This window comes from Ananas comosus, linkage group 17 (assembly GCF_001540865.1).
Source record: "Ananas comosus cultivar F153 linkage group 17, ASM154086v1, whole genome shotgun sequence".
Lineage (NCBI taxonomy): Eukaryota > Viridiplantae > Streptophyta > Magnoliopsida > Poales > Bromeliaceae > Ananas > Ananas comosus.
The window spans coordinates 10374693-10518871 of record NC_033637.1 but is presented as its reverse complement, the minus strand read 5'-3'; the positions used below and the strand labels follow the sequence as shown (position 1 = coordinate 10518871).

At 34.7% G+C, this 144179-nt stretch overlaps 12 protein-coding genes and 2 long non-coding RNA genes across 19 annotated transcripts; 8 read left to right on the top strand and 6 right to left on the bottom strand.

Annotated features, from left to right (window-relative positions):
* Positions 5499–7423, top strand: LOC109723487. Its single transcript, XR_002219685.1, has 2 exons — positions 5499–5626; positions 7197–7423. It is a non-coding gene; the product is annotated as an uncharacterized LOC109723487 (long non-coding RNA).
* Positions 17211–22473, top strand: LOC109723431 (chalcone synthase 1). Its single transcript, XM_020251786.1, has 4 exons — positions 17211–17515; positions 20971–21572; positions 21697–21852; positions 21949–22473. The coding sequence occupies exons 1-4, from the start codon at positions 17332–17334 to the stop codon at positions 22189–22191; spliced, it is 1185 nt and encodes a 394-aa protein (XP_020107375.1). The 5' UTR covers positions 17211–17331; the 3' UTR covers positions 22192–22473.
* LOC109723186 (lysM domain receptor-like kinase 3) lies at positions 28949–37243 on the top strand. Of its 3 annotated transcripts, XM_020251464.1 has the most exons (13): positions 28949–29186; positions 29273–29980; positions 30871–30904; positions 30988–30995; positions 31124–31285; positions 32681–32877; positions 33481–33570; positions 35147–35240; positions 35436–35587; positions 35664–35755; positions 35846–35981; positions 36630–36728; positions 36842–37243. In XM_020251464.1, exons 2-13 carry the CDS (start codon positions 29344–29346, stop codon positions 37004–37006), a joined length of 1866 nt encoding a protein of 621 aa, XP_020107053.1. In that variant the 5' UTR covers positions 28949–29186; positions 29273–29343; the 3' UTR covers positions 37007–37243. The 3 variants fall into 3 exon arrangements, with proteins under 3 accessions (XP_020107053.1, XP_020107054.1, XP_020107056.1); XM_020251465.1 differs by having other exon boundaries at positions 28949–29980; positions 30991–30995; XM_020251467.1 differs by having other exon boundaries at positions 28949–29980; positions 32687–32877.
* Positions 37613–48426, bottom strand: LOC109723185 (indole-3-acetic acid-amido synthetase GH3.17-like). Its single transcript, XM_020251463.1, has 4 exons — positions 47780–48426; positions 47556–47657; positions 46171–47060; positions 37613–39034 (listed from the first exon to the last, which is right to left on the bottom strand). Exons 1-4 carry the CDS (start codon positions 48067–48069, stop codon positions 38442–38444), a joined length of 1875 nt encoding a protein of 624 aa, XP_020107052.1. The 5' UTR covers positions 48070–48426; the 3' UTR covers positions 37613–38441.
* Positions 75149–84141, top strand: LOC109722913. Its single transcript, XM_020251090.1, has 4 exons — positions 75149–76216; positions 79219–79790; positions 80275–80494; positions 82808–84141. Exons 1-4 carry the CDS (start codon positions 75149–75151, stop codon positions 84128–84130), a joined length of 3183 nt encoding a protein of 1060 aa, XP_020106679.1. The 3' UTR covers positions 84131–84141.
* On the top strand, positions 84301–85129 carry LOC109723056. The gene is made up of 2 exons (XR_002219599.1): positions 84301–84529; positions 84635–85129. It is a non-coding gene; the product is annotated as an uncharacterized LOC109723056 (long non-coding RNA).
* Positions 87471–92828, top strand: LOC109723028 (succinate dehydrogenase assembly factor 2, mitochondrial-like). Of its 3 annotated transcripts, none has more exons than XM_020251234.1 (6): positions 87471–87657; positions 87751–87858; positions 89000–89114; positions 92275–92343; positions 92458–92593; positions 92705–92828. In XM_020251234.1, the coding sequence occupies exons 1-6, from the start codon at positions 87542–87544 to the stop codon at positions 92722–92724; spliced, it is 564 nt and encodes a 187-aa protein (XP_020106823.1). In that variant the 5' UTR covers positions 87471–87541; the 3' UTR covers positions 92725–92828. The 3 variants fall into 3 exon arrangements, with proteins under 3 accessions (XP_020106823.1, XP_020106821.1, XP_020106822.1); XM_020251232.1 differs by having other exon boundaries at positions 87473–87657; positions 88988–89114; XM_020251233.1 differs by having other exon boundaries at positions 87474–87657; positions 88988–89114; positions 92458–92828.
* LOC109723027 lies at positions 93109–100843 on the bottom strand. Its single transcript, XM_020251231.1, has 16 exons — positions 100615–100843; positions 100381–100475; positions 100153–100266; positions 98405–98509; positions 98246–98317; positions 97060–97172; positions 96808–96942; positions 96626–96694; positions 95925–96012; positions 95763–95834; positions 95560–95660; positions 95170–95287; positions 94678–94737; positions 94438–94548; positions 93419–93540; positions 93109–93326 (listed from the first exon to the last, which is right to left on the bottom strand). The coding sequence occupies exons 1-15, from the start codon at positions 100718–100720 to the stop codon at positions 93433–93435; spliced, it is 1467 nt and encodes a 488-aa protein (XP_020106820.1). The 5' UTR covers positions 100721–100843; the 3' UTR covers positions 93109–93326; positions 93419–93432.
* LOC109722689 lies at positions 106180–113155 on the bottom strand. Its single transcript, XM_020250800.1, has 4 exons — positions 112748–113155; positions 111300–111358; positions 108064–108181; positions 106180–106485 (listed from the first exon to the last, which is right to left on the bottom strand). The coding sequence occupies exons 1-4, from the start codon at positions 113032–113034 to the stop codon at positions 106407–106409; spliced, it is 543 nt and encodes a 180-aa protein (XP_020106389.1). The 5' UTR covers positions 113035–113155; the 3' UTR covers positions 106180–106406.
* Positions 115347–119012, top strand: LOC109722808 (protein COFACTOR ASSEMBLY OF COMPLEX C SUBUNIT B CCB1, chloroplastic-like). The gene is made up of 4 exons (XM_020250953.1): positions 115347–115722; positions 116994–117118; positions 118213–118365; positions 118596–119012. Exons 1-4 carry the CDS (start codon positions 115387–115389, stop codon positions 118780–118782), a joined length of 801 nt encoding a protein of 266 aa, XP_020106542.1. The 5' UTR covers positions 115347–115386; the 3' UTR covers positions 118783–119012.
* On the bottom strand, positions 120387–128146 carry LOC109722672 (peptidyl-prolyl cis-trans isomerase FKBP19, chloroplastic). Of its 2 annotated transcripts, none has more exons than XM_020250780.1 (11): positions 127985–128146; positions 127791–127884; positions 124412–124525; positions 123033–123118; positions 122889–122939; positions 122703–122783; positions 122126–122170; positions 121480–121535; positions 120927–121002; positions 120745–120853; positions 120387–120586 (listed from the first exon to the last, which is right to left on the bottom strand). In XM_020250780.1, the coding sequence occupies exons 1-10, from the start codon at positions 128060–128062 to the stop codon at positions 120758–120760; spliced, it is 777 nt and encodes a 258-aa protein (XP_020106369.1). In that variant the 5' UTR covers positions 128063–128146; the 3' UTR covers positions 120387–120586; positions 120745–120757. The 2 variants fall into 2 exon arrangements, with proteins under 2 accessions (XP_020106369.1, XP_020106368.1); XM_020250779.1 differs by having other exon boundaries at positions 120387–120655; positions 127985–128145.
* On the top strand, positions 135845–136829 carry LOC109723502 (pollen-specific protein C13-like). The gene is made up of 2 exons (XM_020251890.1): positions 135845–136120; positions 136354–136829. Exons 1-2 carry the CDS (start codon positions 135952–135954, stop codon positions 136680–136682), a joined length of 498 nt encoding a protein of 165 aa, XP_020107479.1. The 5' UTR covers positions 135845–135951; the 3' UTR covers positions 136683–136829.
* Positions 137428–142882, bottom strand: LOC109723560 (cytochrome b-c1 complex subunit Rieske-4, mitochondrial-like). Its single transcript, XM_020251985.1, has 2 exons — positions 142574–142882; positions 137428–138332 (listed from the first exon to the last, which is right to left on the bottom strand). Exons 1-2 carry the CDS (start codon positions 142764–142766, stop codon positions 137689–137691), a joined length of 837 nt encoding a protein of 278 aa, XP_020107574.1. The 5' UTR covers positions 142767–142882; the 3' UTR covers positions 137428–137688.
* On the bottom strand, positions 139007–142566 carry LOC109723559 (pentatricopeptide repeat-containing protein At5g50990). Its single transcript, XM_020251984.1, has one exon. The coding sequence runs from the start codon at positions 141340–141342 to the stop codon at positions 139633–139635; it is 1710 nt and encodes a 569-aa protein (XP_020107573.1). The 5' UTR covers positions 141343–142566; the 3' UTR covers positions 139007–139632.

Sequence of the window (144179 nt, the reverse complement as noted above, 5' to 3'; positions counted from 1 at the left end):
TGGCCCCGCCCGCGGCCGTCCGCTCGGCCCATTTTACACCCCTACACTTAGCACACTATGTTTAATATTTGCTTATTAGTGTTCTAAACGAAAATTTTAGTCTTTAATTATAAAAAAAGTCATGTATTAAAAAGTATGCATCTAAGAGAATTTATTATCTCGGCATTAAATAATTTTAAAAATTAACTGTAAACAAATAATTATCTGATTTGTAGGAAATTAGAGCTTAAATTTATAATTTTGATACATCTGTATTTATTTAAATATTATACTAATAATATATGAGAAAATTAAAACAAACAATTAAAGAATAAAAGTAGAAGAGGCAGAGAAAAAAATCAGAGTAGTTGTTGTAGTAAAAGCATGAAGATGAAATAAATAAAAAAATAAAATTATGAAAATAATAAATTATATTTATAGCAGTAATAAAAATATATGAAGAATAAAAAAAGAAGTTAAAAAAGAAGAACCAGCAAGAATAACGGCAAAACATTTTTGGGGCGGGAGTGAGAGAAAGTAGGAGGAGAAAAAGAGTAAGAAGAGAGAGAACATGAGTATTTTGGTCATTTTTAAAAAAATCCGTCAAAATGTGTAAAATAAAAAAAGGCTAAATTTTGTAAAATTACAAACTAGTGGATTTTCTATGTAAAATGATTAAAAAGTGATTTTTGCCAAATTTTAAGGATTTATAATTTGTATAGTTAGAATAAAAATTTTAAATTAATAAATAATGTTAAAAATAATTAAAAGGATAATTATCTATGATATTATTATTATTATTATTATTATTATTATTATTATTGTTATTATTGTTATTATTTTTATTCTTATATAGTCTATAAGTTTTTCCTACTTGGAAACCCATACTATAAAGACGGCCGGCATATTTCGCTCGATATAGCTCGAAAATAAAAAGTAATTTATATGAATATTATTTTTAGATTGATCTGCGACAAATTTGAACATTATTATTAAGTTTTTGTTCTTTTATTAGTATTACTTTTAAATTTTAATGTTAATTAGTAAAACTAATTAGTAATACTAATAGCAAAAATAAGTGTCAATTATAAAATAATAATAATAATAATAGTTATTATTATTGTTTTATTAAAATTTAATTCAGTCTAGCGCAAAATAGTTTCGAACGAGCCAACTCAAAATAATTTCAACCCAAAAGTGAACTGAATTATCCCAACTCATTTTAATTTTGAACCTACAAAAAGCCAGCCCTGAGTTATTTTCGAGCCGGCTCAAGCCGACCGCAGCTTGCTCGTGTTCAACTTGACTCTGTTGACAACCCTACATGATAGGGTATAAATTCCATTTAAGTAATTACATGGCCCTAGAGCAAGTGGCAAAGGGTTTGGTGGTTGGTACTCGAGACCCAAGTTCGAATCCCAGTTGATTCACATTTTCAGCTAAATTTATTTCTAAATGAAATAAACGAAGCGGTTAGCGTGGTACCTATCTCTCTCATAAAAATAGTAATTACAGGGCCCAATGGACCCTCATCTCTGGCCCAATCAAGCCCACTAATTATAATGTTAAAAAAGACCCATTTAATAATGGACTAGGTCTTATAGGCTTCGATGTAGATGGTTAAACTGGTTCTCAATTGTGACTCAGATCCAACCCTATGGGAGGCAGGACGTTTCGGCTTATTTCTTGCGCTCGCATATTCTGAATCTTATTTCTTGCGTAGGTCTATTCTGTTTAGATGTGTAAACTTTTTATTCAGTATATTCCTCTATTTTACTTATGAAGAATATACTATTTGACATATGTCAAGCAAATTCTGTTCAGATGCATGTCTTTTTGTTCGACATATCCTTTTGATTTACTTAAGAAGTTGTTATATTTGGGTTTAGAGTTTTGTGTTTACCATTATCAAATAGTTGTGAATATCTAAAAATTAAAGCGATCAAATAGAATAATACTATCCATACACTCCAAAGTGAGTGCAAATCATTAAAGTGGATATAAATTATACAACCTAGCTATTTAATAACTAAAATTTTTTCATTAATCACATCGATATGATTGGCAAAAAAAATATCATTCATAAAATAGGCGAGATGTATGATATATATCCAAAAGAAGGTGAATGACTAGTGTTTTACTTTTCTCAATTTAGCCTATAGGCCCTAGATATATATAGAATTAGGCTGGAATACTATTAATAGTAAAACGCTTTTTTTACTATCAAGTTTTTAACCCTTGGATAAAAAATTGTAGGGTTAGGATGATATTAGTTAGTTAGAGTTGAGTGGTCCCCCTAGGGTTGAATGGTCCCTACAGGGTTATAGTATTTAATCCAATTATTAGAAATGATGAAAAGAGTTGATCCAAAGGCTAAAAAACTGGTAGCAACAATGAGATTTTGCTACTAATTGTAGCCCAGTCCAACTATATATTATATATATATAGAGAGAGAGAGAGCAGGGCTACTATGCTACTAGGAGCACAGCAGTCTTTGTTCTCCTAAGTTTTTAACCATCCATCAATTTTGATGGGTGGTTAGGGTAAGAGAAAGAAGAGAAATTGGAGAGAAATTAAGATTCTCAATTTCTCAACTTTTTAAATATCTCCTCAATTTCTCTTCTTTCTCATCCTAACCACCCATCAAAATTGTTGTATGGTTAGAAACTTAGGAGCACGAGGGCTACTGTGCTATTAATAGCACAGTAGCCCTCCTATATATGAGTAGGACTGCTGTGCTCTCAGGAGCACGGAGGCCTCCGTGCTCCTGAGCCGTTTTCGATGATGGAGTTTCCGAATCGACGATCGGCTCCGTTAAGCTTGATCTAGTGTATTTGAAGTTTGTAGAAAATAATTTTTGCGGTTTTTTGATATCATTTACCTAGCAATCGAAAGGATTCAAAATCAATAATTTTTAACGACTGAAAATAAAAATCCTATAAAAAGTGGTGATATAACACTAAAATTTTCAATCAGAAATATTGATCTTGTTGTAGATAGTATAAAGAATTTTTTATCAAAATTTCATCTGATTTGAATACTTCTATACCGTTAAACTTGAAAACGGCAGATATCAACCTTTAAAAATTATGAATTTTGAATCCTTTCGATCACTAGGTAAATAATATCAAAAAATTGCAAAAATTATTTTCTAGAAACTTCAAATGCGCTAGATCAAGTCTAACGGAGCCGATCGTCGATTCGAAAATTCAATCATCGAAAACGGCTCAGGAGCACGGAGCCTCTCCTTGAAGCACACCAGCCCTGCTCTACTATATACTATATTCTATATATATATAACTATTATAAGTATATATATAAACTATTAATCATCCAATGGACCAAAAAATTAATTTCATGAGTATTAAAGATGTCTATACTCTAGAGTTATAGTATCCCTAGCCTATATAAAGGAATTCATCAGTGCTCTTTGGCCGTCCACATAAAAAGATCAAAAAATAGAAGAAAAAAAAAAGTAAACACTGTTATTAGACTAAATTGCTACAATTTAAAATATTTAAAAACTAAATCTGCACGTATAAAAAATAAAAATTTATATTGTTTTAAAACTACAATTCTGGATTTTGAATTTGAATCACAATGAAGCTTGAAAGGACCAAGTGTCCCCGCATCTCAAATAGTTTGAAACCAAACGTAATTTATCCAAATAAATTATGACGTTCCATTTATAGGATAAAAAATTGTAAATATACGGCAGACCGTTTTGTCACGCCCGGATTATTCACGTTTTCCGACTGCCAACTAGACTTATCGTATACATAGAAATTTTCTGTATCGAATGACGATAAATTCCTCACCTCCGTAAATAAATCAAGTTACCAATCCACAAGTAGATGAGCTTGGATTGACTAAATGAAAACACTTAATATATATATTATATAATAATATAAGACTTATATATATACTATTAATATATATATAATATACCAGCATATACTCCACCCATATATATATACCTATATATGATATATAAAGAAATCTCGAGAGTTCCAGTACATACAAAATGTCTACTACACCATTCGCTCCAGCAAGTACCCAGACAACAACCATATGTACATAAAAACCCCAAAACTACATGTGGAAAGTACTCCTCTAGCACTGTAACCAGGGAAGAAATCTAGTTCGCGACTCCCTTTCCTCGATCAGAATCGGCGACAGCAGCAGCCGCAAAAGAACGTTCTGCAAAAAGGGGTTAACAACTGGGTGTGAGAATTACTGTAAAAAGAAGTAGTCCTCGATGGGTATTGCTACCGACTTTAACGGCTCATCCATTAAGTCTACAGAATGGTATGCAAGAAATAGTAAGGAAAGCTGAAAACCCTACAGTTATATGCCCCTATACTATCACTAACAAACTCTAGATATCTGTAGATATGCATCCCCTGCAACAATGACTATACTGTCAAGGGATTGCCAACAGGCCCGTCCCGCTTGCGTCCGAGCTATACCGCACACCATCGTTGTAGCATACCGGATTTTTTTTAATAAAAGTGAATATAAATAAAAATAGTGTGAGATACTATTTTTATTGCATTTAGACAAGTAAATTATACGTCAGGATTGACTCGTGCGGAAATCGGAGTGAAAATAGAAGATTGAGAATTTTCTGTGAGAGACGGGGCTGATATTTTAACAGAAAATACACAGTGTCAAAAAATTCCGAAAATTTGGGAATATGTTAGGATTATTTTTATGAGGCTAGATTTAAAGTTTCATGTCATTCTGACACCCGGAAGGTGGAGAATAAAATCCGATTGCTATCTGCTTGAGATTACTGTTCGAAATAGTTTTCGGTGACCAAACGGGGTCGAAACTGAAAGATTAAAATTTCTTTCATTAAGTTAGGTAAAATTGATCATGACTGCCAAATTTGAGCTCAATCGGACGTTTAGAAGGGTAGACGAAAAATATCTGTACCGGAGTTACAAACTGATGTGAATAGTGTTTTGGGAGTATATATATGTGAACTTGCACTCTTTTTTCTCATTTGTGTCCAACCCGAGAGAAGCTTGGAGAGCAAGTTTCTTTTCTCTTTTTCTCTCTTTCTCTCTAGTTCTCACCCCTCACCCCTTTTCTCTTCTAATCTCTCCACAAAAGAGGATTAATTGGAGAAGAAGTTGGAGTAGAATCCTTGAAAGTTGGAGAGTAGCTTGGAGCTCAAGCTTTCATCTTCTTCCTCTCTATTAGAGAAAGCTTTGGAGGTAAGCTTTGGTAGTAACTATGGTAGATTGCTAAGGAATGATTCGTATGATCTAGGAATGGGTTTAGAGAACTCCCTAGATGCTAATAACATGTTAATTGCATGAATCAAGTTCCAATTTGGTGATTTCTTGCAATAGTAGCATGTTAAGGCTCAAATTGGGGTTTTGCAATATGTAGAGGTTTAATCTAAATTGAACCTATGCGAACCTAATTGTTAGGTATACGAATGCGCTGGCGAAGTCGGTTCGGCGATACGACGAGGCTACGCGAAGATATTGAAGAAAAGGCCGATTTCGGTACAGATTGTCGCAGCTCGCGGCGTAAGCTTCCAAAAATCACGAAACCGGAATTGTAGCATCGTGACATCACCTAAAGTCTTGGAGCTAAGAGAGTCGTGGGCACGAAGGATCGCGTGGAGCGCTCGGTGGGTTTGACCTTGCTACAAATGAGAAAATCTCATTTATGTGGATTTAAGTATCGTAAAATGAAAAATCACGTATTTTCATGATAGACGCATTATTTGTGAATTTTAGAATGCTTGAAATGCTTATGTTATATACAATGCATTTTCGGACCTCTATGTAGTAGAGAGCTTGCAAGTGAGACTTATGCATGGGTTTAGCATTCTAATTGGGACTTGGAATCATGCTTCATATAGTAGACATGACAAATGTAATATATCTTGAACATAAATCTCATTGGACACAGGAGAATGCGTTAGGCCATAAAGTGGCTTTAGATTTGAATAACATGTGAGTTAGGGAGCTAATATCGTAATGCGACATCGGGCTTAAGCTATGAATGAGCCTAGCAAAGTAATACCTTAAAGAGACATTAGACTTGAATGATATGTGAATTGCATATGCATGTTAATATTATGAGAATTATGCTAAGTTGGTACTTGCATTGTAGAGTTTATGCATGTAGCATTATGAAAACTATGCTAAGTTGATAGTTGCATACGGACGCTTTGAAACCATATGCTAGTGGATAAATGCATATTAATATTTATATGTATTGAGAAATACATGCTAGATACATATTAGCAATGTGAGATCATGCTAGAGAGCATGCGTATTAATCTATTATTGGTATATTAAGCTAATGTCATAAAGCGACATTGAGCTTGGGACATGTATGAACATAGTAAGCTAATGTCATAAAGAGACATTGGGCTTGGAATTTGGGTAGTAAGCTAATGCCATAAAGAGGCATTAGGCTTGGAGTACGTATGGACTTAGTAAATCTAAGGTCACATAGGACATTGGAATCATTGACATAGTAAACCTTCACTTGAGGCATAGACTAGACCTATGGGTTGCTAGTGAGTAATTCCATATTTTAGACATGAGGATTTGATACTTCAGACAGCCTTCGGGTGGGTCTTATACCAGACAGCAATCGGGTGGGTCTCACACCAGATAGCCTTCGAGTGGGTCTTATACCAAACAGCCTTCGAGTGGGTCTCATACCAAACAGCCTTCGGGTGGGTCTCACACCAGACAGCCTTCGGGTGGGTCTCATACCAGACAGCCTTCGGGTGGGTCTTATCAGAGTTGAACTTTAAATAGTTAAAGTACTATGTGGACATTGACTAGAACTGTAAACAATAAGTGATAAACACTATTTGATTGTATATCGTGGTTGGATTCTGTTGACATTGGGAATTGTGGTATCCTTAATTGCCACGATAGTATACTTCGTAGTATTACTTGTTGCATCACAGCTTTTGGGTAGCCATGGTAGGGCATACCTGTTATGCATCGGCATATTAGATTCATGATAGAGTAGATGTACTCCACGTTCATATCATGTATACTTGTGGCATAGTAGAATAGCATTTCAATATATGCATATATTTTCGCAGTTGTTATTTCGTTATCTATATCTGCTCTTGATTTGGGCCTAGTGGTGCATTTTGCTAAGGTCAGTAATTGCCCACTGGGAACTATAAATTATAGTTCTCACGCCCCATTATTTTTGTTATCTTTCAGAGTCTTCCACTCCGGGAGAGGCTCGGGATCGCGGGAAATGAATCGCCTCGAGTTAGCTAGCAAGGGATTGGTTGATCGGTGGTCTACAGCTCTTTTGTTTCTTTTAGAGAGGTTGAGAGACTTGTATCATTTTATAGAGACCACCCACTATTTGTATTTTGAGACTTATGATGTACTACTTTACATTTTACTTTAGCAGTCTAGCTTCTGTGGTTTCTACTGGTTAATAGAACCTAGCTATATATTTGCACTAATATCTCTAGATATTCTCTATTTATTATTCTTTTATTCGCTATTGTTGTAGACGCCTTATATGTGCAGGCATATGGCGGGTCTGAGCACGCACCGGGCAGGCCTATGCCGGTTCTCAAGGCGTGACAATTATTGAGGTGGCCAGTCCTAAAGCACCGTCCAAACAGGACTGCTGCGACAACAACGCTAAAGCACAAAGCCCAACTTCGGAGTGGCACTCATAGGCTTTATCCAATCGAGTATGCAAGCGTGTCTCTACTGAGCTCAATCAATCTCTCACAGGCTATAATCAAAGCAAATGGGTCTAACAACCAAAGCTTACGTGCCCTTGACACAATTTGATGCAAATACAGAAATCCGGGCCCACCGTTAACTGCGACGACACCCAACAGTCCGAAATAGTCTACACACTACTGTAAAATAAACCCGGTATCCTAGCACGAGCGTAAACCCATCCTACACTAAGCTGGGTATCTACCGCATACAAACTGCGGTAATACAACAAACCACAGCTCCTAAAGCTAAATCTGGTAGTTTTCATAAACTGACATTGTAGGATCTACAGTTTTCTCCTAAGTCAATTTCAAGTCCAACATATAAAATTATACTACTACTACTTAACTCCAAATTCAGATTTTAAGCCTAATTCATGAATTCGAATACTAGCAAGAAATTAAAAACATGATACATGTTGACGATATAAAAACTTAGGAGATGTTCCGGCGATTTCGGTAAACTTCAACTCACCTCGAAAAGCTAGCCCAACTACAGCGAGAAGTCAAGAGAAGGGAAAACACGCGCTCGCCCGGCCTCCAACGGCGCAACCGCGACATCCACGCCCTCGAACGGCTCCCCGGTGCAACATCGACGTCGATCCAAGCTCAAGCCGTGGCCTCCACCAAGCACACAATCAAAACTAGAGAGAGGGGGGAAAAGGATAATTATCCAAGATCAGCTAACCAAGTTGAGTTGATAAACATAAAGAGGGAATAGGTAGCGTACATATCCACTAACCAAAAAAGGACCATTCTACCCCTCACCAACTCAACATCCCAGCTGGAGTACTGGTACCAGCTCGATGTCGTACCGGTACTAAGCATCAATTATCGCAACCCGAGAGCAGCAGTTCGAAGAATACACTGGGGTACCGGTACTCCCCTACATGGTACCGGTACTCAATACTGAAAACCTGCACTTTACAGATTTCAATGTCAAACTCTGCTCTCGCGTCGCGCTGAGTTCGTTTTGCATCCATTTCACGCCAAAACGATTCCGATTTGTCTCGACACTCTCTAGATGTGTCGCCAAGCCTCAGATGTTGAGATCCACAAGCAACCCAAAAATCAGGAATACTACACTTTTAAATTAGGAAAATTTAAATTTGAATTTGTACTTCGAATATATATTCGATAAAAGTGAAATAATTTGTTACCGTTAAAATACTATTTATTTTATAAGTGAAATGATCTTTTTTTACCATCACAAATATATCCCTTCAAAAGTCCTAACTATTAATTAAAGAGGGGTAAAAAGGTCAATTCACCTCATTAACTAAGTAGGGTTAAATATTTTATTTATAGTTAACTAATTTTTTCTAACAGATCATAACGGCAGGGGCATATTTGAAAATATTAGGATTTCTGTAAAAACAATACATAAAAGTTGAACTTTGTAGAAATATATTTATAATTTATTATGTTTGTAAGAATCTGTATAAAGTAATTCTTTTTTATATATATATTTTTTGAAGATACTTGTATACCTATATTCGTACTCATATTCTTGCAATAGTCAAAATTTAAATAAAAAAATACGACGAAAATATCTACAAACTGAGCTACACAGCGGTGATATAGCAAACATTCAAATTAAGGGCGTGTTTGGTTCGCTTTTTTTTCACTATGGAATGGAAATAAGAATGGGTGAATCCGTTTGTGGGTGTTTGGTACGCGGGAGTTCCATTCCGATTCCGATTCCCGAGTGAAATGGGAATTCCCTAATCACCCCTTTTTTCAATCCGGCCTAGGAGGCTCGATTGGAAGTTGAATCCGGACGGAATGGATATTTATTAGAATTAAATTTATTTTTTCAACTTTTTTAATTAAAATATGAGTTAAAATTTAAAAATTAAATATATAATTTTAAATTTTAATTTGAACTTAAATTAAAAATTAAAATTTAATCAAGTATTTCGAATCTAATTTATGAATTTGAATTTAAATTAAATTTTAATTTATATAAAGTTTATTCAAATTTTATTTCAAACTTAAATTAAATTTATGGATTCAAATCAAAATTTAAATTATAATTTTAAGTTTCAATTTAAATAAATAAAAATTTAGTTTCATATTTTGAATTATCCACTAAACTTCAAAGATTAATTTATTTTAAAAGAATAGACTTAAAATTTTGACATTATTTAAAAATTTTGATATAAATTTTTAATATTTAATTTTTAATTTGAATTTAAATTAATATATTATAAAGATAATGTTAGCATATTAATTTGATTACGTTTTTTATATCCACTTGAACCAAACACCAACAATGGGAATGGTTTATTCCGATTCCGATTTAGGTGATGAACCAAACGGAATTAGATAATGAGTCATTCCGATTCCAATTCCAGCTTATTTTGATTCCGATTTCGATTCCTACTCCGACTTCGAACCAAACATGCCCTAAATATTTTCTCTCAAATATTATATGTAATGGCAAGTCAAATGAACATTAAATATATTTTGTATATTTTCTAATTCTTGGGTGTAATTAATTTTGTAAGAACTATCAATGTGAGATTGACATATTTTACATTTGGACACTGCTAGATTACATCCTACCAACCATCAAACTCATTTGGCAGTTCGAATTAATTTTAGAAAGAACTTCAAATACCACTTCTGTGATTTTACACTTTTTCACTTTAGTACCTTGTAGTTTAATGTTTATCAATTTAGTGCCCTGTGGTTTTATTTTTATCTTTTTATTATCGATTCCATTATTTTTTTTTTTGTTAAATCAGTGACAAAGTTAAGACTAAAGGGTACTAAAGTGAATATTCGATAAACCTAAATAGAGTATCAGAAGTATTTTATATATAATTTAACGATATACTAACGAAAAAGCTGATGAAAAGAAAAAAATGAAACCACAGGACACTAACATGATATGTTTTAAACCACGGGGCACAAAAGTGACAGAGTGCGAAACCACATGAGTGGTATTTGAAGTTTACCCTTAATTTTAATCATGTAATGATCGTCATATTTATTTGGATAAATTACACGTTTGGTTTTCAAACTATGAGATGGGGGCACCTTGTTCCATAAACTCCATTTCAAATAGTGCAATTTAGTTTTAGACAATATAAATTTTATTTTTTTATAGTGAAATTTAGTTTTAAATAATTTTAAATTGTACAATTTAGCCTAAAATAGTGTTTTTTTTCTCTTTTCTATTTTTTGATCTTTTCTGTAGCGGCCAGGCACCTGATGACATTTTTTTATATAGGCTAAAGCTACTATACTCTAGGAGTTTAGACCCTTTTATACTCATAAATTAATCTTTAGTCATTGGATGAAGGGATGTGTGGCTAGGATGATACCGGTCCCTCTAATATTGAATGGGTGGTTGATTGAATATATGATCTAGTGGGTGGAAATGGTCAAAAGAGTAGATCTAACGATCAAAAACTTATGAATACAAAAGAGTTTATACTCATAAGAGTCTATACTCAACTTTTATATATTTTTTCTGTCAAAGTCCTAATATTTTCAAATATATTCCTCTGATTTGTTACTCTTAAAACACTGTTTATTTTATAAATGAAATGATCTTTTTTTGCAATCACAAATATGTTCCTTCAAAAGTCCTAACTATTAATTAAAGAGGGATAAAAATGTCAATTCACCTCACTAACTAAGTAGGGTTAAGTATTTTACTTATAGTTAATTAATTTTTTCTAACAGATCATACAAGGACATATTTTAAAATATCAGAATTTTTATAAAAATAATACATAAAAATTAAACTTTATAGAAATATATTTGTAATTTATTACGTGAAAATCTGTATAAAAGTAATTTTTTTTTATATATATATATTTTTTGAAGATACTTGTATGCCTATATTCATACTCATATTCTTGCCATAGTCAGAATTTAAATAAAAAAATAGTACGAAAATATCTACCAACTGAGCTACACAGCGATGGTATAGCAAATATTCAAACTAAGTGTTTTCAATCAAATATATGTAATGGCAAGTCAAATCAACATTAAATATATTTCGTGTATTTTTCTAATTCTTTGGTGTAATTAATTTTCTACGAACTATTGTGAGATTGACATATTTATATTTGAACAATGCTAAATTACATCCTGCCAACCATTAAACTAATTTCGCAGTTCGAATTAATTTTAGAAAAAACTTCAAACTTCGTTCCTGGGATTTCACACTTTTTTATTTTGGTACCTTGTGGTTTAAAATGTATTAATTTAGTGCCATATGATTTCATTTTTATCTTTTTATTATCGATTCTACTAAATTTTTTCGTTAAATTAGTAACAAAGTTAAAACTAGGGGGTACTAAAGTGAATACTCAATGAATCTAGATAGAGTATCTGAAGTGTTTTGTATATAATTTAACGAAATACTAATGAAAAAGCTGACAAAAAGATAAAAATAAAACCACATAGCACTAAATTGATACACTTTAAACCACATGGTACTAAAGTGAGAAAGTGTGAAACTACAGGAATGGTATTTGAAGTTTTTTCTAAAATTAATTCGAACTGCGAAATGAGTTTGATGGTTGGTAGGATGTAAGTTAGCAATGCCGGTGGAGTTATAGGTGAAATAGAAGAGAGAAGCACGGCGTTGATTTGGGAGTGATGGAGGATGACGAGAATGAAGAGAACGCAGGAGGAGAAAGAAATGAAAGAACAGCGACGAGGAGGAAAACAGAGAGCAGAGAAAAAAATAATTTATTATTACAAAATGCAAAATCAATAAATTTTTTTAATACAAGTTGGGCATCTTTCAAACAGTGTTTCTTCATATTATATAATATATATATAAATATATATATATATATATATATATAGTATATATATATATATATATATATAGCGGCTAGGCTGGTATACTATCGGTAGCACGGAGGCCTCCGTGCTATCAAGTTGTTTTCAATTATGCAGGCTTTCAATCGACGATCGCGGTGCGTTAGACTTGATCTCACTATAAAAGTATTTGAACTATATTTCATAATTTTTCGACATTATTTATCTATCAAACGAGTAGTCTAAAAATGAACGGCTGAAAATATAAAAATCTCATAAAAAACAGTGATCAAGAATTCGAAATGAGCTCGAGATCGGCTCGCTCGTTTATAAATGAGCGAACACGTGCTGAATTTTCAGCTCGTTTAATAACGAGTCAAACACGAGCTGGGGTCAGCTTGCTCTCGTGTTCACGCTCAAAACAGCTCGAATACATAATTTTATATTTAATTCAATTTATTTAATTTATATTTTTATATATAAAATAAATAATTATATATAATATATATTTTATTATTTAAATTTTAGCAAAATAAAATATATAATTAAATCTAATATAAAAAAGACTCATTTATATGTAAAGTTTCAAAAGATCAAAGTCTAATGGATAATATTGGATAAATTTATTTTGTATATAAATTTATACTAATCATTTTAATTTATTATTCGTTGGGCAGCTCGTGAGCTAGCTCGTGTTCGGCTCGTTAATAAACGAGCCAAACACGAGGTGAATGTTTCGGCTCGATACTTTAACGAGCCATCTCGCCGAACACGAGCTGACCCCAGCTCGCTCGTGTTCGGCTCGTTTACACCCCGAGTATTAGGGCTCTTTTGCTATCCATTTTTTAACTGCTAGATCTACATTTTAGTCAATTTTATCCTTTAGATTAAACGATTCAACCTACCATCCACTCAACTCAAAGGGGATCACAACTCAACTCTAGGGTGACTACCACTAAATCCTAGGGAACCACTATCATTTTAATCCTGTAATTTTTTATCCAAGAATTAAAAACTCGATAGTAAAAAAGTATAAATACTATTCACAGTATTCCAGCCCAATTCTATACCGTTTGGTTCGGGTATAAGCAAGAACTAACTATTATAGGGATAGGTACAAGTATGGGGATAAGAAAAATAATGTTTGGATGAAAGTTGGATTGTTCCCGGGGATAAGAACAATTTTAAATAGTTTTATATAGAAAATGGAGGTGTTGGTGGAGATAACCGAGAACTACTATTCTCAGATAAAAAATTAGCATTTAGATATAAAGAGGGGGATAAGGGCCTATTCCTATCCTTTGCTGTAATTCTGAGAACTACTATTCTCAAGTCAAATCAAATGAAATTCTCTATTTTTCTAACCCTTTGCTGTAATTCCGTATGAAATATTGTGACATTGATATATTGCACGCTTGGACACCCGTAAACCGCAAATTAATTACCAACCATTAAAAAGTCATTTCGTTTAATTTTTATCATATAATGATCATCATATTTATTTGCATAAATTACACTTTTGGTACTCAAAGTATAAGACGCGTCACACTGTGGTTCTTAAATTTTAATTCTTTATAATTTTTAGCTCAAACTTTCTAAATTATTATAATTAAATCCCACAATTAAATTTAGTTGACTTAATATTGATATATTATTACTAATGTAAAAGGAATATAATAGTATCACAGTTATATGAATATTGTTGATGCAACAATAATTACGATACTATATCATTATCATACCAGTATTGGGCTGTAAGATTTAATTGCAATAATTTATAAAATTTGAACCAAAAGTTATAAAGAACTAAAATTTAAGGACCACAGGGTCACGGCCCTTCTTTTTTTTTTTTTTTTACTATTTCAATTTCAATCCTCTCTGTCTAATATCATTCTTGGTTGGGTTAATTACACCCATTGGTCCACAACATTTACACATTTTTTCACTTTAGTCCCCAACCTTTGTCTTTTACAAAAAAACCTCCAACCTCTTGATTTCATTACAATTAAATCGTAGCCGTCGGAATGGTAATTCAAATTGATGGAAAATCTACGTCACCACCATGTAAGCTCCACGAAGGCACAATGTCATCACCAACCAATTATATTTAAATTTAATTTAAATATACAATTTAATTTAAATTTTATATTATAAATTAAATATTAAAATTTAAATTATATTTTGAATTAAATTATAAATTCGAAATAATTTTTTTATTTAAGATTTAAATTTAAGTTTGAATTCAAATTTTGATTTTGTATTTCATTTTAAATTCAAAATCACATTTTGATTTCTAATTCTAATTTAATTTCAAACTTTGACTTGAAATTTTAAATTGAAAATGTGAATTTGAATTCGAAGTTTAAAATCAAATTTAGAATTGAAATCAAATCTCAAAATCAAATTTAAATTCTGAATTCGAATTTAAAATTTAAAATCAAAATTTTTGATTTGATTTAAATTTAAATTTAGATTTTAAATTTAAATTTAATTTCAAAATTTTGATTTTAAATGAAAATTCAAATATCAAAATCAAAATAAAAAATTTAAGTTTGAATTCAAAATTTCGATTCAAATTGAATTTTAATTCAAAATTTCAATTAAGCTTTAAATCAAAATTATAGCTTTAAATTCAAATTCAAAATTCTATTTTTTTATTATTTTTTAATTTTAATTTTAATTTTAATTTTAATTTTAAATTTAAAATTTTGATTTTTTTTTTTTTTGGAACTAAAGTGAAAAACGTGGAAAAGTTTAGGAACCAAAATTGACACACAAAAGAATGCTACGTAGGCGCTGACATGCCGATTCCATTAATTTTAATCTCATTTTTAATGGATGTGACGTAATTACATTAAAATCAAAAGATTGAGAACTTGATTGCAAAAAAAAAAAAAAAAAAAGATTGGAAACTCAAGTGAAAAATTGTGTAAAGGTTGGGGGCCAAAATGTAATTAACCAGCTGTGTTTTTCATTTTTCTAGTACAATATTGTTATTTGTAATCAGTGTATTATATATTATCTAATATATATAAGTGTATAAACATTTTTTTTCCCCTCAAAAAATATACATAATTTATTTTTTAAAAAGTCGTAGAGTTTTGCAGCTTTAATTAGATGTTAATACCAAAACCATAGCGAGAACCAATATTTTCAAAATATACGGAAATTGATTTTGATAGTTAGAATAATTTGATCGCGTCATTATCCATCTGATTTGATTAATTATAATCACTTAAGCAGGTATCGGATCATGAATTGAACGGACCCAACCACAAAAAGTGGTTTTTGTACCATTACGCTGAATAGTCCTGAACCTACAAAAAGTACTTTGGCCATAGTATCGCGTGCACGAATCTCGATGCACATGGGACGGCTCAGATTAATATCAGTTGTGTGACCAAGTTTAGCAATATTTCATTAATTAGCACTAACCACTAAAATGCATCTACCATTCAAATGACAACTACATAGATAGTTGGATCCAACCCAACTGCATCAACATTTTTTTTTTTTATACTTTTTTGAAATTTCAATTAATAATAATTGCATGGAAGTTGGTCCATCAAAATAGGATCATAAATGTTTTGAAGTAGAACTTAATTTGATCCGACTTATAACATCTTAAAAATCCATATTTTTTAAATCATAATATAAAGATATTTTCACGCTGTATATTTTCGTTCGCACTAGTTGATTAATTAATTACTAGAAAGTATAGTAATTTCTGAAATCTATAATTTTTAATATTGAATTCGATTAACGACGTACTGAATCTTATCAAATTAAATGTATGATTAATATTCTCTAATGTGAAATTACATCGTAAACAACTATAAAATTTGGATTATCGCTTGCTTTTAATTGATATATTTTGTTTAAATTAATTATGTAAGATGATTAAATCAAGCCCGGTAAAATAAACAAAGTTCCCAAATCCTGAAGTCAGAGCCATCATCAGGTGATGCAAATCAAATTAATGACTTAATTAATGTCACATCACAATGCCTTTTAGTGCACTTAATTAAGATGTATAAATTTTAACCATAGCATAACCTTTTTATTGTAAATTAATTAGCAAATATAGCGTAATTAGAAAAGCACGTAGTTAAGATTGAATAAATTAATTATAAGTTACGATCGACCACATCTTTTTTTGCTTGATTCCATACCGTCGTAACTGCTGCAGCCGTCAATTCTTTACGAACGATCACAATTGAAAATACAAGAAATTTGCGTGTAGTTTTAATTACAGTTACTGAACTTTTTCGTACAGTTTCAACTACAACAACTGCACTGTGTGAACTCTTGTTTATAATGTTTAAAGAAAACTAGATGTGGTGCATGGCGCGTACGTGCATCCATGGCGCATGCAATAATACTCCTTTCTTTTTTTCTTTTTTTTCTTTTTTTTTCTTTTTTTTTTGTGTTTCCTCTTCTTCTTCTTCGAGCACGCACTCACGAGCCCTTCTCCTCCAACTAACCCTCTCCTCTCCCCCCGAACCCGTCCAAAATAAATAAATAAATAAATAAGCCACGTGGTGAGACATCTACCTCGACTTGGGCCCAACGGCCCCGAAGCCCACGTGGCACCCCATCCATCCGTACATTCGACCTACCCTTCCTATATGCATTGCCGCGTGGCACCCCATCCACCCCTCCGTTGGAACTACCCTTCCTCTATTTAATGCCGCTCCCTCTGCCCCTCTTCTCCTCCTCCTCCTCCTCCTGCGTTCTCTCTCTTTTTAAAAAGCCGCTTATTAATTCAGAGATTGAAAGAAATAATAGGAGGAAGGAGAGGAGGGGATAGAGTAGCGAGGGCGATGGCGATGGCGAGGGTGGAGGAGATACGGAGGGCGCAGAGGGCGGAGGGGCCGGCGACGGTGCTGGCGATCGGGACGGCCACGCCGGCCAACTGCGTGTACCAGGCCGACTACCCCGACTACTACTTCCGCATCACGAAAAGCGAGCATCTCACCGAGCTCAAGGAGAAGTTCAAAAGAATGTGTAAGCTATATTATGTTCGACTCCTCGATTCTCTCTCCTTCTTTCGCCATTTCCATTCATTCTATATATAGAAACCACACGCACGCATGCATGCGTACGCTCTCGCTCCCACCGGTTTTCTGTAGCGGATATGAAGCTGATTTTATTATAAAAAGTAGTAGTTAGACGTTTGGCGAACAAAATAATTATGTATTCACGATAAGTTTTATTACTGCATTTCTATTGTTCTACATATACATCTTTTTGCCTTTTTTTTTTTTTTTTTCTTCTCCTACGTACTTACACAGATAAGAACAGAACCATATACCCGATGTTCGGCAAATAAAATATTAAAATATACGTGTAATGTTTTTTTTCTAATAATTCTATTCGTAAAAGTATTTCTGCAGAAGCTCTAGTAAATACCGAACAGGAGTGAAATTCCTCAGAGTGGCAGGTTTCTGAGAGCACGAGAAGTGTGTAGGAGCTCATTCAAAAAGTGTGTGGCCCCAAAGAGAGGCCAAAGTGCTCCTCAACAGTTACACTTACCAACCAGTAATGTTATTACCATTTATGCTTTAAAAATATTAAAAACATACCTGTGGGGGTTAGGAACAAGCTTCTAATATTGGGAACAAGACAAAAAAAAAATATCTTATTTGGGAGAACTTTTACTTAGCTTTGTTTTAAAATTCCCTAACCAGGTCTTAAAATAGGGGTGGAAAAATTCCTCAACCACCAAACTAATTCTTCTAATTTTGGCAAATAATTAAATAATGAAATCTATGGATAAAACCAACTGTTAATTATGGGTACATAACCACCTGTAAGTAAAACACAACATTAATTTATTTAAACCATGTCACTTTCATATATTTTACTATTTCCTTTATTGTTCAATATATATATATATAAGCATATAAATGAAAAGAATAATTACTTATATATTTTTAAAAAGTTCCGAACTTTTTAATTTACCTTCCTTAGAAGGTTAATATGAAAAATACTTTTTTAACGTTCTAAGTTATTTCAAATGTATTTTTAGAATTAAATTATGATAGTAAACTATTTGTAACGGCCGTTATCTGTGTGAAATTACTATTTTGTCCTTTCAGATATACTCTTTTACTGTCACCAACTTTTCTTCTTTCCTTTTAAATTAGGGGCAAAAAATATATTTTGACTTCGTTTTAACCCCGATAGGAATTTAATCCGGATTTAATCCGAAATGACTTAACGGGGTACTAGCAGCTAGACCTGGCAATCTCAACTCATACCTGCGGGTGTTCGCAGGTTACCCGCAAATTTGCGGGTATGAATATCAACTTTTTCAACCCAAAAAATTACGGATAAAACGGGTGGGTACCCATTAAGTTGAGGGCATTTTGGGTAACCCGCGGATATCCATGGGTATCCACACATATATTTAAAATATATTTTCTTAATTAAAATATATATATTTTTGTTTACTCATCCTAAAAATTCTAACCCTAATTTCTTATCGCGTTATTTTTGTATGAAAATTTTTTGCTTTAAGATTTTAAATATTTTTATTGTATGTTATGATATTTTAAATAATGAGTTATGTTATACTTTTAAAATTTATATATATGTGTTTTGTATTTAAAAAATATAAGAGAAAAAAAAGAAAAAAAGATTGCAGATAACCCGCATACTCACCCGCCCACTTGCGGGTGGGTATGGGTAAAGATGTTGGCTACCCAAAACTTTACGTATAAATTTTACCCATGCCCAAATAACCGACGAGTACAATGACCCGCCCGTGGATTACCCAACCCGTCCGTTTGCCAGGTCTACTAGTAGCGGAGTCATTTTTGGATAGCGGAAAAAATTATTTGAAATGAAAAAAAGGTAAAAGGGTGTATAGATTACTATCCCTAAATAAAAGTATAGAAATTTGGATGTTAATTAAAAAAGAAAAATAAATATTCGGCACTAGTTATTATTTGAGGGATAAAAATGAAAAATTGCATTTTTCATAGTAAAATATGATTTAAAAATATCAGCTTGTATGAAATTAAGCTAAGATAATTAATTAATGGGTATCAATTAATTAAAGCTTTTTTCTCTAGCAAAACTTCGTAATTATCAACCTTTTTGAATCGAAGAATATTTATGTTTGGTATATAAAAATTAATAAATTAATATTGTCTCAACTAAAATGTCTATAGCATTTTGGATGTAACAATATATAGCAAGCTAGGCCAATTTGCTAAACAACAGTTTTTTTTTATTTTTATTTTTGTTATACTTAAGTTATTAAAAAGTGATATACTAATCAATTGTACTAAACAAGTTAAAGTGTTTCAAAATCTTCTCTTTGTAGCAAAAAGCTACAATTTTTAGATCCAAAAATAAAAGCTCTTAAAAAGCTCTAATTTGAGGCATCTTATTAAACAACCAATCTTTTCTTTGAGTGGGCTTTTTGTTTCTCAAAAAATTGTGAAAAACTATTTTTTAGGGGAAAGAAAAGTTTCCTTTTTTTTCATAGTTTTTATTTTTCAAATAAAAAAATGTGGAAAACAAAAAAAAAAGGAGTTTTCAATGAAAATTCGGAAGAAAGTTTCAGAAAACTACTTTTCAAACTGAAAGCCAAAATATACCAAACATATTTTTCTTGCCAAAAAATTGTTTTCTGATTTTCTTTTTTTTTTGGTTGGGGAACCAACCTCGCCGTAAAGGACTAATAAACTACTAGTAATTATATTTGTATTCAATATTTTTCCTCGCACCTGCGCTTGAAATATTCAATAAAAGTAGAAGCATGATCGAATTCGAATTCAAAACCTTTTTCTCTATTACTGTATTAAATAATCGACATAATCTAAAAGTTTAAACAAGTGGAAATGGGTATATTTATCTTTTATATATGTTTAACTCCTCTTTTTCTATCTACAGATAGAACTGTGCGGAATAAATTTTATGTCAGAACAGTTATTAGATCACTTAAATCAAACAAACTGAAAGATTAAGCAAAAAAAATTTAAAGATTTTGAAAGATTGAGTAATCGAATAAAAAAATGGCCGATCCCTACCATGCTATTGATGGCATGGTAACGTCATCGTTATATTTTAAATATTTATTACTAGATCTCAAACATCATTATTAAACTCTAATCACCATTAGTATATCATAAACTCTAAACCTTAATTCATCCGCATATATACGTCAACACATCAAGAATATAATGAAATATCCAAAGGTGAGATATCCAAACATTTCTCTTTTTGAGAGGCATTTTTACTGGGGCTCTGCTCCTTTCCAACTTTTGCACCACTGCAGCTTCAGTGGCCAGATGAAGTACTGTTCACTGGATAATATGTGTAGTGGAGAAGCTGTTAACAATTTGTGCAGCTGCTGCTGCTGCTGCTAGATGAAGTAGTGCTGTTTGTTAGAGGTATGCATAGTGGGGAAGCTGTAACAATTTGTGCTGCTGCTGCTGCTGCTGCTGCAGGTGACAAGTCGATGATTCGGAAGCGGTATATGCACCTGACGGAGGAGGCGCTGACGGAGAATCCGAACATCTGCGCGTACATGGCGCCGTCGCTGGACGCGCGGCAGGACGTGGTGGTCGTGGAGGTGCCGAAGCTCGGGAAGGAGGCGGCGGCGAAGGCCCTGAAGGAGTGGGGACAGCCGCGGTCGAGGATCACGCATCTCGTCTTCTGCACTACTTCCGGCGTCGACATGCCCGGCGCCGACTACCAGCTCACCAAGCTCCTCGGCCTCCGCCCGTCCGTCAACCGCCTCATGCTCTACCAGCAGGGCTGTTTCGCCGGCGGCACCGTCCTCCGCGTCGCCAAGGACCTCGCGGAGAACAACCGCGGCGCGCGCGTGCTCGTCGTCTGCTCCGAGATCACCGCCGTCACGTTCCGCGGGCCGTCGGAGTCCCACCTCGACTCCCTCGTCGGCCAGGCCCTCTTCGGGGATGGTGCCGCTGCTGTTATCCTCGGCGCCGACCCCGACCTAGCCGTCGAGCGCCCCTTGTTCGAGCTCGTCTCCGCTAGCCAAACCATACTCCCCGACTCCGAGGGTGCCATTGATGGCCATCTCAGGGAGGTATTTATTTCACAAACTTAAGCGGTCAGAGAACGAATTCTAAATTTAAATATTTCCTGTCTTGTCATCTTTGAATGAGCGGCCAGCGAACAGTGTTTTAATATTTTATATTCAATTTGTACAGATTGGCCTCACCTTTCATTTACTGAAGGACGTGCCGGGACTGATATCGAAAAACATCGAGAGGAGCCTCGTCGAGGCGTTCACTCCGCTAGGGATCAATGACTGGAACTCGATATTCTGGATAGCTCATCCCGGCGGACCTGCCATCCTAGACCAGGTGAGCAACCATAACCGTAATAGTAACCGGTAAGTTTAAGCCGTTAGAGAACGGTGTTTTAATATTTTTATACCATTTTGCGGCCTGTATCATCAGGTGGAGGCGAAGCTGGGGCTCGAGAAGGAGAAGATGCGCGCGACGCGGCACGTGCTGAGCGAGTTCGGGAACATGTCGAGCGCCTGCGTGCTGTTCATCCTCGACGAGATGCGGAAGCGGTCGGCGGAGGAGGGGAAGGCGACCACCGGCGAGGGGCTCGAGTGGGGGGTGCTGTTTGGGTTCGGCCCGGGCCTCACCGTCGAGACCGTCGTCTTGCGTGGCATGCCGATCGCAGCTCATTAATTAATTAATTAATTAAATTAAGATATATATTTATATATATATATATATATATATAGCAAAATCAATCGCATCTATATATTGGAGGTTGGTGTACTGTGCTTATATTCCTCTTGTTATTGTTGCTAGTAATGTAATGAGAGGCCAAATTAAAATGTGTGGACATATATATATATATATATATATATTATATATATATAAAAGAGTACCTTGCTTTGCTTATGTAATGTGACAATTAAGTGATGATATCCTGTAATAAAAGAGGCCTCCATTGTTAGCTTTGTATTTCTTTTCATTTCCTTATTTTTCCTTAAAATTGCTTGTAGATTTTTTTTTTCACAATATAAATTATATCTATCTAATTAAATTTTTTTAAAAAATATTATAATATTATAGAAAATGTATGGAGTGGATGCATACACCATGTGGTGAATTGATAGGGCATATAATAAAATATAATTAAATACATACAAATAATTAATTCACGATCATAAACAAAATAAACTATAATATTATAATATTAAAGACAATGTGTGCAGTGGATGCATACATAAGAAAGTGATAGATGGATGGATATTCTTTTGTATAGAGTTGAAATCGATTTTTTATCAAATTTTAATTAATATTTAATTTAATTTAAATAAATAAAAAATAAATAATATATAACATATTAAGTAATTTTATATTCTATTAGAATCGATTGTTTTTAAATATTATAATATTAAGGGAAAACTTTAAAAACCCTTTCTGTAGTTTCACACTTTTTCATTTTAGTACCCTGTGGTTTAAAGTGTATCAAGTTAGTATACTGTGGTTTCTCACTTTATCACTTTAGTACCCTGTGGTTTAAAGTGCATCAAGTTAGTACTCTGTGGTTTTGCACTTTATCACTTTAGTACTCTGTGGTTTCACACTTTATCACTTTAGTATTATGTGGTTTAAAAAATCACAGGGTACTAATTTGATACAAAATTAAAATCATAAGGTACTAAAGTGATAAAGTGCAAAACCATAAGGTATTAACTTGATACACTATAAACCATAGAATGCTAAAGTGATAAAGTGAGAAATCATAGGGTACTAACTTGATACACTTTAAACCATAAAGTAGTAAAGTGAAAAAAATTAAAACCATATGGAAGATTTTTGAAATTTTTCCTAATATTAATGACAATGTATGGAGTGGATGCATACACCATGTGGTTAATATAGTTAAAGTTAATTTTATTTATGTTGCTTTTTATGGGATGACAAAATATGTGGAGTACAGCAGAGCAATAAATTCAAGCCTTGGGGATCGAGAGGGCATATTGTCACCCCCAAAACTCTGGGGCAAAAATTTTCAGGGCGTCGTTCCCAAACAACGAGTTGTTTGGGGATGATGCCGATGGGCGCCATGCATCGCGACCCTTAGAAACCCCAAAAACAAAAAAAAATTTGTGAGCTCCGTTTTAGAGAGAGAGAGATGGGCGCCACGCGTCGCGACCCTTGGAAACCCCAAAAAAAAAAAAAAATTTGTGAGCTCCGTTTGAGAGAGAGAGAGAGAGAGAGAGAGGTTGGCGGAGGGGAGAGGAGGGCGAGGATGGGGGCGCACGAGCCACGCAGCACCCATCCGCATCCTTCCCAAACTTTTAGTTGGGGCCGGGCAGGATGCCCATATAATTTTTGCCCAAATCTCTGAGATAGTACGTACAGAGTGATCCCACCGTACATTAAAAGTAAAATATATTTATATCGGACGAACAAATTTATAATGTCATATTTGTACTTATTAGTAATAAATCAATCATATTTTTCTTCTTGAAACAAAAGTAACAAAAATATTTTTTTTATTAACCATAATAGGATGGGTACGCAGCACCCATCCGCATCCTCCCCAAACTTTTAGTTGGGGCCACGGAGGATGCCCATATAATTTTTGCCCAAAATTCTGGGATAGTACGTACAGAGTGATCTTACCGGACATTAAAAGTAAATATATTTGTGTCGGACGAATAAATTTATAATGTCATATTTGCACTTATTAGTAATAAATCAATCATACTTTTCTTTTTGAAACAAAAGTAGCAAAAATATTTTTTTTATTATTAACCATAATAGGATGGGTGAATTCAAAAAGGACAATCCTGATAGTCAGGGACATCACGTTAGTAATATAACTGATGCATTCTTGACTTTTTCATGTGGGTCACGTATAGATTACAGGTGACAAATTAATAAATAGTAGTCCTGTGCATTTATGTCGTGCACATGTAAGATTGAGTTATAAGTTGTAGTTTTGTGAGGGTATTGCTCATTGGGTTCATTGCGGACATATCAAAATGTTCTTTTGCTTTTGCTATTGCTACGATGCATGTTGTTTACTTCTCATCAGCAATTAATGAAATGCAAAAAAAAAAAGAAAAAAAAAAGAAAAAAAAAAGCATGATTGTTCTTATGAATTATTTGATTGCGTAAAGTTATAATTGTACTGCAATTGTACTGCATATTATGATCCAAATCCGACATTTGTTTTGATGTATTTGAAATCAACAATTGCATTAATTAGTTGGAATTATGTTTAAATTGGCCACATTTCAATTGCAGTAGTTAGAGAAAGTTATTTTAAATAAAAGTACCTTACATTCTTAATAATTTTTTAAATATTTTTTTTCTGTCCTATACATAAAATAATTAAATTTTGTAAGTGTACTTCTTAACTGTATGCAACTAAACGAAGTATTTATAGTCGCAACACTTTCTACTACATCAAATCAAATAAGAGACATGTACATATATTCAACTACACTGCATTTGAAGTTACGCCAAACCAAATGACCCTTTGGTTGCAGAATTTACTGTGCACGGGATTTAGGCAATTAAATTACCCGTGCCGAGAAAACGGGGATAGAAGATTTGTGAATTGATGTTATTTTTTATAGATATTCACAAATGAGATAAGAGTCACGGGATCGCTTCATGTACAGAAATTGCTGCATACTGAGTTGTCATAAAATGTACCAAAAAAGATGGGTGGAGATTTGTGCATCGAAGTTTATTTAATAGTTGTTCGCAGATTAGATGAGTGGTGGAATCTTCTTGTGTGTAGAAATTTCTGCACAGTCGAAACAACGATAGAAGATTTATATAGGAAGCTTACTATATTATACTTACCATGTATCATTAATAACCAACCAATCATTTTTTTTTGAGAGAGAAAAATATAATAAAAATAATTTTTTTAATAACCATGATGTGATAGGTAAATTTAAGGAAAAGAATCTTGATTAGTTGGGACCGCCACATCAACAATATAAATGTTACATTCTAAACTTACGGTGCAATCACGATTAATAGGAATGAACGTGGTGGCTACAAATAAATTTTGCATCATTTTACGACGGGCAAAGTGAACCACTGCTCTCCAAGCTCCTTAACATTCATTTTTAAAATTAGGGACACAAATCTCAAAAAAGAGTTTAATTTTAGCCCCTATGAATATTTAATATTGATGGTAATTGTATTTACGACTCGACCCGCTAGCAATAATAACACGTTGGGCCCAAATCACTAATCCAAAATACTTAAGGTCAGTTATTATGTCTAGCCCAATCAAGTTTATATATTCCTATATCTAGCCATAACTATCCGATGTGAAATTATTGAGGTGTAATGGACTCACCTGAGGCCCTGACGTCCTCGTCAGCTCTAAACACATACAAAATCCAAGATTACCAGGCAATGTGAGACTTGTCTCGCTAATCTTTGTCATTCCAATTCTGACTTAACCTGTCAATCACCGACCTTGGCTGAGCCAAGACTCTTTCGGCTGTTGAACTAGCTCTGATACCAAATGTAACAACCCGACTCGCTAGCAATAATAACTTGTTGGGCCCAAACCACCAGCCCAAATGCTTAAGCCCAGTTATTATGTCTAGTCCAATCATGTTTATATATTTCCACATCTAGTAATAATTATCCGATATGAAATTATTGAAGTGTCACAGTAACCTATTACCTACATCTAGTGCATAGTTTATTCATGTATAATGCATTTATTAATTAATACTTTAGTCATTGTATCACATATTTTAATCTTATCATCTATTGAGTAAATGAAAAGTATGAATCGGAAGAAGGATATGTGGAATTTGTGGAAGTTAGAGGATTGCAATGAAAGAGTTGCAAGTTTAGGAACTAAAATGAAAAACAATTGAAAGCTCAAGGTCTTAAATATCAAATATAAATGGTTGAGGACCAAAATGAAACTTGAATGAAATTTTAAAGAGTAATATTGCAATTTACCTTTTAATAAGAGTAATCCTATATCCATCAATAAATCCTAAAGTTGGGTGTATATTTTGCACCAACTTCGTTAATAGGCCATTAGTTTTCTATCTGTCACATTTAACTTTTTTATTTTTGCTAAAAATTATTTGAAGTGTAAGATCTATAGTCCTTTTGGGTGCTCAAGTAAAATTTCTCTTTTTACGAAGGCTTTTTGCATAAAAAATTTATTAGTTTGCGATTTGCAAAAACTGATCACACTCTTTAGTTTTAAAATCGATCCAGCCCAAAATTTTTCTAAATGATTAATATACTGCTATTCTCTCTCTCCTTGCTCTCTTTCTCGTTCTGTTTTCTCTCATTCCTTCTCTACTGATGTCGCCACTGCGCTCCTCATCTACCTTGCGCATAAGGAAAAGGACGATGACGAAACTTGACTTGTTTATGGCCGTGGCCATTCTCGATATTCTCCGATGAGGTTACCATAGTAGAAATGAGAATTCAGCTGCTCAGAACATCGTTGGAGATAGAAATTGAGCTTGCAGAGAAAAAAAGCAATGATCGCTGGTCAAGAATACTCCTAAAACAGGTTCGAGAGTAGGTTAGCTGGCTTGGCTAACGACGACAAGATAGTGGCACTAGCAAGCTCTGGCCGACAACACAATTTTGCATTATTTATTTAAAAAATTATACTATTCAAATATATGTTACACTATTTAGTAAGATAGTTGCACTATTTGATGCATATATTAAATTATAAAATAATACAGTTTTTTTACTAAATAGTGCAACATATGTTCGAATATTGTATCTTTTTAATAAATAGTGCAACATTCCTTCGTCAATCAAAAATTTTTTTTCCTTTCACTTTGCCACTACTTGGTCGCCGCAAAACATGCTTCAAAAACATTTCCAATTAGTGATCGTCGCCATCCTTGTATGCCACTTTCGTCTCCATCTTCAACAAGATGCTAAGCGACCGTGAAGACGATGTTTCTCTTACTCATAAAGCGTTCACGATGCAGATGCAACAGAGGAATTGGTCGGGAGGCGGCAGAGGTGGGATGAGTACTCAAAGATATCGCTGCGGCAGAAAAAACTAGATAGTGATATATATATTTTTTTTGCAAAAAAGACTTCTATAAAAAAATTAAGTTTTTTCGTCCTACGAGCAATTAAAACTTGTGTTATCAAAGTTTTCTGCAGATCTAACGATCTAAAAGTTTTCTTTGTCACACTCGTTCTATATATTTTGAATAATAATGTGCAATCGTAGGTTTTCATGTTGCACAAAGTGCAAGATCATCTTTTTTATTAAATATATTTTAATACTTCTAATTATATACTAATTAAATTTGTAAAGATAAATTACATATTTAAATTTTAAAGTTAAAGTATTATTAATTGTCTTGAATAAAATAGATTAAAGGTCGAATAGTAAAATTAAAATTTTGAATAATCAATAATCGATTCAAAATAGTCTATAGTTCAAATAAATTTAATATATTACTAGTGCAAAAAAAAAATACAGCTGAGGGATTGGTTTCAAATATTTCTATAGTTGAGGAGTTTCGATGCAATTTTACCTGTGTACGGATCAACGCGGCATTGTCCCGTCAAAGGCGGGTAACCCAGCCAAACTCCTAACGATTTTCCACTCACATGCGAACTCTACCGTCAGTTTAACCGCGTATAAGTTTTCATGCGAGAATGCAATCGACCCGTTCATAGTTTTCTTCCCGGGACCATTCGACGGTCTAAATATATAATCGCATAGCAAACTTTATGCGGACAAAATGTTTAAAACTGAAGTCCAATCAAACACCCACAAAAGTGTACCAAATTTTGGTAAAATGTACTGAGACCCCCTCAACTATAGTCTATTTTGAAATAGGTCTCTCAACTTCTTTAATATTCGTATTTTTAATGTCCTAATACAATTTGAGTTATTCAAATTGCAAAAGTAATATTATTTATTTTTGTATGAAATTACAAATAAATTTAATAAATTTTTTAATTTAATTGACTAAAATTACCCGCCGCATGAAAAATTATGTCAATTACTTTCCTGCACTCTGCCGTCATCTCAAATAGGTCCAAAATTATAAAAATTTGGTAAATTATATTGTAAAATTTACTAAGACGAATCGGTATATTTGCATTGTGCCCATTCTCAACATCTATGCAGTTTCCAACTCAAAAATAAATAAAAATTTATAGATAAAAGAGATATCTTATTTTACTAATATTGTCAAAAGTTTTATTACCGGACTCAATAATTATTCTAAATAAGTAAGAGAATATGATGCAATTTTTAATACAGGGGATCTCTTGCGATTCAGTCCAGAAAAAGAATCAAAATTTAAAAAGAGCAATTCAAAAAAGTTAAGGGAGCTATTATGTAGATTTCCATAGTTGAGGGGTTTCCTTACATTTTTACCATTTTCCTTAATTATTTTCAATTAATTAAAACAGTGTCCGTTAAACTCTTTCTCCCGCCGCCGCCTCTTCGTTTTCTCTTCTTCTTCTTCTTCTTCTTCTTCTTCTTCACCGCTCCCTCTCATGGCTCTCCTAATTCCCGATTCCTAGGGTTAGGGTTTATGGTTGGGCTTTCTCCGAGCTTGGAGATGTGGAATTAGGGTTAGGGTTTCATCTCCTCCTACTCGTCGTCGACTCCTCTCCTCTTCGATCGGAATCGCCATGCCGGAGTGCTCCCAGTAGCTGGGGTTTGGGTTAGGGTTACTCCAATCTTGGAGTTGGAATTAGGGTTAGGGTTGGGTTTTTTTTTTTTTTCTCTCACGGTCTCCTTCCTTTTCAGGGTTGCGACCTCGCCATCGCCTCCTGCTAGTTTCAGGTACCTAGGGTTAAGGTTTACGCTAGCTGAGAGAGATGGAATTGGGGCTAGGGTTAGGGTTTCTTCTCGTCGTCGTCCTCCTCGGCTCGTTGCCTCTTCGATCGGAGTCCTCATGCCGTAAGGGTTGTGACCTCGCCATTGGCTCCTACTACCTCACCCCGGGGCTCCATCTCAACCTCACCTACGTCGGCTCCCTCTTTAGTCAGACCTACCAGGAGGTCTACCTCTACAACCGCAATCTCTCCTCCCCCGACAGCGTCCCCGCCGGCTCCCGTGTTAATGTCTCCTTCCCCTGCGATTGCCTCGGCGGTGGCGCCTTCTTAGGCCATGTTTTCACCTACCAGGTCGGCAAAGGCGACACCTACAGCTCCATTGCCGCCACCGTGTATGCCAACCTCACCACCGCCACCGCCCTCGCCGCTGCCAACTCCTACCCTGTTAACAATGTCCCGCTCGGTGCGGAGATCAATGTGACCGTGAACTGCTCATGTGGGGACGCCGACGTGTCGAGCAATTATGGGCTGTTTGTCACTTACCCGCTTCGCCCTGGGGACAGCTTGGCGTCGGTTGCGGCCGAGTACGGGCTCTCTTCTCAGCAGGATCTGCTGGAGAGGTATAATCCTGGTGTTAATTTCAGTGCAGGGACTGGGATTGTCTTTGTGCCCACAGAAGGTGAGTATTTTCATGGAATAAGATGTTGCTCAAGTGTAGTGGAATAATACATGAAAATTTCTTTCTTCATGGAATGAAGTTCGGTTTAGTATAGTGTAATTATGCTTCCTTATTTCTGGGGCTAAACAACTGTTGTTCAGATTGTATAACTCTCTAAATTTGATATGGTAATTGAATCAGAAGTAAATGGATTGCTTTAGGTGATGTGAAAGAAGAAGATTTCATGTAGAGAAATGGATACCTATTACCTAAATGCTTAGAACTTTTGATATGATATAAGGAGATAATGTCATGCCTAGTTGTTAGTTTAATTCTCATTGTTGTTAGAAAAGATAAGAGAGTCGTTGCTTATTATGCTAATTCTACTCTGTGGTCTGAATAGTTGAAGGTGGCTTGATTGGTTGTACTTTTGGACGGAAATTTCCGTGAGGTTCTTTTAGCTGTAGAATTGAGTAACAGCTTACTATATATGATGGGATATTATGCTTCGCTATTTGCTAAAGGGAGTAATTTTAGAGAGTATTAAAGGCTATGGCAGGATGAAAGGAAGTCACAACAAGAAGCTTTTCGAGAGAGGATATTAAAATAATGTATAGAATAAGCCTGTAATAGAAGAATATTTGGAGTTGTTGAAGTGATCAAGTAGTTTCTTATTAATAGTCTGGTTTTTGTGCAAATCACACGATAAGACTATTTTTTTGTTCTAAAATTGTGCTATACATTTGCATGTTCTTGTTGACCTTTTGTTGTTTGATATTCCATGTTAAGTTTCAACAAAATTTCTATTCTCTTTTCGTCGTTTGAATGTTGGTATGCACTTCTATTTTTTTTTTCATATTTTTTTTGATATATACCATATGCAACAGTTGAGGATTTGGTTTTTATTGCAGATCTAAATGGAAGCTATCTCCCGCTCCCACCAAGGTAGTATATTCTGGAAAACACCCATGGATAGTTACTGTCTCAGCTATACTTTTCAACTAACATATCGCCCATTTTTTTTGCAGCAGAAGTGGTTGGTTTTCCTTTTTCATTTCTGTTCACGATTGTTATGGCTGCCTGTTGGTCATGAAAACCATATAGATGTTTCTTTCGTGTTATCTAGAAGTTGGAACTCATAATTCCTGTATCAAATACAATCAGGGCTTCGAGGAGGAGCCATAGCTGGAATATCAGGTGCTGTAATAGTTGTTCTGTTGCTATCGGCCATCTGTATTTACTTTGGAGTTTATAGAAGAAAGAAGGGGGGTAAAGTCTCGCTGCTTTCATCAGCATATGGAAATAATTTAGTTGTACACGGCCATGGTAATCCCTTCTCCCATGCTACTATTTCTTACTTCTCTAACTGAGCTCGCCTTTATGTTTGCTCATCTTTAATCTTGCATTCAACCTGAAAGCAGATTACCAAAATTGGCATTTCACTCTTAACAGTGTCATCAACTTCAGCTTCAAACCTAAGTGAAATGCAGGTTGATTTTTCATTCAAACCATCTGATCTATAAAATTAGGAGATAGGAAGTACATTGTCATTGTATAATATGAAGGGGAGTAACTTATTGTTGAATATCACTTATGCCAAAAAATTGGAGATATGCTAGATATGAGAGCAGGAACAATGTTGCTAAAGAAATCAACATCATTGAGTTCGAACATTGTCTTTATATAACTATGTTGGCTTAAATGAGCCAGCTTCTTGCCATGTGGCGGAAGGCCAAGTTGGACCGAGTCATGTTTGAAATGGCGTGAGGCTGGGTGGGCTGAGTCATGTTCGAAGTGGCGTGAGGCTGGTTGGGCCGAGTCACAATCGAGACTCGTGGGTACTGTATCTGTACGCTTTTAAGTGAATTAGTTGCGTATTTCTAACAGCTCAAGCTTTGGGGATTAACAGTTAGCGCCAACGATCCGACAAGTGGTATCAGAGTCAGAGATCACGGGTTCGATTCTCGCATGCTGCAAATGTGTGCAGGTGTTAGAGGGGGGATTGTTGGCTTAAATGGGTCAGTATCCTGCCCTGTGGCAGGAGGCCATGTTGGGCCGAGTCATGTTCAAAATAACGTGAGGCTGGGTGGGCCAAGTCATGTTCGAAGTTGCGTGAAGCTGGTTGGGCCGAGTCACAATCGAGACTCGTGGGCGCTGTATCTGTATGCTTTAAGTGAATTGGTTGCATATTTCTAACAGCTCAAGCTTTGGGGATTAATGGTTAGCGCCAACGATCCGACAAACTATACTTTTAAAGTTATGCTAAATGACTTGTGATTGTTTTTCTTTTTGGCCTTTTGTTGTCTTAATGTTGCTCTGCAGCCTTGCAATGCTACATTTATTGGACATTATATTGAAGGAATATCTCCACGAAATAATCTTATATTCAAGAACCAAGAAAATACTCGTGGGTAGATTGCAAGTTAACTTACAAATATTTCATTAGGCCTTTAGTTGCATAAAGAAAAATTTGTGCAATGGCAGTTGCACACTCTTAGTTACATCAAAAGTAAGGCCATCATGTATCGATCACCTTTCTGATGGTATCTACAAATTCCCTTCATTTTCTTGTGATGCGCAGTTTGTCATCACACGCTTGAAGCAGAGATAAACTGCAGTTTTGATTGTTAATTTTTTTTTTCCTATTTAGTCAGTTGATTCATTTATCTCAGGATTCTACGCATTTCACAAGTAGTTAATCTTGTCTTTCACATATTGAAGATACAGTGCCGCCGAATGGAAGTGTGGAGATAACTCCTCATGTTGGCAGTACATCCCAGCTTGCTGCTTTTACTGCAGATAAATCAGTAGAGTTCAGTTACGAAGAGCTTGCGAGGGCTACAGATGACTTCAATTTAACCAATAAAATTGGTCAAGGTGGTTTTGGAGCAGTTTACTATGCAGAGCTGAGAGGAGAGGTTGGTTGAACCATCTTTACATTTCCTAGTTTAGAATTATCCTTATGTCTCTTGCATAGGATATTTTGAGTTTTACTAAAATAATTCACCCCATACAATTGAAAAAGGCAATGTGGTCATGATGTAAAGCAAGCTGACATGGTGAATAAATAGGCTGATTTCTCCAAGAATATTATCATACATTTAACTCCATGCTATAACCTTCAGCTGGTATTTTCCTTTCCTACTGCATTATGTGAACCCTTTTTGATTATTTTTGATCGCATTTATTTGGTGTACTTTATTGGTTGGACAAGGTGAGAAATTTTATTATATGATGAAAAATTTATGAAATTTGTGCCTTTGAAACATCTTTTTGAGTTTGATTTGACTATTGCATGATCTTTGTTGAGGTTCTTGTAGGACTCTCTCTCTCTCTCTCTCTCGCTCTCTCTCTCTGAGAGACTTTAATATTGTTTTGCTTTGACAGTGGAAAACCTTCAACACGTTCAATTTGTCACTGTATTTTTGGGACCTGTGAATTCAAGGTGTTGTCCACCTTGATTGTCCTTCAGGTTTGTTACAATAGATTTTAGTCATGTATTTGGTTCTCTTTTGTTGCAGAAAGCTGCAATCAAGAAAATGGATATGAAGGCGTCTAGAGAATTTTTTGCTGAAGTGAAAGTTTTGACCCATGTTCATCACTTAAATTTGGTAATGTGGACTTTATCCCCATATTGCTATTGATACTTATCTTCATGGATAACTCGTTAATAGCCTGTTATGATCTTAAACTTGTAAAAATCACGAGTATATGCTCCTGTAAATAATGTACTTCCACCACAACTTTGATTTTCAACGTTACCATATGAAATTTCATACCACTTGTTCCTCATTTAATGCCTGTTAGGTTTGTCTTGTACAACATCCTTGCTTCTTAAAGCAGTAGCTAGTCCGTTGGGAAACAAGCAACATGTAGCTTCTCCCTGTGGAAGGGTCTAGTTTATGAGATTTTCGACTATGAAAGTGGAAGCTCTAGTTTGAAGCTTCTACTATATTTAGGGAAATATAATTAGATACTTTATTTCTTCGACTACTTCTTCGACTAGTTATGCAAATCATTTATCTTCATAATGTCGGTGCATAATGAACTGCCTTCTAAATATTGGGTGATCTATGCCCTTGAACTTCTCAAGATTTTTAACCCTTGAACTTCTTAAGATTTTTAGCCCCTGAAACCTCGGGGAAGATAAGTAATGCATACTTTAGTAGACAACTGAAATTTGATGGGGAATTTTAGGCACACAATGAATTTTACACTATATATACCACTTTCATCAGAAAAACATCAAGGAGAAGTCTCAGAACACTTGTGATATCCTTAGGATTTGGAATAGTCCTATATATAAGGTATAGTAGGGCAAAACGCTTTTAACCCGTCTTTAGCAATTTGGATGGTGGCTAAGTCCAAGAGATTAAGAGGGTTGAAAGAGCTTAGGACTAGAGTAGTTAAAGGGTGGGTGGCTCTCCTGGGAAGTGGGATGTTACAGTTGGTATCAGAGTCAATTACTAATTGAAAGTGTGAAATGTGTCTCGGCTGAGCTAGTATCATATAGCGGGCAGAGCGCGGCTTCCTAGCTAACAACCGTTCTGGATGGAGTGAGGCTCCCCATAAGGTCGCAAAGCCTAGCAAGATGGGTCTTACATCATCTGGTGTTTGTGAGTGTGCTTAAGTAATAAGGGGAAGAAATGTGATACCCTTAGGATGTGGAAAAGTCTTATTTGTAAGATATGATAGGGCTAACCCTCTTCACCGGCCGATAGCATTTTGGGTGGTGGCTAAGCTCAAGTGATTGATATGGTTAAGCGAGTTTAGGGCTAGAGTAGTTCTAGGATGGGTGACCCACTAGGAAGCGAGGCGTCACAATACTTCATCTCTTTTTTCTTTTTTTTTGTTTTTGTGTTTCTTTGTGTATTAGAAAAAGGTGAAGACATATCAAAAGTCTGCTGAGGTGCTCTATATAACCACTCAAGGTATCTTTATCACAAAAGAACTAACATATCCTATTAGATATCAGCCACTCAAATAGAATGATTTATTTATAAAGATAAAATGGTCAGAACTTGCAGGCGAGTTTGGAACATGATTTCATTATATATGGACAGTTCTGCTTGAATGCTAAAACTGCATTAATTCATTATCACTATATTGTGATCTAATTCAATTATGTGAGATTCAAATGATTGTAAGTGTATTTTTGAAGACACTGCTAATTAAACTTAATTTCAGGTTCGATTACTAGGTTACTGCGTCAAGGATTCATTATTTCTTGTTTATGAATATATTGACAATGGCAATTTAAGCCAACACTTGCGTGGTTCAGGTAAAAGCTCTTGTTGCACAGTGTGTATTTTCTGAATGCTTATTGATTCCTTCAAGTTAAATTTAGTTTGGCCTTTTACACATTTATCTTTGAAAAATCATATATAGTAAAATTATACATTTATTACCCTTACCTCATTCTTGCATGTTTATATATTTTCATTTATTAAGCCATTACTTATGTATATCCTTTTAGGTAGGAATCCACTGCAATGGTCAGCGAGAGTGCAGATTGCCCTTGACGCGGCGAGAGGTCTAGAATATATCCATGAACATACAGTTCCAGCTTATATACATCGCGATATCAAATCTGCAAATATTTTGATCGACAGTAATTTCCGTGGAAAGGTTGTTAAAGCACATTTTACCCGTTTAGCTTGCAAATTGGACTTTAATATGAAATAATTCTGTGATTTTCTTACAGGTTGCAGATTTTGGGTTAACAAAACTTACTGAGGTTGGAAATATGCCTGTCCAAACGCGTCTTGTTGGAACTTTTGGTTACATGCCTCCAGAGTATGCATTATTTTTGTTCTACATATGACTGCACAAAGTTTTCCTTTTAATCTTTTAGACTAAGATGATTTTTTGCCTGATTTATTGCAGGTATGCACAAATGGGCGATGTTTCTCCCAAGGTTGATGTCTATGCCTTTGGTGTTGTCCTTTATGAACTTATATCGGCTAAAGAAGCTATACTCAGGACGGGTCCTGTTACTGACTCAAAAGGATTGGTTGGTTTGGTTAGTTTCTGCTTACTTCTGGTTTAGGAAGGTTTTTGATTAGTATCTTTCACTTTGTCTAATTGACTGAATCACCTTTCTTTTCGCTGCATTCTTGTTCTTAAGAACTGCTCTTTTACGTCTTCATTTTTCAGTTCCTATACTGCTGACCCTGATAATAGAATCAGTGAATATTAGGCCTGATCAATTTGCCTGCCTCCTTGTGGTTCTGGGGGCACACTGCTCGTAATGCCGAGCTATCTATAGTGCTTGATTGGCTTGGCTTCTAGAGCAATTCCTCTATGCTGAAAAGCAACTACTATGGGGTTGGCAAATAACAGTCCTGGGGCTTTTGTGTGGTGGGAATTTAAAATGAATATGAACCCTAAAAGCAAATATGCATATTTGAAGCTTCTGTTGTAGAGGGAAGTTGTTCTGTCCCTCCCCCCCCACCCCCCCCCACCCCCCCCCACCCCAAAATTTTTTGGAGGGAGAATAGTTATGAAAAGGCTTTTTGTACTTCTTCGAACAACTCTGCTCATTAGCAATCGATAAAAGAATCTCTGGCCAGGCCAAGTAGACCCTTTGTTTGGCCCTTACAATCCTATTCATTCTTCACCTTTCAAGTCAAATTTTACTTCTCTCTCTTTTGTTTACTGAATCTTGTAGTTCGAAGATGCTCTGGGTCAACCTGATCCAATGGAACATGTGAGGAAACTAGTCGATCCGAGGCTCGGAGACAACTTCCCCCTCGACTCGGTCCATAAGGTGAGCGTGAAACCTTTTAATGCTCCAAATAAAACACTTTCCTTATATTAAGAATCAATTCTTGGAAATAAAAGGGCAAAAAAAAATCCTCTATTTGCTGCTTTTGTTACAAGATGGCCCTGCTTGCAAAGGCATGTACTCAAGAGAACCCCCAACTACGACCGAGCATGCAAGCCGTCGCCGTTGCACTGATGATACTTTCATCTAATACTGAAGAGTTGGTTTTCGACGGTCTCTATGCGAAACATCCTCTCATCAACCTCATGTCGGGAAGGTAGGTCTCTTGCCTCAATTTGTTAGGTTACATTTTATCTATACATTTATGTAAGCTAGTTATGTAATTGAGATCCATTGCATGTTTTTACTACTTCCAGTTTCTGATGGATTGAGCAATATTTATCAATTGTATGTATTGTAATGTAGATGGTCGAGTCCTAAAAATTTGAGCGGAAGAAATAAAAGAAATGTATATACTGCCATTTCGTTGAACTGTGGAAGCCTTGTGATTTGGAAAATTTTGGTTTCTTCAATTTTTCATCATTAGTTTTACTAGTGAGTAAAGTAGTATTAAGGGGAAAAAGTAAAGCATTAATCAAAGAAGTACAAAATAATAGTCTTATCTTCTAGATTCATGTTTACAAACATAATTGCACATTCAAAGTACATATTTTGTCAAATTGAGGGTTAATTTAGAGAAATTTGATTTTACGCAAGTTTTGAATAAACTTTTAAACAATTTGTTCCTTGAAATTATTATTTCAACCACTCTTATCTGGAAATTTTATTTATCACAGTCAATATTTGATGGTCCTTGTACTAAAAATTAATATATAATACAATAGATCGTTCTATACAATCTATTGGACTAATGTATAAATAGTTGTATGTTTTGACAACTTATGATCTAGGCTATTTTTGGATTTATAAAAGCTACGCGGCCAAAATTCAGTAATTTCTAGTTTAGACTTTTGAATGTTATAGATCACATTCAACGAGTTAGAATTCTTGATTTCGAGGCTTCAATAATAGAATTTTAGGGGTGCTGTGTACTTTATACATGGATAGGGCTTATGTATAAATAGTCATATGTTTTGACTAATCATTTTGAAATTGTTGGATTCATAAAAATTAGGTGTCCAAAATTGAGTAATTTCTAATTTACGCTTTTGAATGCTATAGATCACATTCAGTGAGTTAGAACTCTGGTTTTGAGGCCTCAGTAATAGAATTTTAGGGGTGCCGTGTACTTTATACCTGGAAACTCTAGGGTGCATGCAATTGTAGATCAGTGATGATGATTCCAATTTTGACTCTTCTCGCAAATTAGTGCATTAGAGACTTAGGTTAATCAAGCTTATATAGAGACCCCAAATCTAGAATTTTCTCTTCTTTAAAACAAGTATCTAACAGTATTCAATTAGTGCACTAACAAATCAGACAAGATAGCAATCAACCAATCAAACCCAATTCCAATTGATCAATCAAGATAAGACCTAATAATCAATGTAACACAAATACAGCCTACCAACTAAGTCCATACTATCTCTTACACAAATTTTAAAGCTAAAATTAAGAACACAACACCCCAATCCTTGGATCCTTCTTGACTTGCTATAACCCCACAAAGCTTAAGCTTAATCTTCTTCTTCTTCTTCTTCTGCTTCTCTTCCCACATACACCCTCTCACCGCCATCCCCTGTTTGGTTTTATTCCTCAAACAACTCTTCTCTCCATTGTCAATGGTTCCCAGTGGGGGGAATTTCTGCTGAAGAACCTTCCCTCCACCTTCTCCTCCAGAATTCCGATCGCCTCCTTCGACTTGATGCACCTTGGTGTCTTGTACTGGTTCACGGACGAGCCCTGCAACAAGCAGAAGTCCATCAATGCGTCGAACGTGCCTGGCCTGACAACCCGGATCTCTAGTGGCCCGATGGACCGGTCACGGGTCCTGCATCGGCGGTACACCGAGTCGAGCTGTGCCTCGACCGCCATGCAACAATCCTCCATGACGGTGCGGTCAAGGTTGGAGAGGTCTGCAGCAGCAGAGGATTTGATCTCCCAAAAGAGGACGTAGTGGCCCGGGATGGACGAGGTGTCAGCGTAGCTGGTGTATTCGGTGAGCAGGCACCCTAGAGGGCGGAGGAGGAGCTTGGCGCTCGCCACTGCATTGAGGAGGTCTTCTTCGCTGGTCTTGTCGGTGTCGACACTGAGCACGACGTTGCGGCGGTGGACAAAGCGGAATTGCGGTGCTGCGTTGTGGAACCCTGTCACCATTAGTATGTCGCCGACGCGGTACCGGTACAAACCTGCCATTGAACATTGACAAATGGTAAAATCTTCTATCACCAACTTGTTTGGCAGGTAATTGCCTACATAATCCTTTTATTGATTATGGTGATGTACACAACCATCCCCATGAGCAACACTACTCTTTAACTCTATCAAAAGGTGACATTTACTGAACTTGACTGATTCAGAACATAATCTCTCCTATGCTAAGCATTAATGAGGTTTTATCTCTTGCAGGAGCAATGACCAAAATGCACAATCCAGATTCAACTAAAGATCCTATATATGCATACTATACAACTTAGCTTAGTGCACCTGCTTGGCCTAGTTTCTGCAGCAGCTTCTTTGCTAGAGAAGTAGAAGCAATATGCAATGCATTTAAATGAGAACTTGTAGAGCTTGTGGCTAGGAAAGAAAGATGAAAGAGGATTCTAGATCCTAAGGGCTAGTTTAGGTTCATAAACATCTTTTTTCGCACATCTTTTTAAAGAGCATGCAATAAGTGATAGATGAAAAATATGATTAAATATCTACGACAGCACACTGTATTCAACATTCAAGTCATTGTCGTCCTATTTGGCCTGGGTTTAGAATCGACTTCTATGCTGAAGAAGTGAAAGGCAAAATGCCCTACATCCACACAAAAACTTCTTCTATAGGATGTGGCTGGAAAAGAATGATAAAAGTTGAAACTTAAGTATGAAGTTGTTGAGAAAACGTTTTGTTGAAAACATGTTTAAGTTTTTTTTAAAATAAAACTCTCCTTCAACAACACTTACAGAAGAGCTCCAGATCCCTAGAACTGATCCTAAAGTATCTACTTTTTAATTTAAACTGCTAAATGCTATTCATCAGGGTTGGTAACATAGTGGGGTGAGAAATGTTTTGTCAATTCGATAAAATATTCTCCACAGAGAAACACATGATATGGACCATATTCAGAGGTGTCTCAGATCCTCTAGGCCTGCTAGTTTATGAGTGTCAATGAAGTGGGCCTCTGTGTCCTCAAGTACACATACCCAAAAAGTAGATTATCTTCTGCTGGGATCCCAATAGATTAGCCAGTGGAGCTGTCCCTCTCTCTGTCTCTCTCTCAGGTACTTTTGAGCACAGATCCCCTCTATCTTCTCTATATATTTTAACTGAGGGGTTTTTTTGCAAATAGCCCCCTGATAAAATTTTATTTTAAAAGTGGCCCTGTTAAAAATTTATTTGCAAAAATGGCCCTGTCCCTGCCACGCAAGCGCCACGTCAGCGCCACGCGGGCGGGGCTGGGGCCAGGTGTTTAAGTTGAACACGGTGAACCATTCACCGTGTTCAAACACGGTGAATGGTTCACCGTGTCCAATACAAATATCCCCACTTAGCCAAAAAATGGCTAAGTAGAGTTAGTTGTATTGGACACGGTGAATCATTCGCCGTGTCCAATACAACTACCTAGAACTTAGCCATTTTTGGTTAAGGCTGTATTAGTATTAGACACGGTGAATGGTTCACCGTGTCCAATACAACTAACTCGACGTAACCATTTTTTGGCTAAGTGGGGGTATTTGTATTGGACACGGTGAACCATTCACCGTGTTTGAACACGGTGAATGGTTCACCGTGTTCAACTTAAACTCTTGCCACGCGGGCGCGCTGACGTGGCGCTTGCGTGGCAGAGGCAGGGTCATTTTTGCAAATAAATTTTTGACAGGGCCAATTTTTTAAAAAAAATTTGTGAAAGGGCTATTTGCAACACTAATGTTCAATTTGTCTTGGAGTAAGTAATGTTTCACTTTTACCCTCATTTCTTTTATAGGTAAAAAAAACGTACAAATTTATCGGCACTATTGATCATTTTGATTTAATTATCTAACCTTTCAAAAATTTTGATTTTACTATCAAATCTTTCAGCTTGTTTTATTTTAGTCAGTCGGTCGCATTTTGACTTCGAAATTTGAATACATTGTACCGACTGTCCCTAGCGCAAGTGGCAAAGGACTTGGTGGTTGGTACCCGAGATCCCAAGTTTGAATTATAGTTGATTCACATTTTTAGCTAAGTTTATTTCTAAAATAAAATAAACGAAACGGATAGCATACTACCTATTTCTCTCTCTCAAAAAGACAGAAAAAGAATACATTGTTTATCTTTATTGGTTTAGTTGGTGCACTTCTTGTAATTTTCATAATTATAAATTTATTAAAGCAAGTAATTAGCTTAAATTTTGAAGTCAAAGTACGATTGACTAATTAAAATCAAACAAGTAGAAAGATTGTACAGTAAAATCAAAATTTTGAAAGCTTGGGTAGCCAATTCAAAATGATCTGTAATTTAGATAAGTTCTGTACATTTTTTGTCCCCTCTTTCTATCCTTAAGAATTTGGATGGATGAACATTTTGTTTAGCGAATTTTTTTAATCTACTAAAAATATTCGGTAAATCAGGAATGTGATTAAATGTCTAACATAATATATTATATTCAGCATTCAAACTATTTCTTTAGAATTAAGATAAATCATCACGTTATAGAAGAATAAATTTATCTTGGTATAACTTACGTTTAAATGACATGAGTTTTAGACAATACATTTCTCCAATGTTCAAGTGGCTATGGTTTTGAAGATATTGTGTGTTCCACCTATTTATTTAATAATTGATCATATTATTAATAATTAGGATTCGCTTATTCCTTTTCTTATTCACTTTTAGGCATCTTTTTATTTCTCCAGCCAATCATACCTAGTATTGTTGACTAAAGAGTTTGATGGTTGGTATTCGAGATTCTAAGATTCGAATCTAAATTATTTTACATTTCTATCTGAATTCATTTCTCAAAAAACAAACAAAGCAGGTAGTATATTACTTGTCTCTTAAAAAAAAGAAAAGAAAAGTAAATGGCTTGAGTATAGAGATATGTAGTCTAACTAGTTCCAACTTCTAAACATGCCTTAACTAATTAATACTCCGAAGAGTAAGAACAAACACATAACTGAGAAATTATAAGGGGGGATTCCATATACTGGGCTCATATAAGTAGGGCATTGTACCTTACAAATACTTTGCTCCTAATGAACCAAAAACATGTGGTTTGATACAGAAAAAGGGTTAATATATCTAAGAGTCAATAAGATACATAGGATTTTAGAGAAACTACCATATAAATATTTATTTAGGTCATAATTACTTAATGGCCCAAACAACATGTGGTTTGATTAAGAGATGGCATCAATCTGAGATCCAAAAAGATATGTTAGCTCTTACAGTTGGCTCTGCTAAGGCATTAAAGAAACTCAAAAGTCTAGTTGGATCTAAATTAGACATTAGAATCAAGCTCAATCACATGTCTGTAATTTTTTTTTTTAGTTTTAATAATATATTAAATTGGTGGTATAAAATTATATGTATATACATGTTTGGTAGGTAAAAGCTTAACTAACATGACTGTGGCTTAGGCTCATTTTTCTAGTGAATGAGATCTTTGTATTTAAGAAAGTTTTGACAGCTATTGGAAGTTTGTGTACTGCATCACTTGGCTATAAAATTTCATAAAATCTATGGTATGTTGTTGATCATCATAAAATTTTAATGAATGCAAAGTTCAGGTTTCACTTAAACTAACTTTCCTGAAAGACCCTATCCTGAAAATCCCCCTTGTGCCCTTTTCGACGCGCACAAGTGAGGATTGAAGCATGGGTGTCTAAAGTGGCAATCTGGATAACAACCACTGAGCCAAGCAGATGCTACTAGATGCGACTTTTAGCAGAGATGTACGATGAGCTTCTTGATCTTGAAAATCACATCCTCCAGAACGAGCATTTTGCGCTTTGACACGAGCGAATTTCTGATTAGATTTCTAAAACAATACTTCTGCAGAAGTTCAAATCAATCAGAACTATCTAGTTATCAGACTTGCATTTCTTCGATGTTCTTACATAGATCTGCATCATCATCAGCGATCATCTTCTAGTTTGGTCATGTCATGCCAACCATTTGAGATAATTAATGTAGTATCACCTAACAAAGTCTCCATCTCTTATGACTAATCTTAGCATGCTTGATTAATGACTAGACCTAACGCAAAAGAGTCAACAACCTTATTTGCTTAGAGGGGATCCAAATAGTACATACCCCATTGGGTCAATAATCCTACATTTTGCTTTTTTCGAATAGTACTTCTATAGAAGCTCTGATCAGGCAAAAATAATGTTGAACCACGCACTCAACTCTCTATGTAGATATGAAAGGTGAACATTTTGGATGGTCGTGCTTAAATCATCATCATCTAACTGAGAACTCTAATTGACCAAATAACACACAAAAAAAATCCCCATATCTTGTCAGTAAGCTTAATTAGCGTGGATGATCAAGAGCTAAACCGTACACAAAAGAGTCAACAACCTAATGGTTTAGAAGGGATCAAATTATTGCACATGCAACATTTTGTTTTATTGTTTTGTGAAATTAGGGAAAAATCATTTAGAATTGTCAAACAACACTTTTCGTACGAACTATAGATAGGCAAAAACACATGCCATAGAATTCGCTCAACTAGAACTCTCTATGTAGGTGTATAGAAGCTTTTCTTCTTTTTTTTTTGGTTTTTTTTATTTTGGGTGTGTGTGGGGTGGGGGGGTTGGGGTTCATGCTTAGATCATCACTATCTAGCTAGTTGGGAACCCTAGTAATTAATTTAAATATCACCCGTCAAAACACTCCCATCTCATATCACTAAGTTTGGCATGCATGATCAATAACTTGACCTAAAACACAAAATAGTCAACAACCTAGCTAATAGGGGATCCAATCAATGCACACCTAATTGGGTCAATTCTGCGCCTTGTTTTTTTCCCTACTTCTTGTACGTAGCTTCTAAATTTCACCAACAACATTTTTACAGAAGTTCTAATTAATTTGATCAAATAAAGCATTGGTTCGCTCGATTAGAACTCTCTAGTACAAAAACTGAACTTTTTTTGGATGATCTCGCTTTATATAATCACCATCATCATCTATTAATTTGAGAATCTTAGTTCTTTAGATATCATCTATCAAAACACTTAATATGCATGATTGAGAACTTGACTTGGCACAAAAGAGTTAACAACACTCAATTAGGTCAATCCCGCATTTCTCTTTTTCGCTATTTACTAAACGAAGGTTTTAGGATTCCTGAACAACACAATGCTAAACCATTTATAGATGGTCTTGCTTAGATCAGCATCATCTAATTAATTAAAATATCACCTATCAAAACACTCTTATCTCATATCACTAACACTAGCATGCATGATTAGGGACTAGACCATACACAAAAGAGTCAACTACCTAATAGCCTAGGGGGGATTAAATTCACATCCAATTGGGTTAATCCCACCATTCTTTAATAATTTTTTTGTTTCTAGTGCACGTTTTCTTTATTCATTTGTATATCATCATTTATCTATATTAGTTTAGACATGCAAGATCTAATCACTACACACTGAAAACAACTAAACAAAACCCAATTCACTGTGGATGAGGTTGGCTTATCTGTGGTGTTGTCTACCAGTAGAGGAACAAAAGGAAACAATACAAACTAAACAAAAAAAGAAAAAGAAAATAAAGGCTAAAATGTATGGACACCACTCAACTATAGGTGAGTTTGAAAAAAGGGTTAATTTCATACAGTCCCTGCAAATATAGCAAATGACAAATATATCCCTACAAAGTTCAACTTTTATATATATTATCCCTATAAAAGTTTTGATATTTTTAAATATATCCCTCTGATTTGTTACCATTAGAGAACTGTTTATATTTTCAATTTTGCCATTACAAATATATATATCTCTTCAAAAGCCATAATAGTATAATATAAAGGGGTAAAAATGGAAAAAGCTAATCAGGGTTAAGTATTTAACATATGGTTAACTAATTAAGTTTTTCTAACGGATTTTAACGGCATGGATATATTTGAAAACATCATGACTTTGCAGGGACAATATATAAAAGTTAAACTTTGTAAGAATATTTGTCATTCATTATGTTTGCAGGGACCTCTATGAAATTAACCCTTGAAAAGGTGGTCCCTAAAGTGCAGTTTTTAGGGTTTTAGTACCCTAGCTAGTTAATTAAAAGGGACCAACCGTCCCTAGAGGAAGTGGCAAAGGGCTTGGTGGTTGGTACCCGAGACCTAAGTTCGAATCCTAGTTGATTCACATTTCTAGCTAAGTTTATTTCTAAATGAAATAAACGAAGCGGGTAGCGTGCTACCTATCTCTCTCTCTCAAAAAAAAAGAAGAAAGTTAACTAAAAGGGTTAATTTTATACAGGCCCCTGCAAATATAGTGGATTATAAATATATTCTTACAAAGTTGAACTTTCATATGTTGTTTCTGCAAAAGTCCTAATATTTTCAAATATGTCCCTCTAGTTTATTATCATTAAAATACTATTTATTTTATAAGTGAAATGACCTCTTTGGCATCACAAATATGTCCCTCTAAAAGTCTCAACTATTAATTAAAGAAGGGTAAAAAGGTCAATTCACCTCATTAACTAATTAGGGTTAAATATTTTATTTATGATTAACTAATTTTTTCTAATAGATCCTAACGACAATGACATATTTGAAAGTATCAGAACTTTTGCAGGAACAACATATAAAAGTTGAATTTTGTAGGGATATATTTGTGATTCACTATATTTGTAGGGACCTCTATGAAATTAACCCTAACTAAAATGTGCTTCATGTTAGTCAAAGTTTTGTTTATATAGCTTTAACAGATTCTATTTGTCATAAATGGTATAGATTAAACTGTGTTAAGTTTGGCCAAAATTTTGAAAATAATAAAGTGCCAAAGTTGGGAGATTCAAATTCTCAAAAGAAATAGTTTAGGGACCTATTTCAAAATCATCCATAGTTTATTCATTACAAAAAATGAAAAAAAAAAAATCTGCAATAAACTTTTGCCAATTGTTGATAGGTTCAAATTAAAAACCAAAACAAAATATCAGAAATTAACATATTTTCAAATCATCCATAGTTAAGTGGGTATGAACACATTTAGGCCAATAATAATAATAATAATAATAACAAATAATAAATAATAAAATGAGAGACAAAAAAATAAAACTAAAATAAAAAAAGAAACATGTGGGGCATGTATAAGAGAAAGCGAAAGCTCACCTGTAAATGTGGTGACCACCAACTCGTAGTAGCATCCCTCCTCCACGTCCACGAGATCCACCACCTTTGTATTATTTTTAATATCATTATTATTATTATTATTATTATTATTATTACTATTCTCATTATTTTCAATGTTACCATCACCATTACACTCCAAAGCCTCATCTCTCTCCTCCTCTTCGTTCTTCTCCACCTTTATGAACTCGTAGTAGCACATATTGGGAAGCAACGTGTAAGATACATCCCCGGGGAGATCCAACGGCCTCAAATTGATCCCAAAGTAACACTCCGACGACGCGTACATCGTCGAAACCAACGGTAATCCCCCTCCGTAGAACTCGAGCAGTGGTATGTATTGCGCCATCGAACCCGTTACTATAACGTCTATGTACTTGGTTCTCGGCCATAGTCTCTTCACTATCCCTTCCCACGGCTCTTTCGCGCACTCTTTCGCAATCGACGCTGCGAGATCCGGATTGGGTTGTTGTAGAACCCGCTGAGTGGCGTCCCGACAGGAGGGATCGGCGATCCACTCGCTTACGGTGCCGGTTCGGATGTCGGAGCACAGCTCTTCCCAGTGGTCTTCTAAGAACTTGAGCGCGCGGAGGAACGCGGAGGCGAAGACGGCCCCGACCCGGAGAACGTCGGAGCGCTGGGCGAGGCCGCAGAGGAGCTGGCAGTACATGCTTTGCTTGCTGTCTGCGCAGAGGATGGTCTCGTCGGGGCTCGTGTAGACGTTGAACCGGTTGAAGGGCCGGTCGCGGAAGTGGCGGCTCTTGTAGTAGCTGGTGAGGACGGGCCTCGCGGTCAGGCCCGAGGGTGTGCTGATCTCGGGCTTTATGAAGAGGAGGTACATCCCTTTCCCTCGGTCGAGCCCGTCCACGTACCTGCGAATTTCGCCAGATATCCAGTGTTAAGACTATTTCTGAGCAGTTTTCTAAAATTTAACTTTACGTTACTTTAAACTTCTAAGATCATTCTTATCCCATGTGTTACCTCTTTTTTCAAATAAATGATCACTTGGTCATTTCTTATTAAACCAATTTGTGGATGGGTATATAGCACTAATGTAAGAGTTAGTCCTAATTAATCCGTTCTGTGAGTTCATGGGTTCAATTTTCTACAAGTGATATATGCTTCTGCGCTTTCCTGTCTATATATATTCCTTTTCTGACAATTGCGGAGCGTAGGTTTAAGACTATTATTTATGGGTTATTAATTTCCTGGTATAAGATCGATCTTGTGGATATATATATAAGAACTAACAAAGATCACCATGAACAAGCTATAGCTCATTTCTGTGATCACTGTGGCACATATATACTACTCTTTTATATGGAAAGCAAGGGATAGAATAGAAGAGAAGAGAAGAGAATGCTCACTGGTTCATCACAGGGATTAGAAGGTTGTACATAAAAGTCTTTCGATCGAGATCTTCTTCGGTGGAAGGCATCATCTTTGGCTGCCCCCCTGAAGTCCCAGAGCTGTGCAAAAGGATTCAGTGCAGAGGACAGAGATATATATATTAGTGTATACTAGAGCTAGAAATTAATGAGAGTAGATACTTATATGTAAATACATACTATAGATATATATATATATATACCTTGTGAGGAGCTCTACAATTGGTTTTGAAGAGATTATATCAGATGGTTCGCCGTTGGCGATCCGCTCGATATAAGGCTTGACTCTATCGTAATCGACAATAGGTACTCTCCGCCGGAAGAGGCTGCGATCGGTCTCGCCATTAAGGAAGCCGTGAAGATACTCAGTGTTGGCATTTCCTGTTAAGATCTCCTTTAGAACTTGTTGTTGGACTTGGCCTGCATTGGTGGTTAGTTCCTCTATGAGCTTCATGGTTCCTGGCCCATCATTTGGATCACTGTGGGGTATCATAGTTGATTCTAGTTAGGATGGTTGTAGAGAGAGAGAGAGAGAGAGAATAGGGGCTACTTCAATGAGAGAGAAGGATATGCTTTCATGGCCCAGAGAATGAAGAGAGAGAGAGAGAGAGAGAGAGAGAGAGAGAGAGAGAGAGAGTATGTATATGTCTAGCAAAGGGAGTGAAGAGATAAGATGATATAAAGGTACTGGCACATTTCTTAAGGATCTGACTCTCTACACTGTTATGCCTTGGGCTCATATATAAGCAACCATTCTATCTCTTTCGCTCTCTCTCTCTCTCTCTCTCTCTCTCTCTCTCTCTATATCTGATTTGGGTTTCTGCTTCTTGGTAGCTTCTGATCAAGCAAGGGAGAGGGATAAATAAAGAGGTGGTGTTTTGGGTTGGAATTTTAGGAATTGATGCATCTCCAACAGATTTATGGGAAAGAGGAGAGGGGTGTTTGGGGGGAAGAGAGAGAGAGAGAGAGAGAGAGAGAGAGAGAGAAATGTTATGGAGGTCCTACACATGTGCAAAAGTCTGGTAGCTTGTGATTAGATGCAGCTATTATGGGTCAAACCTCATGGGAGTTTTTTAATACAACCAATACATAGAGCCAAAAACCTTATCAGCTATTCCTGTGTCACCAGATTTTACTACACTTGCATTACTTTTAGGGCCCAAACAGTAACTTAGAACTTTGAACAAACTTCTTCAAAAACACTGATTTTTCAGTACATATTTTTATCTTTTTGGGTATTATTAATTTAGTCCAGAACTAGGAGTGCAGATTGAGTATATATACCTATATATATGAAAATAGAACTAATTATGAAAATAAGAAAATAACAACTTTGCAATGCCAAAAATATTTAAAATATTTATATTAGAGCGTCTACTTTTAAACCTGAGAGTTCATTTTAGCTCTTATAACAGCAATAACGTTTTTAGATTTTTCATCACAAAATCTGGCCACTACTATTCAATGTAGAGAATCCTTTTTTCTGCTTTTTTTTTTTTTTGAGTAATTAGGAATTGTGTTTCCGTACGTGTTCGAGGCTTCGGAGCCTCTCTATCAGGATTTGAACTCAAGATCTAAGCCTTTTCTTTACTATGCCTTGCTACCGAGAATCCCAGTAGTTTGATAGATAGGACAAATAAATTATTCTAAAAGTCAAGCCATAGGTGGAAGATGACTCAAAAAGAGAGAAATATTTCAGCCATGCAAGTACTGATTCATTCACTTGTTTTTACCTGAGAGAATTGTATTGAGATTCAGCTCAAAAACAAAGTACCAGAAACAAGGGGAGTGTTTGGCAGTTTGTTTGTGTATGAGCACTGTCACCAAACTGGTTCTTTAGAAGGACTTTGGAAGCTTATTATCTTAAGGAATGTACTGCTGGGAATCAAAATAGAGTTCAGTGGTTGAATCATGCCCTTCTTATTAAATCTATGTCTCCCTATAAGGAGTCCGGCTAGGGTACTATTAATAGCACCAAGAATTTTGTGCTATCGGGTTTTCCACCGTAAGATTTAACCTTCTGATTATTTTTACCCGTTAGATTATACTATTCAACCAACCACTAACTAAACTCTAGGGGGCCCACATCATCCTAACCACCCATTTTTCAATCTAAGAGCTAAAAAATTAATAGTGCCAATAGCTTGGTGCTACTGATAGTACTCCAGCCTAGTTCCCCTATAAATGTATATATTCTGGCTTTTGACCATAAAATTAACCTCAAGTTTGTTTCTGTTTCACATTTATAAATTTAATTATGTGACCAATGTAGAATATTTATATCTAAATATATATAGATATAATAATACACTCTACAATTAATTTGGCTTGAAAAAAAATAGATTTGGAAGTACAAGTTTAGTTCAGTTTGTTGCTGCACTAAGATTGGTACCTTTTTCTGACTTAATCTGATAGAGTAAGCTTCAAGATTCAGCTTTGTCCAACTGTTAATGCTTGTACTAGTCTCTATCAATCGAACGTTTAGAACAAAATACTAATTAATGTAACTAATGGGGAACAACTTTTCAGTCAAAATGGAATGTCAATTAAATTCATGTGGCAGCTGTAATGATGTCCACATTGACACATTTTTTTTAATCTATAAGCAACGCTACAAATTAAGTGATCTCATTCCACAAGTAATCTTATTTGCTAAGTTATTTTCTCCTGATCATTGTTAATTTATTACACCCTTGGTGATGATTTGTGCATATCATGATAGCAACTAAATGTAAAAAAATTGAATAGATGAATGGCGCGAAGGACTTACGTGGTTTGGTCGCTTTCACGTCTACATCGTTAATTAGCTAGTGCGAGTGATCACCATTTTCATTATGATAGAGGAGAAATTTAGGATAGAATACACACTTGTGTGCTCTTCTTGGTGTTAGCTCACTCCAAATTTCATGAAAGAGAAGTAAAAAACCTAGCTCTCATGAAAACCCTAAGCTTTGTGTAATTTCAAAACAAAATTTAGAGTTTAATTCTGATTAATTATATATAGAACAAAAGGAAGATTAGAACCAAAATGCTCATTTTAAGTCTCTTGATCTCTTTGAAAGCTTTAAACTCTTATCAATTTTTAAGTCTGAATCTGACTCAAAATTAAGTTACTTGTGCCAATCCTCAAACCCGATTTAAGAACCTTCTAATTACTTTTGAGAATATAGATGTAACTTGAATTCTTGTGTGTTAAATCACATCATATCCCATGTAGTAGTCAACCCCCTTCATGTGGTGTTAGTTGTTAATTTACCTTCTTTCAGTTCTTACTTAGTGTATAAATTAATTAACTACATGCTAACACATGACTACAAGACATGGTGTAAGTAGTGAATAGGTGAATTGAGTTGTTTGGTAGTGATTGAATGAATAGAACTGGAATCTGCTTGATCTTTTTCTTGTAATTTTTGGGATTAAATAATTTGTTGCAAGGGTGTCTTCTATAGGGGACAGGGAATCCTAGAAAAGGGCAGGAGAGGAGGAGGAAAACAAGGGAGAGAATAATGCCCAATGCCAAAATATAGATTAGTATTAAATGCCCTAATTGGATGCTCTCTCTCTCTCTCTCTCTCTCTCTCTTGCTAGTACACCAAAATTCTTTAATTCTATATGAGGGTAACTCTAAGAATAGTACTCGTTAAGGTCTATTAATTACAGTGGTAAGATAAAAGTCAGGCTATGTATTAAGCATTTTAAGTGGTTCAGAGAGTTCCATCCTTTCTTGTGCCATACTAAATTAAGTTTGGTAATCCATGAGTGCATGCGAAAGTCATACTATTCCACCTTATGAATTGCAATTGCCGTTATCTTTCTAATAATAAGTCGCAACAGGTACCATTTGGCAGCTTGTAGTAGTTGCAAGCAAGGCTACATGTGCACAATAAATTGAAACTTATGTAAAGTAGTAAGGGAGTTGTACGTCCATTGGTTATGCGAAAATCGTAAGCTAATTGGTGTTCAAACATATTAAGTCCATGAAAAGCGAAAGTACCATGAGTATGTGTTAATCCTTTTCTTTTTCAACTCGAAGTTACGTGTATGCATGTGTAAATGATTTTTTTTTTTTTTTTTTTTTTTTGCTTCAAGAAACAACCATTTTGTTCACAGATGGAAAATGATTGATAATTAAATTTCTTGAAATTTTCGTCGTCGCTGGATCTCTTTGTAATGCTATGACTCTATGCGCGATAATTTTCTACAACTTCATTCGTGGATGTTTTTTTGATTTTTATTTCACTTATCATAACAAAAATGACATGCATTTTGATCAATTCTCATTGTGATCAAATATATAATATGCTATTCAAACAAGTTCAGAAATTGGTTCCATTCCTATTGAGTCATTGTAGACTAGATCCTAGATTCCACCTCCCTCTTTAGCCTTTATGTTTGATGCATCAAGAAAGAGTAATTAATTAACATCAACTTGTCATCCAACATAGCTAACTCCCTTTTTTTTTTTCCCTTTTTTTTTCTTTTTTTTTTTTGAGTAGGCCAAATTTGCAAACATTTAGTACTAGACACAGGAAAGTTTGTGTTTGACCACTTTTTTCATTCCTAGCTAGTGTGATTTATTAAGAATAATATATATATATAAGAATAATAATATATATATATTATATATATATATATATATAGTAGGCTGGAATACTATCAATAGTACTAAGTATATTGGTGCTATTGATTTTTTAGCCCTTAGATTGAGAAATTGATGGTTAGGATGATGTGGGCCCCCTAGGTTAAGTGAGTGGTTGGTTGAATATGTATATCTAACGGATAAAAATAATTAAAGGGTTAAATCTAACGGTGGAAACTCGATGCACAAAATCTATGGCGATCGATAGTACCCCAGCCGGACTCATATATATATATATATATATATATATATATATATATATATATATATATATATATATAGCATGCTATTCAAACAAGCTAGAGATAATTCCTCTCCTATTGAGTCATTATGGATTAGAACCTAGATTCCTACCTCTCTATAAGCCTTTATGTTTGATGTACCAAAAAAGAGTGACCATCAACCAATATCCAATTTCACTAACTCTTAGGACAGACACAAGAAAGATGATTTGTTTTTGAAAACTTTCTTTCACCAAAAACATGCAGACAAGCTAGGACACTACTCTCTCTCTCTCTCTCTCTCTCTCTCTCTCTCTCTCAATTGTTGTTTGTACCCGGTGCATCCATATATTTGTGCACCATTCATATATCTGCTTGCTATCTCATCTTACTTTTCAACCCTACTACCAAGTGAGTTGTAACTTTTTTATCTTTGAAAGAAAGATTGCATACTATTTGTTTCATTTATTTTTTCTAAAAATAAACTTAGCTAGAAATATAAAGAAAATATGCTTCGAACTTGGGATCCTGGGTTCCAATCATCAAGCACTTTACCACTTGTACTAGTTTATTTAAAATGTGGATGTTTTGATTTACATTATCAGAGATGGAGCAAAGAAATGAAATCTTTTAGGTGTCGTATTTGCGGGTAATTGAACAAATATCGAATAAGACAATGCACGATGGTACACATAATTTTCTTTTACTACTATTACTTGGTCCATGTTAAATATAAAAATGCATCGTTCTCTAATAGCTTAAGCTTTTAGAGTATAACGGTTATTTCACAAGGTATCAGACTAGAAAGTCCTGAGTTCGAGTCACGCCAGGTTTTTTAAGTCCACGTCATAAGCCTTACAAAAAGTCTCGAGCTAAGACATAAGGGAGAGTGTTAAATATAAAAATACACCATTCTCTAATAAATTAAGCTTTTAGTGTACAACGGTTGTTTCGTATTATTTCACAGTCCATACAACATTTCACAGTCCATGCAACAATTTGTTCTATGGATCTCTCTCTTTTTCTTTCTCTCTTTGAATGGTTCAAACCTAGGTATAGCTCTAGCTTCTCCTCGGCAAAAGGCCGGAAAACAAGTTGAAGACAAAAGGCTTGTGCAAAGCCATAGATAGGATCCCTACTTAATTAAGATCCCCACTGTCCCTAATGAGAACCACAAGCCTTTTAGAACCTAATTGAAGGTGTGACACAATGATCTAGCCTATTCATATGCATTTATTTTTGTAACACACCAAAGATCCATATAAAAAACCATGAGAGAGAGAGAGAGAGAGAGAGAGAGAGAGAGAGAGAGAGAGAGAGAGAAAGAGGTTGGTCCATGATGAGTTGGTCAAATAGACACAATTACATGGACACTTTACTCTTGCATCACACAAAGGGCAACCTTGGAGAGCCCACAAAAGGCACCTAAAAATTTAAATAAAAAAATTTTGATCTAGATGTAACACTAGCTAGTGTGGTGCCCATTAAATTATATTAGATGTATAATACAACTTAAACTATGAGAAAGGAATTAATTTTCACCTAATTTTGGAAATAAAGTTCCTGTCTCGTATGGGACCAAATTGTACCATACATACATAATTTCATTTCTTTGGCAAGAAAATAAATTTTGATTTCTCTGCCAACCAAAGAACACTAAGGTATATATATGTGCTTAATTTTTCTTTCCATTACTTTTCTAAAGTTTAAAGTTAAATAAAAGTAGGGCATCGAGATCTTGTCTCAAAAATGGCTAACTGTTGCAATTAATAGTCATATTCAAATAGTGTGAGAGAGAGAGAGAGAGAGAGAGAGAGAGAGAGAGAGAGAGAGAGAGAGAGAGAGAGCTTTTTTGCCTTTGTTGTTATGGTTTTTCTTTTTTCTTTTTCTTTTTCTTTTTTTCTACACACAAATTTTATGCAATGGATTGTAGGTGTGTGGATAGGGCTGGCAAATGAGTGAGCCGGCTCGTGTTCGACTCGCGTTCGACTCGATATTTGGCTCGCTCGAGCTCGACTCGAAATTAAATGAGCCGAGCTTGAACAAAAAAAAAGGCTCGAAATTCATTTCAAGCCGAGCTTGAGTATTACTCGGCTCGTTCGAATTATGCTCGAAAAGCTCGAATATATATATATATATATATATATATATATAGAGTTGAGTTATGATACTTTTACAAGTATCACCATTATGGTGCTATTAGGTTTTAAGCCATTGGATCTACTTTTTGATTATTAATAGCCCTTGGATTAAACACTATTCCACCAACCACCACCTACCACTACCTACCACCATCATCTCAACCTCAAATCTCTTCATTCAAGGGCTAAAAACACACAAGTATCACCCCCATAATACTTTTACAAGTATTCTAGCCCTACTCTATATACATATATATATATATATATATAGTAGAGCTACTATGCTATCGAAAGTATAGAGAAAGTATAGAGATATGGTGCTTTCGATTTTTTGATTGTTAGATCAATCCCTTTAATCGTTTCTTATCTTCGGATTAATATTATTATTACCTTATAGGGACCACTCAATCCTAAGGTAGCGTTTGGTTCGGGAACAAGGGGGAGAATAAGCCCTTGTTCCCCCCTTTGTTCCCAAACGCAGCGTTTGGTACCCGAGAACAGTAGTTTCTGGGTTTCTGGAACTAGCTGGTATAAGCCTGGAACTGGCTGGAACTGTTGTTCCATCTTTTTCCTGGAACAAGCTTGTTCCCGAATGAGAACAAGGTTAATTAAATCTAAATTTAAATTTTAATGATAGTAAATTATTAATTAATCTAATTAATATATTTGAATTATTATCTATTGCTTAAATAATAAAATAAATAAACAAATAATTAATTATAATTAATTATTTATAATTAGATAATAATAATTATTAATTTAATAATTATTATTTATTAATAATTATTAATTAAATAATAATTATTAATAATTATTATTCTTAAGAAATAGATAATCGATATTATTATTAATTTATTATTTATAATTAATTATTAATAATTAGATAATTATTATTAATTAATTTATTACTTATAATTAATTATTAATATTATTATTTAAATAATAATTAATAATAAAATAATTATTCTTATTAATTAGATAATCGATATTATTAGTAATTTATTATTAATAATTAATAATTAAATTATTATTATTATTTATTAATAATGATTTATAATTAATTATTAATAATTAGATAATTATTATTAATTAATTTATTACTTATAAATAATTATTAATAATTATTAATAATTTATTAATAATTAATTAATTTATTACTTATAAATAATTATAAATAATTAATAATAATAATAATTAATAATTAATAATAATAATTATTATTATTTATAATTATTTATTAATAATTTATTTATTATTTATTTTTAAGTAATATTTTGATGTTAATTAATTAGATAATATAATTTTAATTTCAAATTATAACTTTTATTTCTCTTGTTCCAATTTAACCATCTAAACACTATTTACCTTATTCCTAGGAATAACTCAATTTTCATTCAAACGCAAAATTGGTCTAGTTCCTGCTTATACCTGAACTTGTACCTATCCCTGGAACAAGCAGTTCTTACTTATACCTGAACCAAACGCAGCCTTAAGAGTATTATTTAATCCTAGGGGAGACCACAATCATCCAAACCATACAATTTTTAATCAAAGGGTCAAAAATTCAAAAACATCAAATCCTCTAAATTTTCGATAGCATAGTAGTTCTACACTATATATATATTAAAAAATATATAAATATAATATATTTTAATTATAGATAGGCTGAGTGAATAATCTGAGTTTAGTTAAAATTGGGCCAATGTTGTTGGCCCATAAAAACAAATCTAATAGACAAATAAAAGAGCAAAATTTTACTAAATTTATATATTTTTCTTTTCTTTCTTTCTTTCTTTCACAGAGCTCTAAATTTTCAATATGTTTCTCTCTTTCTCTTTTTCTGTCTCTCACCCTAAGTGGCCAAGCCGGAAGCCCTCTAAGTTACCAAGTAACATCATATGCCCGCCGTTGCCTACCTTGCTATTAATTGTATGCTTGAGAAAATATACGGAATATTTTTAAAATAAAAAATTATTATTCATATAAAATTTTAATTTTAGTTATATATGATTGGATAGTTTAATCCAATATTTATCTATATAGTTTATTTATTTTTGACTGCATAAATGAAAATGAATAAAATAGAGATTGAAGGCGGAAGTAAAGATATGTGAGGCTGAAAAAATTAGATATTCAACTCATAAATTATATTTTTTCATATTATAATACTATATTTCATATAATTATTTTGTACTTTGAACTATTAGATATATTTTTGTAGCAAATTATAGATAATGTTCTATACAAATTAAACTATTGATCGTATAATGTTGAGAATTTCAAGCGGCTCGTTTAGGGCTCAAGCTCGCTCGACTTGAAATTAGGCTCTCTCGAGCTCGGCTCGAATTAATTTCAATCCAAGCTTGAGCTTAAATTTAGACTCGAAATTAATTTCAAGCCGAATTTGAGCCGAGGTAAGCTCACTCGAGCTCGGCTCATTTCCACCCCTATGTGTGGATGCTGAATATTTTTTAAAAAATGTTCATTAGCATTTTGCTGCATTGCATTAAAAAATGTTCATTAGCAAACAATGACACAAGTAGATAAATCCGCCCGCGCGTAGGCTCATACAACTAATCGTAGAGAATTTGTGTTTACAGAAGTTTAAAAAATAATAATAATACCAAAGAAGGCCTTAACTGTCTCCAAAGATTAGGCAAAGATTAGGTAAATAGTTCTTTGACGAATTTTTTAACGCAAATCATACCCTAGATATAACCTATGATCAAAAAACTTGTATAATACAAAAGCTTCAAATCCGATAGGCAAAGAGCATAACAGTTGATCTTTAAAATTTCAAGTTCAAAATCTAATTGCTTCATATTTTTAACTAAGTTTATTTCTAAAAAAAGAACAAACCACTTAGCTCTCTCTCTCTCTCTCTATATATATATATAAATAAAAGAAATGATTCGGTACTTTATTTTAACCGTTGATCAATGAAAGATAAAAGTGTCATTTTAACATTTAGCAGTTAAAAGGTTATTTACTTCATGTCGAGGGTATTTTTATAATTAAATATCGCAAAATTTAAAGAAAGTTTTGATTTATATCCCACATTTAGGCATTAATTTTATATTCCACATTTAGGCATTAATTTTGCACTAATTTAAGTACTAATTTAAGAAATTGATTGATATCCCATTTTGTACTACTTTCGGCATTAATTTTACGAATTTTAGAATTACTATAATTTAGGCATTAATTTAAATTTTGGGAATTTTAGAAATAGTACTATTTCTAAATATATTGAATTAAATATCAAATATTAAATACTTAAATTTTTAAAAAATAAATTTAAATCAGAGGAATTTTGTATTACTATTTTTTAAAAAAAAATTAATGTTGGTAAATGTTTAAATTCAACATATTTAATATGTTTAAGAAAATTTTAAATTCCTCTAGTTTAGATGTTAATTTTGTATCACTAATTTTAAAAAAATAGAATTTGAATGTAGGTAAATATTTAAATTCAATATAGTTAATATGTTTAAAAAATTTTAGGAATTTTCTAATTTAGACATTAATTCTGTATAACTATTTAAAAAAATTTTAATGTTGGTAAATATTTAAATTCGACATATTTAATATGTTTAAGAAAATTTTGAACTCCTCTAGTTTAGACACTAATTGAATATGGGTAAATTCCTCTAGTTTGGACAATAATTTTGTATCACTAATTTTTTTTAAAAAATTGAATATGGATAAATATTTAATTCCAATATATTTAATATGTTTAAAAAAATTCAGAAATTTCCTAATTTAGATATTGATTTTGTATCACTATTAAAAAGATTTGAATGTGGGTAAATGATTAGGAATATAGGGTATAATTCAAATTTATTCTTAGAATAGAATTGTACATGCTAAATTTATTCAAATTTTAATAATAAAAATTGATCTTTTAAAATAATGAGATCATGTATTATAATTTAAAATATAAGTTGAAAATAAATTTGAAGTAGAGAAATTAAAATTAATTTGAAATATCTATGGATGGACAGAAAAAAAAATATAGAGAGAAAAAGGAAACCAAGATAGAAGAGAGATTTTGATAAAACCCTTGATAATATGATTGAGGTAAAATTATTTAATTATCCATATATTAAAAGACCAAAAAAACCTTCTTTGGGGCACTTGATAATCAATACCTCTCTCAAAGTAATCCACTATTGCAGGTCACAACTTAAAATAAATAAATAAATCTTAGCCGTAGAATAAAAATGAATAAATGGTATCGAAAAATTTATTAGTATGAAAGTGTACTACTCTTAGGGGCCATCTGGTTAGATATAATTAATTACAATTGCAGTGTAAATAGAGATGCATACAGTTAGAAATATAGCAGTTATAACTATATGTATCATGTTTGATTGGATGTAATAGAAAGTACTGCAACTACAAATAATTCGTTTAGTTGCACGCAATTGAGAAATACGTTTTAAAATTTTATCACTATATATATATATATATATATATATATGATGAGATTATCTCCAATATAAAAAAAATATTTTTTGTTTAAAAAATATTTAAAAAGGTAAGATCACCTTTTGTTTAAAGTTACCTCTCCAACTGCTGCAGTTGGAACTGCGGCCAATTTGGGCGTAGTTCCAACTGCTGCAGTTAGATCTTCTCATGCAGTTTCTACTGCAACAATTGGAGTTAAATATATCAAACCAAATACCGAATTTGTTTTGCATATAGTTACAACTACCGTACAGTTGTAACTACATACAATCAAACAGTCCGTTAAGATAAAGGGAAAAAAAAAAAACTTTAAAACGAGGAAGCACTTTTCATGATAACTCATCAAGTCCAATAACCCAATAAGATGAAACATATATTAGCTAGGGTTTTAGCCAAGGGACCACCAATTTAGCTCTCCAATTTATTGTACTATGATGCACCAATTGCAACATCTTGTCTTAGGGACCACAAGGCATTTTGTGAGATCACCATCTTTTATGCCTCCTTTGAGGATGCATTTTCATGAATATTATCCTCAAAAGCAATACTTAAAGGCTAAAACAGCTTGATTACCATCACTAATATGATTATTATAAGGCATATTTAGCCCTTTAAGATGCCATTTAGCTAGGGCTACACCAATACAATTAATAGCTATATAGCCTTAGCAACTTGAGTTATAGTGAGAAAATGGTTGTTAATCTTTTTTTTTAATCATTCGACGTGCCGATCAAACTCGCCAGATCCAAGAACTAACTATAGGTTAATAGAAGAAATTAGAAATAAAACCCAACTTGTTATGGGTCATACATTGATCACAGGGTAACGTGTCACATGAAATTATATAGCGGTAGGTTTAATAGATCAATGGTGTTGTATTATTTCTAGAGTTCTATCATATCGATCTTCTAAATAACATAATATCATAATCAATCTTAGTTAATTGTTTCTCCTTATTCTCTGAGGTCGTGAGCTTGAACCTCGCCTGTAACATTTATTCATTTGTGACGCCTCGCTTCCCAGGTGGTCACTCATCCTAAAACTACTGTAGTTGTTAGGATTTGGTTAGATTTGTAATTGAATCCTAGTTAGATAAGAATTAATATTTAAATCTATTGGAGATAAATTAAGATTTAAATATTAAATTAGAGGATAAAATCTAACTAGATTGGGATTAATATTTAAATCTATTAGAGATTAATTAAGATAGATTTAGATATTAATTGGAGTAGAAATTCTAAATACATTAGGATTGGGGTACGTTTTAGTGGAGCCTTATAAATAACTCTTTGTGGGTTTGCTTTTTTTGATGTGAGTACGGGAGAAAGAGAAAAGGCCTCTTGGGTGCCGTACCAGAGAGCGAAAGAGAGAGAGAGAGTTATTTAGTGCACCTAGTGCATGGGTGCGCGCGGATGATTGTCTTCTTTATGGGATTATAGAAGACGAGAGAAGGGTAGGAGAGATTCAGAAAGAGAGCTCGGATTGTAGTTACTCTGTGCAGAAAGAGTTAGGTGTAATCTTCTCTTATTTAATGAATCTTATTTTACCCGCATATTTTCTATTTTGGTATTTCTCTCTTTTATGATTGTATCAGCTTTTGCTGAGGAGACGGGTTTATGGTAAAAACCCGATTTGACGTTTCCGTTGCGGAATCCCAACCATTGGTACCGAATTCACAGCAGTCGGTATCGGAGCGGGTTGCGGATTCACAAGATCCGGTACCGGGGCGAGTACCGGATTCCCAACAGTAGTCCTAACACGCTTAACCCTCTTAATGTAGTCGCCATCCAAAATGTTATAATCGGATTAAGAGATTTAGTCATATTATACTTTATATATAAGATTAATTCAAAATTGGGGGTGTCACATTCCTCTTTTCTTTAAGCCCCAACGTTCTCGTTAAAACATATTTAGATAGCCGAAAGTAACACTTTTGAAAAATGATGTTTTATCAGTTGTTTACTTTGCGAAAATGAATATAAAAGTCATTTTATAAAAGTAGGTTGATAAAGTCAGTTATAACTAAATATTATTTTTTTTGATTTTGGCTCAAAAAATTTGAAAGCCACTGAAAGTGGAGAGCTTAATTAGGTAAGAGGTTATATTATTTGATCTACACTTTAATCTTTGAATTTATTATTAAAGTTAAATTTCACTTTAAATTTGAATTAAAATTATGATCACATTCTAAATTTTATTTGTAAATTCAAATTCAACATAAAATTCTTAAATTCAAATTTGTGACTTTATATTCAAATTTAAATTTCTAAATTTTTATTTTTATTTAAATATGAATTCTAGAATTTAAATTTAAATTTTAATCAAATTATTTTTAGCTAAGAACTTCAATTTGAACTTTGAATTTAAACTGTTCCAACTATAAATTCAAATTACTGACTGAAATTTGAATTTAAAATTTAAATTTTAAGATGAAATTCAAATTTAAATATAAATTTGTTATTTATATTTAATTTCAATAATGACTTTCAATTTGAACTTTGAATTTGAATTATGAATTCAAATATTTAATTTGCATTGTGATTTAATTCTAATTTTAATTTTAATTATTAATTCAAATTGTGCATTCATATTGAATTCACAATTTAAGATCAAAAAGTAAATTAAAATATGATTAAAAATACAAATTCAAATTATGAATTCAAATTTGAACAAATATTTTAGTCTTTGCCTTGAACTTTTATTTTAAAATTTAATTTCAGTTATGAGTTATAACTTAAACTTGAAATTGAAATTGTAAATTTAATTTATATCTTAATTAAATTTTAATTATAAGATCAACTCAAATTTATGTTTAAATTTAAATTTTAAAATATAATTTTGAAATTTAAAATAAATGTAAATATAAATTTTTAATTTAAATTATGAGTATAAGTCATTTTTTATATTTTCACCTCTTTATATATAATTGAATAATCAAAATTATAAAACTATAGTTTTTCATACTTTAATTTATAGCCAAACAAATATTCGAACTGAAAAGTCACTTTTGTAAAAGTAACATTTTTAATTTAGCCACTTTCGAGCGACCAAACATGCCATAACTTCAAGTATATTTGCAAGCACCAGATGATGTGAGACTCGTCTCGCTAGCCTTAGCAAACTTTACGGGGAGCCGTGCTCCGCCCACAATGATAGTCAGTAGGGGAGCCGCGCTCTACCCGTTGTATAACACTAGCTCAATCAAGACTCATTTCACACTTTTGGTTAGTGATTGACTCTGATACCTACTGTAACACCCGACTTCTAGGGCGATCATCTATTCTAGAACTATTTTAGTCCTAACACGCTTAGCTCTCTTAACCTCTCAGGTCTATCCACCATCCAAAATATTATAGCCGATTTAAGATGTTTAGTCCTATTATACTTTATATACAGGATGATCCAAATCCTAGGGCGTTACAGAACTCGAATATATATATATCATATCTCAGTAGTGGATTAAATTCCTATTTCTTACCCTATCTGTCAAATATATATGAGTGGGTCCTGAATATATTTTTATGAATTGTTTCCTATAAGATCAATCTTAATTTAGCTAGGTAACAAATGATAAAGTAAACTAGAGTTGTTAAGCACAAAAATAGAATTGAAAAGAGGCCAAAAGGAAGAAACAATCACATGGTGGAATTCATAAACATGTGTTTGAAACCCTATTCCAAACCTTCCTCCAAGGGGTGGCACATGAACGGAGGCTTAAGCAAGCAGGTGGGTCTCCAAGACTTGCACATGGAACACACTCCATTTTTTTTGGCAGGTAAAAATTGCATGAAGACCCCCAAGGCCCCTCAACTTCATATTTTATTATTGGCATTCTCTAAATTTTCCTTTTTTTTTCTTGAACTATTTTTGTTAGTTAATGGCTCTCTCAAATTTGAAGGAATATTTTATCGATAAATTTGATAAAATCTCCAATTTAAAATACTGACTTTGAAGGGGGGAAGTTTCAAAAAGGACTTAGTTTAGGGGGTCACCATATATACATTTTTCTCATAATTATTTTTCTTTGCAAGTCAACACCTAATTAATGTAATTAAGCTTTTCGCCGACCAATCGGAGCGAATTGAATTATTAATGGACCAGATCTGATTTGTTGAGTAGAGCTAGGCAGGATCTAAAACCTGCAACCTCACTGTTATTATGAATCTAATTTTGATCTGAAACTGTTTGGTTTTTTCTAGTAATCATTTTTTGGTGCAATGATTAAGGAACTCTAATTATCCTTAATTAATTTGACCAATTAATTTGACCTGCGACCTTTTGTTTTCTTATTTTTTTTATTTTTTGCCAAAGGGTGGTGAACTAATAATTGATGGATTAATTAAACAGCCAAAAAAAAGAAAAAAAAAGAGCAAATTGTAATGGCAAGTTGTCAATGCAAACATCCTATTGTTACCACTCTGGCCTTTTTGCAGGAGCTAAAACAATATATTAATTGGTGGAATAGTCTTAAATATTACATGGTTAGTTCTATCCCCAAAAAATATATAAATTTAAATATGGTTATGGTGTTTGAGTTATACTTAATTAATCTATCTTAGTGAGCTAAGACCAGTATTAATGTTGACCAAAACTTTGTGGTCATTGATTGCTTATCCTATATAATATATAATTCTACATTATAATCAAATGCATCTCACAGGATATATATAATATAATATATATATATAGTATATATATATATATATATATATATATATATATAATATATTAAATAAGAGAAAACTTCAAATACCCCCTCGTGGTTTCACTTTTTCTCACTTTAGTACCTAGTGATTTAAAGTGTGTCAAGTTAGTACCATGTAATTTTACACTTTTTGACTTTAGTATCATGTGGTTTAAAGTGTATCAAGTTAGTGCCCTGTGGTTTCGCACTTTCTCACTTTAGTATCCTATAGTTTAAAGTGTATCAAGTTAGTATCATGTGGTTTCACACTTTCTCACTTACTAAAATGAAAAAATACGAGGGGGGGGGGGGGGGGGGTTGTCCTTTAAATAAACAATACAATACTTGGAGGCTTAAGGTGCACACAATATTGAAAGGCCTCTATTAATCCAACTGTTTGATGTTATATATACAATGCTTTATTGTATTATGAAACGCAAGTGACAAAAGGCTTGGTGGTTGATACCCGAGGTCCTAAATTCGAATCCTAGTTGATTCACATTTTAGCTAAGTTTATTTCTAAAAAAATATACGAAGCGGATAGTATACTACCTTTCTCTCTCAAAAAAAAAGAAGAAAGAAACAATTGTTTAGAAATTTTTTGTTGAGGTGTTAAGTTGAAATAAGATTTTGGGTATAGAAATTATCCTATAATATTTGCTTCTACTAGTTTTCAAAAATAGATCATAATGCATGCATCTCTAATAAGGGAAAAAAAAATAGAAACTAGCTGACCATTTTTTTAAAAAATTAATCATTGATAAATGAAGCCATTTCATAGTTATTCAAGTATTTTTATAGAGATTATCTGTAACGCCCCAACTTCCTAGGGGGTCACCTATTCTAGAACTACTCCTGTCCTAGCAAACTTAACTCTCGTAACCTTTTGGGTCTAGCCACCACTCAAAATATTTAAGTAATGTTAAAATTTTAACCCAATTATATCTTATATATAGGACTATCTGGGGTCTCATATTCTCCCTCCCTTTAAGCCCTGATGTTCTCGTCAGGCTCAGACTCATAAGTATTAGACGATGTGAGACTCGTCTCGCTGGCCTAAACCGACCTTTTGGTGAGTTGTGCTCCACCCACAACAGTCAACAGCATGAGAGCCTTGCTCTCATCGCTGTATAATCCTGACTTAGCCGAAACTCATCTTACACTTCCGACTGCTATTTGGCTCTGATACCAACTGTGACGCTCCAACTTCTCAGGAAGTCACCCATTCTAGGATTGCTCCCGTCCTAACATACTACTCTCTTAACCTTTTGGGCCTAGCCACCACTCAAAATGCTTAAGTCGGGTTAAGAGTTTTAACCCTATTATATTTTATATATAGATCTATCTAGGGTCTCACATTATCTAAGCAGAAATAGTTATAAATATGATATAATTAGAGTACACATAGTTACACATGTAATAATTGTTAGAAAATTGCATACGGTAAAAAACGCAGCGGAAAAGGAAATCAAACAAATTTGATTTTGAAAACTCTCGAGATCCAATCTCAAAAATCACGCAATTAGGATCCCTCATATTCTTTAAGATTAAAGGAGAAAAGCAAGATCGAATCTTTACCTTTTTCGCGGATAAATCTTCGCGTCAATTTGATGATTATGGAATCGGGTTCTCTTGAAGCCGCACACGCGTCCGGCCTCTATAGGTATCCACACGAGATTGTTGATTTGATCGATATCCTCACCCGGATGCTTGCTCCCTTACAAAGGACGTCTTTTGCTAGAAGATGGAAGAGAGAAGAGAAGAGAGATGACGGCTAGGATTTTCTAAAAACTCTCGTATATTATATAGAGGAATATAATCCTCTTTCTAATAATATAATGACAATTAAGGGAAGTATAAATTTAGATTTAAATTTATCATTTCCTTAATTGGTTAGATCGATCAAATCTTAATTTGATTCGACTTGAACTATATATTAATTTGATCTTATCAAATTAATAATGCAATATTTACACATAAGTCCTCTTATAATTTACTAACTATTAGTAAGTCCTCTCTTGTAATATTTACACTTTAATACCACTAATTTGTAACAATTATAAATTAGTCCAATTATCAACATATTGACAATTAGGTCCTCCGGTAATTTAATAATCGTGATTTAGCTATCCAATCAATCACAACCTCTTATATGTATGACCCCATAGGTTCTATTCTATCTGGCAGTGAGACATATTTTGATCACTATCAACAATATCACTAAAACTCCTTTTAGTGGATCGGAACAATTCCAACTCAACCTAATGAGAATTATTGATCATCTAGATAATCCTCATGAGTCTCACAATCCATCAGTGACGCCTAGCAGCATGTAGTGGCATTCCAGTAGAATGGAATAATGAACCTCTTGGTATAGTTACCGTGTGATACAGTCCTTTTATCATGAGTCCCGACTAGACGGAGGTTATGAAATAACTCGTCAAACCCCATCGTCTGTCATATGTTAAATTTATTCGACTCGAGTTTCTAATATCGAAAACCCTTTCCCGCTATTAACTCTGCCCTGACCAAGGTCTTCTAAACTCAGTCTCATAATCACATAGGACTAACACCCCTATCTACCAAAGGAGATAGATTCCATCTAAGTGTGCATCCTATTCCTACAATGAACCTACTGCAACTAACATGCACTGCAAGGACCCGAATGGCTAGGGACCAAGCGTATGTACAGTCAAACTACAGTAACCGCATTGTGAATAACCGAGGCACCGCAGGTCAAAGGACCAGTCACACTACTGCAACATTGAGTAAGTTACTGACGAGTGAGTAGACATCCAAGTGACTTCTCGTGTTGGTCACGCTCGGTATCCTTGTTCTTTAACAACCACCTGCATATTAGCTTCAGTGTCCCCACACTATCAACTCGAGACCAGTCTACCCAAAAGGGAAGCAACCTATGCACCAATCTCACCGGATCAATTATCGTCCCCGTGATGATTCACTGATCGGGAGTATTTAGGAATTAACCATCAATGACACATGTCTCAAATTCTCAATTCTTAAGAATATATGTCATCATCTTATTAATTCCTTGGACGATTCATGGACACGTACATAACATGAATAGAATTAAGGACCCAAATTTATTCATAATATTTTAAAGTCAAATACAAATTTATGTCCTAAAAAGAATCCATGTGTCAGCCTAATTGGCTTATAGGGCATACATCTAACAATAATTGTGTTTATATTTAATCTTATTTGGTTATTCATAGTTGAGAGTATTGTAATCATAAAATTTTTATTTGGATAATTCGGAAGCCAGAGTTGAGAAAGGAAACGTTAGAATTACTTTTTTCGGATGTCGCATTTTTAATTTCAGGGTGTGGTTTGTTGTAGTCGAAAATACGGTGTAATAAGATAGATATGTAAAATAAGCACGATTTGCAGCTACTGTATTCACATTTAGCCCATCTAAGAGTATGCAGTTGAAATTGATGCAGCTACAAAATTTTTATATGGATTGCTTATAGTTGGAAGTGCATTTATTATTTACAAATTGATTTGGTTTATTTTATTTAAGAGGTAAATAGAAAACATTCTTCTTTCCAATTACTGCATTTTTAACTACATCAGATTAGATACAGATAAATAATAAGGAGATGCAATCACAATAAAAATTATGTTTCTGGCTTATTGAATTGCAATTACACTCTTAATACAAGTGGAATGCATGAGGCTTAACAATAGAACTGTGGCGCCCCAGCTTCCTAAAGAGTCACCCATCCTAAGACTATTCTTGTCCTAACACGCTTAACTCTCTTAACCTCTTTTGGTCTAATCATCACCCAAATTGCTTAATTCTGGTTAAGATTTTATCTCTATTATATTTTATATATAGGATTATCTTGGGTCTCACAATCTCTCCCTTTTTAAACCCTGACATTTTCATCAGGCTTAGACTCACAAGTACCAAGTGATGTGTGTCGGATCGTTGGCGCTGACCATTAATCCCAAAAGCTCGAGCTGGCCTTGTCATTTCAACTCTGGCTCAACCAAGACTCATCTCACACTTCCGGCCGGTAATTGGCTCTGATACCAACTGTGACGTCCCAACTTCCCAAAGGATCACCCATCCTAGGATTACTCCTATCCTAGCACGCTTAAGTTTCTTAACTTTTTGGGCTTAGCCACCATTCAAAATACTTAAACCGGGTTAAGAGTTTAATCATATTATATTTTATATATAGAACTATCTAGGATCACAAAAAACAAGTAATATTTTTGGGTTTATTTATGGCTACACTGTAATGCACTGTTAAAATGCAAGTAATCAAATAACCCCTTACCCCTAACAGTGAAATAATTGCATTGATAGTCTCTATCTATAACTCAGCCCCTTTTCATTTAAAACACTTTAGTGCCCATACTAATATTATAGACTCTAATCATTGAAACTAGCTTTTTTCCATGAAGTAGGGTAAGTTACACTATTGGTTGCTACATTCTTATAAAACTTCATTTGGATCATCAAATTCTATGCAATTTTCATTTCATTTGAGTCATTGTTCGAATTTTGGTTTATTTTTTTTGATAAAGTAGATGATGTTGCCGCATGTACCTTGTGTCACCCCTAGGATTTTGGATGATGGCTAGGTTTACGAGGTTAAGAGGAGTAAGCATGTTAGGATTAGAACAGTTCTAGAATAAATGACACTCCTATGACGCGAGACATCATAATTGAAAATGAAGCCAATCACTAGCCGAAAATATGAGATAAGTCTTCACCCAAGATTATACAGCAGGTAGAGCACAACTCTCCGACTGGCAACCGTTGTGGCCGGGTGAAGTACGGCCCTACACAAAATCGGCTAAGACTAGTGAGACGAGTCTCACATTATCTAATACCCGTGAGTTTGTTAATCCTGCTATAGCAGTTTGGACGATGGAACTTTTCCTAGGAAGTGGGGCGTCATATTACTTGAGTAACAAAAAAGGATACAACGATATCTTCTAATCTTTTCAGCAGCTATGCTATTTTAAAATTATTATTATCTGACTAGTACTTTTTCTTTCAAAGGGTGTTTGATAACTATTAGCAGTTAAATCATTTACACTCGATAAATTAGTTGTCACGTCATTTCTAAAATATGATGTGATAGATACATTGCCTATTACTTTACTGTTCTGTTCAAAAAATTATCGACAATATAATAAATCACCAAATTAAAATAAAAATTATAGTTTATTTACTTAATAGAACAAATTAAAGTTTAGTAATCTAAACAAAATTTTCACAGAAAATTCATTGACTAATAGTGTTTATTTAGACTGGATAATATATAATATTTAATTCTAGTTAGATTTAAAAATATTATTTTCTAGCAAAAAGCCTCTCTTTAAGCAGGCCCAGTTTATTTTATAGTTTAGGCCCACAGACATATTGGACTAAAATTAGGCCCAAATTAAGCATGCTTTGGACCATTACCCTAAACTAATCTAAAAGCTATCTTTTTGTTGTTGGGTAAACTTCAAATATCACCCCTGTGGTTTCGCATTTTCTCACTTTATATCTTGTGGTTTAAAGTGTATTAAATTAGTGTTCTGTGGTTTCATTTTTATCTTTTTGTCAGCTTTTTCGTTAATATTTCGTTAAATTATATAAAAAAAACTTTAGATATCCTACCTAGATTTATCGAATATTCACTTTAGTACTCTTTATTTTTAACTTTGTCACTGATTTAACAAAAATAATTAGTGGAATTGATAATAAAAAAATAAAAATGAAACCACATGGCACTAAATTGATACACTTTAAATCACAGAGTACTATAGTGAGAAAGTATGAAAACACAGGGATGGTATTTGAAGTTTTTCTTTTGTTATTTAATTGGATGGAGATATTGGAGATAAAAAAGAGAAAGGGGAAAAAAAAACAAAAACAAAGGATTCAACAAGTATTTGGTAATAATATGGTTAATGAAATATAAAGACTTAAGACCTAAAAATATATAGATCGAAAGTATGAAATTCATTTGCTATTAGCAAGTATTTTTTTAATCAAATTTGTAGCAACAAACAGTTTGAAAAAGTAAAAATTATAATTCATTGATCTATTTGAATTAGTTGATTAATTTATAATAAATAATTTGGTGAACTAAATTATTCGCTAAATTACAATTATAAACGGTGCTATTTTCTTTTCTTTCCTTATTTTTTCCCCTCCACTTTCAACCCAGGGAAGAATTTTGATATTTATCTGAAATTATATTTAATAAAAATATTATGCTTCAAAGAATTCTATGGCTAATGCCGGCTAGAAATAATTCCATTTTAAGATGATTCTTTTCTTATAAATATTCCTAGATAATTCATTACTTTTAAGAAGATCAATTAATTCATTGAATTAGTTTTTTAACATAAAGGTGTTTGAAGGGTAAATACATATTTTTGGAGACGGTGAAGGGCAAGAGAGGCGGGAAAGGGCGAGAAAGGTGTCGTTGTTGGAGACGGTGGAGGAGGGTCGGAGAAGAAAAAAAAAGAGTCGCTGCGCTACCTTGGCGGGGTCGAAGATGAGGAAGGCAGGGGCATGCGGGCGAGGGCGAGGGCATGAGGGTGAGAGACGAGGCGGGTCGTTTCCATCTTCGTCTCTGTCTCCGCTGTCTTCTTCAGAGAAAGAAAAAAAAAAAAAAAAGGAGGGAGAAAAAATAATAAAGATATATTGATCAGTTTGTTGAAAATTTAGACCAAATCTGCAAATTCGAAATAAATGGCCCAGTTTTACAAAAGCTTAAAATTTGTAAATTTTTTTTATGCAAATTGGCTATTTTTAATACAAATTGGCCAATTATAAAATTTAATTTTAAAAATTTTAAATATTTTAAATTATATAGTTGTATTTATAAATTATTGATTCGAAAGTTCTATCATTAAAAGGTAAATCATACGAAACTTACCAGAACTATGTGCCATTTTGATTTGGTTATCCATCATTCAAAATTTTAATTTTAGTACACAATCAATTAAATCTGTTTGATATGAGTAACTTGACGATACTCTGATTTTAAAATTTGAATGAATTTTTTATCTTTAAAAAATTAGTAAGTATATTTCACATAATTTTTACAATTAATAATTTATTAAAATAAATAATTAATTTAAATTTTAAAATTAAAAATAAAAATCTATACTCTTATATGAATCCCCAATAGGTAAAGCTGATATGGCACAACATTATTTTTTTGGATTTTTTTTTAAAAAAATAAGCAATAGAAATAAAGCAAATAATGACTAATTAATAATACAGTTATCACGTCCCGCATTACTCGTTTCTCCGGGCACGCTAACAGACCCGCCGTATACATAGAAATTTTTTCTGTATACGAAGCGAAGCTGTATTTATACCTATAATCATACAACACTACAACCAATAGTATAGAGCTGTAGAAATAAAACATAACTAAACAATAGAAGTTCACTATACATACATAGCATCCTGATATACAAAAATTACTCGCTCCAGCGAGATACAACATTAGTATGTATAAAAAACCAAAAACTACAACTACCTATAGCTGGTATTCCTCTAGCTCAGCAACTCGACAGGAAGGGCTCTAACTCGCAACACCCTTTCCGCGATCAGAATCAACAGTAGCAGCAGCCGCAACCGAAGGCTCTGCAAAAGAGGGGTAACAAATTAATGGGCGTGAAAATTATTGCAAAAACAAGTAGTCCTCAGTGGGTACCGCCCTCAAACTCATCGGCTCACCCACCAAGTCTACAGATGTATGCTCAAATGGTAGTAAAGAAACTGGAAACAATCTACAGCTATATGTCACTATACTACCATGATCCAACATTAACTAACTGTAGAATAATGCGATCTCTGAACCAATCTCGTTAGGAACTGTAAACATACCCGTCCCAGGGACTGTGAACACACCCGTCCTGCTTGTCGAAGCTATACAGCTACCTCCACGCTAAGCGGTCCGTGGAGAGTAAGTCCAACCAGGACGAAACAACACCAATGCAAACGCACTAAGCCCGACTCCGGAGTGGCACTCGTGGCCGCTACCCAACCGAGTATGCAAGCGTATCACTGTCGAGCTCAATCAGGCTCTCACAGGCTATAATCAAGTAAACACGGTCTAACAGATCTAACAACCCAAACACACGTGCTCTCGACACAATCTGATGCAAAAACAGCAATCCGGGTCCACCGTCAACCCCAACGGTACCCAACAGTTCGAAACAGCCTAAACTCTTCTATAAAAATAAGTTCGACATCTCAGCACGAGCATAAATACATTCTACACTATCCTAGGTATCCACCGCCCACAAACTGATGTGATATAAACAAACTACGGCTCCTAAAACTAAATCTGGTAGTTTTAATATATGACTGTGTAGAAACGCCAGTTTTCTCCTAAGTCAATTTCAAATCCAACATGTATATTTAACTAACATTTTAAACTCCAAACTTAGATTTCATAAGCATGCAAATCACTAGTTTGAGCTAATTACATGATATACAAAAGACTAAACATACATGCTGTCAACTACTAAACTTAGAAGGAGAATCCGATGATTAACCCACCTCTAGCGTTAAATCCACGGCAGCGAGGGGTCACGACATTGCTGGGAGTCTCAACCGAAACACCCTCAACCAGCAACTAAGCTACTCCAAGAATCTACACACAAAAATCACGATAAAATGCATTAAAACCTACCAATTTCAGCACTTAAGCTAAATTCATCCCAAATCCAATGTCAACTTCACCTTCAATTCTTCAAATCAAGTAAGAAGGGTCCCAAATGCAGTGAACTGAGATGGAGCATCACCCTCTGGTCCAAAACTCAGCTTCCTCTAAAAATTGCATTAAGAAAACTCACAAAACTCAAAATTCAGCTTCAATACTGCAACAGTCCAAAAGAACAGCAATTTGACCATACTAACCTCAGTCAAATCCTATCAAAATGGGCTCCACGAATTCCTCTTGAAGTACAGAATCCACCAAACCAAGTTTCGTGGCAAACGGAGCTTCTTACGTCGCACACGAGCCAAAACGTCGAAGGTCGCTGCTGGAATTCTGCTGGAACTGCAGTCTTTAAGGTGGAAATGGTGGAAATTGAGAAATTTGAAGTAATTTGAGGTGTTAGATGCAATTCTAAGCCTTTACTGTGAAGAGAGAATGAAAATAGTTCACTGGGGACGAACTCTAGCTATTTATAGTAAGCTGGAAGGATAAAATAAGCCCCTTGAACAAACACTACAAACATACTACACCTGCAGAAACGAACAATTTCGGGCGCTCGAAACAACATTCTGGGCGTCCAAAACCTTCAGGCCAAATAAAACTCCCACTTCGGCTCCTCCGCCCGCGGTGTGCTGCGCCCGAAACCTGGTCCGGCGAATCTCACCTACCACTAACACGTGTCAGCTCAAACGATATTCACGAGGTAAATTTTCAGACCCACTTCTGGGCGCCTGAATTAGGATCCGAATTGGCTTTCAGTTCGGCTTAGTCCTGCACTCAAGTTCTGGGCGACCCAAACCCTGTTCTAGGTGCCCGAATCTGGCAAAACTCCAATTTTGCTTATTTGAGTGCGCTGAGTCCATTTCTATATCCATTTCGTACAGAAACGACTCCGCCTCAGTCCGACACTCTTCATATGTGTCGACCAGTCACTAATATTGTAGCCAATTCTATCCTAACCTCAGAAACACTACAATAGTATTATTTATTACCGTATACAAGACTATTGGACTTCTCAAATAGTTAATAGTTATCCTCTCTAAATTAATTTTGGAAGTTCAATGGGTTGGCCAATTACTGACTAAATTACCATATTTTCTTTTTATAAAGTTAACATACCTTTTCAAATTACTGTATCTTTTCTCATTAAAGTCTTCCTAATTAATTCCTTAGTTTAATGCTACACCTTAATAGATAACTATTATTTATGAGACATTTCCTTTTCTTAAAATTACTCTACCTACTTTCATAATTCCTAAAATTTTTGAATCCTATAATTGTCATTTATATGATCCCTCTTTCTCTTTCTCCCTCAAATGGCATTTCAATTTTTTATTTTATTTTCTACTTTTAATTCAATAGTCTTTATTGTTAATTAGTAAGGCAATTGTTATTTTTTCCTTTTGATTTTTTTCTCTACTAATTTTATCTTATGAGTTCAATTATAAAGTATTTATTTTAACTNCAATTTTTTATTTTATTTTCTACTTTTAATTCAATAGTCTTTATTGTTAATTAGTAAGGCAATTGTTATTTTTTCCTTTTGATTTTTTTCTCTACTAATTTTATCTTATGAGTTCAATTATAAAGTATTTATTTTAACTTTTTTTTTCCAGGTTAATTCCTATAGAAGCTTTCATGAGGATAAAAATAAATGTAAGTGCACAAAAAAAAAATTTTATGCTGTATTTTTTAAATGCATGTTATATTATATTTTTTCTAAGCAATTTTACAAAGTAAAAGCAAAAAAATACTTAAGAGAATTTCAAAATTTAATAAAAAAAATGAGAAGCACTGTAAAAATAGAGTTAAAGAAGCAAAAATTATTAGACTTCCACAAAAAAGAAAGTTGAGAAGGGCCCCATTATTTTATAACTGTCTTTATTTGTAAATTTTCTTCCATATAAATTTTTAAGTTTTATAAATAAAATTTATTAGATAAAAAATACTAAGTTTGGACAAATTTTAGAGAATCAAATTTTAATTATATACTTTTTATACTTTACAAGGATACTTTAAGCAGAAAATCATCACAACTTTTAAAAATATTTATAAAAAAATTAATTTAGAGATAATTTTTTATATGTCTCCCTAAAGTTTTTAATTATTTTACTTGGCTTCCCGAACTCTTGAAATTTATAAATTTATCATTTTTTATTAGTTGACATGTTAATATTAATTTTTTCAGTATATATGAATCTCTTTTCATCATTTTTTTTTTTTGTTTCTGGATTAGTAATGATAACTTTTTTTTATGCATATTTTGTATTTAAATTTTTATCTGCCGAATCGCGTGGAAGTCTACACTATGGTCTATAATTATAGGTAACGCTTTAGTGTTTTTACCTTATTACAAACAATTTATGAATAAAAAAAAAAGATAATTGTACCAAAAAAGAAGAAAAAGCCAAAAAAAAAAAGAAAAAATAAAAAAGAAAAAGCCATTTCGAAACCGATCACCCACTTCCGATCCAAGATCTCACTCTTCTCGTTCTTCTTCCTCCTCTCCTCGTCGTCTTCCTCCAAACCCTAACCCTAATTCCTGATGCCCGCAGGTTTCCACCATGCTCCCTCCCTGATCGCCTCCAAACCCTAACCCTAACCGTAACCCAAATCTCCCCTTCTAAACCCTAAACCCTCCCGGCCCTTTCTCCCTCTTCGTCGTCTTCGTCGTCGTCGTCGTCCTCCTCCTCCAAGATGATGTCCGACGACCGCCGGAGCTCCACCTCCTCCCCCCGCCCGCTCCTCCGCCCCTCCGCCTCCTCCGACGCCGCCGCCGCCGCGCCATCCTCGTCGTCGTCTTCCTCCTCGCGCCTCCTCTCGGCCCCCTCCTTCGCCTACAACGCCCGCGTCGCCCTCGCCCTCGGCCCCGCCGCCGCGTTCCTCCTCGACCTCGGCGGCGCCCCCGTCTTCGTCCTCGTCGCCGTGTGGTCCACCCTCGTCTTCTCCCAGCTCGCCTTCTTCTTCTCCGCCGGCGCCGCCTCCTTCCCCCTCCCCCTCGCCGCCCTCGCCCTCCTCCTCTGCGCCGAGACCACCTTCCTCATCGGCGTCTGGGCCTCTCTCCAGTTCCGCTACATCCACATCGAGAACCCCTCCATCGCCGCCGCCCTCGAGCGCCTCCTCTTCGCCTGCGTGCCCGTCGCCGCCCCGCCGCTCTTCACCTGGGCCGTCGTCTCCGCCCTCGGCATCGCCTGCGTCTTCTACTGGCTCTTCTCCATCCCCCGCCCGTCCTCCTTCAACCCCCGTGCCAAGCCCGACGCCCCGAGGTCCGGATCCGATTCCGGCATCCTCGGCCCCCTCGAGTGCTGCCTCCACACCCTCTACCTCCTCTTCGTCCCCGTCCTCTTCCACGTCGCCTCCCACCACTCCTCCCTTTTCGCCTCCGCCGCCTCCGCCTGCGACCTCTTCCTCCTCTTCTTCGGTCCCTTCCTGTTCCAGCTCTACGCCTCGACGCGGGGGGCTCTGTGGTGGGTCACGAGGGACGCGCAGCAGATGCACAGGATACGGGTTGTCAACGGGGCCGTCGCAATGGTGGTCGTCGTCGTCTGCCTTGAGATTCGTGTCGTCTTCCACTCTTTCGGGAGGTACCTGCACGCGCCACCCCCTCTGAACTATCTCCTCGTGACGGTGACGATGCTCGGGGGAGCGTCCGCCTTGGGAGCCTACGCGGTCGGAATGGTTGGGGACGCCTTTAGTTCCGCGGCCTTCACCGCACTGTCCATTCTTGTCAGTGCCGCTGGGGCCATAGTCATCGGGTTCCCCATATTGGTGAGTTCTCAAGACTGCTTCATACATTTTTTTGTTTGAATATGATCTATTATCTATCTTATTCCGGGCATTGTATGTCGAAGTTCGCTCTCCTCGAATCTAAACACTGATAACTCTTGTTATGGATATAGCAAGATTGATCATTCTATGGTATTACTTGCCAGTGATCTTTGGATAGTGAATCACAAACTCGCTTGCAATGGTTCATGTATTTGTCTCTCTTTGCTGGGTTTTTTTTTTTTTTCCCCCATTACAGACTTAAAATTTTTGCTTTCAAAGGCTGTGTTCTTCGAATTAGTTACCTCTTCTTCTTCGAGATGGATCCATGCTTCTGAGTTAAATTGCATCTTTTGTTTTGCATGCCAATCATATGTCTAAAACTGCATGCGCCAGTTTATGCTTAGTGCTGTTGACATTGTCTGGCTTTAGATTGTTTTTAGGGTATGCATAAGAAAGATTTGAAGGACAAAATAATTCTTCTTATGTATTTTCCTCATAACATTTCCTAAGAATCGCTCTATTGAATAATAGAGGTCCTACGTCTCACATTTTGGTTAATTCAAGCCTCAGATATGGGATAGATTATAGTTGCACTATACAATTGAAGAGAACTGTCTGGTGTATACTAAATTAATGGTTCATAGTAATAAATTACATGTGCTTGTGTGGACTTAGCCTCAGAACTTTCCATTAGCGGAAGAACTCATCATGTAAGAAACAAAATAATACTGAACGTTGGGACTGTTTTTGTAATTGAAGGATTTATGGTTTATGACTTAAATTCTCATAAGGAAAGTGTAAATTGGAAAAGAATTTTAAGATATTTAGGGAATTCATTCAGATGAGAGGTCAACTGGTCGGTCTACTGGTTCGTAGTGAGTGCAGACGGCGTCTTTGTTGGCTTGCACGCACTGTTTGATAGGGGGGCTAGTTCGATTGAGTCTTTAGTTTCAGTCTATCAATTGGTCTCTTTCTAAATAAAAATTTGCTTTGTGTTGTTTGCTTAACTAGAGGTCAATTGCCTTTAGCATTTGTCAACTTGTCATGTGGTTTCTTATTTACCTCATATATTCCATGTTTCGTAAAAAAAAAAAAAAAAAGAGTCTTTTCCTTCTATATTTTTCTGCTGTTTTCTTCCCTTTTTTCTTCAATGATTTGATTGTCGAACAACGGAATATGGTCTCCAAAAAGTCCTGCAAGCAAACTATATTTAACTCATCACTTTCACCGGAAGTTGATTTTAACATAATTCAGGGTTGAATACTAAACCATGGGCTCATTTAGTGGCGGCAGAGATGAGGACCTACAACTTCTTTTTCTGTTTTGCTAATTGTTCACCACTCTTCGATCTCGTTCTATTGTTCGTCCTGTTCTTGTTCCAGCTATATGCCTCCGCGCGGAGGGACACTACGGTAGGTCATGAGAGAGGCAGAAGAAATTCATAGGATAATGATTGTCAATGGGGCCATCCCTGTGGCAGTAGTCATCATCTGACTTCATATTGGGTTTGTTATCAACATGTATCCACCATAGCTGCTGAACTATCTTCTTTTTAGTATGACTGTACTCGGTTGTGTAGCTTATTTATGTCATTTACCTTGAAATCTTGTCCTTACCTGGTGTTGTCCTCCACCTTTTCCTCAAGTTTTGTAATTATCTAAACTTGGGAGTGTGGATCAATAGGCAACCTAAGAGGAGGGGGGGTGGTGTGATTTTGTTTGCTAACACCTTTTTTTAAATGAACCAAAGAACCAATAGACAATGTTGCACTAAAACCAACGGAGAAATGAGAGAAAAGAGAACAAACACAAACACGGCAATAATACGTATTTCGGCTGACATGCCTACGACCATGCCAATCCTCCTCCTGAGATACTTGGATTCCACTAACTTCAATGGTCTTTACTCGGGCAAGACCAAGCCACTAACTTCAATGGTCTTTTCTCGGGCAGGACCAAGCCGCTAACTTCAATGGTCTTTTCTTGGGCAAGACCAAGCCACTTACAAGTACTTCTTTTACACAAGTTCTCTCAAGAAGGTATTTCTCTTTCAATTACAAGAAGCTTTCTAAACAATAAAGCTCACCTGGAAGTAGATCCCTATTCTCTATGAAACAAGGACCGTGAAGGCCGTTTAAATATTCATTATCGGTAAACTAGCCGTTGTAATCAACAAAACAAGGGGTCTTCACTTGCGGTCGACTGTCCAGCGGTTAGTTCAGCTAGATAACTTTTCTTTTATGCATAATATGAACATTGTCACTCCAACAGTTGAGCAGCAGTTGACTATCTAATGGCCATGGTCTAAGCTAGACAGAGTCTAGCTCTTTTGTTGCAAATTATACGGTCAACCGTCTGCAAATCCATGGTTCTCCAAGTCTACATCGACCGACATTTTCTAGGAGCTCTGAATTGATGAAGAAATATGTTCTGCTCTTTCCTTAGCTCGAGTCGATTTGTCTCGAGCAAGTCAATCTAAAAACGACTTGTTACAGTTTATTAGTTCATGTTTGTTATCATCAAAATAAGTCTAGGTTTGAAACCTTAGGCTAGCTGAGAGGACTTCTCTTCTTGTTCCTTCCGGTCAAATTTCCGGCACTAATCATATCCTTACTTAAGTCCCATGAAAAAGTTGAAGATTTAGGTTTGATCTATTAAGTAGGATGATTTTTGCAATGAAATGATATGTTACAATTAATCATCACCATGGTTGCAATATTTAGTAATTATTTAATACGAGTTGAGTATAATTAAGTAATTGTTAAGTATGTTAACTGGCATGATTATTCTCTTGCCTTTCATTTCAACAAATCATTTGTCATTCTATTATTTATTTTGTTTAATTATATGCTTTTAAATAGGAAGTACTATTCTTGATCACTTTTACATGCATAAAACAATGTTCACCCATTAATCAACTTAATCTGGTTATAATCTTCCTGTTTTCTGCAAGTTGACTGACGCATTTACAACTAATATTGAGTTCATCTGTTCTTTACACAGTTCATCCCGCTTCCCTTAATTTCTGGCTTCTATCTAGCGAGGTTCTTTACTAAGAAGAGCTTGTCGTCGTACTTCACCTTTGTTGCACTGGCGAGCTTGATGGTCCTATGGTTTGTTGTGCATAATTACTGGGATCTCAATATTTGGATAGCAGGCATGCCTTTAAAGTCCTTCTGCAAGTATGTGGTTGCGAGTGTGGTCATGGCCATGGCTGTTCCCGGTTTGGCTCTACTTCCATCAAAGCTGCGCTTTTTAACCGAACTTGGTCTTATTGGTCACACATTATTGTTGTGCTATATAGAGGACCGTCTCTTCAACTATGCTACCATGTACTATTTTGGATTTGATGAGGATGTGATGTATCCCAGTTACATGGTTTTTGGTACCACTTTCTTGGGTCTGGCTCTTGTGAGGAGGTTGGCTGTAGACCATAGGATTGGACCGAAAGCTGTTTGGATCTTGACTTGTCTTTATTCCGCTAAACTGTCAATGCTGTTTATCACATCAAAGTCTGTTCTGTGGGTCTCAGCTGTTTTGCTGTTAGCTGTTTCTCCTCCGTTGCTTCTCTACAAGTACGTTCCTCTACCCATCTTTTGTCTTTCTTTGATGAAAATAAGAATGTACAGTGGGGCATTTACATGTACGAATATTTACATGTATATTCGTGCAAAAACATGTAATTTATATACTTTGGATTTCATATACACCCCTTGAAATTGTAGTCTTACAAAAGATAACCTTATCCTGATGAATAATCCATCCAATATATGGGGTTGTTGGTTTTGTATTAGAAAACGTTAATTAGAAAATAGAAAGGTATATATGTTAGAAATTAAGCCTTTGAAGGGCATTGGGGAAATTCAGATTTTACTAGGTTATCTATATAAATAGGGAAATTTGCAGGGATATCTGTGTGAATATCTCATCCAATTTACTTCATTAATTATTCTTTGCTGTTTCTGATTCATATTTCTAGTGTTAGTTGTTGCTTTTAGAGCTTTAGAGCATTATCAATTCCTGTTAATTGGTCCCTGTTTTTCTGTTTAAATCTTTCAGGGACAGATCGAAAGGCGTGTCAAGGATGAAGGTGTGGCAAGCCTATGCTCATGCATGTGTTGTAGCCTTTTCTGCCTGGTTATGCAGGGAAACAATCTTTGAAGCTCTGCAATGGTGGAACGGAAAGCCTCCATCAGATGGTCTTCTTTTGGGTTCTTGTATTCTTTTGACAGGAATTGCCTCTATACCAATTGTTGCTCTTCACTTTTCTCATGTCCAGGTACTTGCAATTCTTTTTTTTTTAAATTGACTTTCATTTTTCTTTGTGCTTTGGAAGATGCTGAATATATAACCATAGGCCCTGTTTTGTTACACTTGTATTTTCGTGCTTTCTCAAATTTAAATGGATATGGTTGAATATGTTGAAGGATGGCTGATTGATTGCACAATCTATACCCTTATTGTGTTTTTATGGCAACAGAAAACAAGAACTTGGTAACCTTTTTTTTATTCACTTAGCTTCTCTAAGTAAGTCACCATTCTTCATCTAGTTTGAGTGTGTCGCATGCTAATAAACAATGCCAAGAATAGAGAGAGATCATTTGTTAGCACAATCAATGAGACAATTAGCTAAAGAAAAGAAAAACCGTAAACACGGCTAAGTGAGGCCTTGGTTATTGGCTGCTTTCCCTGTGCTATGTGTTTGTCCGTATCAACAGAATATCTACCTACTATTTCATGATCTGAACAGCCTGTTCAAACTAGTATGACCTCATGTAATTTTTTTTGGTGCTTTGCTCGTTTCTCCTTGACGATACTTCTACCATGCATGCATTGAACAAGAGATATTCTCAGGAAAGTCTTTGTTGGAAGAGAGTTATAAGTGAATCTTTAAAGAAACAACGTACATCATTTGCTATCATTTCTTTTAGCTAGAAACATGTGCTAGATAGGAACCGGTAATCTCTAATCAACATTTTATGATATACAATGAATTTGAGCTATGGGCATATGTCAAAAATGCTACTTTGTGTGATAATAACTTCCATGAGTTCCAGTCGCATTTAGATTCATACCAAGGTTTTAAGTGCCCGTCGGCACAGGCCGTATCCACCGTGCCGTACCGTGCTGTACCGTGCCAACAAGATACCGGTACGATACAAACCCGTGCCGATGGCACAGCTCAAAACCCTCTATTCTTTAAATTAGTAAGTAATTTCCTCAATAAAGTTCAAAAGATGTAATAAAAAGACATAATAAATAGTTAGAATATTTTGTTGCTAAAGAAAATAAATACTTCATGCTCTTATGTATCGGCACACAAGAATTTTTTTGATCGGCACGGCTCGGCACGGCTCGGCACACACCGTGCCGTACTGTGCCGGCAAGTTTCCGGTACGACCCCGTGCCACGGTGCTTAAATCCTTGGTTCATATTAATCCAGGAAAGTTCTGCTGTAAACTTGCTCGAAATGCTTAAAGTAGTTGTTGGATCAGGTAGGTTCTGACAAATTAAGTACTGTGGGAATTCTAATTTTGCCCCTACAATGTTTTGTTACAGTTAATCCTCACAAAAATGTGAGAGAATGTAAAATAATTTATTATTTTCTGTAGTACTAATGCTGAAGAAATGGAAGTGGAGTTTCTTCTTCTTCATTCTCATTTTCTTTACTGTTTGGTGTGGAATTCATGGATGGTTCGAACTGAGATCAAGAAATAGCAAACTATCTTATTAACTACTTGTCTCACCGTGAATTTCAGTTGCATTCTTGTAAGTCAGTTAAAGAGTGAAGATAGTGTGCAAGATTTGTTTCTCCCTTTTCATCAAATATATGCATTTAACTTTGTTCAAATGAAAATACAACGTTTAGTGGATTAACTTGATTTGTTATGCTGTTATGAATTGTCCACTATTAACATCAGCTAGCCCTGGGATTGGGTAGTCTCCATATTTCAACCTATTGAATTTTGGAATTAATGCGCTCAGAAATCATAATCTTGTCTTCTTTTCAACGTAGCTCATTGAAATAGTTAACTGTTAAATTTAAACTCTTTGTTTCTCTTTGGAACTCAGTTTATCGTTTCACAATGCTCCTTTGCTTCCTTCGACAGAATAATTTTATGCATTTTGAAATTCACTAGCTTGTTGGGTTTTTAATTGAAATTCATAGTTGATTGCATAATGTGAATCACACAATTTTACTGCCCTACTTCTAGTTCTCATTTGACTACACATTCTTTTTTGTTAAAAAAAAATAAGAACAACTTTTTATTCAGCTAAATGTGCTGGCAAGTGGACTTCTCTATTTGTGTTGTTGCCGCTTAGCTTGCATACTCCTCTTTTTTAACAAACAAAAAAAATCAGAGAAAGTGATTGCTAAATCGCCAAACGAATCATAGATGTATAGATGGCAGTTAATCAGATATGAACCGATTCATTCAAACAAATTGAATTGAATCTAAAAAAACAGAAAGGAAAGGCATAACAAATGAGGCCCCAGAATAATACTCTTTCAGTTTGTATATAGTTTTAGCTGCTTTGTTCTGATATAAAGCTTGTTGTAGCTTATAACTTTTTTTTTTTTTTCCTGCAGTCTGCAAAGAGATTCCTCCTCCTTGTTGTGGCTGTCGGCCTACTATTTATATTAATGCAGCCTCCTATCCCACTATCATGGGCGTTCCAATCTGACTTAATCAAAGCCGCACATCAATCCAATGATGATACGTCAATATACGGCTTTGTGACCTCTAGGCCTACATGGCCCTCATGGCTACTCATAGCAACCGTTCTACTCACATTATCCGCTGTCACTAACATCATCCCTGTTAAATACATTGTCGAATTGAGGGCTTTCTATGCTGTGGCTGTTGGAAGCACATTGGGCATCTATATCTGCGTAGAGTACTTCACCCAGGCCATAATTCTCTACCCTCTTCTCGTGGCGACCATTGTTTGTGCTTCAGTTTTTGTTGTATTTACACATTTGCCCTCTGCATCAAGCACTAGGGTTTTGCCATGGGTGTTCTCTCTGTCGGTCGCACTCTTCCCCGTTACCTACTTACTTGAAGGACAACTAAGAGCAAAGAGCTTTTCGGAAGGTGAAGAAGTAGATAAATTCACTACCATGTTGGCTATTGAAGGGGCTAGAATGTCACTTTTAGGGCTCTATGCTGCGATATTCATGCTGATCGCGTTAGAGATCAAGTTCGAGCTGGCCTCGCTGCTGCACGAGAAAGCCCATGAAAGAATTGCATCAACGCAAGCCCATTCCGCCCGTGCTTCTGGCTTCCCACCGAAGCTGCGGCTTATCCAGCAAAGAAGGGCTTCTGCTCCCCCATCCTTCACAATCAAAAAGTTAGCGGCAGAGGCAGCATGGATGCCGGCCGTGGGCAATGTATCGACCCTCCTGTGCTTCTTTATCTGTCTTATACTTAACGTGAGCCTGACTGGTGGGTCCAACCGGGCTATATTTTTCCTAGCACCCATACTTCTGCTTTTAAACCAGGATTCAGATATTTTTGCTGGATTTGGGGATAGACAACGGTATTTCCCCGTTACGCTCGCCATTTCTGGGTATTTGGTTTTGACTGCATTGTATAGGATATGGGAGGAGGTGTGGCGCAGAGATGTTGGGTGGGGGATTGAGATTGGTGGTCCCGGATGGTTCTATGCAGTGAAAAACGCCGCCCTTCTCATCCTCACACTTCCGAACCACATTCTGTTCAATCGGTTTATGTGGGATTATGTGAAACAGACTGATTCGATGCTGCTGCTGACGGTGCCGCTCAACTTGCCGTCGGTCTTAATAACGGATGTACTTACCATTAGGGTTTTGGGGTTGTTGGGGGTTATTTATTCACTTGCCCAGTACTTAATATCGAGGCGGATAAGAGTTGCAGGAATGAAGTACATATAAATTTTAGCTCAGGTCAAGTGCCGGATCTGGTACAGGTTTCGTTATATTTAGCATCTCTTTTTATATTGCAAAGCTAGCTTACAAATTTTCTGAAGCCGCCTTTTTATTTTGCGGATTTGCAGGTTACTTTCATACTATCGTCACTCTCGAACGGCTCGGAACANTTTTTTTTTTTTTTTTTTCTTCGTATTCGGAGCCGAAAATTTCTTTGGTTACTCTTCTTGATGGGGCGGAGAGAGAGGAAAAGTGTAGTAGTGTAGACAGGTCGAAGGCCATCCGTAATTACTCAGATAAATCCTGATACTTTTGATGATGCGCGCTTCTAATGTCAGCTTATGAACCCTTCTAGAGTGAGCAAAATGATTTTTAAGCCCTTTAATTCAGAGTAAACCTATTGAGGTGCACTATGAAAAGCCCTAGCATCAATTGCTTCAATTTTTATTTTTTTTTTCGATTGCGGCCGCCATGTTGAATTTATAACTTAAAAGAAGTTTTTTCTCACAGGTCATAAGAAAGATAACCTCGAATTTCACTCCAGATTCCCAGTTGTACTTGTTGTACTCGTCGCGTCTTGGATCTTGTTACACTTTCAATGTGTATGTGCCTTCTTATTAGTGTTTTTCTTTCTCGGCCAACAACAAATGCAGATCATTTCCATTCTCATGTCAAGATGTTGTGACGAACCAGCATCAGGATGGTAGAAATTGTGCCCCTTGTGATTGAGAGTTATTTCTACATTTGCTTGGAATCCGCGCGTTGCGTGGAAGTTATTGATAAACCTGTGCCCTAATTTTTTGATGCTTTTAGTTAGTCATCAGTTTTGATGATTGTTGTTATAGTTGAGGTTTAAATTCCCATGGTGGTGTTGAGATGAGAGCTTAGGATAAGAGAGTCTTAGTAGTGCCTTTCTAATTGTGGTTTGTAGATCCTTTATAATTGATTGGTGCAGAAGTGAGGTGTTGAAGTTTTAGTTTATAAAATAAAGTTTGTGATGTAAAAGTAGACCTAAGCTAGTCAAGTTTGAACCGTGTCAGTAGATTATATACGCAACAGTGATAGTTTAGAATGCGGTCAATGATTTATCGCTTTTATATAGTACTGTTCATTCGTCAACTATTGGAATATCAATTTTTAAAATATGAATAGTGATAAATTGTTTAGTGCATACAGAATAAGGGGTAAGTATAAAAGAGTTGGTTTTTGATCCTTCGATTATACGATTGAAATAGTGATTTTTTTAGGATTTAGTGATTTTCCTACTAGAGTTTAGTGATCCTCTAAAAATAATAATATAAATAATAATATTATAATCTAATGGATAAAAATGATCAAAAATTAAAAAATTAAAAACACCACTCACAAGCACTATAGTGGGACTCTAAAAAGCAAGATAAATAGTTACTTGTGACGAAAAAAAAAAAAAAATTTACAGCCTAATCTCAAAAAAAAAAAAAAAAACTTAAAATATCACTCATGTAGTTTTGTATCTTCTCATTTTAGTATCTTATAGTTTAAAGTGTATCACTTTCGTATTATGTGATTTTATTTTTCTCTTTTTGCTATCTTTATTAATTTTTTTGTTAAATTAGTGACAAAGTTAAAACTAAAAAGTATTAAAATAAATATTCGATAAACTATAGATGGGTATCTCAAGTTTTTTGTATACAATTTAGCAAAAAGTTAACAAAAGTGCGGACGAAAAGAAAAAAATAAAACGACGGAACACTAAATTGATACACTTTAAATTATAGAATATTAAAGTAAAAAAAAATGAAAATAGGGGAATGATATTTAAAGGGCTTTTTTTTTTTCAAATAACCCCCTGATAAAAATTTTTTTTAAAATTGGCCCTGTCAAAAATTTATTTGCAAAAATGGCCCTGCTCCTGCCACGCAAGCGCCACGCGGGCGGTGCAAGAGTTTAAGTTGAACACGGTAAACCATTCACCTTGTTCAAACACAATGAATGGTTCACCGTGTCCAATACAAATATCCCCACTTAGCCAAAAAATGGTTAAGTCGAGTTAGTTGTATTGGACACGGTGAATCATTCATTGTGTCCAATACTAATACAGCCTTAGTCAAAAAATGGCTAAGTCCTATGTAGTTGTATTGGACACGGTGAATAATTCACCGTGTCCAATACAACTAGCTCGACTTAGTCATTTTTTGGCTAAGTGGGGATATTTGTATTAGACACGGTGAACCATTCATCGTGTTCAAACACGGTGAATGGTTCACCGTGTTCAACTTAAACACTTGGCCCCAGCCCCGCCCGCGTAGCACTGACGTGGCACTTGCGTGGCAAGGGCATGGCCATTTTTACAAATAAATTTTTAACAGGGTCAATTTTAAAATAAAATTTTATCAGGGAGCTATTTGCAAAAAAAAAGCCCAATTTAAAGTCTACCCCGGATTAAAAGATAAGGGGCTTTTTTTGCATTTAGCCCCCTGAAGAATTTTTATTTTAAAAGTAGCCATATCAAAATTTAATTTGCAAAAATGGCCCTACTCCTGCCACGCAAGCGCCACGTCAGCGCCACGCGGGCGGGGCTGGGGGCGGTAGTTAAGTTAAACACGGTGAATCATTCACCGTGTTTAGACACGGTGAATGATTCACCGTGTTTAGTACGTATTTTTTGTAGAGGAATAGGGAGTTAGGGATGTTAATGGGGTATGGATATTCAAAATATTATTCGAACCTAAACCCGAATAAATTATTTTATATACATAATTTATTTTTATATATTTATACAATATATAAAATATCCAATAATTTTTATTTCTTAGATCTTCATCCAATCCAACGGTATAAAATATCTAATAATTTTAAAAATCTATACCATTGGATTGATGAAGATCTAAGAAATAAAAATTATTAGATATTTTATATATTGTATAAATAAATAAAAATAAATTATGTATATATATAATTTATTCGGGTTTAGGTTTGAATAATATTTTGGATATCCATACCCCATTAACATCCCTAACTCCCTATTCTTCTAGGAAAAAATACGTACTAAACACGGTGAACTATTCACCGTGTTTGAACACGGTGAATGATTCACCGTGTTTAACTTAATACACTGGCCCATGCCCAGCCCGCGTGGCGCTGACGTGGCGCCTGCGTGGCAGGTGCAGGGCCATTTTTATAAATTAAATTTTGATAGGGCTATTTTTAAAATAAAAATTTACTAGAGGGCTAAATGCAAAAAAACCCCAAAGATAAGATAAATAGTTTATCTTAAAAAATTACTTGTGACCCAAAAAAAAAAAAAAAAAGGTTGCGACGTTAACGGGCGACGTGGCCTCTTCCTCTCTATTTATAAAAGTGTAAGTGTGAGGCGCGAGCGACATCGTCGTCGTCCTCGATCGTTCCCCCTCGACCCCTCCTCAATCCCCCTCCCCCATGGCGACGACGCTGCGAAGAGCTCTCCTCCGACTCCGCCCCGAAACCCTAACCCTCCTGAAGCCCTTCCACGATCCCACCGTCCCCGCGCGATCGCCCCCCCGATGCCTCCTCAGGTGCCTGCCCTACTCTCTCTCTCTCCTCCCTCCTCTCTCGATTCGAATCGAGCTCTTTCGATCTCGCTAATTCGATCTCTCTTTCTCTGTTAGGGTTCTTCCTGTTGGATCGATCTCCCGCTTCTCCTCCAATGGCATTGGCGGTGGATCGACCGAATTGGACCTTTCCGACGAGGAGAGCAAGCGGCGCCTCTACAACAGGTTACATCTCTCTCTTCCTCTCGATCTATTTTGTTAATCTATGTCGATGGCCAAATTGAGGTTGCGATTGGGGGGATTGCGTTTGGAGCCGTAATAACATTTTTTAGGGTTTTGTTTCCTTTTTTTTATTTTGCTTTTTTTTGGGTAAAATGCATGAACTATAGCGATTTTGCGCCTTAGTTAGTGAACTTTTACTAAAATACATAGAAGAAAGAAAAAAAAATTGCTGCTAAATTTGTTGTTTTTGTTGCCAAGCAAATCCCTTATATGTATGATTTGGAAACACTCTACCATTCACCCATACAGTTTACTACATACAAGTTGTGTTTAAAAAAGAATATTACATACAATTTGTGTTTAAAAAAGAATATTACATACAATTTGTGTTTAAAAAAGAAAATAGCAACTATGCCAAATGAGGCTTAACCTTTTTAATCCTATTTCTCGTGCACGGAAATAGGATTAAAAAGAAACTTGTTTTGTTGTAACAGAAAAAATCTTAGATTTTTTGTTTAATGGTTTAAGGGGCCGTTTGATGGGATGTAATTGTAAATGCAGTATAGCTGGAGATATATGCAGTTGGAAATGTAGTAATTACAATTACATGAATTTTGTTTGGTTGGATGTAGTTAAAAATGTTCCAATTATAAATAGTGGAAATTATCGAGTGATCATAGTTGAAAAAGAAGACCTGAAATTTTGCGAACAATGCGGGGTAGAATTTGTGGACTCTCGGATACGAAGATATCAAATGGGAATAGTTTGTTTGATTGCATGTAGTTGCGAAGTGCATTTTGAAAAATTTATGATTTTATATATGTAGTGTTGAGAATTATATAACCTTTGTCGGAAATTTTTTTTTTTTTTCTATTTAAAATCTATCAATGTAGTAAGATTATATATTGTTTGCATATACCCTCTTCAAATGCTGAAGTGGGAACTGCAACCAATTTAGGTGTAGTTGCGACTGCTGCAGTTGAGCATTCTCGTGCAGTTCTAACTACCGCAATCGAATTTAAATGCACTAAACCAAACATTATATTTAAATATGCATGCAATTTACATGATCGAGATAGTATGGGGTCAATCCATGCATTTCACCCTTTCTTATTTGAGTGAATTGTTTCAGATTACTGTATAGGAGCAAGCAGAGGGGGTTTCTGGAGCTAGACCTGGTGTTGGGGAATTGGGTGGAGGAGAACATCCGTTCCATGGATGAGCTGCGGATCAGAGCACTTGTCGACGTTCTTGACCTGGTACAAACTACTCTTATTCACTTGCTTTCGCGCTTTCTTTGTTGCTTTGGCATTCTAGACATCTCCCAATTGAGCTTGTTGTTACAAATGCATGAATGGAGTCTATGTACTGCTTGTTTGGCATGGTTTTTGGAACAACTCTTCGCAGAGTAGTATTAGTTTAACAAATAAAAATTCTAGAACTTCTGCTGTGTAGGAACGCTGAAATAGGTTTATAGGTGCAGAAGAAAACATGCTTATACAAACAAAACTTCGTACACATTGATATCCAACTCGCTAACTTCTAAAATCTTAAGCCATTAATGTTATCCTTTTAACTCGAGTTATAATTCAGTGGGAGTAAGACTACATAATGTGTGATCTCAGCAGTCTGTATATCCAGCTACTATCCTTTCAGGAGAACGGGGACCTTCGTCCTATCAATTCGTTTTTGATGATAGAGATCCCGAATCGATAATCAAAACTGTTGAAGTTAATCTAGAATTTTTGAAGTATCTGGAAACTAAATTTCATAAATTTTAAAAATTATATATAACGATCAAAGGATTGCAAAATCGACAATTTTTTATGACCTATATAAGGCGTTTGCTTGTTTAATACTGTAGAGCAATCCAAACCGCTTGAATTTTTGATAAAAAAATTCTTTATACTATTTAGATAACGTTTGATAACTCCGATTATGAATTGAGAAAGTCTAACGTCTATTTTTAGAAGGTTATTCATTTTTAACCGTTCATTTTTTGACTCTTTAATGGACTTGATAATAATTTTTTAAAAATTACATAAATTTGGTTTCTAAGTATTTCTAATAGTGTAGATCAATTTCAACGGTGCTGATTATCAATTTGGAGTCCCGATCATCCTGAATAACTTGATAGGACAAAGACTTCTATCCTCTTAAAAGGAGTGTATATATATGTAAGTAGGCTAGAATACTATTAATAGCACCAAATTTTCGGTTCTTGGATTAAGAAATGTGCGGTTAGGATAATAGTCGTCCCTTAAGGATGATAGTAGCCAAATTATATATATATATATATATATATATATATATATATATATATATATATATAGAGAGAGAGAGAGAGAGAGAGAGAGAGAGAGAGAGAGAGTAGGGCTACTATACTCTTATGAGTATAGAGCCCTTTGTACTCATAAGTTGTTTTCGATGTTAGGGTTTTCGAATCGACGATCCACACCATTAAACATGATCTAGAGTATTTGAAACTTATAGAAAATAAATTTCGTAATTTTTCGAAATCATTATAAAGTCCATCAAGCGGATATAAAATGAACGGTCAAAATCGAACGACATCCTAAAAATGGATGATCGGATCCTTCAATTTAAGATCGAAGTTATTGATCTTTATTTAGGTAGTGAACAGAATTTTCTATCAAAAATTCAATCTATTCCGATTCTTTTACACCGTTAAACTAGCAAATATACCATACCGGTCGTTAAAAGTTGTCAATTTTGTGAGCTTTTGATCGTAAGGTAAATAATATCGAAAAATAATAAAATTTGATTTTTAGAAGTTTTAAATACTCTAGATAATGTTTAACGGTATGGATCGTCGATTTGGAAGCTCTATCATAAAAAATAACTTATGAGTACGAAGGCGATCGTACTCATAAGAGTATACTAGCCGGACTATATATATATATATATATATATATATATAGAGAGAGAGAGAGAGAGAGAGAGAGAGAGAGAGAGAGAGAGAGAGAGTCCGGCTGCTATACTCTTATGAGTATAGGTCACTTGGTACTCATAAGTTTTCGGTCGTTAGATCTTACCCTTTGATCATTTTCTCACGTCAGATCATACTATTCAACCAACCACCTACTCACCCTAGGGGACCACTATCATCTTTATCGGGGACCACTATCATCTCAACTGCACATCCCTTCATCCAACAGCCGAAAACTTACGAGTACAAAGGGGTTTATACTCATAAGAGTACAGTAGTCCTAGCCTATATATATATATATATATATAGAGAGAGAGAGAGAGTTAGACTGGTATACTATCGATAGCACGGAGTAGAGAGAGAGTTAGACTAGTATACTATCGGTAGCACGGAGTAGAGAGAGAGCTAGACTGGTATACTATCGCTAGCACGGAGGCCTCCGTGCTACCAAGTTGTTTTCAATGATGCGACTTCCACATCGACGATCGACTCCGTTAGACTTGATCTAAACTATTAAAAGTATTTGAAAACTAAATTTCATAATTTTTCGACATCATTTTGCTAGTGATAAAAAAGGTCTCAAAATTAACAATTTTAATAGTCGATGTAATGCATTTGTGAATTTAACGGTGTAAAACAATCTAAATCTGATGAAATTTTTATAAAATTTTTTTTCACTATTTAGAGTAAGATCAGTACCTCTGATCTTAAATTCAAGTCTTCTATCATCATTTTTTATGAGATTTTTATTTTCAGCCATTCATTTTCAGACTACTCGTTTGATAGGTAAATGATGTCAAAAAATTATGAAATTTAGTTTTCAAAATACTTTTAATAGTGTAGATCGAGTTTATTGGAGCCGATCGTCGATTTGGAAGCCGCATCATTGATTACAATTTGGTAGCACGGATGCTTCCGTGCTACTGATAGTATACCAGCCTAGCGCTCTCTCTCTCTCTCTCTCTCTCTCTCTCTATATATATATATATATATATATATATATATAGGGATGGATTTTAAAGCTGTAACAATTAACTGCCCTTCGTGACTTACTATGGACCAACTACGTAGTGGATGCTTCATGTAATCCAAAAAACAATAATGTAATCCACTTCATGTAATCCTAAAAACAATAATGTAGAAAGAAACGACTTCTCCGTCTGAAAACCAGTTTATGTTCAGATCACACTCTTGTGGTTCATCTTGTACTCAACTATAGTGTGATTTTATTTGTTGCATCAACAACTCTCTGTAAAACCTCCTGTTGATGATTAAATTGGAAATGATGCGTAGAATGAACTCTACATGACATGTGCAGGGCACATAATAGAGTCATGAATCCACACATGCCATTTCTTTAATAAAATGCAATAGATGAAATCAAAAGGCTGCCGACTTTGTGAATGCCCTAAATCACAGGGAGGTGATTTGAAGCTTCCTTTCATTTATACTTCCGATCGGTATGTCAGGAGAACCCAGAATTATGGAAGTGGCTGACCGGCCAGGAGCAACCGCCGGAAGCTGTAAACTCAAATCCAGTAAGCCATTCTCGAAACCAGCTTCCGTTTTCCGCTGCCTCACCTGATTCAATCTATTAATGTTCTGCTTGTTAAAAAGGTTAGTACACTACTTTTGCCGCCTTGTTTGACTAGGTATTTAGTGCCGTCCGATCGAAGGTCATACAAAATCTCGACAAGCATGCCGCCCCCGAGACTCGGTCGAGCCCCGGCCGGCCGTGGGTGAGGGGATGGGACGATAAGAGAGGCGTCGACGGGCGTCCAATATATGGTAACCAGTGACTGCTATCCTTTTTCTTCTTCGTCTCTCCCTCTCTTTACACCACCATGTATTATTACATACAGAAAAGCTATGTTGTATATGGGTTTTGTTTCTAAACAGAAATAAGAGCTACCAACTAGGCGTCGACATTGTCAGGTAATAATAGTTCTTGAGAGAAGGCTGCTTATGATGCATATTATTATTACCATCATCAAGGATCTAATATGTGCTGTTTTTACTTTTATTATAATTTTTTTTTTTGTAAAAAAAATAGCTTGTAGGCTCTCGCTTATTCATACGAGAGAGTTGAAAAGAAACTTACATTGAGATATGATTCTTAGGACCGCCAAAATCAATCTATGCAGAATACTTGACGCCTTTAACGGTTTTTGGATTACTATCATGTATCCAAACGAAGCTAAAACTACTCAAATCCTGTGGCGTCCATGGGATTTGGGTTTACTGTAAGTTGTCACCTCTCAGCATAAACAGATAAAGAGTGATAGCTTTAACAATTCTCAAGCTTGTACTAGAAACAACTTGCTATAATATTTACTAAACAGTTTCCATTTTACAAGCATTAATATAATATATTGCACGGGGGTTGTCGGAAAGAAACACCAAACAAAAAGAAAACACACATTACAAAGAAGTTAAATGAACGAATGAGCTCACTTTACATTACTACACTGCTGTACTGCACAAGATGAACATATATTTCTGCGGCTGGAGGTTCACCTAACTGGAAAACAAGAATACGTTGAAGAATTAGAACTATTCCTGCATTCTATTGTTTGGGGACGAAAAAAGAGAGAGTAGGAGGTGATTCATCACCTTCTGGAGAGCTGCTAAGCACCTGGGCCCTGCTGGGCTCTCATCACCATTTCTTCGGTGGTCGTGCCTATGATCTCATTCGCGCGGTTCAGCGGAGCGCAGGATATTCTTCTGACAGAGTCCTGAGTATATTACAGAAATGCCAGATGAGAAGCACAACACTCGATGAACTTCTGAACCACAAACAGTTCAGGGTCGAGCCATTGCAGGGATTAGCATCTAACTACGTTGAATTTATTCAAAAGGATATCCCGATAGAGGCTTACTAAGCATAAAGTGAAGCTTGAGCTATCCCCGATAAAGGCTTAATAAGTATAATAATATAAGGAAGCTCAAACCTAAATTGACACAAAGGTGTGCCGATCAATGCCTAAGCATCGACCATATTGTGGATTGAGAAAAGGCAGGTGAAGCCCTCGTTTCTAGAAGAGTAAGTTCATAGTATCCTACAATCTTCTTTTACTTGCTTCGTAGGAATTATCTCTAATTGGCATCCTTCTTGCAAATAAACGACATGTGCGGCACCCTATAGTGTACTTAAAGAGTTTATGGTGAAAATGGTTCATGTTCTAAATCTGATTTATATTAGATAGTAAGATGAATATAATTTGATATTTCAATATTTTAGGCAGAATGGCACAGGACGGGACAAAATAATCCCCAACACATTGTTATATTTAGAACTATTGGATGGACTCGAACCAAATGACTTTTTTGGGAGTAAGGGTCGGTCATTTCCCAGTGTACGAAACTCAATATACTATTGATAGTCACAATTTACAGCTCTTAACTACTCCACATTTCTATGAGGGCATGAATTTTTCTTCTTTTTCTTTTTTTCATTTATCCTAAAGACAGCATTAAGATCATCCTCAATGCTTCTTCGAGTGCATTTGTCAATAAACCACCAACATAGAGACTTTGCACCAGAAGGTTATATACTATAATAACACAGAACAGCAGTGCAGAAAAATATGCTTCATGTGTAGTACTTAGAATGAGAATAGAAGAAAACTCACCCTGGAAACAATTCCGAGCTTCTCCAGCTTTTTTACTGCATCTAAAACATCGAAATTGCATTGCTCCCCAAACTCCTCTTTAATTAGTTCTTCACACCGTAGATCGAGATCCTATGTACGCACCGTAGAAGCAGTTAATTATTATTAAATGAAAATCTAATGTGCTACGCCAGATTGACTTGCCATGGGACTAATGTTTTCTAAAAAAATAAGAAAGAAAGATCTGTTAAATCTGCTCACTTGTTCTGTTGCCTTCCCCTGTTCCATTAAAATAAAGTATGAAATTATCACCTCTTTAACCTGCAAAATTAGGATTATTAGAGTCTACTAAAACACCTTGTCTACATGTAAAATCAACTGTAGAAAAAAAAAAAGAAAATGCATAGAGGCCCCATTATCTTTCATTTTTATTTTAATTTCAGTCGTCAATTTGTTAATTTAAAAATATTTTTAAGGAAATGACTCTATTACCTCCTAGTTGTTCAGTTTTATTTGCTACAGTGTGATCAAAACAATCAAAGTTGATCAAATCACACACTAAGTTTGTAAAATCCCCAATTTGATTGATAAAAATCACTCAATAGCAAAAAACTGAAAGCTGATGGTTGCCAATCAAAAAAAATGGAATTTGAACCGGACATTTTAGAACGGCCTATCTGTGAGGAGGTCTCCAAACAATTTTACCAAAAAAGGGAAAGAAAAGAGGAAGAGGAATAAAAACCTAATACATACTTCCTGTTCAATGACATCATCACACAAGTGAAGAAGTGTTCCTTTCCCACTATCCAGCTGTTTATCATACACGGATTTTGTGATTAGATTTTGGTAAATAACCATGTTTTGCTGAAACCTGCATGGAAATTGGTACATCAATTTGATGACTTATCCACACCAGAGAAAAATAACCTTAGAGTGCACAAAATATCATAACATGGGCAGCCAAACAGAATAAATTATAGTATTAATTAACATGATCAAATCCGTGAGCAGTGAGATGTAGTGAAAACTCAATATATGCTGATAAACTGTAGGATACATAGAGAGAGAGAACAGGATCTGGCGAAGCATGTGTCAACCAATTTTTCCATTAAAAAGAACTTTTGATTTATGAAATCCACTTACGTGAAGTAGATCTTAGCACAGTAGCCAAGCAGACCAGACAAGATAGCTGTAACCACCCAGATGTCAGCTTTAGGCCTCTCGAGAGAACTCACAAGAGTAACCTGTATGGATTAAGCCATGAGATATGGAGAGAATTAATCCAAGAGATATGGAGAGAACTTATCATCAAAGCATGCTTTGCTTTGATATTAATAAGAACTTACAAGACCAACAACCACTGAAATTATGAATTTGACCCAATCCATAGGTGTTAAACTTGGATTCTTCTTTTCTGGCTGCAAAACATTAACCCCACATCAGGAACTAAGTCGCAAAGAAAGTTCAAAGTACTGGATAATGTTAAAGATTCTACCGGTATAACTTACCAGAACAATCTCCATATCAGCCATTGGAATGTTCTTAAAATGCTTCACAAAGATCCCATGTTCTTGTTTAGTCTCTGTGCTAGCCCTCCTGTAAGTGTACGGACAGTAATGACATCAGGCATTGATAATAAATCCAGCAACTACAAAGTAAAAACTCCAAAAAAAATTCTGAGTTAATTATAAAATCTTCAGGTTAATTGGAAATCTAGTCCTTGTTGTGGTATCTTTTTCAATTCTAAAAGTTAAAAGTTTAGTAAGCAAAATGTATCTCGTCTGACAATTCAATCCTCCTGTTAGTCTACTGTCATAAGAAAGATGTCAAATAAGCGTAACAATTTGCTACTGAAAGCAACTCCAAAAAATTGCAACATCGGCAATTCAAACAATTAAGTTGACCAGGTGGCTTGTTCAACATAGTAGACTAACAAAATGACTTGATCTTTACACAGGATAGATACCAGGGACTAAGTTATCAATTCTGAAATAAACAGGATGAAACTGAAATTGAGATCAAACGCTAGGGACTAAATTTGTAAGTGAACCAATTAATTTTGTCCCTGTGACGATTGTAGCTTCTCTTTCCAACAGGAAAAAATGATAACAAATTTGAGAACGTATTGCTATCAGAACAACTTAAAACAAGGGAACAACTCGAAGTTCCTTATATTTGTAAACAATATCAGATATGTTAAAATTTGTACCTGTACACCACGATCATTCTATCAAACGTAGGCTCTTGAATTGTAACTTTGCCTAAAAAATTTTTCATGCTGTAACATATGGAAAGTGCCATAGCAAGTAAAATCAGAGCAAATTAAGGTAATGAAACCAAGATGCTTAAAAGACTAATGATGCTTAAAAGACTAAATCCAGCAGGTAGAACCTCAGCTCTATGTTTTCAAGCCGAATACGCTCCACAAATAGTTCAGGTTCTTCAGCTTCACTACTTATTTCATCAGTTTTCTTGTTGTCTTTTTTGGATTTCAAGTGATGTTTTTTGGGAAAGAATCTTTCTAGCCTGCGGTAATCATAACATTACATTGTCAATATAATTTAGGGGTTAAATAATGATAACATATTGATGAATAGGGGTAAATAATGATAACGAAGGAGTACTTCTCACAAGCAGCCTCACCTAGAAACACGGAGAAACCATCCCCAAGTATGGGAGATGATTATATCCAATTTCTCCATAAAAAAGTAGTCAGTTGTACGGTCAATTCCAATTCCCCGGCGGAAAATGATATACTAGAACAGAAAGTTTTAGAAATATAATCAAAATATTTAGTAAGAGAAACACTACCATTCCAAGAGAGATCATAAAAAATATCATAAACTCAACTAGACCACATAAAATAGAACTAAAATATGTATGAAACTTGATAGAAACAGTATATTCACTATGTATGCTCAATAAATAAATGGAAGCAAGTCAAGCTACCATATGACAATAAGAAATAACAGGGAAACTGGACGAATGTAGCCGCATTTTCTTTGCTCAATATCTCAAAAAGATTTCAAATGAACGTTGCAAGGATAAAATCCAAGAGGAGAATGAATTCGCAAGTAAAACAAACTCACAATCATCAGAAGAAACAAAAGTAAAAAGGAACACATTATAGGACTAACGTCTTCCATTGTTTTCCGATATAAAACAGCCATGGGAATCCTTGAACCTGTCGTCTGGTTCATGGTTTGTAATATTCCGGTAATCCTCCATGCTTTTTTTACTAAATATTCAGATCATTACCGTTCAACTCAAGTTGGGCGGTTGTAAAAGATGTTAGTGAAGTAGTAGAATCATTGTAAATTCCTAGTTGGTAGGAGTACTAAATTATCATGGCTTAAGAAGTATTCTCATTTTCATGCTTTATGGGAATCGTTGGTAATCCATTAATAAGAATATACTAGTTCTTAACAACTTCCCAACCCAAGTAGCTTGATAAGTTAATAACAAAATTATCATTCCAAATATAAAATATGCAACATTTTCGGAATATCACAAACCTTAGACCAAACGGCCCCTTTAAGGACATCTCACCCAATCAAGTAGACTCATCAATAAAATACGTTAATATCTTTTTTGAAAAAAGAGTTCAAGCCTTTTACTTAATTATGCAGTGAAAACTGATAGCAACCATCCATATTAAACTGTTGACAAGGTTACTCATGAATGAGCAATAACAGTATAAACATTTTAAAATAAGTTCACTGCCGATGAAAGTTTATACAGTAAATTCAGAAAAAGTAATCCCCATGCATAAAAGTCTTTAGTTATGTAATTGGCAAAAGCCATTCCAAGATAGACATGAAAACAGTACCGTATCAGCAAATTCAGGGAGGTTATCACAGGGATGCTCCTTGAAGTACCTTGTCAAGAGCTTTTTGTCAAGCTACAATGATCCAACAAGCAGAGTTTATCATATGAATATACGCAATAATTCATATCAATAAATTTAACAACAGAATTGGTTTTAGACCTTTGTTTCATCCACTTTGATTGGGAGGTGTAAGAGATACTGCCCAGACTGTGCAACATCATACTCCTCATCAGTTAATAGCTTGAAGTTGCTCTTTTCCATTATCTGCCTCAAGTAAAGATATTCATGTATGTAAAAGAACTTCTCTATAAATGCAGTGAGACAGACTGAATAAGATTTTTGTAATTCAATTGTAGAGCACACTTAATGATAGATAAATATGCAAGTATGTTTGCACAAGCAGAGCAAAATGTCTTCCCCCCCCCCCCTACCAACTTGATCACTGCTGTCAATCTTCTTTGCTCGATCAACTTCTCATTGCTAACAGGCTGACAAACAAAGGTCGTGGACTAATTTCTTGTTTGTAGACAAGATAGATCCAATGATGTGAATTTTTATCAGAAATAACTAAGCATTTCAGTAAATCAGGACAATCCGCTTTCTAATTAAGAGGTTCGCATAGAGATCGAGAACGAGGGTCTCTCTCGATGACAAAGAAAGTAATATGACGGATGAGGAACATAATCTTGCAACTATTTCCTGCAAAACGAAACAAAGACCACTTGTAGGTATGATTGGAATTTCTGATTGCAGAAGATGATGGTGATAGAAAGGCGTAGAGGGAGTAAGGGCATACAACTCAAACTTTTAGAAAATATTAAATGACCGTGCAGGACGACCTTGGACGGTAAAGCTACTATTGCAATTCGAAATTTAACAGGATGATAAAAATTTTCATAGGCAGTTGCTTTCTCTAACTACTAGGTTAAAATTTTGAAATAGTAAGACTTTGGGAGTTATCTGATGTATGGGGTGCTCCAATGTCCAAATATGCCCTTAAGAGTCATAATCGTATCATCCCGTCCGTGAGAATCAATGTTATACAATGGATAGTGAGAAAATTATGTACCATAATGAAATTTCATCTTGTCAAGCATCAGTCCATCCTATAAGTCTTCATAAATTGTCATTTGGCATCTATTTTACATCATCCTTACTACGAAGTACATGACTTAGAAATTTGCCCAGTAAAAATTACCTAAAATCCTGCAATTAATTTTCTTACCATCATGCTGATTGTTAAAGCCACTATTAATTTCTTTACTTCCATTCCTGTATTCCTTTAGAACCTTAAATTTTGGCTCCTAATTAAAAGCAGAAGAACAAATTTCCATCCGAAATAGTTTCGACAAATATCAGATATTTCTTCCTGCTGTGCTGGACAAGATTCTTATTCCCTTTTCTGAACAAGGAGGGCATAGCCTGAAGTTTATTGCTGGACCAGAAAATTGTACCACTGGACAAAAAGTTAAGAGCACATAACAATAGAACTTATAAAATGTTTCCGAGAAAAAAGTTTTCCATGGTAAACCGTTTTAATAATTTTTCGTCTGTTTGGTCCAACAAAACCTAGCTTTTTTGATTAAAAAAAATTCATACTCTATAAAACTAGCGTATTCATTTTCCGATGAAAAATTCATAAAACAAAAAATACTAGTTTTCCATGAAATCTAAAAAAAAAGTAGTTCTTCAAACAACCTAGTTTTTCTTGGAACCAAACGGCCGAAAACTGAAAAAGAAGTGTTCCAAGAAAAACTTCTTTCTCGAAATTTTTTTTCCATGTTTTTCCGAGGAACCAAATATAGGAATCATAGCATGTAAACATGTAGGATCAAATCCCTACAAATTTGTCCAAAAAGAAGAAAGAAAAAAAAAGGCATCGACATAAAATGGGATAGCTCAGCGACCTGGAAAAGATATGTCATAAAATTAAGCTCCAAAGTATCAATCTCATCCGGAGACAAATTCTGTTGCTCCAACCTCTTATCTCCATAGACCGGATCAAACAGGGTGTACAATTGCTGCATAAACAATAATCTCCAACATTCAAATTTTAGAAACACAAATGCACATAGAAATCACACTTAAACATCAATTACGCATAGCAATTAGCTAGATAAAGATCGATTAATCACCCTTAGATCCTCAAATTGCAATTGATACCAAGCCCTAATCGTGTACTCCGCCTTCTTGCACAGCTTCAAGAACTCCGTTCGATCCGCATCGCGCTCTACAAAAAGCGAATCACGAATCCAAATACATCGATTCACGACATCGATACGGAAGGCGCGTAACTAAGATCGGGACCAGCCGATCCTGTTAGAAGATCGTTGAAACCGCGAGGACGCGGCGGGATTTGGGTTTGTTACCGATGAGGGAGGCGAGCTTCATGATGAGCTTGGGCTTCAGGATGGGTATCACCGATTCCCGCTCGAGCCGCATCATCTCCTTCCCCTTCCAACGCCCCGTCTCCATGGCTACGAAGGCGACTACGAAGACAAAGATGAGAGAGAGAGAGAGAGAGAGAGAGAGAGAGAGAGGGGTTATAGTTTGGGATCGAGGAGAAGGGGAGTGGGGAGTGTGGGAGCGAATATAAGGAGGAGTGTAGTGACAGAGAGAGAGAGAGTCGGTGGAAGAAGATGATGACGTGGCACGTGTGCGGGTGCGATGCTTCGAGGGGATGCTTAACGGGGAATTGCTTAGTGGACCGGGTCCACCACGTCATCACTGCACCGCAATATAGGCTCGTAGGTATCTTTGGTTCGGAAATAAGCAAAATGCGACAATTCTAGAAATAGATATAAATTAAGTTATAAGCGGAAATTAGATTAATTTTACGTTTGAATGAAAATTAGATTATTTATATGAATAAAAAAAATAGCGTTTGGTTAGATAAAATGGAATAAAAATTAAAATGGATAGTTATAAATAAAAAATAATGATATTATTTTTTATATTAGAATTTAAGTTTTATATTTTATATTTATATTTTAGAATTTAAAATATAAACTTTTAAATTTCAAATTTTGCCAACTCACTCACGTAGAAGAAAAATAATTAGAAAACGATGAATTATTCGTTATCTTTAATAATGTTTGTCGTCTAAAATTTAAAAAATTGTGAATTATTTATCTTTTTTTTTTTAAAAAAGTAAAAAATAATACACTGTTTTTTCAAAGACGGTGAATAATTTATCGTAGTTCTCATATTTGTCCAATATGGCATTAAATTGACGAAAAGAGGATTAATTGGCTAAACAAAATTATGAGAAGATCATTGATCAATTAGAAATTTTTTTAGGGTCATTTTAAAAGAAAAACTTATTTAGAGTAATGAGCTTTTACAGTGTTCACAGCATGGCTCCAAACTAAAACCTAAATCTAATTCGGTTTGGTTTGAATCGATTCCAAAAATAAATTGGATCGGGTCAGTTGTGAACTTTTAATTAAAAGTTTCGGCTCAATTTGAGAATCGGCTAAAAGCTAATCCAAACCGAACCAATAATTATCCTCCTATGGAGCCAAAGGAGGCAAATGGATCTATATCGGAAACTCGGCATTAAGGTGAAAAACAAAATATAGAGAATAAAATAATCAGTACCAAATTAATCGCAATCAACTAAGAAACAGAGCGAAGGATTCCTTTTTTTCTTTAATCCCTCTCGATCTGCTAAAAATCTATCAAAACTTACGAAAAAAAATAAAATAAAATTTTATCAGCTCCGAATTTGTTCTATCACACCTAGAAAATGGGATGGGATGGGAGTGCATTTCTATCTGAGTCGTGAACTTCTGCATGCACGTAAGTTTAGAAATTTAATTCGTGATCTCTTCTGAACAAAATTTTCAAATATGCATGTATTAAGCAAGATCAAATGACTTTATAGTTGTGGTTATTCCGCACTCTTCTTTCATATAAAATTTTATTTCAAACATAAAATATGATGATTTTTTTTTGGGTGTGTGTGTGTGTGGGTCCCTCGGTCCATTAAACTATGTTCACGCCTAAACTTTCCCTCGTTGCGAAGCAATTCGTTATCCACCGTGTCACACGTGATAACTGATAACGACTCTGGAACACTTATATCCGTTTCGTACTACCATTCGATTTAAAAAAAATAAAAAAAAATAAAAAAAGAATTTTTTTTATAAATATTCATTTTTCTCCTCTATCCTCTATTTTTTTAAAAAAATTTCTCATTGCAAATTATATAATTTTGTCTCAGTAACATTTACATTTTGGTATTATACGTCTGTATAAATATACCCCGTATGGTTGTATACGCAGTGTGACTTAGTTAGTTAATTCGTATTCGGCAAAAATTTAATATGGGTATAATTCGAATAAAATTCGTATTTTAATTTTTAAATTCGTTGAAAAATACAGCTTAAAAAATGGATTCACTAATTATTCGGATACACGATTTATACGAAAATTAAAAGTTCACCAATTAAAATTCGGGATAAAAAATTTGGCTATTAAACTAAGTTTTTTTCTCTACATTTTTCTACTAACATATATAGTTATAAATTCTTAAGAATATAAAAATAAAGTAGATCAAGTTAAAAAAAATAATAGCAAATTTTATAATTGTCCCCATCTTCATCTTTTTTATAATCTATATATTTCGAAAGTTCATAAGGTTTTTCAATAATTAGCGAATAATTAGTGAATAATTCGTCAATAATTTGTCAATAATTCGGAAAAACAATTTTATCCAAAAATTTTACACCTTTTTTTGGCCGAATAGTTCTGCATATGCGAATTATTCGTGAATAATAAATCTAACAAAAAAAAAATGCATTTTATTCTTTTTTTTTAAATAAATCACATACAAACTGTTTTATTCAGATTTTTAATAATTCATGAATTAACTAACTATGGTGTGGTGTATATAATTTTTGTAAAAACTTCAAATACCATTCATATGGTTTCGTACTTTCTCACTTTAGTACCCTGTTGTTTAAAGTGTATCACTTTCGTACCTTGTGGTTTTATTTTTTTTCTTTTTGTTATTCACTCTACTAATTTTTTTCGTTGTACTAAAGTGGATATTTGATAAAAAAAAAAATTTGTAGATAATTTAACTAAAAGTTAACAAAAGAGGTGATGAAAGAAAAAAAATAAAATCACAGAATACTAAATTAATACACTTTAACCCACAGATTAAAAAGTACGCAGTCAAAGGTGTGGTATTTAAAATTTACCCTATAATTTTTGGTGTCTTTTTACTTTTTCTCTCTTGTGTGGACACCTCTTTCTCCTTCACTTCCTCCCAACCTTTGGCTTTGACACCTCCTGCTTGGATTGCCACAGGTGTCAATTCATAAAATGGGCCTGGACAGGGACACCTGTGAGAAATGATTATGCTAATGAGGTTTAGGTTTGGATTATATTACTTATTTTAATTATCTCCAATTGCTTTACAATTTAAATATTAGTATAATACATACAGTTCGACTGGAATATTTCTAATAATACCAAACACTTAGTGCTATCAAGTTTTCACCATTAAATCTTCCCCTTTACTAATTTTATCTCTTAAATTATGCTATTATACCAAACAAAACTCGAGAGAGACCATTGTCATCCTAATTCTATAAATTTTATCCAAAGGCCGAAAATTTATTATCACCAATCGCTTGGTGCTATTAAAAGTATTCCAGCCTAATTTTAATATATATATATATATATATAGAGAGAGAGAGAGAGAGAGTAGAGAGTCCAACTACTATACTCTTATGAGTACGATCGCCCTCGTACTCATAAGTCGTTTTCGATGATAGAGCTTCCGAATTGACGATTCATACCGTTAAATATTATTTAGAGCATTTAAAACTTTTACAAATCAAATTTCATGATTTTTCGACATCATTTACTTTATGATCAAAATGTTACAAAATTGATAATTTTAACGGCTAGTATGAAATACTTGCTAGCTTAACGGTGTAAAAGAATCGGAATCGGTTGAATTTTTGATAGAAAGTTCTATTCACTATTTAGATAGAAATTAATAACTCCGATCTTAAATTGAAGAGAATCGGTTGAATTTTGATAGAAATATTCTATTCACTATTTAGATAAAAATTAATAACTCCGATCTTAAATTGAAGGATCTGATCATCCATTTTTAAGACGTCGTTCTATTTTGACTGTTTATTTTATACTCGCTAGTAGATTTTATTATGATTTCAAAAAATTATAAAATTTATTTTTTAGAAGTTTCAAATATTCTAGATCATATTTAACGGAGTGTATTGTTGATTCGAAAGCTTCATCATCAAAAATAACTTATGAATAAAAAGGGCACCATACTCATAAGAGTATACTAGTTCTAGGACACGGATACGGACACGATATGTCGATTTGATAGCTTTCTAAAAATTGCACCATTTTTTCAATTGCACCTTTGTTTCACTTTCTGTAAGAAAGAGGGTGACGAAAAATAAAAAAAACATAAGGATAAGACGAATGGTGAGAGGAAAAGAAGAAGATGTACAAGAAAAGAAGAATAAGATGAATGACACAAAAAAAAAAAAGTAAAACGCGTGCTTAGTAACAACAAGAAGAAAAAGAAAAAGAAAAAAAAAAAAAAAGAGTCACGAAGAAGAAGAAGAAGAAGAAGAAGAATGGGAAGGAGGATGAGGAAGAAGAAAAAGAAAAGAAGAGATGAGAGGAAAAAGAAGGGCGAACCGGGTTGCACTATTTGGCGCGAAAGTTACACCAGTTTGTAGCAATATTGTACTACTTAGTGGGAATATTATTATATTGCACTGTTTGAACAAGTAATGCTATTTAAATAGATATTGTACCATTTATCCGCTATGTTGTACACATTTATTTTTTCGATTTTTTTAACCATATTTTTTAAAATTTTTCCCAACAATAGATTTGGGAGGCATTCGGATAAAATGAGTGCACTATTTGGGAACTATTTTTGGTAACCAGTGGAACGGGAAAAATCGAATTGATATATAACCTTGTTTGGTGGGACCATATATATCTGGTTTATAAATAACTATTTTAGATAAGAATTGAGTTGATTTTGTAACAAAATTGATTTGGTTAAAAAAATTATGGATAAAATAGAGTTTGAGATACTTCGATTATTTTTTTTTATCTATTCAATGTACTCGGCAAATTACTTCAGCAAATTACGTCAAACTGAAATAGGAAAATAAAATATATTTGTTTTGATAGGACTTAAGAGTATAATTCAAATTTTACTCATAAAATAAAAATGCACGTGCTAAATTAATTCAAACTTTAATAGTAAAAAACTGATCTTGCCCAAATCATTTAAATCCAGTTACATTTCTATTTCTATTCGATATGTGATTATTAGGTTCGACAGACTCCCCCCCATTAACATCCTGAGATTATTGGGATGTGATAGACTTTTCCCGTTAAGCCCCTCACATCCTTGTCAGTCCAATCACACATACTAGTCCCTTGTTAAGGCTCTAACGTCCTCGTTAGTCCAATCACACATACAGCCCACTAAACGATGTGAGACTTGTCTCGCTAGTCTTATCATCCAGATCGTCTCGCAAGCCTTGTCATTCAAACCATGGCATAGTCGGTCACCTAATACCAAATGTAACGACCCAGTCCACTAGCAACAATAACTTGTTGGGCCCAAAGTACTGGTCCAAAATGCTTAAGTCCAATTATTATTACTAGTATCTAAGTCTCATATATACTCAATCACATTCTCATTCCTATCCGATATAAAATTATTGAGGTGGGACAAAGAGAGAGAAAGAGGGGCCACAGATTGCAATTTAAAATTTAAGCTACAAATAAATTTGAACTGTGTATAGATTCAGTAGAATAAATCGACATTGCGTGTATATTTATCTCTTCAATGATATGGACATGTTTGATTTATCTCTCTTCAAATTAAGATATGAACATGTTTTTACTTTAAGATGTTCAACAAAACTTGCATAAACTGGAACTGGAAAACACAAAGTGGATGATTACAATGAAATTCTCTCTTACTATATATAATAATAACTAGCAACAAATAAGAGCACTACCCTTTCACCATGAACAAGAGCCTCACAAGATCCCCCAAATAGTAATTTTGCTTCTTAGCTTCTACTATGGCTTCTTTTTTTTTTCTTTTTTTTTTCTTTTTTTTTTTTGGGAGTCAACATTAATAGACATTGTTGAGGTAGAAATATAAACCGGCTAGACCCGCAACTCCGAGCACAACAGCAACCGGCAAAGCCCGCCTGCAAAACACCACAATGGCGTAAAAATGATATACAAAGTTGGGACAAAACTTAAGTAGCTAGGGAGCTCCATAATAAGACCTCGTTAAGAAACACTTCATCTGCTGCCATGTTTATAAACAACATGTATCTCAAAAGAAATAACTAATGAGGATTGACAAAAAAATTCGACCCGCTTTATTAATTGTGAATCCATTACTTAAAAAGAAGTACTAAGTTTACAACTCAAAAAGAGTATTAGAATTACAACGCTCAATTCAAGAATTATAATTCTGCCCATAAGATTTATATAATCCTTCAAGGGGTTTAATAATAAAAGAACAAAGAATAATATGACTCGTGAGAAATGAATTATAATCCAAGAGTCAACTTCTTCGCACCAAGTCATATTTCTTATATTTTTTTTAATATTAAAATTCAAAAGGATTGTATGAACCCTAGGGTTACAACTCTTGGATTGAGAGTTGTAATCCTATAACTCTTTTTTGGATTGTAAACTTAGCATTACTCATTTAAGTAATGGATTCAAAATTAATAAAGCAGATCATTAATAGGCTGTACCTTAATCCAAAATTAAAAAGGTCCCTTGCACTTTAGTTCTTATCTTAAATGCCCTAATTAATTATAAATTGCGTCACTTACCACCTTACATTTTACCACTGTCTCAAACAGATCCAAAAGTTTTAAAAATTGACAAATTACGTCGTAAAATAACAACTACAACGAATTGATACATCACATCTCAACATCCATTTAATTTAGAATCAAAAGAAGATTAAAAAGAAATTAAGATAAAACAGATCTCCTGTTTTACTAATACTATTAAAATTAATAATTTGTAACTTCATCTACAAACTTTTTTTTTTTTTCACAAAGTTTTATAACTGAATTCAATAATAATTCCAAAAACTGGATGTCTAGACCTATTTGAGATAATGACAAAGTTCTGTAATAAGTGGGTAACTAATGCAATTTCTACAAGCAGGGGATAACTACAAAAATGAAACTAAACCACAGGGGGCAAATTTGAATTTAGCCATGAATAGTTGAATAAATAGGTAAAAGAGCTAGGGTTGAGACTTCCATACTATCAAGTCGTTTTCGATATTGGGATTTCTGAATCAACGATCGGCTCCGTTAGACCTGATCTGAAGTATTTAAAGTACCTAGAAAATAAATTTTATGATTTTTTGATATTATTTGCCTTATGATCGAAAGGGCCCAAAATCACCAATTTTAATGGCCGTGGTGAATCGTTTGCAAGTTTAACAGTATAAAAATATTCAAATTATATAAAATTTTGATTAAATTTTTTTTTAATCTAAAATTTTAGGATTATATAATCACCTTTTGTGAGATTTCTTTTTTTTTTTAGTTTTTGATTTTGAGCAATTTCGATTAGTAGATAAATGATATAAAAAAATTATGAAATTTATTTTTACGTACTTTAAATATTTTACATCTAGCCTAATAAAATTCGATCGTCGATTCAGAAATCACAGCATCAGAAACAACTTGATAGTGCGGAAATCGGCATTCGTGTTTTTAAATAGTGGGTAAAAAGGAGGTGATAATAACCCGATGGCTTCATCTCGCTTCAGCTGCGCCTTCCTCGCCTTCCGCACGCCCGTTTCATTTGCATTCTTGGCAACTGCAGGTTGGTACGGCCGAAATCTTCTTTTGGGGGCGCCACAGACTGCCAATAACAAACCAAAGTTAAAAAAAAGATTTATAAAATTTATTCGAATTATTTTGATTCGTGTTGTAATAATTTGACCCGCTAGCAATAATAACTCGTTGGGCCAAAATCACCGGCCCAAAATACTTAAGCCCAGTTATTATGTTTAACCCAATCGAGCTTATATATTCTCATATCTGGTCATAACTATTCGATGCGGGACTATTGGGGTATCACACGTGTTGGATTATATGAAATAATTGTTACTTTTTCAAAAACTTGAGCCGTGTAGAGAAAAATGTTTGTATATTTAATATTCTCTCTCATACGTAGAGAAATGTGTAGAGAATGTTTTTATATTTTTATATTTAATACTTTCTCTTTGTGTAGAGAACAATGTTTCTATATTTTTATATTTAGCAATTAGACTATTCACTTTTTAAAAATCTTTTAATTTATTTGGTTTAAGTGGTTTGATGACTCTTCGAATATAAAATTTAGGCTAATTATTTTCTTAATAAATTCATAATTATGTAAATTGCATAAAATATACTACCTAAATTCATAAAGATAAATGACGGATTCAGATTTTCAAGTTAAAGAGTCGCAATTGACTCTTTAACTACAATAAATTAAAAGATTAGATAGTAAAATCAAAGTTTTTGAAAGATCAGNAATCATCAAGTACTTAGCCAAACTGTGCTAGGAAGGTGATAACTTGATTTGGGGAAAAATATATAAAACTTTCTTCAATTATCATTCTTTTGGATTCAGATTTTCAAGTTAAAGAGTCGCAATTGACTCTTTAACTACAATAAATTAAAAGATTAGATAGTAAAATCAAAGTTTTTGAAAGATCAGGTATTTGAATCCAAAAGAATGATAATTGAAGAAAGTTTTATATATTTTTCCCCAAATCAAGTTATCACCTTCCTAGCACAGTTTGGCTAAGTACTTGATGATTAACAAATGTAGTTTCAAATTCAAAGCACGGTTGCTTTATATTTCTAACTGAGTTCATTTTCCAAAATATAAACGAAGCAAATAGTTTGCTATTTAAAAAACAAAAACAAATCAAATTATCATACCATACCTTAATTTTAATTTCTATTAAAGAATATAGAGTACCAGCTACAAGAAATAATTTCTCCTTTCTCTGTTATCTACTTCATACTTATGTGGCATTGATATGACGGTAAATAAGATGTCATGTTATCGCCACATCATTATTACCGGATCATCATGATGACTGTGGTTGATGATGTGGAAACAAATAACTAAAATATCATATCACTGTCACATTAGCAGCACGCTATTATGCAGTCAGGGACGGAGCTATTCAAGGCCGACATTGGCCTTAGCTCCTCTCAATTTTTTAAAAATGACATAAAAGTTTCTAATTACAGTATAGTTAAAATTAAAAGATTATAAATTTTAGATGGCAAAGTGATTTTTTTTTCTTTTATGGCTCGTAATGTTGCATTTCTTTCGAGACAAGGACCTTTTATCATAACTTCTGCTCATTACATACCAACCGCTGTATGAATAGTATTTACTGTTGCAGCTTGAGTAGCGTAAGATGATTTTTTTTTTTTTATAAAAAGTTTGTGTCTTATACATCCAACTTGTGTTATAATTTTTTTTTTTTTTGAGATGAATAGTGCCCCCACCCCCTCCTTCACTGAAACCTAAATTCTAACTTCGCGCCTATTGCATGATCTAATTGTAATTTTTTTTAAAAAAAAATAACTAAATATTATAGTTTATCCATGTTTTCTATCATTACTGAAAAAACAACATCAATATTTACAGTTCAATTGGTTAATTAACCTGTTTAGTGTGACGCCCTGTCTTTCCAGAAGGTTATTCATTCTAGAACTATTCTAATTCTAATATGCTTAACTCTCCTAACCTCTTGAACTAAGTCACCACCCATAATACTATAATTAGGCTAAGAAGTTTAGTTAGAATTATTTTTCACGTTTAGAAACCAATACACTATATGCATGTGACATTAGGGTTTCAAACAGAGGAGAGCTAATATTACATGCTTTGTGCTCATCATTGTTCCTTAGACAATATTACCTGCAACGACCCGACCCGCTAACAATAATAACTCGTTGGGCTCAAACCACCGGCCCAAAATGCTTAAGCCCAGTTATTATTACTAGCATGTAGGTCTTATATAAACTGATCGGAATCAGTATCCTATCCGATGTGGGACTATTGGAGGCGTTACAAACTCTCCCTGTTTAGACCCTGACGTCCTCGTCAGGTGGCTCCTACGGATTCAAGAGGTAGCTCCCACCAAATCCGTTGGTGTAGCACTTTGTCCCGCATAGTACTTAGTTCTCACACTTCCGGCTGATGTTCGTCTCTGATACCAATTGTAACGACCCTACCAGCTAGCAACAATAACTCGTTGGGCCCAAACCACCGGCCCAAAATGCTTAAGCTCAGTTATTATTACTAGCGTGTGGGTCTCATATAAATTGATCGGAATCAGTATCCCATCCGATGTGGGACTATTGGGGGCGTTATATTACCAATGTGATAATTCTACTTAAAATATCAGTCAACTTTTGAAATCCTGAAAAGTGCTTTGCCTTGTTTCAATCTTTCTTTTTTGGGAAAACTTCGAAAACCCCTCATATGGTTTCGTAGTTTCTCACTTTGCCCCCATGTGGTTTACAATGTATTAATTTGCCCCCTTGTGATTTTTTTTTCTCTTTTTTCTTATCAATTTCAGTATTTTTTTTCTTAAATTAGTGATAAAGTTAAAATTAAAGAGTACTAAATTGAATATTTGATAAACCTAGATGGGTATCCGAAGCTTTTTGTATATAATTTAATGAAATATTAACGAAAAAGCTACCGAAAAGATAAAAACGAAATCACAGGGGGGCAATTTGATACATTTTAAACCACAGGGTGGAAAAATGAGAAACTACGAAACCACGGGTGGGGTTTTTGAAGTTTTTCCTTCTTTTTTTCTCCCCACTGTAGTTGTCATTATCATTGCTAAATCTATTATTTGGTTTTTTTTTTTTTAATGAATGGAGTGAGTAGCTTGTTATTTTTTAAAAAAATAAAAGCAAAAAATAAAAAATAAAAAAGTACTAGTGAGGAAGCTTACCAGGACAGAAATAATTATCAGGAACCTTCTCAAAGGGAGTCTTGTCATTGTAAATATAGCTGCAAGATACACAAAAACAAATGCAATATTAGTGCATTCAAATGCAGTTCCCAACCAAGTTTATTACCAAACTATGGAGGACATATCATTTGAGCCTTTTTTATATACAGTAGATATATTAATAGTAACATATTACAAAATTATAAAGTTTTGATTGAAAATGTTATGCTGATATTTATTACTGACACAAAGGGCTGTGCCGATATTGGTACAGAGTGTGCACCACACATCTCTCGTGCCAATGACACGATAATTTTTATTTTTTTTTTAAATAATAAAAATTGGCATATTTTGAGTCACCGCTTAATTAGTTGGAAAGTACACAAAATCGCAATTTAATTAAATGTTTTTAAAATGTCCAACCTCTTCAGGGTAAATTTTATTGCTAAACTTGAAAAGAGAGTGTTACTCAGAAATGAATTTGAAACTCTTCATGGGGCTCAATCAAATATATCTACAAACTTTGAGGAATTGAGAAAACTAATGAAAATGGTTAATAATATTTAAATTTTGTCATTGCTGATAAGAGCAGAAAAATTGTAAGTTTAAAATTGTTATAATTTACGAACCACTAAAAACTATATATTCCAGCTAGAGATGCAAATGGAACGGATCTGAGAGTAGGTAGAGATCCCATTTCCCACCCCGTTGTCTTAGCTGGCGAAGACAAATCCAGGGCAGATTAATTTTCAGGTAAAAATGTACATAAGTTATCTGAACTATGAACCATTTTGATTCGACTATCCAATCTTTTAAAATTTTAATTTTACCATCCAACTTTTCAATTTTGTTTGAATTTACTCAGTCAACGATACTTTGACCTCAAAATTTGAATATGTTGTTTTACTTTTACATATTTAGTTACTAGTGTACTTCATGCAATTCTCACAATTATAAATCCGTTAAAGCAAGTGATTAACTTTAATTTTGAAGTCAAAATATGATTGACCGACACAAATCAAAGTTAGATAGTACAATCAAAATTTTAAAAATTTGAGTAGTTAATTCAAAATAATTCATAATTTTTATCTTATTTTTTATCCTCTAATTATTGCTCCATTTGGGCAGGTTGGGACGGGAGCAAATTTTTGACAAATGGGACAGATCGAGCCCATTTTCTTCACAGATCGTAACAAATTCAAAATGAATTATTATTATTATTATTATTATTATTATTGGTACTCATTAGCCCTCCATTTGGTACAGATCGAGGCAGGAGCTCTATCAACACGTCCCAAATTGCATCCCTAACTCTAGCGTAGTAAAATGTTGTATTTTACCGCCTTATAGTAATAAATATATAGAATAAAGCACTCTATCTACTATCACATGATTTAGTAAAAATAAAACTTTTCGAACTACAGAATGACAAAGTAAAAATAAATTACCCACAATCGCGGCAAATATAGGCCTGCTTGGAGGCGACTCTCATGGAGAATCTCGGCCCGGCGGCGGCGGCGGCGGCGGCAGCGGGTGCTTTTCTGGGAAGCGCTTCCGCCAGCAGCAGATGCACCGAGGGGGAGAAGAATGCCGACCGGAACGCGAACCCGTCGGGGCTTCTCCGTAGACCTGCGCTGCTGCCACCGCCACCGCCACCACCACCGCTGCCGACCGGAGGCGAAAGAGAAGCTGGAATATTGCTCCTCCGCAGCCCTGCTTGTGCTTGAAGAGCCATGTTAATTACTTTTTTTTTTTTCTTTTCTTTTATTTTTAATTTTTATGTTTTTTTTTTTTTTGGGTGGAGTGTTTAGTGCTCAGTGTTTGCTTTTGTGATGAAAAGAAGTGTTGTGAATATGGAGGCGCCTCTTTCTCCCTCCCACTCTTTATCCTTTAGTCGTCCTTTGGCACTTTTGCATTTTGGCCCCTAAAGTTTCCTTATTTTGCTCTCTCCCCTTTTTGTAATTCTTTTATTCGCTTCCCTAAACTTTTCAGTTATGGGGCATAAAACGAATCAAAAAATTATTTTCAGTATGTTGGAACTCGTATTTGTGCTGATACCGATTATATAATTCAAGATCTAAAATCGAACAAAATAATATGGAGAATAACTATATTTTAATTAAGTTTAGATTATTATCTCCAACACAGTATAAAGTATTTTTTTTGTTTGTTTGGTTGTTTTTTTTTTTGTAAAAGTAATTTGACGGATTTGGAAAAAATTTGAACTTTTGTTTTTTCCTGTTTTTCGACGAAAACAAAACTTAAGCTTCTTAAAATTTTTATTATTTTCTTCTCAGCCAGAAAAATGCTGATAGTTTTTTTTTTTTTTTAAATACAAACCAAACACTATAAAAACGAAAACTTTTTCCCATTGAAAATTTTTTTCCACGGAAAATTATTTTTCACAATTATATATTTTATAAAATACTTCACTTTAGCACTCCCTTCGAATGTAGAGAAAAGCAGAAAAAAGGAAACCAAATTGAGAGAGAAAATTATTTTATCTCATTGGGATTGAAACTTGAAGGGTTAAAAATAAAAAAAAAAAAGAGAGAAAATAACATTCCATAATGTTATTTTTTCTCTAATTGTTATTTTTTACCTAAGCTACGTTCTTTTTGTGTTTTTATTTAAAGAAAAAATTGTTATATGTCCTTTCATTCATCTCATATATTTTGTTTGACAGTCTAATTTTTAGTAATATCTTAAAACTCAAAATCGGTTACAAACTGAAAAAGATGCTGAATCATAGTTCAACTAGTTCAATCAGTAATTCAAACGATCAAACTACTGACGTCAGCATGAAATTATAAATAAAAAAACTATTTTTGTTATATGTCTTTTACTATTAGGGGTGGCAATTCAGCTCGTTGTTCACGAGCCAGCTCGTGTTCGGCTCAAAATGAGTTCGAGATCAAATCGCTCGTTTAGTAAACGAGTCGAACACGAGCTGAATTTTTCAGCTCGTTTATTAAACTAGCCGAACACGAGCCGGCCTACCTCGCTCATGTTCGGCTCGCTGACACCGCTATTTACTACTGTTAAAAAATTTTAAATTTACTCTTTAATATCTAAAATAATATTTTAAAATCCAATCCCATTGGAAAAGAAAATATTTGAAGAAATTTTTTGAAATCAACCAGAATATTTTAGTTGTTCAGAAATTAAAAAAATAATTTTGAAGTTTTGAAAGGGTATATTAAATGTTATCCCAATAATTAAGTTATTAACTTTTTTATGTATAAACTAGTAAAGATAAAGAAGATAACTAAATAAAATTTACAAAGTTCTCAAAAAATAAAATCTAAACTGAACCGATCGAACCGTCCTATCCATGATCTACGGTAGATGATAATTCAAACCGGTCTAACTAAAACCTGGACGGTTCACCAGTTGAACCCTAAAAACCGATCTTATCAAGTTTTTTTTTTTTAATACTAAAATTTTTTTTAAAAAAATTTAAACTGTAAGATGATGTGGTATAAGATATACAATCCTTCTGGAGTGTTTTGATATCGTATCACAAAGCTCATGAAAAAATCTAAAATGTATCAGTTATATTACTGACGTGGTATTTCCAACTAATAGGATTGTCCCTCTTAGATTCACGGTCCCATCATGATTAATAAAAAAATATTTTTATTATATTTTTTCTCTCAAAAAAATTTAATTTGTTATTAATGATGTGGTGCAAATGTGACATATCCTTCAAAATTTAGAAAAAATAAATTCTAGAATGCACCAGTTATATTATGACATGACGTTTTCAATCAATCAAATAAATCTTTTTAGATTAACCTGAAACGCACGATGATAAAACAATATTTTTTTTATATATTTAATATTTTTATTAATATTAATATATAATTAATATTTTTTTATATATTAAACGGTAAATTTTCTCTAAAGTGCAAAAAAAAAAGAAAAAAAGAAAAAAAAAGAGAAAAACAATATTCCACACCACAAAATCCCAGTAGAGAGAGAGAAGAGAGAGAAGAGAGAGAGAGAGGACTCTCCCATTATCTTTCCTCTCTCCTCTCTCCTCTCCTCCTTCCCCTCCTCCATTATTATCACTTAAAAAAAAAAAATGGCGACAGCGACTCTTCTACTCCCCCCATGTCCTCGTCTCCTCGACCCCTCGTCCTCCTCCTCCTCCTCCTACTCCCACCGCTTCGGCCCGAGTCGACTCGGCCTCGGCCGCGCCCGTCCATGGCTCGAGCTTCCGAGTCGCGCCGAGTCGTCGAAGCGGCGGCGGCGGCGGAGTGGGGCTTTCGCGATCGACCCCGACCACACCTCCTCCGCATTCCTCTTCTTCCTCCTTGACGCCGGGTACTCCCCCGCAAGCTACTACACCTCGCTAGGGCTTTTCGTCATCTCCGTCCCCGGCCTCTGGTCTCTCATTAAGCGCTCCGTCAAATCCAAGGTCACAATCTTTTTCTTTTTCTTTTTCTTCTTTTTTTTTTTTTTTTTTTTTTTTGGCTAAATTACACATTGGCAATCCATCCAGTTGTCCGCCGAATCCCATTCGGCTCAAAATAAGCTCGAGATCGATCACTTATTTAATAAACAGGCTAAATACGAGCTGAAGTTTTCCGTTCGAAATCTTAATGGGTCAAACACGAGCTGAATCAACTCGCTGGTGTTTAGCTTCGATATAGGTGTTCAGAGAGAGGCTACGGTTACTATACTTTTATGAATATACTCAAAAGTTTTTGATCGTTGGATGAAGAAATGTGCAACAAGATTTTAAGTACCTGTCGGCATGGATTGTATTCACCGTGCCGTACTGTGCCAATAAGATATCAGTACGATACAGATCCCATGCCGATGGCACGGCTCAAAACCCTTTATTCTTTAAATTAGAAGTAATTTTCTTAATAAAGTTTAAAAAATGTGATAAAAAGACATAATAAATAGTTATAATATTTTATTGTTAAAGAAAATAAATATTTTATGTTATTATATGTCGGCATACAAGAATTTTTTTGACCTGCACAGCTCGGCACGCACCATGCCGGCAAGTTTTCGGCACAATTCCGTGCCACGGTACTTAAATCCTTGATGTGCAATAAGGATGATAATGGTTCCCAGTTAGTAGTGGTTTTCTAAGATTGAGTGGATGATTTGTTGGATAGTACGATCTAATGGATGGAAATGATCAAAGAGGTAGGTCTCGTGATCGAAAATTTATGAATACACAAGAATCTATACTCATAAGCGTATAGTAGCCGGACTCATCTATAAATATAAATATAGATATAGATAGATTTTAGGCCGGACTTATTTCAAAAAGACCTATATTTTATGATTTTAATTATTAGATTAAAATTTTATTATTTATTTCTTTTGTAACATTTGAGTTTGATAATCTAATTTGCTGCTCGGGACATGAGCTGAATTTTTCAGGTCGTGTGTTCAGCTTGTTGACCGCCTTAAGATAGATACGACTAGACTGTAAAATTTATTATTTTTTATGAGTGTGCAGATGGCATTACTCTAGCTAGCTTGATTGTAATTAAAGCCTTCTTGTGTAGAGTTGAGAACACAAATTAAACGGCCAGAGAAGTTAGGTAGTAAAATTAAAATTTCAAAGATTAGATAGTGGTTTCTAGCTGAATCAAAGTTTAGTTTCGTAAACTTTTATTCCTGTTTTCTTTTTTGGGGGCTAACTTAAGATTAAATTGGATATTGCAGATCGTGCAGAAGACGTTCGTCAGGGAGGAGGGCGCAGCGGCGCCGCCAAATCAAGTGGCGGGGGAGATACTATCCTTCTTCACCCGCAACAACTTTGCCGTCACCGACCGTGGCGAGACCATCACGTAAGCAACAGCCTCTCTCTCTCTCTCTCTCTCACACAACACATTATACTAGCGACAATAAGACATCGACACACTCACGAAAGCATTTATGCTCAATTTGAAAGATTAGACTGAATATGATAAGACAGAGTCAGTGTTTAGTTACCGAATTTTCTAAAACCAATGTAAGTAAATCCCAATATTCGATAATCCTCTCCGATATCTGAACTTGGTCTGAATCATGACTCTCGATGACTCCAAGTCGCTAAACGTTCCTTCTCTCTTAATATTGTTCTCTCGTCTTATTCTGTCCAATACAACTAAACGGTTCCTTCAGGTATGATTTGCCACCCTTTTTTTCCTACTTGGTTTTATTGAAGTGTTTAAATAGAAGAAAAGCACTGAGATAGTCAAACCAAATATGAACTTAGGTGAAATTTGGATTGAGCTCAAAGAGCATGTGAGCAGCTATTTCGATGAATGAGTTAGCGTTAGCCGATAAGGAGTTGACGAGGATGGCCCAAACCAAGTAATTAACCGTCCATGCCGGACAGTGCCAACAAAATATCGGCACGATACGGCTCCGTGCCAATAGTACGGCTTAAAGCCATATTTTTTTTAAAATTAGCAAATAGTTATCTCAATAGAGTGCAAAAAATTTGTTAAAAATATATAATAAACAATTAGAATATTTTTTGTGCCGAATAAAGTAATATTTTCGTGTCGTTGTGTGTCAGCTCACAAGTATATTTTTTGTGACCGGCATGCGACAGCACGCACTGTACGTACCGTGCCAACAAGTTTTCGACACGATTCCGTAAACGGCACTTTAATACTTGACCAAAACAAACATGAGCATGGAAAATGTCCTAAAAGATTTGGTATTGTAAGGTAGAATATGCAAGGAAAAAAAAAAAAAAAAGAAAGATAATTTTTGATGCAGAGAGGTGTAACTAGGGTTTGGTAGCCCCTGATGCACTATACCCAGATGTAGGAGAAGTTACATCATTACACTAATACTGGTTTTGAAAGCAGTTTTTATCATATTTTTTCGTTTCATTTACATGGGTAAATTGTTTCGTAATTTGTTTTGTACTTGTTACATTTTGAAAAAGGTTTGAAGGCGTAATGGTCCCAAGCAGAGGCCAAGCAGCATTGCTCACCTTCTGCACTTGCATAAGCCTCGGCAGCGTCGCCCTCGTGCTCTCGATCGCGGTTCCTGAGGGAGGAAACAACTGGTTTTGGCTCATGACACTAAGCCCGCTGGCGTAAGTTTCATGCTAATTTATGATCCAAGAAAACTAATAAGGGTCACATTTAGTAGCTCACTCATTGAGATTGTCCAACTATACCCTACTTCGACGAAAACTGATACTTCAAATTAAAGCTTCTACTTTTGGAAGAAAGAATCTCATCTCAGAAAGACAAAACTTAATGCTTTTCCAAGTATAGAAAATGTTCCACAAGACATACCCGTTATTCGCTAACGATGGTGCAGGGGAGTTTACTACTGGACGAAGGCGTCGAGAAAGGAGGAGATAAAGGTGAAGATGGTGTTGGGTGACAATGGTAGCCTCTCGGAGATCATCGTCCGCGGGGACGATCAACAAGTAGAGCAGATGAGGAAGGAGCTTCGGCTCAGCGAGAAGGGAATGATCTACGTGAAAGGGATCTTCGAAAGATAGTGTCAGTAACCAATAATAAGTAAAAACTAAGGTGATGGTATCTAAAAATGTTAAAACCAAGTGTGACACAATTCAAGTGGGAAGAGAGAGTAGAACATCTACACCAATTTTGTTACATGGTTTTCTTATTAGTGGAGAGAAGTGATTTATTTTTTTCATGTGTTATAGCAAAGATGGTGTTATTGACTGCAGAGGATAGAAATGAAGGTTGTTGTATAATTGAGACCAAAGACATTGCTCTCACAAATATATTGCTTCAAATTTGAAAATAATGTATTCCTATATAAACTAATCCATCTCATGCTACAAGTTTTGTGTAGTTGTATATTTTGTAAGCTTAGATGATTTTTTAATTTTGGAGGGCAATTGCTTATATACGTCTGAAAAATTTTAGACTTTTTTATTTACCTCTTTTAGAAGATATATAAAAAAATATTTTTTAACATTTCAAATTCTTTCAAATATATTCCTAGAATTAGATTTTACTAGTAAAAACGGTTAGAAACAATTATATCTATAAAATTATTATTTTATTTTTTCAAATATACTCTTCTACCGTTATCAATTTTTCGTATTTATCCTTAAGTTAGGAACAAAAAAAATATTTTGACTTTTCGCCCTTTTAAATATATGTTTTTACCGTAAACAATTTTTCTTATTTGCCCTTAAATTGGGGGCAAGAGAAATATTTCAACTCTTTGCCTTTTGAAATATACTCTTTTACTGTCACTAACTTTTCTTATTTAGCCTTAAAATTAGGAGCAAAAAAGATATTTTGACTTTTTTTTAACTCTGGTAGAAATCTAACCCAGATTCAATCCAAGATGACTTAACGTATACTAAGTTAAAGAGAGTACAATTTTATATTGAGTGATCCTTTGATGTGCTATAACAAAGATTTATGTTATTCTGAGTTCAAATTGAAATGGTATTGACTGCAAAGAATAGAGAGTAAATTTATTGTCTAATGGAAGGACAAGTATTAACACTGGATATTGTGAAAAATGTACAAAGACTCCCTAAACTATAGCACCATTGGCAATTAGACTCTCTAAAACTTTATCAAAAAAATCCAATAGATTCCTCTCCTCAATCAAAGCAAATAATTACACAAGTGTTTTGGCCGCTTGTATTGCGCACAGTTTTGCAAAATTCTGAGATACAACAAAATTTATTTATTTTATTCTAAAACATACAAAAAGCAATAGAAGTTGAAGATAGATTCACCCTTTTATTCAGCCTCGATGCTTAGTTATCAAAACCGGAAGTAATAAAGAGGTTTCTATGTGTTTTGAAGTATACAACATCATGTGTAAGACGTGCGATCAAAACGACTGTTCGATTGGTAATTTCACTCGAGGAGAGACCTATTAAACTATTTAACAAAGTTTAAGGGATATAACGACCAAATGTAAAAGTTCAAACGTCTATTTGCAAAAATACTAAAGTTTAGAGGGGATTTTTGTACATTGTTTCCAAGAATATTTGTGTCAAAACCAAGACAAGTTGTGAGGGTTTTTCGCTAGGTTGCTCCATTTTAAAAGTGAATATTTTATCAATTCAGATGATTCTTTTCCCCCCCCTACGGCAGTAGAATGTATATCTGAAGAGGAAACTCCACATATTATCAAAGAAATCCAAAAACATCTAGTCAAGTACACAAAAAATAGCTGTGACAGAATGAAGAAACTTTTCTCTAACAGGAAGACTGATTTCTCAAGCATTTTCTTGCAGACATTTACAATAACAGTAGACAACACACGAAATAATAGTTCAGCCTACCAGAGTGAAGAACACAGAAAAACTGTACAAAAGAAAAGGGAGTCATCAAGTTCTTAAAATTTTTCTGCCGAAAAATCTCATCAATGTACCCCTGCAATTGGATATTATTTGCAGCTATTATCTACATTTTACCAGATAAGCAAGGAACCTCGGAAAAGCGAGTGAATTACGAACAAGTACCTGGTAGGCGGAATTAGTTGGGGAGGATTTTGAGAAGCTCGATGTCGAACAGCAGAGTTTTGTCAATTAAGCCCTGGTTCCTCAAAACAAAATCAAGTGCTCTTTGTCCCTGCCAGGCAAATACATGGCATAATTAATCTGTAACGAGCTGGTGGACAGATGTATATTCTTTGTTTCAGTACCGAAAAAGTTGTCGGCCTCGGGCCAAGTCTGTTGAAGTCGTTATCTGGATAGCCCAGTTCTGGGGGTACAATTATCCTGCATTTTGCAGGTATTAAAGATATCTTGGTTAGTTCAAATTAAATCCCCAAAGTTTGAAACTGATTTCATTTATATCATCAAACTTTCAAATTTAACAATTTAGTCTCTATAGGTTTGAATACATGTTAAGTCCGTTCGGCCGCTAAGATCGGATTGGATTAGGATTAAGGCAAAAGATCGATGATGGGAAAGAAAGAATATTTAGTGATTCAGAGATATCAGTGGTGCCGAGAAGTTGGCATTTTCGAATCAGGCAGGGTCAAATAATCAGGGATGGGATTATTAAATCCCATCCCAAGAGGTTCAGTTTCTAGAAGATTGGATTTACCGAAACCACCGTTACCTATGGCTACCTCTCATGCCAACGAGTTACTAAAGCCTACCTGTCTTCACCATTGCTCTCTCATCTTTATCTTTTTCAATCAAATCATTCGTTCCATATACATCTAGTGATTGACAATATTACTAGCTCACCTCCTGATACCTCCGGGAGCCATGCCTGCAATCGCCTCCTCAAAAGCTGGTATTACCTAATTATTTGAAATGATAGGCATCAAAATAGTTGCAAAGTTAAACCTTACATGGGACAAGAAGCATTAATCAATCCATTACAGCAAAAAAGACAGAATGACAATTCCAAAAATAGAGTAAAATTATTACTGTGAATCAATCTCAGATTCTACGACAAAACAAAGTTTAACCTATAAGACTGTTTGGTTAGGTGGGTATCCCCCTTTATTCCACCAAATAGCATTGAAAATGTGGGGAACTATTTGTTCCGGGCTTAACGGGTTAGGACTCTCCACCGTATGGAGAACAAGGCGGAACAATAGGTTTCTACCCTTTTCGCTTCCTATTATGCCCTTTTTCCCTTTTATCTAGGGAACTGAAGAAAAAAAGAAAACCCTTCACGTAGGTGTTAACCATGATTTTGCCCAAATTTCAAAAGTACTTTCTTGATAATTAAAATAGTTTAATAATAGTCTAAAAAAGATACTTTAACAGGTAGGAACAGTTGACTTTATAGGGCATTGGAAATGCCAGAAGATAATTGGAGCATCCATCACCTCCAACTCGAATGATGCATATACCAATTTGAAGTGATCAACAAGTCAATCACCTGTCCTGATCCAAGCTTAAACTTGAAGAAATCTTTATCACCTCCCTGCATTACCAATTTATTTTTTTTCAATTTGATGCTGGCCCAAAACGATAAAGCAACTCTAAGAAATTCCAGAGAGGCATATTAATCTTTAGCATTAGATGATCAACTATAAAAAGGCAAACAATGCTCCATTTCATGATAAAAATCCACTATTTTACCACATTATAATTTTCAGTATCCATCTAACCATCCTATTCTCTGGTTACTAAAAATACAAATTCTTCAAGCCATCATTTCCCAAATCAAACGATTCTGCCTAAAGTGGAATTTTAAACACTTATAATTGATAGACTCATTACAAGTCAACAAAACAAACATATAAGATGACTTGGCAAAATGCAAAATCTCCGGGACAATAGTTGTCAACCCTGCCATTAACCTATAGCAACTCCTATTGCTTAAGTTGAATTTATAAACTCATGGCTCTTCAAACATTAAAAGCGCCATGGAGATGACAGTTTGCACTTCACCATTTAATATCAATAGCATGTGAAAAGTCTCGGTATAAGTTATCCAAAATGTTAAGCTGTACCTCAAATGAACCACCTTTAGTCTTGTTTCGAGCTTCAAAGATGCGCCCATAGTATCCAATTGTATAACCATCCCAATCAACCTTAAATGCATTCATAATTCGAAATCTGCATCAGAGCTCGTGCAATTCAACCACAACTCAGGTAATTATCCAAATCAAATAAAAGGTATAAAAGTTGCCACTCACCACTACTGTCTCCCCTATTTTTGGAAATGGACCATTACCAACTCGCAAGTCCTATAATTAGAAAGAGTCAGAACAAGTAGTTGAACTTGACATGTATTCTAAGTGTACAATATGAAGTAAATGACATATGGCAAAGTGGATTACCTTGTATTGAAGCCCAGAATTTGTCTCCGTGTAATCTGGATAGCGCATTTTCGTTTTTCCATAGTCTTTCCCACGTAATGCTGGCACTGAATCCACGTTCCAATAAATCAATGCATTAGCCAATTCAATAAGTTAGAGAGTTTTTTCTTATTTTATTTTTACTAGAAGGACAAAGAAAGGAGCAAATACCATCAGCAAAAGAGTGACTTAAAATGACTTAATAACCTAAAAAAGAACGCAAAAGAAACCCTATTGCATCTAGAATTAGTTGCTGCATGATGATATGAGTCCATGCAGTCCATTATATACAACATACTCAATCCCAACAGTGATCCCACAAATAACTCTTTAAGTTTGTCTGTGGTGGTTATGAGAAAAAGTAAAGCTTGACATTGAAAATTTTAAACAAGTAGGTTTACAGCCTAGCTTCCTCGTTACTCAGCTTAAGCTCTGCAGTTTAAGGAGAAAAACTCTCTGGGATCCTTTGCCCATGGAAAGGAAATCCAACCAAAGGACAAACAAAGGCAGATAAAGGGACAGAAATTGTCCCAAAGAAAAATGTAAGAAGAAGATTGGAATAAGTCCCTAGATAAGATATTAGCACTAATTCCTAAATATTATACATGATATCATGTAACCGCAATATGATCTCTTTTACTATGTCAACTTCTTCTTGGCCTGCGCAACTTTCTTATTTTTGTGTGTAGGTAAGTTAACTCCAATAGTTTCAGTATATATTCTAACTTTGCAGCATGGAGAAAATAGAAGTATAGAGAGCTTTTGCAAATCCGCCATTTTTCAGATTATGCACTGTTGGGCTATATCCTTGTATGGACAAGAATCTCCCTGGCTGGAGTGCTAGCACATAGATTCAACAAAAGGTGCAGTAGGGATATTTTTGTCCATAAAAGAAGATTTTAGCCAAAATTGTCTATATTTTCCCTTCTACAATTTTGGACTAAAATATCCTTGTATGGACAAGAATGTCCCTGGCTGGAGTGCTAGCACATAGATTCAACAAAAGGTGCAGTAGGGATATTTTTGTCCATAAAAGAAGATTTTAGCCAAAATTGCACAGATAAAAAAGGAGTAAAAGTTGCAGAAGAACAAAAATTTGCTGATTGCTTATTCAAAACCTCCTTGTATCAACAGCATGTTCAATCACATCAGCATCACACGCTAATTACTAGGAATAAGTTTAATTCAACAAAAAATGCATATGTTAGTAAGAAATGATTCCAGGGATACAAAATAGAACTTTCTCGTCGCAGCCATGTCAAGCAAGAGCAGAAGAAATGATAAAGGAAGCTTCAAGGTACAAACCATACACTAAATTCTAGACATCTAGTCAATAAAAAAGTACATCAACAAACACTTACTATCAGCGAATTCAGATGCTACTGCCACTTCCTTGTCTAGAGTATGCTGAAAAGCACCAAGGGCAAATCCAAAGGTGGAAAGCAGTAACAGTTTCCTTCTTTCAAATATCTCACCTACACCAAAACTTTATTTTAGACTATACAAACATGAGAAAAGAGAAAACTGAAAAAAAAGGCATCAAAATGATCAACTACGCGTGTTACAGTTGAGCAACAGAATTCAAATTTCACTTGACTTGATGCAATAACCAATGTTCTCAGAACCGACCTAGCCATTGAACTAGTGACAGAAGAGATTTAAGAGTCAAAGGTTCAACCTGGCTCAAACTGTTCAAAGTCAACAGCTGAAAATAAAAATATCACAAAAAGTGGTGATATAGCATTAAAATTTTCGATAAGAGATATTGATCTTGTTGTAATAGTATAAAAAATTTTCAATCAAAATTTCATCTGATTTGGATATTTCTACACTGTTAAACTTGAAAACAGTAGACATCAACCATTAAAAATTATTGATTTTGAACCCTTTCGATCACTAGATAAATAATATCGAAAAGTCGTAAAATTTATTTTCTAGATACTTCAAATATGATAGATCAAGTCTAATGGAGCCAATCGTCGACTTGAAAATTTCATCATTGAAAACAGCTTACGAGCACAATGGCCTCCGTGCTCCTAAGAGCACAACAGCCCTGCACTATATATATATATATATATATATATAGAGAGAGAGAGAGAGAGAGAGAGAGAGAGAGAGAGAGAGAGAGAGAGAGCAGGGCTACTGTGCTATTAAGAATACAACAGCCCTCGTGCTCCTAAGTTTCTAACCACCCATCAAGTTTGATGGGTGATTAGAATGAGAAAGGGAGGAGAAATTGAAGAGAAATTTAAGGAGAAAAGAAATTGAGACACCCAATTTCTCCACAATATCTCCTCCTTTTTTCATTCTAACCACCCATCAAACTTGATGGGTGGTTAGAAAGTTAGGAGCACAAGAGCTGCTGTGCTCCTAATAGCACAGTAGCCCTACTCTCTCTCTCTCTCTCTCTCTCTCTCTCTCTCTCTCTATATATATATATATATATATTAAAGGTTGCGTTTTTTATACAAGATTTGTTGTGCATACATAGTTATCGGCTTTGTCACTCACTTAAAGGGTTCAAGGTCCGAACTCTAAATCACACAATTATGGGATTTTTTATTTTAACTCAATTCAACCGGTTTATTGGGGTTTTCAATAAAAATTTAGTCTAGGCCTTGAACCAAACTGGTCGTCGGAGTAGTTCTTGGATAACCTGGTCCTACCAGCTGGTCAGGTTAGGTTTTCTGAACCTTGGCAACAGGGATGGAGCCATGTATAGGCCCACAATGGCCATGCTCCCCCGCCCCCCCCCCCAAAATTATTAAGTTGTTGAAAAAGTTAAAATATTACAAACTTTGAGGGCCAAAATGAATTTTTTTTGGGAAATAATGTTGCCTTGTGGGCCACGAATCTCACGCATCATGATGGTCTGCTATCCGCCCGCCTCCTCCCACACCGCCACACGTAAACTCTCTCTCTCTCTCTCTCTCTCTCTCTCACGCTCTCTCTTTCTCTCAAATTTCAATCTCTCTCCTTTCTCTAGGCTCTACCTCCTCGGACCGCTGGTGGTGCTCATCGCTCGGGCTCGGCGCCTCGGCCTACGCCCCTCCACCCTCCTCTCTGCAGTTGTTCCTTCTTCGTATTATCACATAGCCTCGTCCCAGTCGCCTTGTTCAATTGCGGCGCCCCAAATCCAATTAGACCGATAATCTCTCTCTCCCCTTTGGATTGCTTCAATAAGAGCAATATATCAATCTAATTTGCTTCGTATAATTGTGTTTGGTATTGGATTGTTTAATGTTTGCTTCTTGATTATTAATGATTCAAGTTGTCCATATATTGTTGGATCATAATCAATAATTATGATACTAATGAAAATTTATGCATGTTTAAATTCTAATTCTAAAACGTTCGTGTGTTCTTTGCTTTTTAAAGTTTTCAGATCAATCACCGCAATTCATCTTTGGCACTTATTAAATTCATGAATATTTCCTTGTTATTAAGGAATTATAATTTTTTTGCATGTTAAGAATTGATAATAATCTTTTTAATTTTTTTAAAATTAAGAGAATATTAATGAAGATTTTTGTTGGATTTAGTACTTTGTAATGCTATAATCTATTTAAAGTTTGAATATTTTGACCTTCTCTTAATTTTTACAAATTGGATTGATTCAAAAGAAAAAAAATCTCAAAATTTCTGTGGCCTTCCAATGGCTACTATTGGATTTTAGTATTTGAGAATATGAAGTACAATAGTATATCCAAAATTCTAAATTTGTATGAGTTCCTTCTTTATGAACAAGAGCTTTTCCTCTTTTGGGCTAGCTGCTAGTAAAATAATTATTATTTGCAATTTATTTTTAGATTTTAGTTTTTTTTACATAATTTTACATGATTTGCAAATTATCTTATACTTAACACTTTGATTTTTTGACATAATTTTTGTAGGTCTCTAGACCGTTATTGTTTTAATGGAAAAGCCAACTATATTCGATTCTTTTTTTAAAAGAAAAATATTGAAAACTTGGAAGCTAATGAACAATAAGCTATTTATAGAGAAGTTTACGATTGATTCAATCATTGATGGCTTTCGTGACTTGCAGGAGCGCCGTGCACTATTCTAACTTTTGCATGGTAAGCAAAATTTTTAAAATTTTCTTTTGTACTTTTGTACTTCGAATTTTTATTATATATAGTTTGCTTTATTAATATCCTAGCTTCGTCCCTGCTTGGCAATAACATGACCTCCATTTAACCACAGACATTTGCCGTTATAGTAAAGGACAATGAGCATTGAGATTATCTAATACACTTAGAACCAAGTTTCAAGAAGAGATTCACCAACAACAAATAGAATTGCACAAAAAAGAACTAATTGCGCAGATATACAAGCATGAGTAGTCACCAAATCCACTAAAATTAACAAAATTACTCTCAAAATTAATGCTTTATAAGCTCCTAAATATTAGCAGAAACCTCCGATTACAAATGTCGATTCTGACACAAACAAAAACCACATCTAAAGAATACGTTTACGGGCTGTTCATTTCACGGCAATTATCCATTTTTTCTACTCAGAATATCCAAATCATTACCATGCAAGTGCATGCAACTCAAGTTGGGAAGTAATAAGAGGTGTGGAATCATCGTAGATTCCCAATTAGAGGGAATATTACAATACCATGGGTTAGAAGGTAACAAACTTGCCATTTCATATACAAAGTATACGACATTTTCGGAATGCGATAAACCGGTGAAACGAACGAACCCTTACGAGATAAAATTCAGAGCTCACCAGTTAAGCTACAAGCTTGCGACTCCACAATCCCTTCCGATTCCCGCGAAGATCCCCTCGCAATCCCTAAATTTCCCCTCTTCATAACCACGCCCTAATCGAGTGAATTGAGGAGATTAAAAGAACCCTAATCCCAGAGCTCGATGAAACCCTAATAAAGGGGGCATCAATTGCGAGAGACAGAGCACCCGAACCTTTGAAGAGGAGCAATTCGAAGAGGCTCTCGCCATGGAAGGGCTCGGAGGAAACCCTAGAGGCGAATACGACGCCATTGTCGCTCTCGGAGAAGAAGCGAAGGTCGGGGACGAACGATGGCTCGCGAAGAAGACGATAAAACTGCTAGCAGAGTGTGAAAAGACCATAATGCCCATTATGTAATTATGACACTACATATATATATATATATGTGTGGTAAAATTGTGTGCAGACCCCTTTATTATAGTTAATTTTGAAGCAGGTGTCTCTACTTTACCCCTTTTTTTTGGGGAGCAACTGCTTATACACTGCTAAAAATTTTAGACTTTTTATTTACCCTGCTTAGAGGGCTAATACAAAAAAATATTTTTTTATGTTTCAAATTTTTTCAAATATATCACAAGAGTTAGATTCAATAGTCGTTATCTCTATAAAATTACTACTTTGCCCTTTCAAATATACTCTTTTATGATCATCAATTTTTTTATTTGCCCTTAAGATAGGGACAAAAAAGATATTTTGATTTTTTTAACTTTAATAGAAATTTAAATTGGATTTAACATGAGATAACTTAATTGATACTAACAATGAAGTTATTTTTGAATAACGGAGAAATATACATAGGGTTTATTTGAAACAAAAAAAAGGTATATAAGATATTTCAGAAGTTCTGAGGGGTATATAGATAATTATATTTAAAAAAATAAAAATGTATAGAACTTATCTAAACTATGGACCATTTTGATTCGGCTATCCAACCTTTCAAAATTTTGATTTTACTATCCAACTTTTCAATTTATTTGATTTGAATCAATGAACAATATTTTGATTTCAAAAATTGAATGTATTATTTATCTTTACATGTTTAATTTGTATAATTTACGCAATTCTCGCAACTATAAATTTATTAAAATAAAAATTAATTTAAAATTTAAAATTAAAATACATTGACTAACTCAAATCAGACGAATTGAATTTTGAAAGGTTGAGTAGCTAATTCAAAATGATGCATAGTTTTCACAAATTTTGTTACTTTTTTATTTTTTTATTGACGATTTCTTTTAACTTAATATTTTTAAATTTGAATTATTTTGTTGGTTATGTTGAAAACTTTATTAAATTCAATAGGTTTGCTAGTTAGCAGCCATTATTTATTTCAGCTTTATTTATTAGAAACATAATTGAAATTATTAAAGAGTTGATACGATTATTAATAAATTTAATAAAATTATTAAGTTGCTGGCGTAAAATCATTCAATTTTAAAAAAATTCGTTTACATTTCTTTTATCTATCATTTATTCCATATTATTATGTCTCTATAATTTTTTTCTCTGTTTACAAATAATATTATTAAATTGAATATATGAGATTGGTGGAAGAAATTTTTTTTTTTTTGCTTCAAAACAAGGATTAAATAAAAAGTTATTAAAAATTTAGGGACTAGCATGAAACACAATTGAAGGCTTAGAGTGTTGAATATCAAATTTAAAAGTTAGGAAATCAAATAAAATCAAAATCAAAGTATACAATGATCCTTAGAACTTTAGCACTTTTGAAAATAGATATTTAAAGTTTCAATTTTGGCAATTAAATTGTCTAAACTTTAACATCTAGTTCAATAGGAATCTTTTCTCAATTGAGATTATTAATTACACAGCCATTTTGGTCGCTTGTATTGTATATAATTTTGTAAAATTTTTACGATAAAAAAGAAAACTATTTCTTTTATTGTCATACATGAAACAAATTAAAGTTAAATTAACTTTATTTTTCAATATTAATACTTAATTATTATAATTAGAAGAAAAAAAAGACTAAATTACATAGAACTCCCGTGTCAAAATTCGATTTTTCACTTTCCCCCTATCATTTAAAAATCTATACTTTGCCCCTTTGTAAAATAAAAAAGATCACAACAGGTACAGTGTAAACTATGATGACAAAATGACCATTTTGCCCCTCATTGTTTTTGGCAACAAGAAAAAAAACTAAGGGCATTTTTGGTATAAAAAAATATATAATAATATTTTATTAACGGAACCCTAAGAGATCACTAACGATAGAGGGTGAAGTGAACATATTTCATTTTACAAGGGGGCAAAGTTTAGGTTTTTAAATGACGGGGAAGGAAAAGTAAAAAAAATCAGATTTTGACAGAAGGGTTTTCTGTAATTTAGCAAAAAAAAAAAAAAAACAAAGTATATTTTTGTGTTTTGAAGTTACATAAGATTGCATGAAATTTAGGCACCTTTTTATAAAAATGCTAAAGTTTCGGGGTTTTGTTCATTTTTTTTCCTTTTATTCAATATTAAAGAAAAAGGAGGATGGGGGTATTTTGGTCATTTAGTGGTGGTGGTGTTGAAGTATTTTGGTTCGAGAGGTATCCGGAAAATTAGAGCATGTGGATCGCGGCGCATGCGGACGACTTGTGGGGTCCACAATAGCCCAAGTGAATCAGGGCCGTTCAATAGCTACTCTTTGGATGTTTCGAGCACCGTCCGATTTGCTCGCTCACTAGAACCTATCTATGAAGCTCTCTCCCATGTCGACAAAAATCCTATCCGCAAATTCGGTGCACCCGGTGCACCACAGCTTTTGTAAATATTTTTATTTTATTTTAATGTATATATATCTAAAATTTATAATTTCTAATATATTATGTTTAAAATATTATAAAATAAATTTAATTAATTAAATTTTGTTTTATAATTTTATTTTTGATATTTTTATCCTATAAATTTATATATATACGTAAACTAGGTGCAGGCAACAATGTCCAATAGAGAGGAGCACTCTTGGTGGACGTATGTCCATTCCATTGGTGCACCCGGTGCACCATGGACCCAATAAGAAAATATAATTTTTTTTGGTAAATATATCTAAATTTATAAATATTATTAAATAAATATTTTGAATATTATAAAATAAATTGAATTAATTATATTTTAGTTTTGATATCTGTATTGTACAAATTTACTTATGTACATAAGATATATATATACACTAGGTGGGTGCACCATGGACCTAATAAGAAATGTAATTTTGTTTTAGTAAATATATCTAAAATTTATTGTTGGTGTAAATATTCAAAAAAATAGAGGTTAGCTACAAAATAATTTAAAAAGTATCAACGAGTCGATCAAGCCGATGCATGAATATCTCGCTCTCTTTAAGAAGATTCAAGCCCTCTGCGGTTGGCAAAGCCTTTGAACCGATGCAGCAGAGTACTGACTTGTCCCCTCCATAATACAACGGCTCGACCCTCGTCGTGTGGCTTCACCAACTCTGCACAAGTAGATGAGTCCAAAGCTCCACCAAAAGAAACACCTTTCTTTGACCTTCTCTTTCTCACAAATAGAATAGAATATTATTTTTGTTGTATATTGTTGAGTTGTGTGTTAGAATAGAGAAAAAGAGCTCTCTATATATAGGCTCATTGGATAGGAGTTACTAGAATTTAAAAAGCCATAGGTTGCATAGCATTTAGTTGAGTTCATAGTGCATAGGAGTTTAACGAAAGCATAGGTTAGGTTACAAGCAAAGTAAAGAGAGTAACTTGCATTCCTCCATGAATGCAAGAGTATAGATTATCAAAAGATTATTAAAATTATATTAATAATAAAATGTTACAACATTTATAAATATTATTAATAGACATTTTGAATACTATAAAATAAATCTAATTAATTATATTTAATTTTGACATCTCTATTGTACAAATTTACTGATGTATATAAAATGTATATATATACTAGGTGCAGTCAATGAGTTCCACTAAAGCCAAGAGTCTATTGGGGAGCACTCTCAATTTGTTGACACGTGTCTCATCTATAAATTCGGTGCACCCGGTGCACCATGGTTCCTATAAATAATTTTATTTCATGTTAATGTATGTATCTAAATTTTATAATTTTTAATATATAAACATTTAAAATACTATAAAATAAATTTAATTAATTTTATTTTTGATGTTTCTATCATATAAATTTACTGGTGAGTATGAAATGTACATAATACACCAAGTGCATGCAATAATTTTCAATATGGAGAAGCATTGTTTGTGGATATGTGTCCATTCCATTGGTTTAGTTGGTGCACCATGGACTCAATAAGAAAAATATAATTTTATTTTAGTGAATATATCTAAAATTTATAAATATTAACATATATGCATTTTAAATACTATAAAATAAATTGAATTACTTAAATTTTAGTTTTAATATCTCCACTATACAAATTTACCGGTGCTTATGAGATGTATACGTACACTAGGTGCAGTCAATGAGTTCGACCAATAAAAAATATATATAATTTTATTTCAGTGAATATATCTCAAATTTATAAATATTAATTATAGATTTTAAATACTATAAAATAAATTATTTAAATTTTGACATCTCAATTGTACAAATTTACTGGTGTATCTGAAATGAATATGTACACTAGATACAGTCAATAAGTTCGACTTAAGACTACTTTGAATTAAAAACGTCAGCTATGTTAATTTGGTTAATATCTCCGATTTGAGCTATTTTTCTAAATTTGTTAACTTCATTGCCTGCCAACTATTAAACCGATTGAAGTACTCCTTTACTTTTTATCAATTATTTATTGTAAGTCCAAATTTTAGAAAAATTATATTTAATTTCTCCAGGTTGGTGCTTAATTTTGCTAAATTTAGAAAGTTACAAAATTAAATATATGTTCATAAATTCTAAATAAAAATATTATAAAGTCCGTCAATTAAAAAACTACAAATCAAGTAATAACTACTTTTTATTTTATCGTATTATTTTTAATTCTCGATATTACTTGCATGGGTCAACAAAAATGATCTGAATAGAATTAGAAGAATAAAAAATAAAAAAAATAAATAAAGGATATGTATCTTTTGAACAAATTGGCCTAAAAAATAAGCATATTACGAACTTCTCCTTTTTTGCTTCAGAAAGTTTTGAAAGTTTGCGAAACCTTAAGAATCTAAATATAAATTATCAAATACCTAGAGATAAAATCTGTAACAAAATTTTATATTTTGGAATCAGATGTTGATACAAATATGTATTTAATATATATATTTTATAAATATAATTAAGAATATACCTATCGTACCAAGCGCGAGTGCATTGCTAGTACATTCTAACTATTCTGATACATTTATGGATTAATTGCATACAAATCCATACAAATATAGTGAATTACAAATATATTCCTATAAAATTCAACTTTTATATATTATTCCGGCAAACGTCCTGATGTTTTTAAATATGTTCATACCATTAGAATCCGTTAGAAAATTTTAGTTAACTATAAGTTAAATATTTAATCATGGTTAGTTAATAGGGTGAATTGACCTTTTTATCCCTCTTCAATTTTAAAACAACTCGAATAATATATAAATGATGTCAAAAATTATAAAATTTAGTTTCTAAAAAGTTCAAAAAAATTAAATCATATTTGACGATATCGATGAGCGATTCACATGGCCAACCCTCGAAAAGTACTAGAATTAAATATTGGTCATGTCTAATTCTAAACAAACTCAATAACTTTACTAATAAATTTAATAAAAAAATAATTAAATGCTTTCCTAAGTTTATAACACTGTTATAAAAAACATAAACCAAAATACCAAATACAGACAAACGGATTTGTCAATTTCTATTCCGATTCCAAGGGGAAAATGGGGCGAACCAAGTTCTGATTCAGATTATAGAGGCTATAAACGTGGCACAAGCGACCATAAAAAGAAAACTCTCTTCAAAACAAACAATAAATGCATCTATCAATTCTCAAGCGATTTAGAAACAAAATATTAGTAGCTTTCGTATTCCAATCGAAGGTAGTAGTAGTAGTTTCGGCAGTTGTTAGCAGGAGTAGTTTGGGGCAATTGCTTATATATTCCTGAAAAATTTCCGACTTTCCGATTTACCCTTCTTAGAAGGCTAATATTGAAAATATCCTTTCTACGTTCCAATCTATTTTTAATATACCCCTAAGGGTGCATTTGATTCGAGTTATCCTGGCAGGACTACACAGGATAATTGTGTTTGGTTAATTAACTCTGTTATCTCTGTCAAATTACTATTTTGCCCTTTCAAATTAATATACTCTTCCATCATCATTGACTTTCTTATTTGCCCTTAAAGTCAGGGGCACAAAAGGTATTTTGACTTTTGATCTTTTCCAGTATACTCCTCTACCGTCACCAACATTTCTTATTTGCCCTTGAGTTAAGGACAAAATTGGTATTTTAATTTTTTTTAACTGTGGTAGATATTTAACTTACATTTAACCCAAGTTAACTTAAAAGGAAATAACTGCGGGGGTATTTTGCAATAACGATAGAACATATAAAGGGTATTTTAGAAAGAAAAAAAAAAAAAGAGGAGGAATAAATCGAATATTTTCAAACGTATGAGGGGTATATAGGTAATTATCCCTAGTAGTTTCGATAGGTTTAGCGGCAGTAGCTTCTGAACGATCAAATCCAGATCATCCAAATTCGGCCTGTTTCAAACGGTCCAATGTACGTAACATGCTTCGATCAGGTCAAGTTCCCGTGAAAAAAAAAAAAAAAAAAAAAAAAAANTGGAACTAGCATTATTATGAAATTCGGTGGAGTCAAATTTTAAAACTACCTATGATAATACATGATAATATGTGTATGTAAAATGAATGCATAACAAGTTGCATTTTCTTAAATTTCTTGTATTATCAACTTTACAATTGTATTTAATTTAAGCAGAGCACAACATTATTATGCATTCATTTTACATACACATATTATCATGTATTATCATAGGTAGTTTTAAAATTTGACTCCACCGAATTTCATAATAATGCTAGTTCCAAATTATAAATTTTAGTCTCTAAAAAGTTCAAAAAAAATAAAATTATATTGAACGGCGTAGATCATCAATTCACATGCCAATCCTCGAAAACTACCAGATCGAATAAAATGGCCAAGTTTACTTCTAAACAAATCCAATAACTTTACTCATAAATTTAATAGAAAAAGTAATTAAAAACGTTTATAAAACTTTTATAAAAAATCGTAAACCAAAATAGCGTTAAAGCTTTTCTTTTCCTTTTTTTTTTTTACCTCTTTCTTAATTTTTTTTTTCCTTCTCATATTGGAGAAAAAGATTTATAATTTTTTTTAAGTATACTCTAATTTTTTATTTTTTATTATAAAAATTTAAAATATATAAATAATTTTTAAATAGTTTAAATTATTTGTATTAAATATAAATTTTAATTTTATAATATTAAGTATTTAGATATAGATTGTATATTAAGAAATAAAAGAAAGATTGATGGAGTTTAAGTTAAATTTATTATCGAAAAGCGACGCACTCAGATTTTTAAAGTCAAAATATCATTGACTGACTGAAATCTAATATATCGAAATATTGGATAATCAAAATAAAATTTTAAAAGATTGGATTTTAAAAAATTTATAAAATCATTTCAACTAGGGACGTGGCAACAAGTAGGTAGCAACTAGTAGGTAATTAAAATACAGTTGACATGACTAAAATTAAATAAATTAAAAAAATAAATAAAAATAAAATAAAATTTTAAAAAATTAGATAACCAACTCGATCAAAAATAGTTCATCGTTCAGATAAATTCTGTACGTGCGACTCAGTCTCATGTGCACAAATAGGAAAAAAATAAAAGAAGAGCTTTTCTATTCTATATATATATATTTCCCCTTTCCTAATAATCGAATCCGTTGTGCATGGGGGACCACACATTCCTCTACGTCCACGCACAACCACATGCACATGCACGTACTCCTAAAAATAGCTTCAAAAGGGGAACACAAAAAGCTCTTTAAAAGCCACACCACCTCTCCTGCATCTTTCTGTCTTGCTTTCTCATCATCAACAATTCACCAACACCAACTTAAAGAGGGAGAGTGAGAGGGAGAGAAAGGGAGAGAACTAACAAGTGATCATGGCCATGCTCCGTCTCTTCCCCGCCGCAGTCGTCGTCGCCGTTCTCTGCATCGCCCTCGCGGGGGCCGTCCTCGCGGCTCCACTCCCCCCCTTCATCGTCGAGGGCCGTGTCTACTGCGACACTTGCCGCGCCGGCTTCGAGACTAGCGCCACTCAATACATTGAAGGTAAAAAGAGGGTGTTTTGTTTTTCAATTTAAAATGCTATATATCAGTAAGAGTCAATTCACTACAACGAAATATATTTTAGACGATATTTCTTCCGACATGTTTACTTGACGATTCTTTACTCGACGCTTTTACAAGCGTCAGGATTATTCTTGCTGACACTTTAAAGCGTCCTCTAGTTATGATTTAAAGTGTTCTTAAGTATAAGATTTGTTGGCGGAGGGGGGTTGCAGGAGCGAAGGTAAGGCTGGAGTGCAAGCACTTTGCGACGGGGGTGGTGGAACACGCGGTGGAGGGGGTGACGGACGGCACGGGGACATACAGGATCGAGCTGGCGGACAGCCACGAGGAGGAGATCTGCGAGGTGGCGCTGGTGGCCAGCCCGCTGTCCGGGTGCGCCGAGATCGCCGCCGGCCGCGACCGCGCGCGCGTCCTCCTCGCCCACGACAGCGGCCTCGCGTCCAACGTCCGCTACGCCAACCCCCTCGGCTTCCTCAAGGAGAAGCCGCTCGCCGTCTGCGGCGCGCTGCTGCAGCAGTACGCGCTCGGCGACGACGAGTAGTGTGGTGGTCGGAAAAAAGATGTTACTTGCTTTGTAATCCATGCATGCATGCATGTGAGAGCAAATTATATGTGAGAAGAAGAAATTATAAAGCTTGTTGGTGATATATTTATGATATAATTTTATATTCTCTCCTGTTTCTTTCTACTTTGTGTTTCTACTTATTGTGAGAAGAAAACTATATGCTTCTTCTTTTCTTTTCTATATTGTGCGGTTGGTTAGTATTCCGATCAATGATCAAATAGTTAAGAGCCCTCATCCCCGCATATGCATATATTAAAGTTTTTTTTTCTTTTTCTCGGTGTGAGTGAGAAAAAAATTAAAATTGGTTTACCATTACTGGCTAGTGCAGTTTCAATTCCCACAAGTGATCGAGAGTTTCAATTCCCACATATGCATTAAATAAATTTTCTTCTCGGTACGAGTAGTTAAAATTGATTTATCATCATGTTTAATGCTAGGAGCTTCTTGAAAAATTAAATGCGATATTACGAGGTTCAACTTTTTTAAAATTTAAATAAGATGTGCACAAATTTAATTCAAAAAAGCAATAGTAGGTTCTAAATAAAGAAATCCCCCAACCCCCACAGAAAACTATTGGATTTGGCCCTACTTCAAAATTTATCACAAATCAACCCAATTCACATCCACTAATGTTACTAAAGATAGGATTCTAATTTGCAAATTTTATTCAAACCAATGATTTGAAGGAATTCCAAGCACCCCAAAGAAACCCAAGGAAAAAGAAAAAAGCTCATAAAACAAGAGCAAGCATGTTACTCTTCAATTGCATGGCATAATATTGACAACAAGGAAGGCTACAACCAGATAAAAAAAGGAAATTCCCAAAAGCTGACAATTAATGATCTTTTAGTAGCAATTATTTCAGAATTCAGGGCTAGAAGAATAGCACAGCACTGGCAGATCATCAAACTAAACGATCTGAAACAAACAAATAAAGATTCTGTCTTACAACGACCAATCACCGACGTGAATTAGGCGGAGATCAGCCAATCAGCAACTTGTTCTCATCCAAAAAGCTGTATGTAGGAACCTCCAAATTGAACGGCGCCGGTCCCTTCCGGATCCTTCCGGAGATGTCGTAGTGCGAACCGTGGCAAGGGCAGAACCAGCCACCAAAGTCCCCGGCGTTGGGTAATGGAATGCAGCCCAAATGAGTGCAGACGCCGACAACCACCAGCCACTCCGGGTTCTTCACCCGCTCAGCGTCAGGTTGCGGGTCCCGCAGGGATACGAGATCGACGCTGTTCGCGAGATTAATATCTTCTTCGGTCCGCCGCCTGATGAACACAGGCTTACCCCGCCACTTAACTGTAACAGTAGTTCCGGGCTCGATGCTGGAGAGATCGACCTCGAGGGAAGCAAGGGCGAGCACGTCCTTGCTGGCGGACATGCTCAGCACGAACTTCAAGATTAAAAGGCGCAGTAAAGAGGCGTAGACGAAGCGGCCGCCCGTCAGGACAAAGTAGGCGAAGGCGCGCTTGCTGGGGTCCCCAGGGGGGTACCTCTCGTGGTTGTGCTCATCATAGAGGATTTTCGAGGTTGGGTTCTTCGTGGCGGAAATGGTTGCAGGAAGATCAGATAAGTCGAGATCCTGATTTCTCGGGATGAGAGATTCAGTTGCAAAACCTACAAGAATTTTTCAAACGATGTTTTATATAGAATTAAACTAATAAATGAAATTGATACCAACAACATATTTCAGTTTGCATTCAGTTTCTTTGCTATCTCCTCAGATAATTCAAGTTGAGAGCATGTTAAAATTAAGAAGAAAAAAAAATTTAGTTTATTTAATTTTCCCTTCAAAAAGTGGAAGAAGGGAACTGAACTGTGTCCACTCATATACCTGGTGATTTTAAGTTAGTCATGGACTTATTATGACTATAATCAAAAGCTTAAGACCTAAAGCATGAGTAGAAACAAAACAACAGAAGAAAAAGACCAGTAAAGTTAGCCAGCAATTGCGGAAACAAAAGAAAATAAGTGGCGCGACCGAACTCAGAATGGTCTATAATTGAGCAGGTCTCCATAAATTATTAAAGATAAAAACACAGTGATATTAACGCAGAGGTAATGCCTTCCAAACAAGTAGCAAGATTAAGCTCAAAAGGGCAAATAATGAAGAAACTGAAGAACTTACTCTAGGCTCATCTGTCATCCTGAATTTAACTTCCTACCAAATAGTTACAAACTCCGCTTTTCTACTCACAACTTGCACATCATCCAAGGTCACCGAAATCAGATATCATATCTAACATCATAGGGCAAATTTGGATGTCCAAACAAGCTATCCAAATAATAACTTCTTCAAAATGGGAATTTTATTCGGTCATTGCAAACACTAGTTTGCTTTTTAGTTCATTACAACATCCTGAAAGCCATGATTTTTCAGGAAATTACATTCCTCCTATTAGACGACTGATTTTATCCCTTGTAGACATCTAATCAATTCCATTTACACCAACCACTGCTTTATCCTTGAGGAAACAAAAGAGATGTGCCAAACAAAATGTTCACATATCCAAATAGGCCTTTCAGATTTTCAAATTTCTCCCACGATTCATCAATGAGGTCAAATGTGAGAGCTATAACCGTAGCTTCTTACTGTCATAAATTAAATTCTCTTGAACTTTGTAGGATGAATCAAATTCTTTTAGCTAAATATAAAGCCAAAAAATTTGATCCATTGAAGATGTTCGTGTTTAAGAGCCTTTCGCCCAGCTTTTTTTCTCACAACATGGAAGGCAGATGCTAAGTAAAAAGTCCAAACCTTCTAGCTACCACAGAAAGCTGAAATGAGCTTCTTCTAGCCGTTTGGAGGTTTTTAATAATTAAGTAGCTGATGCTACATCAAAAAACTATTTCAACAGCAATGGCCAAAATGCCTTGAGAGTCCTAGACAGAGTTTATAAGCTTCTCAGACCAAATCCTACCAATAATCCTTACAAGAACAAGAACCCTTCTCGAACCGATGAAATCTGATCCGATCCCTCACCACGATCACCCTGCCCAACACCTTTGAGACCATCTTCAACCACTGATGGCAATCCCTGCATGCCCTTAGATTCTTCGAAACTCTAATTTCCGCTCCTGGGCCCGTCTTAAGAACACAATAAGCTACCGCCAGCTTCTCACTATGACATCTCAAGTTCTCCTCCCTCTCCTCCTCTAACACGTCCGTACTAACCACCTCAGTCATCGGCAAAAACCCTTCGGCCTTGACTCTCTTTGACAAAGCATCGACTACTCGGTATATATCATTTGTATCGATATGAGTTCTATCCCCAGCTTTAAATTGATGTATTCTTCCCCCCAGTTCCACCCAACTCAACCCACGATTCTTCCTCACCTTCTCCTCCTTCATAACTTCCCACACTCTCTCCGCGCAATCCCATCGCTTCACCGCCGAGTAGATACTTGATAGCATGACATAATCTCCACTACCACCACTTGCCATCTGCCTGATTACGACCTCAGCTAGCTCGACTCGTCCATGCTTTCTACAAGCACTAAGCAATGCCCTCCATATTGCATTATCCGGTTTTATACTCATCGACGTTACAATATCATATGCCTCATCCAATAACCCGGCTCGAGCCAACGCATCAACGAATGCACCATAGTGCTCAATCTTCGGCTCGATTGAATACTTAGCTTTCATGTCATTGAAAAGATTGCGAACGTGCTCAATCATACCACAATGACTACACACTGTCAACAACGCAACAAATGTAATCCCATCAGGAATCATACCTTCACACTCCATTCTTAAAAATACTTCGATTGCATTGGAGCCAAGTCCGTGTATTGCCAATCCACTGATCATCGAGTTCCAAATGGAAACATGAGTCCTTAGGATTGAGTTAAAGATTGTTTTTGCCATCTCAATGTTACCACATTTGGCATACATATCAACAAGGGCTGAAGCAATTATATAGTTGGTTTCCATCCCTTTATCCACCATCAATTGATGAACCCATTCACCATAACTACCAGCACCGACCCTAGCACACGCGGATAGCACGGACGAGAACGAGAACCCATCAGGCTCGAAACCCAAATGAATCATCTTGTTAAAAAGGCTCATAGCTTCCCTATATCGCAAGCTCTTTACAGAACCAACTATCATCGAATTCCATGAGATCAAGTCTCTCACAGGCATTTCCTTGAACACTCGATAGGCATTCTCAAACTCTCTTTTCTTCAACACACCCATTATCAACAAATTCCCAAAGAATGGGTCGGTATTCCACTTCATCACATCATCAAATAATGGATGTGCTTCCACTATACTATCATGATCTACATATAATCGAAAGATGGTAATTAATACAGACCAATGACTAATGAAGCCGGTTTTGGTAATCCTTGCATGGATTTCGGTGCCCACTTTGAGGTTTGAGGAGTTGTTGCAAGCTTTGAGAAGGAGGAGGTAGGTTCGATGGTCGGGGTGAAAGGCTGTGGAGAGGAGGAGGAAGTTGTAGTCGGACAGAGCTTTGTGGAAGAAGCCCTTCTCGATGGAGGCACGAAGAATAGAGTTGGAGAATGGGAGGAAGTGTTCTGTAGAGCATTTCCTCAAACATATGGTGGGGTGGTAGGGGAGAGAAGAAAAAAGATGTTGAAGCGGAGGTAGTCGCATGCACGAATGATGACAACGAATACTTCGTGAAGTGCGCAATGCTGCGTTGGTTAAAGTAATTCAAGGAAATCTTCAATACATTTGTTTGAAAATAATTCAAACAAAAATAAATAAAAGTTAAGCAAGCATTGATAAAAATATAAAGATTTAAGAATACATTTCAAAAATCCTTATATTTGTTCTTTGAGGGGTTCTCCAGACAATTTATCCTGAAATTTAACCAATCAACTCACACCTATTAACATACCATTCCCAATGAAAGAAAATAAGTTCTCGTTTTCACCATTAATTTCAATGTTGAGGATTATCTCCAGTTTCTTCTCCATAGTTTCTAAGTTGTTTGAATTGCATATCTATTTTCCTGGTCTACCTCTCTTCCCATATCTACAGGCCTTCAAGTACCCTTCGGCTTTTGTAAAGGATTGATGCTATACCTATTTCCAATAGGTACTACTTCCTCTCTTTCCACATCTTCAGTCCACCACCAAGTGAGGACTAGATCCCCCCGCCACATCATTTTAACAAATTGAATAGTAAACTACGAGGAAGAAAGGGCGAGGGCGTTCTTGCTAGTGGATGTGCTCAACACAAGTACAAGATTAAAAGGCACAATAATGAGGCCTAGAAAATGCGTAACAAGGTTTACTTGCAGCACTAACTTCAAGATTTATCTATTCCTAAAACTGAAAAATTCGAGTCTTTAGTTCAAGCTAATGTATCTCTAACAAGATTCAAATCCACCTGAACAAATGATAGAAAAAATTGATAAACACTTCCTCTAGGCCGATCCTTCACACTGAACTTATGATCAAAAAAATGTTATAAAATCTAATGAAGAGCAAAGCACTGTTACAAAAAACAAGAGGAATAGGAATTCCTGCAGCATAGTGAGAAAAATGAAGCACATATTTCGTTGAAAACCCCTCAATTATCTCCCTTAACGGCCCATTCAAGGATTGAGACGGCCACGAGACTACGAACAAGCAACCAGCGTGTTGCGATCTATGATCTTACTGAACCAAACCATTAACTATTTTTCTGCTACACAACTCCTCCTAAGGTCACATAGATTAATGTAATAGCACAAAACGATATTTTCAACTAAGCAAAAGTAATAGATCACAAAGGAATCATGTGACAAGTGCGCTTCAAAGGCCAACAACAACATCAAACAAGAGGCAACCACAATATCCCATAAGGTTATTCATTTCGCGAAGGAGGAAACCCTAACCTCTCGACGAGCCGAGAAGGATCGATTCGAAGGCGAATCGGGGAGCGGAGAAGGGGCGCGAATCCGAATCACTCTTAGAGACGGAGGGATCGTCGTGCATCGTCGGATTCGCCGAGGCGAGGGCCGAGGAGGCTGCGGCGGGGCTCGGTCGCCATGAGAGCGATCCGAGCCTCCTCCCGAAGACCCTTAGCATCCTCTTCTTCTTCTCCGACGAGGACGAGGAGGAGGAGGACGAGCTCGGAAGGGATTCTAGGGTTTCGTTGGGTCGGGGGCGAGAGAGAAAGTTTCAAAACTGTCCCGTCGAAATGATAATTTGGGCCCAAATAAATATGATATTAAATTATATTATTATATGAGTCTCGCTAAATCGCATGAGTTTTTATTATTATCGAGTTTTGCACCATTAAATTTATTTTTTTAGTTATTTTTATTTATTAAATTATACTATTCAATAACTATTTATTCAACCCTATAAAACCACTATTAATTTAACCACAATTTTTTTCCCCCAAACACCAAAACCTAATAGTATCATTATTGACTTGGTGTTATCAATAGTACTAGTGTAGTGACCCCGCGCGATGCGGCAGACAAATATTATTGTAGCAAAATATTTTCTTCGTCAAGACTTGAAGGCATATAATGATTAAAAAAAAAATCTAGAGAATGCCTTATAGGTTTGCGAAAGAAAAAGATAACACATTCTAACAGTGCACAATTTTCTAAATAGAGAAGCTTAAAGCAATTTAATCAGCTTACATATAATAGGCAAAAGAATGAAGAGGCACTTGAAGCTAAAATTAAACGAAAGCAGTTGTAATTCAGCGGCTTTAAACAACAAAAAATCTGGCATACTTGAGAAAGTTCAAAATATCAAATATAATAAACTCACATAAAATTTAGAAGTAAAAAGTAGTAAAAATAATAGTATAACATTTTTTCTCATTCCTCGCAACATAGAAGCTATCACCACAATAATAAAAGTAGCAACTATTTTAAGTATAAAATATAGTATACAGTTTTCCCTTTTTTCCCCCCTTGATCAAGGGAGATGGGGAAACTGGCGACAGAGTCGATGATAGTGTGTGCGGTGGCGGAGGTGGTGGCACGGCACCAGATGGTAGTAGGTGAGCACAACGGCGATAGTAAGGAAACTCGAGGAGCAGTGGGCCATGCTGATCGAAAAGCTACGGCAAATCACGGTTCCCATGACTATGGAGATGCGTTGGGAGCTCGCCTCCGAGGGCAGGAGCAAGCTCAAGATGGTCATCAACTACGTCGACAACCTCACCCTGGTAGAGTAGTACTAAAAAGGAGTGTTTGAACTTTGTTGACATTCTCAACCTTGCCTATAACACAACTCATTAATGGAGAATTAGTAAATTAAGAAGACTTGGATACATTATTAGTTTTAGCCAACACTTATATGATGATATGAAAAAGTCAAGTCCTAAGATTCAAATATAAACCCAAATCATAAACTTAATACTTACCATTCGGAAAAAAAAAAAAGAAGAAAGAAAAAGTAGAACTTAAAAGCAAACCAAACTAATTTAGAACTTTCAGCATCTAAATGGTAGATTTAATAGTATCTCAATTATTGTAC

Coding starts and splice junctions, on each gene's coding strand:
- LOC109723431 (XM_020251786.1), top strand. CDS start 17,332: ATGGCGATGGCGAGGGTGGAGGAGATACGGAGGGCGCAGAGGGCGGAG. Junction 21,573..21,696: donor TTGATGGCCATCTCAGGGAG/GTATTTATTTCA, acceptor CAATTTGTACAG/ATTGGCCTCACCTTTCATTT. Junction 21,853..21,948: donor GACCTGCCATCCTAGACCAG/GTGAGCAACCAT, acceptor CTGTATCATCAG/GTGGAGGCGAAGCTGGGGCT.
- LOC109723186 (XM_020251464.1), top strand. CDS start 29,344: ATGGAATTGGGGCTAGGGTTAGGGTTTCTTCTCGTCGTCGTCCTCCTC. Junction 29,981..30,870: donor TGTCTTTGTGCCCACAGAAG/GTGAGTATTTTC, acceptor TTTTTATTGCAG/ATCTAAATGGAAGCTATCTC. Junction 36,729..36,841: donor CCCTCGACTCGGTCCATAAG/GTGAGCGTGAAA, acceptor TTTTGTTACAAG/ATGGCCCTGCTTGCAAAGGC.
- LOC109723185 (XM_020251463.1), bottom strand. CDS start 48,069: ATGATACCCCACAGTGATCCAAATGATGGGCCAGGAACCATGAAGCTC. Junction 47,658..47,779: donor ATTGTAGAGCTCCTCACAAG/GTATATATATAT, acceptor CCTTTTGCACAG/CTCTGGGACTTCAGGGGGGC. Junction 47,061..47,555: donor CTAATCCCTGTGATGAACCA/GTGAGCATTCTC, acceptor CGAAATTCGCAG/GTACGTGGACGGGCTCGACC.
- LOC109722913 (XM_020251090.1), top strand. CDS start 75,149: ATGTCCGACGACCGCCGGAGCTCCACCTCCTCCCCCCGCCCGCTCCTC. Junction 76,217..79,218: donor TCATCGGGTTCCCCATATTG/GTGAGTTCTCAA, acceptor TTCTTTACACAG/TTCATCCCGCTTCCCTTAAT. Junction 79,791..80,274: donor CCTCCGTTGCTTCTCTACAA/GTACGTTCCTCT, acceptor TAAATCTTTCAG/GGACAGATCGAAAGGCGTGT.
- LOC109723028 (XM_020251232.1), top strand. CDS start 87,542: ATGGCGACGACGCTGCGAAGAGCTCTCCTCCGACTCCGCCCCGAAACC. Junction 87,658..87,750: donor CCCCCCCGATGCCTCCTCAG/GTGCCTGCCCTA, acceptor TTTCTCTGTTAG/GGTTCTTCCTGTTGGATCGA. Junction 92,344..92,457: donor AAGCTGTAAACTCAAATCCA/GTAAGCCATTCT, acceptor TTGTTTGACTAG/GTATTTAGTGCCGTCCGATC.
- LOC109723027 (XM_020251231.1), bottom strand. CDS start 100,720: ATGGAGACGGGGCGTTGGAAGGGGAAGGAGATGATGCGGCTCGAGCGG. Junction 98,318..98,404: donor TCAAAGTGGATGAAACAAAG/GTCTAAAACCAA, acceptor GGATCATTGTAG/CTTGACAAAAAGCTCTTGAC. Junction 95,288..95,559: donor TGTGCTAAGATCTACTTCAC/GTAAGTGGATTT, acceptor ATTTCCATGCAG/GTTTCAGCAAAACATGGTTA.
- LOC109722689 (XM_020250800.1), bottom strand. CDS start 113,034: ATGGCTCTTCAAGCACAAGCAGGGCTGCGGAGGAGCAATATTCCAGCT. Junction 111,359..112,747: donor TATATTTGCCGCGATTGTGG/GTAATTTATTTT, acceptor TGTATCTTGCAG/CTATATTTACAATGACAAGA. Junction 108,182..111,299: donor TGATAATTATTTCTGTCCTG/GTAAGCTTCCTC, acceptor TGTTATTGGCAG/TCTGTGGCGCCCCCAAAAGA.
- LOC109722808 (XM_020250953.1), top strand. CDS start 115,387: ATGGCGACAGCGACTCTTCTACTCCCCCCATGTCCTCGTCTCCTCGAC. Junction 117,119..118,212: donor GACCGTGGCGAGACCATCAC/GTAAGCAACAGC, acceptor ATTTTGAAAAAG/GTTTGAAGGCGTAATGGTCC. Junction 118,366..118,595: donor ATGACACTAAGCCCGCTGGC/GTAAGTTTCATG, acceptor ACGATGGTGCAG/GGGAGTTTACTACTGGACGA.
- LOC109722672 (XM_020250780.1), bottom strand. CDS start 128,062: ATGGCGTCGTATTCGCCTCTAGGGTTTCCTCCGAGCCCTTCCATGGCG. Junction 122,171..122,702: donor CTAAAGGTGGTTCATTTGAG/GTACAGCTTAAC, acceptor TTGGTAATGCAG/GGAGGTGATAAAGATTTCTT. Junction 121,003..121,479: donor GCTCCCGGAGGTATCAGGAG/GTGAGCTAGTAA, acceptor TGCAAAATGCAG/GATAATTGTACCCCCAGAAC.
- LOC109723502 (XM_020251890.1), top strand. CDS start 135,952: ATGGCCATGCTCCGTCTCTTCCCCGCCGCAGTCGTCGTCGCCGTTCTC. Junction 136,121..136,353: donor CGCCACTCAATACATTGAAG/GTAAAAAGAGGG, acceptor GGGGGGTTGCAG/GAGCGAAGGTAAGGCTGGAG.
- LOC109723559 (XM_020251984.1), bottom strand. CDS start 141,342: ATGCGACTACCTCCGCTTCAACATCTTTTTTCTTCTCTCCCCTACCAC.
- LOC109723560 (XM_020251985.1), bottom strand. CDS start 142,766: ATGCTAAGGGTCTTCGGGAGGAGGCTCGGATCGCTCTCATGGCGACCG. Junction 138,333..142,573: donor CCTTCTCGGCTCGTCGAGAG/GTTAGGGTTTCC, acceptor AAATTCTTGTAG/GTTTTGCAACTGAATCTCTC.